Source organism: Silurus meridionalis, chromosome 1 (assembly GCF_014805685.1).
Source record: "Silurus meridionalis isolate SWU-2019-XX chromosome 1, ASM1480568v1, whole genome shotgun sequence".
Classification (NCBI taxonomy): Eukaryota; Metazoa; Chordata; class Actinopteri; order Siluriformes; family Siluridae; genus Silurus; species Silurus meridionalis.
The window spans coordinates 28926555-29070733 of record NC_060884.1 but is presented as its reverse complement, the minus strand read 5'-3'; the positions used below and the strand labels follow the sequence as shown (position 1 = coordinate 29070733).

At 37.7% G+C, this 144179-nt stretch overlaps 1 protein-coding gene across 1 annotated transcript; it reads left to right on the top strand.

Moving 5' to 3' along the window:
- The first annotated feature begins 36147 nt into the window (after positions 1-36147).
- Positions 36148-112250, top strand: brinp3a.2 (bone morphogenetic protein/retinoic acid inducible neural-specific 3a, tandem duplicate 2). Its single transcript, XM_046859503.1, has 8 exons — positions 36148-36775; positions 61099-61354; positions 83516-83706; positions 89629-89819; positions 104866-104971; positions 106784-107020; positions 107349-107571; positions 110208-112250. Exons 2-8 carry the CDS (start codon positions 61158-61160, stop codon positions 111322-111324), a joined length of 2262 nt encoding a protein of 753 aa, XP_046715459.1. The 5' UTR covers positions 36148-36775; positions 61099-61157; the 3' UTR covers positions 111325-112250.
- Positions 112251-144179: the final 31929 nt, after the last annotated feature.

Sequence of the window (144179 nt, the reverse complement as noted above, 5' to 3'; positions counted from 1 at the left end):
AATGTATAAACTAAAGAAATGTACCATTTTTAACAAAATTCCAAATGACCTATTTTTTTTTTTTCCATTTAAATGGTGTTTATTCTCAGTTTATGCATTTGATATGGTTGTTTGGTTTATTGTGAAAAGAATATGGATTTATGAGATTTGCAAATTATTTATATCACTTATACAGTGGCGGGCGGTCAGCAAAGCCTTCTCTGCTGGCCTAAACACTATTAGAACCTAAATTCTAATATTTGTTCCATGAAATTGTATTCATTTATTCCCAACAGTTTATTCTCTTTATTTCGTAGCGTTTCTCTTGGCTGCACTGCTTCCAGTACGTGTATGTGGATATTAGTTTTTTGTCCAATCAGATTTCAGCCTTCATGTGCTGCCATGTCAATCTAATCTGCCCAGGGCCTGCAAAGTTATAGCTGGCCCAGAATAGCATCAGCATTTTTCTGTCCTCTGATTGGTTGGTCAGAGGGAAACTGTTACAGCTAAGTTCTATTTGGCAAAACACATCTGTAGCTCTGCACACATTAATACATCTGAGTTAAACTTTTTAATGCCTACGGAGAAAGAGAAATTCATTTGCTCTCTGACATACTTAAAAATACATTTTGAAGAAAAGCTAGACATCATGAGAAGAGGTCATCCAACCCCAAAGCTAGCTAGCTTGTCTCAGCCCGGGAAAGGGTTTGTTCTCCACTTCCAGACCAGTGAATACGAGCCGTACCACTGGATTACAGCCTCTGAGAAGTGGTGCAAATTATAAGTCTGCATTTGAGTAGGTTGTATTTTATTTACAATTTTATTTGTTTTTGTCATGTTCTTAGACAAAATTTTGATTCTGAACTGCTCCAGATGATGTAGGTGGCACAGTTGCAGTGGTCGTCTAAAGGTTTGGAGTTGTGTTAACTGGGTTTCTTGCTTTAGTAAAATGGTTTTCACCCTCCATATGTGAAATGCTTCTCTCTCTGTAATGCCACGCATTGCTATATTGCGTTTTTGTATAGTATTGATAGTTGCTATAAATGCGACAGGCCCAGGTACCAAATGCACGGCCGCCATTGCACTTATATTTTTATTCCCAAATCCCAAATGTCACAATTTTTTTTTTATTTGGGGATTTAGATAGATAGAATTAGAATTGTTGCTTTGCACAAATATGGCCGAGGCTGTATGAAGAGCATAACACCCTGAAACTGAGTTACAGAGGTTTTCCAAGACGGGTTCCACTCAGAACAGGCATTGCAAGGGTCTATTGAAGAAGTTGAGTCCTTGTGCTGTGAGTCAGGTACAGAAGCTGGCTTCAAAGAACACATGCATGAGTGCTGCAGCCTTGCTTTAGAGGGTGCAGAAGCAGAAGATCCACCCATGAGTGATCGGACCATATGGTCAGTTTGCATGGACATCTTTCCAAAAGAAAGTCTTTTTTGAAGCTGGCCCACAAGAAGTCCCACAAACAGTTTGCTGAAGACAACCTGGCCAAGAGCATAAATTAATGGAAGAATGTTCTTTGGTCTGATGAGACTAAGATTAACTTCAGTTGATGTCCAGCATGTGTGGTAAGGCCCTGGTGAAGACTAACAAGAAAATTGTGTCTTGCTTACAGTCATGGTGGTGGTAGCATCATGTTCTGGGGCTGCATGAGTGCTGCTGGTACTGGAGGTGTGGTTCATTGAGGGAAACATGGTTTCCAACATGTACTGTGACATTCTAAAGAGGAACATGATGCCCTCCTTCAGAAACTGCTAAATGGCAGTTTTCCGACATAATAACGACCGCCATCAGACTGCCTGGATAACACCTGCTTTGCTGAGAAAGGTGAAGGTGATGGAGTGGCCAAGCATATCTCCAGACATGAACCCTATTGAGCACCTGTGGTGCACCATCAAGTGCAAGGTGGAGAAGTGCCATGTATCTAACATCCAGCAGCTCCATGATGCCATTATGAAGGAGTGGATGAGGATCCCAGCAACAACCTGTGCAGCTCTGGTGAATTCCATGCCCAGGAGGATTAAGGCAGACCCTGCTGCACCATTACACAACTTAATGAGTGTGTACCAGATCACAATACTATTAGTATTTGATTAATTAATAAAAAAATAAAAAAAGGTTTTATTGTTGTTCACCTACCATTACTATCCCTCAATTATTTCTTTTTTGTATTTACATAGTTGCCATAACAATAAAAGTAATCAGAAATGTATTTTTACATTGTGCAATAAAAATCATCAGCACTTTATTTATGTTATCTAAACAAAAAATATATTTTAGAATTATAAAGCGGAAACAAATGGGTGGATGCAGCCAAAAAAATAAATAAAATAAATAACAAAGCCAACAAAATCAATCTTTCTTTTAGAAAAAGGAATGATAGGAGATAAGATAAAGGAGCATAGGTAACTAATCTGACCCCAAGTTCTAATCCCAAGTGCAAGGATGAGCTGTTTCTCTGTTGGCATGTCCCCTAGCATGGGAAGAAGATAAATAAATAAGAGAAAATAAATAAATGATCTGAGTCAGTGACAAAAAGTAAAGCAGAAAGCATCCTCTTCTCCCTAACCTTGCCCTCACACTCAGATGAATTTGTTTATGCACTGTGCACCTTAAAAGGTGATTGCTTGTAGGCATTATTATATTTAATTCAATCTAGACTTATAGGCTAAGACATGTTTTCATATAATATTTATAATACAATATAAACACATAGAGAACTAATTATAGAATGCCATGGTATGAGCAGACTTTATTTTGCAAATGCAGTAACATACATTGGACGGTATATGAAGGCAGCTAATCACAGTTGTCTTACTGATTGAGCAAGGAGAAGTGGGTGCAAATTCCTTGAAAAAAAAACTTAAAATGATTGCAAAGAGAAACCACCCTGCGATAATTGAAGATATGTTGGGTTTAAGAAGAAGGATGAGAGCAAGGAATGAAGAAGGAAGAATGCCATGCAACAAGGCCAGACCACACTTATTGTAGTAATAATAATGATAATAATAATAATAATAATAATAATAATAATAATAATTAATCACAAGCAAATATTAATTCTAAGCATATTCAGTAGAATAATGCTCTACTTTCGCCAAAGATGTGGTTTCTGTATACACCGAAGTTCTGTATACACCTATATACACCACCATGAATCTATTTTACTTTTGTGGTCATAACCAAACATAACAATCATTTACAAACAAAAAATGTATCAATCAATCACAGTAGACCATGTACTTGAGTTAAGTTAGAGATACACCCAATGAAATATTACACCAGTAAAAGGGCTCCCTTTGAACTTTTATTTAAGTAAAAGTACAAGCATTTGCCTTCAAATGTACTTAAGTATCCAAAGTACAATGATTTATTATGGCTATAATGTTATTATTATCAGTTTTGTCACAAGACTTTTGCTTAATCAACTCTTTGTGAAAAGACATGTTACTCGTAGCACATATATCTATTATTAGAATGATATTAATTAGTCAAAACCTAAATTCGATTTAATTAGTAAAAAAAAATCCCGCAAATAAGCCACGGGTGTTGTGGCATGTTAGAGTCAGGAGTTTCTTTCATCATTTAGTACTCTTAAAATATTCTGCTTGTTGTTGGACTTTTGCTGAACTGTATGTTGGTGCTAAGCAGATACCATCAAATGGCAATCAAAACACGTTCAAAACAGAGTGCGTTCTCCACCCTGATCTGTGGCTTACTGTGTGCTTGACCCGTTAAGTTTTTATCCGCTCATAAATAAAAAAAAGGAATTACGGATTTTGCTAAATTTCATTGAGTATAAAGTCAAATATTTGACTTTGAAATGTAGTGAAGTTTCAGAAAAAAAGTTTCCCTAAATGGCAATACGCAATAATTTTCACGAATTACATTTACTTCGATACTGTCCACCAATGAGCAATCAATCAGTCAATTAATCAAGCAATCAAACACATCAATCAATCAATCAATAAAAAAATAAGGCAATGGTTAATGCCAAGCTTCAAGTGGAGTATTTTGACCACAACCACAGAAATATGGTTCAGCCAAAAGACTATATGGGTTTCAGCCTGAACATTGGCTTTAAATCTGAAAACGTGATGTTTACAGACATTTTTTTTTAAATTCATCATGCGCATGGAGGACAACACAGCCCAGAGCATGAAAGAAGCATTAGCATCACAAGGTTTAACCGAAGAGCAACAAGTCTGCATTAGAACAGATAACACATCTAACATTATAAGGTGTTTACTGTGACTAAACGAATGCATCTTCAGACAGGCTAGACCTGAAAACTGGTGTTTTGCTCACTTAAAAAGTATATATAACACATATATTGGTATATTTTAAATAGACTACATATTTATTTGTATAAATCTTGAAATATATTATAAGAATGTACTATATATGTATAGTAAGATGCATTTTGGCATAGCCTAAACTAGAACTGTGGTAAAATCAGAACTTTGGATTAATACTGCATATAGTAATTGACATTTGTAGTTGTGAAAGCAGCGGTGTCATTATACACCTGTGCATAATTTCCTTCCTTGTTCTGGTTTTTGGCACCACTGGGGAGAGCTCAATAGCTCAGAGAAGAAACAATGGCAAGGAGTCAACAGGTTATTAAGAGAAGCTGGTAGCTTACCAGTTACTTGGACCCTAAGCAAAAACCTTACTTTTTGCAAGTTCTTCTTTCTTTCTTTCTTTCTTTCTTTCTTTCTTTCTTTCTTTCTTTCTTTCTTTCTTTCTTTCTTTCTTTCCTTTATTTCTTCTTTCTTACCCTTCCCCCTTTTTTTCTCTCTGCTGTTCACTGAAACAGAGAACACCCTTTATTGTAAATTATAAACAAGTGATTGATCCTTACCTATTACTTTCATTGGCTTTGTCCTTTATTCACAAACCAGTGCTGGCCCGTGCCCCTACTGCTACAGTGGTGTATAGGTGATGTTGCATTTCAACATTTTTCTATACATTTAATATTATCTGTAGTTTGTATGACATTTTAATATTTTTCATATGTTTGCTGTTTAAAATGCAATAAAAGGTAATGATGGCTGCAGTCATGCAAGAGGCCTTTGCAGAATGTGGGTAGGCTTTATTTCTCACAGCAACAGGGTCACATTAGAAGTTACACTGAAAGAGCTTAACCTACCAGCACATGCACTTCTACCAAAATGCCAAACAAGATGGAGATCTAGACAAATGATGACTGACAGAATATCAGAGCAGGTCTCTCTGAAGACCTGGCATTTGATTTTAACATGGCAAGACCCAGATGTTTTGGAATCTGTTAACAAGGCCCTAAGAACACTGCTGGAGTTAACAAATGCCCTCTGAGAAGAAGAAAGTGTCAGTTGGTAATACCTGAAAGTAGTTTTTACGCTGCTGAACACAGCCATCTTATTGATGAATGAGAAAGCATCCAATCTGTCATGAAAAAGAAAAACATAAACTTGCAAATACTCAAGTGGTGTTATCTTGTTTAGATCCAAGACCTAAGATAGGTTACATCTTACATTCCATTGCAGGTGCAAAAACATTCTCACTACTATAGCCAAGATGGAAATAATAAGGTAAATATGTAGAAAAAACTAATATAAGGACCATACAATGTTGACATTCGGTTTTACTGTAACATTATAATTGTCATATGTTCATTAGGTGTTTAATGTAAAACATTCCCTTTAGAACAAAGCACAAATGCCACTGCAATGCTCTCTGATCCCACTGTTCAATTGATGCTGCCATATTGGCTGGATTATTAGCTAAATTCTCCAAATGACAGTGGAGAAGATTCACTTTAAGAGTTGTTTTTTTAATATACCATATAAAATACCATGTAAAATCTGTGTTCCTTTTCAGAAATCTTTTTCAGCACAGGGGCAACACTGTACCATGGCAATGTGTCTGACTGAAACCAGCTAGGATGGATATGCTGGTGCTCCTAGTGAATAAACTGTAAAAGCAATTCGAGACAGTTGTCTTTTTGTATGTGCTGAAGTCATGTTTGACACCAAATTCGAATTTGATTGGTTAAAAATAAAAATAATTGTATTTAATGGCAGATGAAATAAACTTTTTCTGTAAGTAAACAAATCCTCTGCTTTAACATTAATCCAGTAAAAACAAGCATACTCGTTTACATTACATTTATGGCATTTAATAGATGCTCTTACCCGAAATGACAATTGTATTATTTATATAAATAAATAGCTAAAGATCAAAGGTCTTCCTCAAAGGCCCAGGAACAGCAGCTTGGCGTTGCTGGGATTTAAAATGAAGCTCAAGTCAAGTCAAATCAGGTGGCTTTTATTGTCATTTCTACTATACACAATGGTACACATTACACAGTAAAAACGAGACAACATTCCTCCAGAACCCTGGTACTACACTAAACAACATAGAGCTACAACACAACACAAAGCTACGTAAAGTGCATCGATACATCTACATTTATTGCATTTGGTAGATGCCCTTATTTAGAGCGAATTACAACTTTCTGCTGAGGTGGAAGTACAATGCTACTTGATTTTAAATGTACGTAAGCAACAAAAGTAAAAGTGCTGATCTTTAAGAACTCTATTTTCTTTTCTTTTTTTTCAGTTCAGTCTTCCACTCTCCTGCACATCAAACCTTTTTAAGGAGCGAGTGTTTTATAGTTACAGCCACATTGTGGGAAAACCTTTACTCCACTGAGAGAACAGTATGGTTTCGCTTATGGTCTTGCAACAGGTTCTTATTTAAAGCAGATTATGTGTTTACTTCAAAGTAATAACAAATTACTAATTAAATAGGAGTGAAGTCAAAGTCCCTAAATGATAATACTCAGGTAAAGTACACGTTCTTGAAAATAAAAAAAACATATTACATGTTAGTAAATGATAACAAAATACATTGTTGAAGGTCGTACTGTTCTTGTGCTGTTCTTGGTACAAGCGTAAGCATCGATCATAAAGATATGACAGTTGCAGCATGCTAATATGTAAGGGAAGATAATAATAAGATGCAAAATACACTATATTTCCAAAAAGTATTGGGTCACCTGACATTTCCTGATATAAGTGGTTCTTTTCCAAATTGTTTCCACAAAGCTGGAGGCACTCAATTGTGTAGGACGTCTTTAGATGCACTTTAATAAAATTTTGCATTTACTTGAAACCCAAACCTGTTCCAGCATGGCAATGCCCCTGTGCACAAAGTGAGCTCCTTGAAGATCTGGTTTACATGCTTTGGAGAAGAAGACCTCGAGTGGCTCTGATCTCATCCCTACTGAATACCTGACTGCACCCCAGGTCTCCTCACCTACATTAGTACCTGCCTTTCGTAACACCCTTGTGGCTGATGAACAGAAATATCCATAAGCACACTCCAGAATCTAGTGGAACATTTTCCCAGAGGAGTGGAGGAAATTATAAGAGCAAATTGACTAATTGTGGAATGCAATGCTCAAATACACATACCATACTTATGACCAGGTGACCCAATACTTTTGGAAATATAGTGTAAGTAAATTTGGTAAAATGTTAAATAGTAGAATAACTGATTGAGTGATTTTAATAATGCAAAACTGAAAAAAAAATAAAGGAAAAAAAAAACATAATTGCTTTTTATTATGTAAAAGAAAGTATCGCTATACTGTCAGGTACAGGGTTAATATAATAAAATTATTATTGTAATAATTTATGAATGATTTTTTTTTTTTTTCCAAAGCCTTTTGTCTAAAATAATTGCTCTATGCACAAATGTCAGTTTAAACATGTCTATATTCATATTATTATCAAGGTAGTTGCTATAAATACTGAGGCATGACATTTGTATTCGTATTGCACTCTATTTTAGATATACTTATTACACCAGGCTATTGAGATAACATATAAGCGGGGATTGCTTGAGCTGATTTTTGATGAAAATAATAAAATCTATCAATATCTCTAGAGTACAGTGGAACTATCACAATGTTTCCTAGTTGATAAGATGCGTGATAAGAATGATGTTTAATCTAATCAGTAATGTTGTACTGCATCTATTCCTTGTTCCCTCAAATAGTAAACATAGTAAATTGAAAATCTGTATTTCCTATATTTCCTCTTTTACAATTCTGACTTCAGGTAACAAGGACAAGCTCTCTGAGCTGACATGGATGACTATAGATAACCTTGAGAGGAAACAGATTCAAAACCTGCTTTTGAATAGTGCACTGTATCAATCATTACATCATGCAGGAATACAAAATTTAGACAAATAGTAAGTGTATTAAAAGGATGTAACTCACGAACAGATTATGAATAAATTAATTAGATTTATTTGTATAGCACTTTTAACAATGGATAAGCATCTTTACAGCGATAGAGGTTATAAAGTTGGAGCACAAACCAAGTATTGAAGTCCAAGGAATTGTCTGTAGACCTCCAAGACAGGATTGTATTGAGGCACAGATTTGGGGAAGTTTACACAAAAATTTCCGTAATCACCAGGATTCTTCCTAGAGTGGGCCGCCCGGCCAAACTGAGTGATTGGGGGAGAAGGGCCTTAGTCAGGGAGGTAACTAAGTACCTGATTGTCACTCTGAAAGAGCTCCAGCTTCTCTCTGTTGAGAGAGGAAAAACTTCCAAAAGAACAACCATCTCTGTAGCACTCCACCAATTAGGCCTGTTTGATAGAGTGGCCAGATGGACGTCACTCCTCAGTAAAAGGCACATAACAGCCCATCTGGAGTTTGCCAAAAAGCACCTGAAGAACTCTCAGACCATGAGAAACATAATTCTTGAATGCCAAGAGTCATGTCTGGAGAAACCCAGGCACCGCTCATCACCTGGACAATACCATCCCTACAATGAAGCATGGTGGTGGCTGCATCAAGCTGTGGGGATGTTTAAGAGAGGGTAGAACTGGGAGATTGATCAAAATTGAGAGAAGATAAATGCAGCAATGTACAGAGACATCCTTGATGAAAACCTGCTCCAGAGCGATCTGGATCTCAGACTGCGGCAACAGTTAATCTTTCAACAGGACAACAACCCTAAGCACACAGCCAAGATAACAAAGACAAAGGACAACTCAGTGAACATCCTTGACTGGCCCAGCCAGATCCGAAACTTAAACCCAATTGAACATCCCTGGAGAGATCTGTAAATGACCGACGTTGCGATGCTTCCCATCCAACCTGATGGACCTTGAAAGGTTCTGCAAAGAAGAATGGGAGAAACTGACCAAAAATATGTGTGCTGAGCTTGTAGAATCATACTCAAAAAGACTTGAGCCTGTTATTGGTGCCAAATGTGCTTCAACAAAGTATTGAGCAAAGGCTGTAAATACTGACGAACATAATATTTTCTTTCTTTTTTTTTTTTACTTTTTTCACATTGTCATTATGGGGTATTGTTTGTAGAATTTTAAGGAAAATCATTAATTTAATCCATTTTGGAATAAGGCTGTAATGTAACAAAATGTGGAAAAAGTGAAGCGCTGTGATTACTTTCTGGATGCACTTTATAACATATATACACTTTAAATTTAAATTAATTATCATTATTTTATTTATTTTATTTTAAATAAAAAAAAAATGTGGTTGTAGGATGCTTAGTTGCTGGCCTGAAAAAAATTGTGGCTACACTATATTTAACTTGTGGCCAGCCATTATTAATGGAATAACCACCAAGTCACCTTATGGTTTCAGTAGTTATTATTCAAAAAGACTTACACCAACCTACTATAATAATTATATACAGTGAAAAAAATAAGTATTTGAACACCCTGCTATTTTGCAAGTTCTCCCACTTAGAAATCATGGAGGGGTCTGAAATTGTCATCGTAGGTGCATGTCCACTGTGAGAGACATAATCTAAAAAAAAAAAATCCAGAAATCACAATGTATGATTTTTTAACTATTTATTTGTATGATACAGCTGCAAATAAGTATTTGAACACCTGAGAAAGTCAATGTTAATATTTGGTACAGTAGCCTTTGTTTGCAATTACAGAGGTCAAACGTTTCCTGTAGTTTTTCACCAGGTTTGCACACACTGCAGGATGGGTTTTGGCCCACTCCTCCACACAGATCTTCTCTAGATCAGTCAGGTTTCTGGCCTGTCGCTGAGAAACACAGAGTTTGAGCTCCTCAAAGATTCTCTATTGGGTTTAGGTCTGGAGACTGGCTAGGCCATGCCAGAACCTTGATATGCTTCTTACAGAGCCACTCCTTGGTTATCCTGGCTGTGTGCTTGGTCATTGTCATGTGGGAAGACCCAGCCTCGACCCATCTTCAATGCTCTAACTGAGGAAGGAGGTTGTTCCCCAAAATCTCACAATACATGGCCCCGGTCATCCTCTCCTTAATACAGTGCAGTCGCCCTGTCCCATGTGCAGAAAAACACCCCCAAAGCATGATGCTACCACCCCCATGCTTCACAGTAGGGATGGTGTTCTTAGGATGGTACTCATCATTCTTCTTCCTCCAAACACGTTTAGTGGAATTATGACCCAAAAGTTCTATTTTGGTCTCATCTGACCACATGACTTTCTCCCATGACTCCTCTGGATCATCCAAATGGTCATTGGCAAACTTAAGACGTGCCTGGACATGTGCTGGTTTAAGCAGGGGAACCTTCCGTGCCATGCATGATTTCAAACCATGACGTCTTACGGTATTACTAACAGTAACCTTGAAAACGGTGGTCCCAGCTCCCAGCTTTTCAGGTCATTGACCAGCTCCTCCCATGTAGGTCTGGGCTGATTTCTCACCTTCCTTAGGATCATTGAGACCCCACGGTGAGATCTTGCATGGAGCCCCAGTCCGAGGAGATTGACAGTCATGTTTAGCTTCTTCCATTTTCTAATGATTGCTCCAACAGTGGACCTTTTTTCACCAAGCTGCTTGGCAATTTCCCCGTAGCCCTTTCCAGCCTTGTGGAGGTGTACAATTTTGTCTCTAGTGTCTTTGGTCTCTTTGGTCTTGGCCATGTTAGTAGTTGGATTCTTACTGATTGTATGGGGTGGACAGGTGTCTTTATGCAGCTAACGACCTCAAACAGGTGCATCTAATTTAGGATAATAAATGTATTGGAGGTGGACATTTTAAAGGCAGACTAACAGGTCTTTGAGGGTCAGAATTCTAGCTGATAGACAGGTGTTCAAATACTTATTTGCAGCTGTATCATACAAATAAATAGTTTAAAAATCATATATTGTGATTTCTGGATTTTTTTTTAATTATGTCTCTCACAGTGGACATGCACCTACGATGACAATTTCAGACCCCTCCATGATTTCTAAGTGGGAAAACTTGCAAAATAGCAGGATGTTCAAATACTTATTTTCCTCACTGTATATATATATATATATATATATATATATATATATATATATATATATATATATATATACAGTGAGGAAAATATATATATATATATATATATATATATATATATATATATATATATATATATATATATATATATATATATAATTATTTTCAGTGTACAATGCAATGCTAAGGTGTTTGCTTTCATTGATATCTTTCTTGTTCTTAAATTTAGTGGGTTTTTTTTACATTTCTTTACATTTGGGTGCATTTGATGATTCCCATTACTGCTGCTTCATAAATCTCGGGATACAAGATTAATGGGCATAACAGATAAATGGTTCAGTAAACGTGCACCACACTGTCTTTTGTCAAGTCTGAGAAACTGATAACTTAATGTTCTATCGGATTCGAAATATGTCCTTGAGAATGTTTTTCCAATGTACGGTAATACAAAACAGTGTAGACTTATTTTAATTATACTATACAGTATATCTTCTTCTTCTTCTTCTTCTTTCGGCTGCTCCCATTAGGGGTCGCCACAGCGGATCATCCGTCTCCATACCACCCTGTCCTCTACATCTGCCTCTTTCACACCAACTACCTGCATATCTTCCCTCACCACATCCATGAACCTCCTCCTTGGCCTTCCTCTTTTCCTCCTACCTGGTGGCTCCATCTTCAGCATTCTTCTACCAATATAATTCATGTCCCTTCTCTGCACATGTCCAAACCATCTCAATCTCGCCTCCCTCACCTTGTCACCAAAACATCCTACATGTGCTGTCCCTCTAATAAACTCATTTCTAATCTTGTCCATCCTCGTCACTCCCAACGAAAACCTTAACATCTTCAGCTCTGCTACCTCCAGCTCTGCCTCCTGCCTTTTACTCAATGCCACTGTCTCTAATCCATACAACATCGCAGGTCTCACCACAGTCCTATAAACGTTCCCTTTCATTCTTGCAGATACCCTACTATCACAAATCACTCCTGTCACTCTTCTCCACCCACTCCACCCTGCTTGCACTCTTTTCTTTACTTCTCTAACACACTCTCCATTACTTTGCACTGTTGACCCCAGGTACCTGAACTCCTCCACCTTCTCCACCTCTTCTCCCTGCAACCGCATCACTCCACTGCCCTCCCTCTCATTCACACACATGTACTCTGTCTTACTCCTACTGACTTTCATTCCCCTTCTCTCCAGCGCATATCTCCACCTCTCCAGGCTCTTCTCAACCTGCTCTACTCTCACCACAAATCACAATATCATCTGCAAACATCATAGTCCAGGAGACTCCTGTCTGACCTCGTCCGTCAACCTGTCCATCACCACTGCAAACAGGAAAGGGCTCAGGGCGATCCTTGATGCAGTCCAACCTTCACTCTGAACCAGTCTGTCGTACCTACTGCACACTTCACTGCCGTCACACTGTCCTCATACATGTCCTGCACCACCCTTACATACTTCTCTGACACACCTGACTTCCTCATACAATACCACAACTCCTCTCTTGGCACTCTGTCGTCGCTTTCTCTAAATCCACAAATACACAATGCAATTCCTTCTGTCCTTCTCTATACTTCTCCATCAACATCCTCAAAGCAAATAAGGCATCTGTGGTGCTCTTCCTCGGCATGAAACCATACTGTTGCTCACAGATGGTCACCTCTTCTCTCAGCCTGGCTTCCACTACTCTTTCCCATAACTTCATGGTGTGACTGATCAACTTAATTCCCCTGTAGTTACTGCAGGTCTGCACATCTCCCTTATGCTTAAAGATCGGTACCAGCACACTCCTTCTCCATTCCTCAGGCATCCTCTCCCCTTCCAGAATCCTGTTAAACAATCTGGTTAAAAACTCCACTGCCATCTCTCCTAAACATCTCACGCCTCTACCGGTATGTCATCTGGTCCAACCGACTTTCCATTCTTCATCCTCTTAATCGCTGCTCTCACTTCCTCCTTACTAATCCTATCTACATCCTGCTTCACCAACTCCACATCCTCCAACCTTCTCTCTCTGTGATTTTCCTCATTCATCAGCTGCTCAAAATACTCCCTCCACCTTCTCAACACACTCTCCTCACTAGTCAACACATTTCCCTCTCCATCCTTTATTGCTCTAACTTGCAGTACATCCTTCCCAGCTCGGTCCCTCTGCCTGGCCAATCGGTATAACTCCTTTTCTCCTTCCTTAGTGTCCAACCTCTTATACAGCTCCTCATATGCCTTTTCCTTGGCTTTCGCCACATCCCTTTTTACCTGCTGCCGCATCTCCTTGTACTCCTGCCTACTTTTCTCATCACTCTGTCGATCCCACTTCTGTTTTGCCAACCTCTTTCCCTAATGCTCTCCTGCACTTCCTCATTCCACCACCACGTCTCCTTGTCTTGCTTTCTATTTCCAGATGTCACACCAAGTACTTTTCTAGCTGCCTCCTCATCACTCCTGCAGTAGTTCCCCAATCATCCGCACCTCTTCACCACCACCGAGCCCCTGTCTGACCTCTTCCCTGAACCTCACACTACACTCTTCCTCCTTCAGTTTCCACCATCTTATTCTTCTTTCAATCCTTACATTCCTCCTCTTCTTCTTCGCCTCCAAAACCATCCTACAGACCACCATCCGATGCTGTCTAGCTACACTGTCCCCGCCAACACCTTACAGTCTCCAATCTCCTTCAGGTTGCATCTCCTGCATAGCACATAGTCCACCTGTGTGCACCTTCCTCCACTCTTATCGTCACCCTATGATCCTCCTTCTTCTTAAAATACGTGTTCACCACTGCCATTTCCATCCTTTTAGCAAAATCTACCACCATCTGCCCTTCCACATTCCTCTCCTTAAAACCATACCTACCCATCACCTCCTCATCACCTCTGTTCCCTTCACCTACATGCCCATTAAAGTCTGCCCCAATCACCAATCGTTCTTTCCTAGGTACACCATCTACCACTTCATCTAATTCACTCCAGAATCTTTCCTTTTCCTCCATCTCACAGCCAACTTGTGGAGCATAGGCACTGATGACATTTATTATCAGTTCTTCAACTTCCATCTTCACGTTCATCACCCTATCAGAAACTCTCTTCACCTCTACTACACTCTTACTGTACTCTTCCTTCAGAATCACCCCTACACCATTTCTCTTCCCATCCACACCATGATAAAACAGTTTAAATCCACCTCCAATGTTCCTGGCCTTACTCCCTTTCCACTTGGTCTCCTGAACACACAGCATATCTACCTTTCTCCTCTCCATCATATCAGCTATCTCTCTCCCTTTACCCGTCATAGTACCAACATTTAAAGTACCAACCCGAACCTCTACTCTCCTACACTGCTCCTTTTCCTGCCGTCTCTGTAGACGTCTTCCTCCTCTCCTTCTCCTCCTTCGGCCAACAGTAGCCCAATTTCCACCGGTACCCTGTCGGCTAACGATACCTGTGGCGGTCGTTGTTAACCCGGGCCTCGACCGATCCGGTATGAAATTCTCCTTTGTGATCCGCATATTTGATTTGGCACATGTTTTACGCTGGATGCCCTTCCTAACGCAACCCTCCCCATTTACCCGGGCTTGGGACCGGCACTAAGAGTGCACTGGCTTGTGCCCCCCTAATGGCTGGGTTGTTTCATTATGAAAATATTTTATTTAATATAATGTAAGAAATGCAACGCTTTTTTACGTACATTAGTATGAGCAGTAAATAAAAAAGTACAGAAATCCAGACAATTAGCTAAGAAAAAAGTGCACGACTGTCATTGGGGGTAAAATTAAACAAACCAAAAAAAGTGATGTATTTTTTCTTGATGAACAGTTAAGGCACTACTTTGTATCTGAACTACTGGGAAATAATTACATTTTTGACAGCTCATGCTCATTGCATTGTGAAATTTGTATTATTGCCCAGATGTGAAGCTGTTTTAGCTGGAGATTTCATGACGGACAGCTCATGACTAATAGGAGGTGGATTTGTGTTTCTATTTTTTATATTTCTAACTAATATCAGAAGATAGTGAATCACCCTGAATGTCTGCATGACCCTCTGTGTATATATATTGCTGGGGTTTTTTTGTTAGTTTTTCCACAATAGGTTTTTCCACTGGGCCATCAGGGCAAACCAATGGCAAACTAATGCAAATATATAGTACTTAAACCCAAAAGTTAAAACCCAACCTGCTTGAAGCTGTATCTTTAATTAACTAATTAAATACACTGTCACTGTATTCCATAACTGTAAGTATAACTGTATTAAATACTAAGACAGTAGGTTTACTGGTTGGCGTTATTTTATATATTGTGTTATGTGTATTTGTCCCACACTGTCTTGCGTTATCTGTCTGCAATGTTTTTTGTCTGCACTGTTAGCACTAGGTTGCAGTCGATGCAGTTTATGTAGTTTTATGTTGTGTGTTGTAGCTCTATGTTGTTAGTGTAGCACCAGGGTCCTGGAAGAACATTGTCTCATGTTCAATGTGTACTGTGTACCACTGTGTATAGTACAAATGACAAAAAAAGCTTCTTGACTTGACTTGACTTGACTAATCAGGCCCCCTAGCTGGCATCCAATCATGTCAGCAAAACAACTGCACAAGTTCAAATATATTCATGTGTATTGAATAGCAGTTTTTTCATTCCTCGGTTGCTTGACAGAAACACTTACAAGGACATTTATAAAACCTTTTCAAGAAAAGTTAAAAAAACAGTTTTTAAGCTTTTTAATGATCCATTTATACTTGTGTGTTTTCTTTATTGTATAATTTGTATAATAAATTCGTATAATAAATCAAATCCTCAGGAAAACGATTGTGAATGAAAAAAATAAATCTAAATGCACAGAAAACCTGGGGTCATTTTATGTCTGTATATGTCTGTAATGCAGTGCTCTGTAAGAACATGTTTCTGTATAATTTTGTAAAGAAGTTTCTATAGCCTTGGCATAACAATAAAATTATTAAGAGGTGGATTGATTAAGGTAGGACACCACTGAAGGCCTAGGTGATGAAATGCACGGCCCACCATTGGGTTTTTCTTTCCACTATGTTTTAGTTTGCTAGCTTGAGATAGAAGGCTAGTTTTTGTTTATCAGCATAAGTGAAGCAAGGAACCAAGCAAGCCTTGTATTTTTTTCTAAAATTTAGTCATAAAGAATATGCAGTAGACATTTGTAATGGTTTTCAAATATGAGAATTTCAGTCCCAGTTGATATTTAAAGTTTGAATTGATTTTTTTTCCTGCGAACAAAATGCATTTTTAGCTGCAAAAAGATGAAGAGAGTTTGATCAATATCTGACAAAGTAGATATACCCATATACCCAGGTTGAGAAATCAATTTGGAGATGTGATACACTCACTAGTTAATAGTACTTACTAATGAGATGAAAGGCCTAGAAATCTCAGAAATTGACACTCTTGATCAAAATATATGAGACCTCACACATTGAACACACTTAGGGAAAGAATAAATGGCTGCAGGATAAAGGATAATGGCAAACCAATGCAAATATATGGTGTTTAAACCCAAAAGAGCTAAACGAAGCCAAACATGAACACTTTTAGTTAAAGTACTTACTTTAAATGAAATTATGTCTCAGTTTTTAGAAGTATGATTCCTTTTGTACATTCTGTAAGATTGAGCTAAACAGAACATCTTCTAAGATCTGAACAGTCGATGCACCAGAAGGGCAATACAGTTTTTCTTTTCTTCATCTGCCGTAGGGCATTCTTTCAAAACCAGAGATGTAGAACAAAACTAGAAGGATGCTGTTTGAAGCCCTTCAGGGTGTATAGGCTATGATGAATGACATGTGCAACAAAAGACAAACATGACACTAGACTTGGACAGGTGTTGAAATTAATAACAAAAAGTGTCAGCACATTGACATTTTGCAAACGGTTTCTCAGAGAAAAAGGACTAAAGAAAAATCTGTGGAGGAATATATGATTACGCTAATAAAAAATAATGGCTGGGGTGGTTACATACCTTGGAAGGTTCATACCACAATGTCTTCTCAAATAGCTGCTCTTTGATGTTTAAAAAAAAGGAAAAAATAAAAAAAGCACATATGTTTAAAAGAAAAAGCACTAACCATAGACTAAGTCCTGATGTCCTTTGAATTCACCAATAATGTTAATTTCATTAGATGCTTCTGGCATGACTGGAGCATTACTTCTAGGGTTCGAAATTTGGGAGGAAATTCTCTTCTGATGACTGACCAAGCTAATAGTGGAAATAGAGTGTATGGTGAACTGGGTTATTTGTATGCTGTCATCCCCTCACTCTCACACGTTCACTCAGGTTTGTTGACGGTGGTGTGCTCTTCATTTGGAGGCCACTCTGTGCAGCTGGGGACGGTTTCTTATCAACGCCTTGAGTCGTTCCATGAAATCCCGGAGTAAAAACGGGAGCTTTGAGGATGGATTTGGACTGTAGTTAATGTCAACAGTCTGTTACATTGACTCAGGACTACAGTTTGCTTCTGATCACCATCACTGTACCCCTGCAAAACTGTTTATCTGTAATAAATGGACATTTGGTGCAACCCAGATGAGGATGGGTTCCCTTTTGAGTCTGGTTCCTCTCAAGGTTTCTTCCTTATGCCATTTTAGGGGAGTTTTTCGTCGCCACAGTCGCCACCGGCTCCCTCATCAGGGACAAACTTACTTATAAAGAACATATTTAATTTTTATCACCACATTATCTGTGTAAAGCTGCTTTGAGGCAATGTTCATTGTAAAACGTGCTATACGAATAAAAATGAATTAAATTGAACTGAATGGCATATTTTGCTCTCAGGTTTCAGATTTCAGATATACTACATTTTATGTTGTGTATTATTCTTTTATACACTATTATTATTCTTTTATAAGTTTTAGTGCTAGTATACTTATTCAGTATCACAACTGAGAGATATAATATTAAAACCTTTTCTTGGTTTTGTGATGATTGCTAGTTGGAACAGCTTCATCTGCCATGGAGTATGGCCATTGACTCTAAACTTAGCAGAGACTTGTCCCCTGGTCCCTGGAATCTCTATTGTGAAAAACTGGGCAAATGTACAGTATTGGTCCAGTACCGATCACTTAATTAATTTTTCTGCCTTCTCCGGTCCAATCACACACCCCTGCAGGAATTGAGGAGCTTTTGAGTGCAGGGCTGATCACCTTCCTCCACAGTAAGCTCCTGGAAGTGCCACTAATGTCCTCAGGAGGTCAATCCAGCAAGTTTCTGTTCATAGCCAGATAGTCTAATTGGCTCATGGGTAGCAACAAGGTCTCCCACGTAGACAGAGCTTGAATAACTCAGTCTTGGGTCCAATTCCAATTTCAGGTAAGCTAAAAAAAACAACCTGTATGTCATTGCCACTAATTAAAACCTCTTCTTTAGGCTGACTATATTTCTAACAGCACATTTATTTTGTAATGTTTACATACAAGGAAGTAAGCAAAAAGTATGCATAATTCTTAAATTTGAGTTTCCAAAGTATGTTATATAAGCGAAAACCATCTTTGTTTTTTGGTTGTTGGCCAGAAATATATGTAATAGTGACATCCAACTAATTTAATAAAACTTATAATAAAAACTGTTGCTACTATAGACATAATCCAAGCAAAAGTCAAAATTTGACCAGTAAAAAGAAATAAAAAATCTGACAATCATGGCACTGTATGTAATAATCTGATTAAGTATATGCTCAAGTACATACTGTGAGCATCACCCAGCAATGCATTATATGATTTCACACAATTCATATACATCTATGTCTATAGCTCCACCCATATTATAACTGTTTACAGGCTGTTTATACTAACAGTACTTATACACTTACAGTATTTATTTGCTGCTGTTGCTGTTTTGCACGCATTTCAAACTGGCACCAAGAACCCTCTTTTCTGGGTTTTTTTTTTTTACATTGTACTGTATAACACATCATATAATATGCATACTTGTTGGTGCTATGTTGTGTATTTTGTGTATCTATTTTTGCACTGCTCTGTTCTGTTTTGCATTTTCTGTCGTGCACTGTTTTTTTTTTTTTTTCTGTACTGTTTGCAATAAGTTCCACACAATGCACTTTATGGTGCTAGGACAACTAACTTTCCTCAGCTCTTTGTTCTGTTATGTACTGTAACTTTGTGTTGTTTGATGCAGCTATATGTTGTTTGTGTAGCACCAGGGTCCTGGAAAAACATTGATTCCTTTTCACTGTGTAGTGTGTCAGCAATATACAGAATATAGCTGAAATGAAAATATGGTTGACTAGATACTTAGCTTAACATATAGGTTTGTAAACCAAGATTTCCAGGCATTCTCAAAAACATTGGTGGTCATTAGACACCCAGTGTACTGAGCCAAGTGCTGTAGAAGGTTTAATTTAGAGTCTAAATTTTAGACTGACAGGCTATGGTACAATGATGATAAACTACCATATAACTAAGGATTTTCCAAGCACTTTACTCCCAGACAGCAGAAAGCCACAGATGGAAATATTAAAATAGGTTGACTTGGTTTGCTATACCTCTCCTGTTCAGCGAGCAGCATTAAATTTATTGACTGAATGATTTGGCTAGCTGTGGGAGCTTACAGTTGATAAGCATCTGGTATTTCTTTTGTTATTCTTGGACAAAGTCAATCTTACATCCAGAATCAAGTTCTTGATTTCAAGTAGTGCAGCCCAAGATGAGCTGTATGGTAATGCAAAATCAAATCTGGCAAGTGGTGCATAACCCAATTACAAACCGAACCAATCTGGTTGGCAGTTGAGCCAGAGAATGATTGGAGTAGGCTGGCTCAAGATTGCGAGATCAAGGAAAGCCAATTGATAGCAAAACTAAAATAAACTGGTTAGCTTTTTGCCATAGTTCTTGTGTAAAGCCAATAATGCAAATGCTTTTGGGTGCAAAACAAAAAGGCATGATTTGGCTAGCTGTAGTGCTTCTGGGAGCTTTAGATCAATGATGAGAACCTGCTATTTGTTTTGTTCATTAAGATTGAAGTCAGTCTTACATCTAAATGAAAACTTTTGCAATGCAGGCAAAATCAAATCTTGTAAGTGATACTAAAACCCAGGTTATAAAACACAACATCTGGTTGGCAGCTGACAGGAATGATCTGACTCGCCTAGTTCAACTGGTTAGAAATTTGTCAAAGAAGCACAGAATAGTAGATTTGTGGCTTGTACTACCAGACATTGAGCCAAGGGTGCGTAAAGTACAGCTTTGGCTTGTAAAATTGTTTGGCTTGCTATTATAGGTGCAGAATTTCTCATTGTGGGCAGTGTAATGAAGTGGGCGTCTAACCTGGAAAGCAGCTGTGGTCTTATGAGTAGGTATGAGTAGGAGATGCTAAAACAGTGCGATAGAAGCAATATGTAGCCATAAATACAGTAAGACACACGTGATATATAACGATTAATAAAAGAAGCCACTATCAGACGTGCAGATCATAAAAACTTTTGGAATGTGCCATCATAAGGTTTGTTTACAGATGGCAATACAAGCTGCAAGGATTGATTCGGAAGGTTGTTGATGGAGATTATGCGTTTTTTTTTAACATGCACCAGCATTAAATGAAATTTTAAGAGCTTGTGGTGTTCAGGGTGTTCTCATATTCTGAGCTCCCAAATTTTTTCTTAGTAATGTACAGCATTTAAAAAGAATGACACACACACACACACACACACACACACACACACTACTTCACCAACATGATAGTTCACCATCTGTTCCGATTTATGGTTAGTCATGTGTCTTACTTTTTAAAAAAAATTTTATGCTCTTTCTTGCCCGTGATATCATTGTTCTGTTAGGGATTGTGTGCACCTGTTTTATGTTAGCCCCTAGTTGGTTTTTTATTTTTATTTTTTATAAAACATTTTCATTAATTTTTTGTGTGTTTAATAGGATTGTGATTTTTTTTTTTTTTTTTAATTTTTATCTAATTCTATCTGATAAAATATCACACTGAAAATCAGCATTTCAAAAATAAAAAATCCAAAGGTGGCGTTTAATGAGAACTAATTAAAGAATAGATTAAATGGACCAAATATTAATTATATACAGGCATGAATGCAAACAAGTTATTATCAGTAAAGCATGTTATGAATAATAAAAAGAACAAAATAAGCTCCAGATCTTTAAAGCTTTGAAGAAACATATATACATTTCTCAAGTATAAAAATAAAAAAAGTTACACGTTGGTCCTTGTTATTCCATTTAGCTAGCTTGAGTTGAGCGCATTTATTTAAAATAATTACTTTGCCATGATGAGCATATGCACGCAGCATGCGAATAAGACTTTTCTCTCGCATTGTTGCGATCTGTGGTATTGCTTCTGATTCATTTTAACTGCATATTTAAATTGGGCCTAGTCCCAGTAAACACAAATCAAAGCTTATTTGTAAGTAATATGTGGCATTTACTTTCCCTTGATTGCTTTATTCAAAACAAATAGGAATGAGACAACATGCTGGTAGATTTCAAGAATAAGAAAACCCCCAAAGGCACAGATGATCCGTGAAGTTGGCAATTTCAAAAGAGTACACTGGGAATGATACTGCATCAGGCTGTGTGCTAATTTTGATTCACAAGCTTGCCAGAAAAAGTGAAAGCAGGAACTTTGTAATGGATCCTGACAAGAAGCTGATCACCTGCCTCGGACTGAATAAAGGCAAAAGGATCATTGCTTAAAAAAAAAAAAGAAAAGAAAAGAAAAAAGATCCTCGTTCGAAACAGATTTCTTTACCCTTAATTTGACTTTGATTTCCTCTCTCATTGACTCAAGTTTCACCTTTAATTTCTGTTCCTCCGCCAAACAGATTCTTCCATCAATAATAATTGGACTTCTCCTGGTGTCTTCAGATGCCGAGATGCCAAATTTAATCACATAGTTCATGAGAGAGAATTGGCTGAAATTAAACCAGCGAAGCAGCTAAAGAAAGCTAACATGCTTGTTCCACTGACACCGAGGCATTCACGTCAAAATAAACATATCTATTCCCTGTTTGGCGGTAAAAGTTTTCAGAGGACTGAGCATTTGGGTTTATGTTAATTAACTTGGCATTAGCCACATTTGGTTTTGTTTAGCACTGGCTCATGGGCCTGTTTGAGTACTGTTAATTTATGCCTGAAGAACATGGGAATGCCGGTCCCTGATTTGAGCAAAATTAATGGGAGTCTTCCCTTGTGACAGAGCCACTCGTGAAATTTCACAGTAATTTAACTGTGCTGCCAGTCAGAGTTTCCATTTTATTCCCATAAGCAGTCGCAGAAACAGAGAGAGAGAGAGAGAGAGAGAGAGAGAGAGAGCGTAATAAAACCAGGAATAATGCATATGTTGGGGACAAAACCTGCACTAATTAATAATAATAATAATAATAATAATAATAATAATAATAATAATAATAATAATACATGTACAGAATTTGGCAGGTGCTCTTTTTCAGAGCTACTTACAATTATCTAATTTCATATAACTGAGCAGTTAAGGGCGTTGTTTAAGGGGGGCCGGCAGTGGCAGCATCATGACCTACTGATCAGAAGTCCAACATCTTAACTGCTAAGCTACCTCTTCCCCAATAAACATATAATATTCTTGGGAAATAGCTCAGTGGTTTAGGCCAGTGGTCCCCAACCCCCTGGCCACAGACCGGCACTAGTCCGTGGGTCAATTGGTACCAGGCTGCATAGAAAGAATACATAACTTACATTATTTCCTTTTTATTTATCTGATTTTGAACAATGTTTTATTTTGAAAAATTAACGAATTCTCTTCACCACATCACTCTTGATGCATGTTAAGATACCTGCCTTGGTCACATGTCTTACCTCCGGCCGCTAACACATAATACATCACCACTAAATTCAAACCCCCAAGCGAGCAAAATGAACTAAACAACACAGTGGATTCATGTTTATTGTTATTTTTAGAAAATACTTTTTTTGCCGGTCGTATAGTTTTATTTGTTGTATATATCCGCCACACCTTAAAGGCAGGTCCGTGAAAATATTGTCTAACATTAAACCGGTCCGTGGTGCAAAAAAGGGTTGGGGACCGCTGTATTAGGCTCTGGATTACTGAACAGAAGGTTCAAGCCCCGGTATTGCTAAGCTGCCACTCTTGGTCCCGGAACAAGGCCCTTAACCCTCTTTGCTCCAGAAGTGCTGTATCATGTTTGATCCCAACTTCCAAAATCACTTGGATAAGCAAAGGATATATTGCACTGCGCTATATGTACATGTGACAAGTAAAAAGCACTTTTAATAATGATTATTATTATTCCAATGTTATAGTTCAGTATAATGTGCCTTTTACACTACATACATATGACATTACTGTCAGTTGCCTGAAACTCCTGGGATATTAAAATCTGGGAAATACAATTGCACCAAAACAGGTTATCATTTGTTTCCAATCCATTTGCTGTAACACTTCCATCCAAAAGTAGTGTGGTGTTTCAACTGGTTTTTACTTATTTAATGGTGATTCAAGTGGATTTACGTATATGGTCTTTTGGTAGTTACACTTATAGCAACTTACGTTTACCCTTAGAGCAAAAATAGTCGACTGTGCAGTTGAGGGTTACATCCCATGTTTTTTTTCCATTTGCACCTGTACGTTTCAGTACATATATAATGGAATTCTTGTGCGTTTCTCAGCGTTAGCTTCAGACACAATTTACACAAAATAGAATATACAAACTAACTTTCTAATTAATATTAGTGTGTACAGTGTATATATATATATATATATTTATTTGAAATATTCCTTCATTACATCAGATAGACATATTAATATATAAGTATATATGCCAGGACTTATTTAGTCAAGTGATAGTGCTTTTGAATAAAAATTACTTTTATTCCAGCAGCTCTGCTTTCATTTCCCAGTTTTTTTCAGAAACATGGTGGTGGGGTTTGTATGGAGTTTGTACACCCATTGCCAATTTCTGTTCAAATCCAAAAACTCAAATAACCAATCATTTTTTCCTGTCTTACTGTATTACTATTACAGTACATACACACTTTTTATGATGCTCGAGACCTTCCTATTATTAGCTTATTAGTTATTAGTTCTTGCAGTTTTACTGTCCTAGTATTTGGGATATCACCTCAAATTACTAATATTCCACCAATAACACTTCGTGACAAGTCTCTGTGTATGTGATATATATCCCGAGTCAATGTGATAATCTTTTTGATCAGAATTTTATAAGGTCATCTTTTAAAAATTCAGCACTGACGGCCAATGACGCTCTACAGTTTCAAGAGCCAAAGGGCAGTGCAGAGGCAGTGATAAGGTTAATAATGACTACACTGCTCTGAAATGACTGTCCAGGACATCTCCAGCAGGGAGGAAAGCAGCCCTCATATTGCCTTCGAATCAGAGGTGTACCTGAAACTGGCTGGAGATTGAATTTTAATGGAACGGTATAATATGCTGACTCATGCGCTTTGCTCACCAGTACTTCCAGCACTGACACCAAGCAGTCAGTCTTCTGACCCTGAATTATCCATGTAATCCTGCAGCTCATGGATTTATCAGATCAGCAATAGACATTGAATTTTTGTACACATTTAGATCAATAGGCAAATTAATATTTATATAGTAAGTGATTGTGTCTAGTGTATAAAGAGGGCAAAGTGTTTTGGGCTTTATGTTTTAGCAGTAGAGAGATACAGTATTACTTTTACTTTTGATTATAACTAATCAAAAATCCCACAACTTCATATTAGAAGTTTTCATTGATTTGTTCATTTTGTTGAAAGTTTATCTCAGATGGAATTTTTTAATTAACAGCAATGTGCTTTCAGCCAGGCAATGCATTACTGATATAACAACCCACACCATATTTGCGTACTAGCAAGCAAAGAAATTTGCACAGGTAAATATTTTCCTATATAATCTGCAAAGCATAGAGCAGCAACACTTCTAGGTGACAAACAGCATTTAATTAACCCCTACTACCCCCATATATAAATTCAACATATACTTCATCTGTAACCTGTGATATATATTGAGATTTTAAGAAGATGCTGAAGGAAATACTTTTACTTAAAAAAAAAAAAAAAACGCTTGGAAAAAAAAAATAGCCAATTATTTTGCTAATTGTCATACAACTACAGTGGTACCTTGACCTACGAGTTTAATTCGTTCCCATGGTCGAGCTCGTACAGTGAGGAAAATAAGTATTTGAACACCCTGCTATTTTGCAAGTTCTCCCACTTAGAAATCATGGAGGGGTCTGAAATTGTCATCGTAGGTGCATGTCCACTGTGAGAGACATAATCTAAAAAAAAAGTAAAAATCCAGAAATCACAATATATGATTTTTAACTATTTATTTGTATGATACAGCTGCAAATAAGTATTTGAACACCTGTCTATCAGCTAGAATTCTGACCCTCAATGACCTGTTAGTCTGCCTTTAAAATGTCCACCTCCACTACATTTATTATCCTAAATTAGATGCACCTGTTTGAGGTCATTAGCTGCATACAGACACCTGTCCACCCCATACAATCAGTAAGAATCCAACTACTAACATGGCCAAGACCAAAGAGCTGTCCAAAGACACTAGAGACAAAATTGTACACCTCCACAAGGCTGGAAAGGGCTACGGGGAAATTGCCAAGCAGCTGGAAAAAGGTCCACTGTTAGAGCAATCATTAGAAAATGGAAGAAGCTAAACATGACTGTCAATCTCCTCGGACTGGGGCTCCATGCAAGATCTCACCTCGTGGGGTCTCAATGATCCTAAGGAAGGTGAGAAATCAGCCCAGAACTACACGGGAGGAGCTGGTCAATGACCTGAAAAAAGATGGGACCACCGTTTCCAAGGTTACTGTTGGTAATACACTAAGACGTCATGGTTTAAAATCATGCATGGCACGGAAGGTTTCCCTGCTTAAACCAGCACATGTCCAGGCACGTCTTAAGTTTGCCAATGACCATTTGGATGATCCAGAGGAGTCATGGGAGAAAGTCATGTGGTCAGATGAGACCAAAATAGAACTTTTGGGTCATAATTCCACTAAACGTTTTTGGAGGAAGAAGAATGATGAGTACCATCCCAAGAACACCATCCCTACTGTGAAGCATGGGGGTGGTAGCATCATGCTTTGGGGTGTTTTTCTGCAAATGGGACAAGGCGACTGCACTGTATTAAGGAGAGGATGACCAGGGCCATGTATTTTGAGATTTTGGGGAACAACCTCCTTCCCTCAGTTAGAGCATTGAAGATGGGTCGAGGCTGGGTCTTCCAACATGACAATGACCCGAAGCATACAGCCAGGATAACCAAGGAGTGGCTCTGTAAAAAGCATATCAAGGTTCTGGCATGGCCTAGCCAGTCTCCAGACCTAAACCCAATAGAGAATCTTTGGAGGGAGCTCAGCGACAGGCCAGAAACCTGACTGATCTAGAGAAGATCTGTGTGAAGGAGTGGGCCAAAATCCCTCCTGCAGTGTGTGCAAACCTGGTGAAAAACTACAGGAAACGTTTGACCTCTGTAATTGCAAACAAAGGCTACGGTACCAAATATTAACATGCCACGTTCAAATACTTATTTGCAGCTGTATCATACAAATAAATAGTTTAAAAAAATCATACATTGTGATTTCTGGATTTTTTTTTAGATTTTGTCTCTCACAGTGGACATGCACCTATGATGACAATTTCAGACCCCTCCATGATTTCTAAGTGGGAGAACTTGCAAAATAGCAGGGTGTTCAAATACTTATTTTCTTCACTGTATCTCAATTTGTTTGCACATCAAATCAGTTTTCCATATTGAAAATACTTAAAATGGCATTAATCCATTCCAACCCTCAAAATGACACCCCGTTTTTATGTTTCATGTTATTAAATTAGGAAAATACATTTCTAAATTACAAATCTTGCATAGAAACATAATAGAAAGAGTATGTAAAGATATAATAAGGTTTTATAAAGTGTATTTACCTTGGAGATCAGACGACTTAAGCTAACTAAAACGCCAGTGGAGGTGGGGGCGGGGGGGTGGTAGAGGCGATAAGCGGAGGCGGAGGGAAAACTCGTTTTTTAATATCACTCCTGTACACTACGTATCCCTAAACTTTTATTTTTTTACTTTTTCTTCTTTGCTTATCTTAATTTTCGTCACAATCTTCGCTTTCTGGCTTCGCTTCGCCATCTAGCAGCGGCGTCTCGAGCTCGTACCTCAATTTTAAGTTTGCGTAACAAAGCAAAAAATCAACCAAGTGACCGCTCGTACCTCGGAAAACTCGTACATTAATGCACTCGTAGGTCAAGGTACCACTGTACAAGCAAATAAAAACTTGCTCACTTGCTTTTTCTTTCACAAATAACAATGATGTAACCCTTTATTCAATTTATAGCACTTTTAACAATATATATTCTCTCGAAGCAGTTTTGCAGAAATAAATACATTACAAATACAACTTTTGAATACATAAATATGTCCATATACCTTTATTTCTAGAAATGTATCACAAAGATGACGATATGAGGATGTACCCTTGAGAGGAAAAAGAAACCAATCATTATCTGTCTATCATTAAATGTCCATTCATTAGAGTTTATTTAATGTTGAGGTTACAAATTGTTTACTGTTAGCGACACTTGAGAACAAATTTGTTTATTCTATTCTAAATGTTTATTACTTTTAACTAAAATGGTGTCTCTAAAACTACATATATTACGAATGTACAATCTGCAATTATTTGGTGTTTGAAATGTATAGAAAATAAAATAATCATAATTATTATGCATTATACTGGTTTTGAAATGTACTTATGAGAGTAAGCCACTAATGAAAAGTGCTTTAAAAAAGATGGGGACATAAGAGGGTTTTTATTTAGGTGAACAGCAAAACTGCCAAGAGGGTTATTATAAAAGCTGTTAAATTTTTTAATGAGTCATTAGCTTACTTTAGTCTAGTTAAAAAAAAAAAAAAAAAAACCTCTTGTGAGGTGGACTGTCTCTCTCGCTTTTTTCTCATTAGTCCTTCGAACACTTGGATTTTTCCGTTTCAAATGTCCTACTTATAAAATACAATTACTTTAGACAAAATGGGCATGCTTAATTTTTACACCCATTGAGAAATCAGAAGTAAAAGGGATTATACAAAATTTCAATGGGTTCGATTCAGCCAGTAAGCCCTTGGCACTTTGGTTCTAATGCACTTCTTATTAATGGGAAGGTGTATTATCAAACTACCAAAGGAAAAGTCATCTCCCAAAAAAGGAAAGAATGCATTGACTGACTCCATATCAGTTAACATGCTGTGAAGAAATGACTACACCATCTGTCTGTGTCCGAAATCATATTGTAATGCTTAATTAAACATTGGTGTTGTTATACAGGCATATGATAAATAATTCAACACTGCTCATCAGTGAAATGATGACTGAGATGTTGAAGTTAATTAAATAAAATAAAAACTTATTTTAAGTTCGTTGAGCCAAGTTGAATCAAGACTTTGAGAGTAAAACACAAAAGGTTAAGGGACACATTTTGGTTTGTATTACACAAGTTTAAAGCATGACTGCTCTAGATCATACACATTTATAAAATACATTTAATGAACAGTGAAAAAACTGACTGGAACTACATTTTTTTATATTACTTTAAACACAATCAACCAAATATTCAAAATTGAGTATTTAAGGGACCTTGAACTCACTTCCTATAATTGCAGCTTTGATAATTAAATTTATATTTTCTTCTATGATTTTATTGCTTTAATTTTTCTTGGTTTTTTTGCTTGTCTTCATCAGTCTGCACTTCAAGACTTAAACAAAATATACTTTATCATAAAGCTATAATGAAGGAATTTCTGGTGACTCCCTAATGAGAATAGGTTCTCCTAGGTTTTCAAGGCGGGTTTCTTTCAAAGTTTTTCTTTTTCATATTAATAGTTTTTTCTTGCTAATGTCAAATGCAAAATTACACACATCGTTCACTTAAGTAGAAGTACAGATACTCCTGTTTTAAAGAACTTTGGTTAAAGTTAAAGTTCTGACTACATTTTTTTTACCTAAGTCAAAGTAAAGAAGTTTGGGCTCTGACATGTACTTAAGTAAAAAGTAGTCATTACTACTACCAGTTTTAGTGTCACGCTGGTAAGTGGACCTCACATCATATTAATATATTAATATTAAAGAATAAAACATGTTGTTACCTAATGAATGTATCCAGGCTGAACATCCACAACATAAAACCTTCTCTTAAAATGCGAGGTAAGTACACTTCAAGGCTCTTCTCTGTTCTGGCACCTAGGTGGTGGAATGAACTTCCCCTAGATGTCCGTACAGCAGAGTCCCTGATTATCTTCAAACGACGACTGAAAACTTACCTCTTCCTGAAATACCTAAATTAGCACTTTCCAAGTTTGTAGAATTCGAGTTATATTTATATTAAGTTTGTAATCTTGTGTACCAGTGTAGATTTATTCATTACTAGAGACTCAAAGCACTTTTTTACGTCGCTCTGGATAAGGGCGTCTGCTAAATGCCGCAAATGTAAATAAAACACAAGCAGAGAAACGATGATGATGATCAGGGGATCAGGAACGTCTCTGTTCTCAGTCATGTTTACATCTCTGGCCCACCATGTTAACCCCATACTTGTTGTTGTCTTCTACCTTGCTCATTGTTAGCTTCACAGGCTAGCCTACATCTGTGGTGCGTGATAGACAGGAAATGATACACAAGGTGGGCAATTAGAAGAAAAAATATTGATTATGTCACCAATAGATTAAAACTAAAGTAACAAGACTGTTTTTATTTTATTATAATGTAGAAAGTACAGATACTTTTGTAAAAATGTAATGAGTGAAAGTAAAAGGTTGTCTGAAAAATCAATAGTGAAGTAAAATATTGATACCAGAAAAACCTACTTAAGTACAGTAACAAAGTATTTGTACTTCAGTAAATTCCACCTCTGGTAGTGTATGATTCTACTTCTAGGTGTTAAAATATGAATTTCAAATTTATATTTTCAATCTATTTGTTTCTGTGAAGCTATTTTGTGACAATTGTTCTTGGATTGTAATTGTTATTAAAATCACTATACAAATAAAATTGTATTAAACTGAATTACTTCACTATTGGAAGTAAATATCCTCTTGTCTTTTACACTGAAGTGCACTTTAATTAGTGCACTTAATCTAGTGCACTTCACCTGGTGCACTTCAACTAGTGCACTTCATCTAGTGTACTTCACTGCCCCCAAACTCGAACTTTATAAAAATGCAAGTTCTTGCCTCCTGAGAATCCCCAAGGGCCTCGTGGGCCCCTGATGGGATAATTGACCCCTGGTGGTCAAAAATCCAAAAAGCATCGTACCGACGAGATGAGGACACGTTATTTATTTAGCATTAACTTGATGTTTCATGACATTTTCCTCAAGAAAAGTCCTGCAACGTGAACATGATGAGAGGACAGCAGTGCACAGCTCTGCAAGTGGTAATGGGAATGAGCTTGTTCCAGGGACATTTTGTGTGGGATATTATTAACTTTCTAAATAAAGGTACTTAAATTTCACTTTAATGATAAAAAAAACATGATAATGATGGCAAATTGCTGAATTTTAGGATAAATGATACATCATCAGTTGCCAGATCTCGGGGTGTTTTACATCAGGAGGCATTAAACCAAACATTCATTGATAATATCTTTAAACTGAATTATGTGTGTACTGTATAGTTGTCTACTAAACAATGACAAATTGTTGGCATGTTGTATAGAAGTAGTTCATAGACTGGATAGAAAAGTGTAATCCAGACAGTGGTAGTGTTACCCTTCAAAAGTAGTACATTTCAGATTAAAGAATTTACCCATAAAGGGCAATACACTGATTCAGGATGTAGTGTTGTTGCCACAGAGCTCCATAGTCCCTGTTTCAATCATGAGCTCAAGTTACTATGCATCACTGTCCTCTAGGTTTTTTGATATCACATCTAATGTGTCTTCATATTTCGTCTATTATTTCTGGCCTGGACTCCAGATCTCCTGCTCATTTATCCAGGAGAAAATAGTATTTAAAGATAAATAAATGTGCGATACTAACTTCACTGAGTGTAATATTACTGTTTGGTGATAAACCAAAAGACATAGAGCCTGCAGCATTTATTGAACAGATCTAAATTTATTATAACACCTAATGGAATTGTGGTTTTCGGAATCAATCCGTCTTTCATATTCACCAGGGGATTTGACAAAGAATTTTTTTTTTTTTTTTTTTATGTTCTCAATCAGATCAGACCTGAAGTATCTTGTGTGCTCTGAAGTATAGAGTTCTGAAGAGAGCCATAGTAAAGACTGAAATGATATGCAGAGTTATATTTATTTTAGTGACAAAATAATTATTGAATGTTTAATTAATTTCAAATGAAAGTAAGTTTAAAAATAGCAATATTGTATTTATTGTTTTATTTTAGCAGTTTGTAATGAATACAGTACATGAATGCGATATCTATGAAATAATTCAAACACACTTAATTTAAACACTGTTGTGTGACAGCAGTAGTTCATTTTGATCTTATTTCCCCAAAAGCAATGTTTTGATATGGTTATAAATATTGCACACCACAAATTTTTCAAATTTAAAGAGCTTTGGTGTGGTAGTTTATATTTTGCATGCAAAATCCCTACATGATCACATTGTTTCTAGTCCAAAATACTATTGTCAATGCTTTGTTTTTTTTATTGGGCTGAAAAATCAATGCTATGAAATATAATCCCATAAATCTGCACCCTAAATCTAAAAAAATGCGAGCATGACTAAAGCAATGACAAATAGTAAAATTGAAAATGACTCATGTACAGTAATAGAATCAAAATGGGCGTGTATTACTGATTTCATTATGATGGACACCTCAGACACACAGATGTGTCACTGTGGCATTTGCACAGCACAGATCAGTGTTACAGCAAATCATAAAGAAGAAAATCAGAAATTGGATGCCTGCATGCATGTCCATGGTTATGTTATGTTAAGTATGTCTGCCGCGTTCCACAGAATGTCAAGTGGTCCTTATATCGTATTAAAAAAAGGCTTACTCTGTCTAAAATGATGGCAGGAATGTGTGGGATTGTGGCAGTAGCAAATGATGCGTGTTTGAGGTATTGTTCAGATTCTTCGTTGGCACACACGGACCGCATGAGTACGAGGTTTGTACGACCTGGCTCTGCAGTCTGACTCAGTCTTGATGCACAGATGGGGGCTAGGGTCTAGAGAGAATTGTCATACCCACACTCACAAAGGGACAGTGCTGAATGCCAGCTGTGATATGAGACAATTATAGATCTGCAGGTAATGTTGATCTCGAGCAAACACAGCATGGATTCTTCGGGATCATGGCAAAAATCGGCACACTGCAAATATAGCGTCAGTCTTAAAATTGAGCTATTTCTGCATTACTCACATTTTAGACATTAAACATGTTAGTACATGCTATATTTTTTAGTACATGCAGTATACGTTTTTATATCTGATTTTGTCACATTAATGTGTATATATATAAATATATACATATTTTTTTATTAATTTATTAATCTTTGCAATCGCTTTATCCTGGTCGTCCAGTGTTGCGCTGAATCCTGGGAGCACAGGAATACACATTTAATGAAACAATCTATTGTAAGACACCATCCATACTTTGGTAACCAATCTTAATTTTTTTGTGTCGCAGTATGTAGTAAGTCAAGGCAAGTCAAAAAGCTTTTATTGTCATTTCAACCATATATAGCTGATGCATTACACAGCCAAATGAGACAATGTCCATCCAGGACCCTGATCCTACATAAAACCACAATGAGCTACAGAACAGAACACAGAGCTAAGGACTAACGCAAGTGGTCCTAGCCACATAAACTGCATCATGTGCAATTCAATGCAAACAGACCACACATGACAATTTAAGGACAAATACAGTAAAACCCCATTGTACGAGCAACCTATAGTACGAGCAAACAGAGATACGAGCAAACTCGCTCGCAAAATTTTACCCTATTTCACGAGCAAATTTTGAAGGCACGAGCAAACCCACGCTGTCAGTTCCCCGTTTTCAGCGGAGGGTCGCATCAGTCGCTTAGTTGATGACGTATCATTTGGTCGCTCTCGTTGTTCAGTGCAGCAAAAACATAACTTTTTTAGTTTTATATTTTTATTTCACTAGAAGAAGATCAGCTGGTTCAGCTGATTTATTTCTCTTGAAGAATTTCTCCCAATAAAATCAGTGATGGTGCTGTGAAAACGAAAGTAAATAGAATTACCATGGAGGTTATGAGCGTGGTACTTGTCTCACACTCGCAATCAACCACTACCACATGAGTAAGTGTTAAATTATCTTTACATTACGGTCATTTGCGGTGTATTTGTTTGTTAAAACAGGCTTTAAATACTTTATAAGTGCAGAAATAAGCGATCGCATGAGATCTCGGAACGGATTAAATCACTTTTACATTCATTCTTATAGGGAAAATCAGTTCGAACGTACGAGCAAATGGACCTACGAGCAATTTTCAAGAACGAATTATGCTCGTACAAAGGGGTTCCACTGTACACAAAAAGCTAAGTATATCCGCCGGTAAACCTACTGTATGTTATACAGTACAATGTGCAAAAGAGAACGGTATACCTGAGTGTACTTGTCAATACACACAAAATGTAAACACGAGGTCGTGCAAAACAGCAATAGCAGCAGTCAAATGGATGTGAAAAACAGCATGTAAACAGTTATGTAGTTATTATAAAATAATAATATAATATAGGTGGTGATGAAGACATGGATCTGTGAAATGAGTATTGAGTGTGTGTTTAAGTTTAGATTTGTAACAGTTCAGTAACACACAGTTGTGTTGTGAGGCCTGAATGCTATGGAACCTCTTTCCTGATGGTAGAGAGGTGACGCGTGTGTGTGAGGGGTGTGTGGGGTCGTCCACGATGCTGTTTGTTTTGCGGATGTAGTGTGTGTTGTAAATGTCTGTGATGTAGGGGAGAGGGACTCCAATGACCTTCTCAGCTGTCCTCACTATCCTCTGTAGGGTCTTGCGATCCGAGACGGTGCAGTGCCCAAACCCAAACCGAAACCATGTGAAGTTCTTCGCCAGAAGAACACCAACGAATTGGATGCTCTTGATGATCTCCGAGGAGGATCCATCGATGATCAGTGGAGAATGGCCACTCTGTGCTCTACAGTCAACAACCATCCCTTTAGTTTTGTCAATGTTCAGAGACAGCTTGTTGGCTCTTCACCAGGCTGTTAACTGTTGCAGCTCCTCTCTGTAAGCCGACTCGTCGTTCTTGCTGATGAGACCACCACGGTGGTGTCATCTGTGAACTTGATGATGTGGTTTGAGCTGTGCATTGCTACACAGTCATGAGTTAAACAGCAGTGGGCAGTGGTGGTGCTGGAGATGCTGTTCCCAATCCAGTAGGTAGTTTTGATCTTTCTCCTACACAGATGGTGCCTTTACGTGGTGAAGAATTAAGCGCACTTTGAGTTTTTGATAGTGTGCAGCAGTTCTATTTTACATTTAAGTTCTTCAAATCATTATATTTCTTTTTTTTTTTTTTTTGGTCTGCCTGGTCCAACCTGGCCCCCTACCTCTGGATGGAGTTCTCTTCAACTGGAGACCACTCTGTGCAGCTGAGAAACATTCCACATGAGCAGTCTGAAAATATAAAGTAACTGAACAATTCAAAAACTATAGGGATGGATTTGGACTATAAATAAAAGAAAATAGTCAACAGTGGCTTAGGACTGAACTGATATGAGCAGTTCTGCATTGAGACCATTCACTGAACAGTATACCTCAAAACCGATAAACTGAATTGAATAGATATTAGGTGTTATCCAGATGAGGATGGACTCCCTTTTGGATGTATTTTTTTTTCTTGCTACTGTTATGCTCATTAGGGATAGATTTATAGTACTATAAATTTAAAATAATACTTTGTAACATGTTTATCTTTGTAAAACTGCATGTCCATTGTTATAAGGTGCTAAAAAAAAACTGAATTGAAAATGCTATAAATTCGAAAAGGCCATTCTGTGAACTCTGAAGTTTCTTTTTCTTATATATTAGCTCATATTTCTGCACACTTAGTGGAGCAATGACGAATAGTTAAATGGCAACCAGTCAGAATGGGTGTGCATGACTGATCTAGGGGCAATAGGGGGAGTGGTAGCTCAGTGGTTAAGGTGCTGGGTTACTGATCGAAATGTCGGGGGGTTCAAGCCCCAGTATCGCCAAGATGCCACTATTGGGCCCTTGAGCAAGGCCCTTAACCCTCTGTGTTCCAGGGGCGCCGTTTTATGGCGACCCTGTGCTCTGACCGCAGTTTCTGAGCAAGCTGGGATATGTAAAGAACGAATTTCACTGTGCTGTAATGTATATGGGACAAAGGCTATTCTATTCTATTCTATTCTATTCTATTCTATTCTATTCTATTCTATGTAACTCCACCAGTTCCACCATAGGAGGTTGATGGGAGAAAAAAAGAAGAGAGATCTCAAGAAAAAGCCAAGGAAAACCATGGGACTATGCTGAAAAAAAAGAAGAGAATACTCCTATAGCCCTATCCCAGTTCCCTAGAGAACCTGGAGCTGTGGAGGAGTCAATACTTAGATCATTCTATTTTATTCACACGGTTGCTCTACACATGTGATCTACAAGTAGCACATGGATACTGTATATAGACGACTATGTGGCATTTTATGGGCAATGCAAAACCCAGCATTCCTGCAGAAAAAAGGATCTTTAGCTCGAAGTCATTATCATTCCTGCCTCGTCAACGCTCTTGCCGGTCTTCATGCGCCAGAAGCCCGTTACAGAGGACTACTTGTGCTTTAAACATGTGACTAAGCGTGAGAGGGGGCGACGAAAGACCTCGCACCCGCGTCTACTGGCGACTCAAATGCGTCTCTCTCTATCTCGCTCTCTCTCTCACACACACACACGGGTGCGCGCGCACACACACACACACACACACACACACACACACACAATCCCGGAGTGGTAGGGTCAGGAATTGAAGCGCTTTCTGCTGACTTTCCAACGGAATATCCAAGGCTGGAGTTTACGCACGAACCTCTGATTCTTCCATCCGTCTCCAAGCTTGGACCTTTTTTTTTTTTTTTCATAGGATATCTTTTATTTCATTTAATTTTTTTTTCCTTTAAGAAAGATTGGATCGTTTTCCCAGGAACATCCATCATGGAGAGCATCATGGATGCGGTTCCTTACCAAAGTTGGCCAGCGTGCGGGAGCGCGAGCGCGGACTGAAAAAAGCGCATTTGGTTTCGGCTCGGATGTGAACTCATTAGCGCGCGCGCGCGTCCTTCATCTCTCCAAGCGCGACGATCACGCAGTCCAGAAAGAGGGTCCCGTTAAAACCGGACATGGCTGATGAGCAAATATGGAGCACGGACGGGACGCGCGCAGTTTAACTTTGAATGGGGCTCTTAGTCGGGGTGAGTTTTGACAATCTTCCACCCCCAAAATCTTGTTAGTTCATGCATCAGTTTTTTTTTTTTTAATTATTATTGAATTTACTCTGTGATTTCATCCTGCCTGATGCTACTATTCACGACAATGCATAAGCTGCCCGAATAAAAATCCATGATCAAAAGAAAAAAAAAATCCACCTTATGATTGGAACCTTATAGTAAACCACATTTATAGTTTTTATTTATTTATTTCATTGAGTTTTAACACAGAATGCCAACCTGGTCTCGATCCAACATCTGGAAACGTGCATGCTTCAGCAGGTAACTGATCTCGATCCCAAGTGGTGTTACTGTGAACCTATCTAACGTGATCCAGAAACCATTAGTGAAGATCCCATGCCTTTATCTCATTTCAGTGTAGCCACTGCATGCATGAGTGCAAGCAGACATGATTATACTACTATTACACATCTTACCTGAGTATGTCTATATGATAAGATATGATGGTATAATATATGCTATATATATCAATGCTGTACATTTTTTTTAGTCTCACTCTATGACCCTCTGTTCCGGTCTTGATTCTCAATTCAGTTGCTTTTTTGGCATTACTGCATACAATACATTGCTTTTAAATCAATAGGGAAATAATGAAGATATTAACAATAAAGATACACCATGATGAATGAGTAGATGCAAAAGGAATAATTACAATGGGTTTATTAATTTTAACAAAAGTATAAAGCTAAAGTAAAAAGCTAGAAATGAAAGTCTATCTATCTATCTATCTATCTATCTATCTATCTATCTATCTATCTATCTATCTATCTATCTATCTATCTATCTATCTATCCCCTCTTGCTCTTACTCTCCTCTATTGCTAATTATTCCTTCTTTGCTGTTTCTATCTGTCTTACACTTAAATACACATACAATCTCTCTCTCTCTCTCTCTCTCTCTCTCTCTCTCTCTCTCACACACAATGGGTTTATTAATTTTAACAAAAGTATGATATTAGAAGCTAGAAATGAAAGTCTGTCTGTCTGTCTGTCTGCCTGCCTGCCTATCTATCTATCTATCTATCTATCTATCTATCTATCTATCTATCTATCTATCTATCTATCTATCTATCTATCTATCTATCTATCTATCCCCTCTTACTCTTACTCTCCTCTATTGCTAATTATTCCTTCTCTGCTGTTTCTATCTGTCTTACACTCAAATACACATACAATCTCTCTCTCTCTCTCTCTCTCTCTCTCTCTCACACACACACACACACACACACACACACACACACTTTGTTGATATTCCTCCAGACGTCCAAATATCCAACAGGGAAGAGATGACTTGTGTCAAGTGTTAGTGATGCATGAAGTACAAGCTTGAAACTTCCCAAACAGCACGTGTCCAGTGACCGATTTATTTAAATATACTCTTTTAAGTCACAGTGAGTGGTGCGGCAGATTGCTAGCTTAGAAAACTCATATGAATAAAGTGCCCGAAATAAGCCTAGAAAGAAATTAAGCTTTATAACAGAGTGCACACGGAATAACAATAATAATAAAGCCAATAACAAAAACTAGAGACTCGGGCAGAACCAGTGTTCTGTAGATAAATTGTCTAGATGTGTGAATAAAAATAGTTTAATTGGATGAGAATTCCTGCTGACGGTATAACCTAACATATAATAATATATCATATTCATGAAAAAAGGGATGAAGAGCGGAATCATCAATCACACGCTGGGTATTTATTGGCAGCTCCGTCGAAGGGTGTGTAATAAAGGGATTTGGCGAGATATTGTGCAGTACATCAACTTGGGTTGTCACAGATGGAGCAAAGGCATTGCAGCATACTGTGTGTGATTTTTCTAGCTGATGGTAAGAGCATGGCAGCCAATGCCCGGTGAGGATTTTAGCTAAGTGCTGTTATGTTCCTGTTTATTACACACAGTAGGCTCACTCTTTAACTTTCCTCTGATTCCCTCTCAAAGCGTGCACAATTCAAGGCTTAGGTTGCGCTCACTTTTTATTTGTATTTTTTTTTATTGAGATTTTGTTAAAAGCAATAAAAGATGGCATTAAGCAACTGTTTTTTTGGCCTGCGCTGAATAACAAGCGAATGAAATACATCAATAACATCAGAAAGAAAATCAATTGTAGAGCACTGTACAGGACCGTTTTATCAGATCTTGGCAGAGGCTCTTAGGGAAGAGCTGGCGTATTTGTAACCTTATTTTTTGTTATCTGTTTGAGTTGTACTAAAAAAAATCTATATTATACAGATTATAACATACATGCATACATATATTTGTTTCTTATGTTAAACTGAAAGCCTACACATATTATCAGTGAGTTGTATATTTGCACTAATCCGAGTGTTACGACGATTTAACATCACATAAGTAAGACACTAACAAAATTCTAAAGATTTACAGTGATATGAGGGAAATCCAATGTTTAAAGCATTGTATATTCATTATTGCTGTGTATATTGTACACCATAGAGAGTAGCTCTGGGAAATATTGTGTATCTCTTATTGAAACGTGTGCGTAGAACAATAACCCGATTATTGCTGTGATAAACAGTTGAAAGGCAATAAGGGCTGTTACAATGCCGAGACTGTAGTTTGCTAAAAAAAAAAAGTAGTAGCACTGAGCTACAAAAGCCATGCACCATCATTATTAACATGCGTTTCAAGCTATTAAAAATATGGCGCTCAAAGTTTTCTGTTGTTATATCACAGTAACCACTGAAAAGTCATAGTCGCCACATCGCAAACACTAAGAAATTATATTTGAAGAATAATAATAATAATAATAATACTTATTTTTTCCACAGTATATCTTCAGAGTGGGAGAATCCCACCGGACACATTAATGAAGTAATGCAGAATATGCATTAACAGAAAACAAACGTTTTCCGAATCAATGTTGTATTTTGCATGTTCTGACTGCAAGATCTATATATATTTTATAGTTCACCGTTCTGTGTGCAGAAAAAGCCACCAGCCCAACTGCAGTGAAAGTCTGGATAATTCATATTCCTTATTGTGGGCACATGTAACAGTGTCTGTGCGCAGCAGAGATAATAGTCTCAACAGGATCTCTGCTATCTCCTTCTTTTGCTTTTAAGAGGTACAAAATATGTGCACGCCATACAGCATACACAAACACAAATGCTAGCTAACATGGCCCACTTTTCCTCAAGGGCTCATTTAGCCCATTCAGATAGTTGTAGTCAGAGATCAGAAGCCATAAGAGCTGGACAAATGCCCTTCTTAGCCAAGTGAATGTGTCACCCGGTGCCTTGCTGAAGCCCTTTACTTCAAATGGTTATCTACAGGTAAAGTGTCTCTCTAACAAGCCCTCAGATTAATGAATGACTCGTGCGTGAAGGCTCCACTGCGGCTATTGTAAGACATCACAAATCCCAGGGTGAGCGAGTGATTGGCTGAACACGAAGCAGGCAGTCAGGCCTGAGCAGAAGAGAGGCTTTGTGCTGAGCAGCCATAGCCCATTATTTTATGATAATGAGCAAAACTGGCAGATCACTGAATTTGTCCTGACTCTGGGCTTTATGCGAGACATATGAGACCAAAGAAGGGCTTAGGAAGATTGGCTTGCTGATTAGAGCTTTAAAACAATGACTTCCAGGAGCTGTAATGAAGAATGCCCCTAGACTGCAGGTTTTCATGAATGTATCAAAGAAATAGTCTGAATAAAATGGTAATGATGGTTAACACTTTCATGCATAAAATATTATCGTTTAAAAATCCAGATTTTTTGATGATTTTTTAATCAACTAGCAGAACTCCCAATGGGGGGAATGGTGTCTCCAGAATGCCAGTGGAATAAAAATAGGAAGGTAATAGGACATCTGTGTAATATCTCAGACAAAAACAAGTATAGTCCATTTTTCTAGTGATTTCTATGCCTAAAATACTTTTAAAGTATAACTTTACCAGTTATAGAACTAAATCTATTTCATTCTTTTGACCTTACTGTGACCTTGCTTCCGTTTGAATCAAATCCAAAATCTAATCAGTTTTTCTTCATCTTACAATAAAAAATCAATAAAAATGTTGGGTGGATGAAGAAATAGACTGACAAATCCAGGGACAATAAATAAGAAAAAAACAAAACAAAGCAGACTGCCTCCACCAGTAGGTGGGGACATTAATGAAAAAAGGATTGCAAATAGTAATTAATTGTAACATTAAACTCTAACTGTGTAAAAAGACTTATGTTTCAAGTTAATCATCAATAATTATACTTTATATTTCTATACACATTTACATTTGCGGCATTTAACAGACGCCCTTATCCAGAGCGATGTACAAAAGTGCTTTGAGTCTCTAGCAATGAATAAATCTACACTGGTACGCAAGATTACAAACTTAATAGAAATATAACTCTTGAATTCTACAAACTTGGAAAGTGCTTATTTAAGTGTTTCAGGAAGAGGTAGGTCTTCAACCGTCGCTTGAAGATAGTCAGGGACTCTGCTGTACGGACATCTAGGGGAAGTTCATTCCACCACCTCGGTGCCAGAACAGAGAAGAGCCTTGAGATGTACTTACCTCTCATTCTGAGAGAAGGTGGTACCAGTCAAGCAGTGCTAGAGGATCTCAGACTGCGTAGTGCGGTTCGAGATGTGATAAGGTCTCTGAGGTAAGATGGCGCTGGTCCATTTTTGGCCTTGTAGGCAAGCATCAGTGTTTTGAATCTGATACCTGCAGCTACTGGAAGCCAGTGAAGGGAGCGCAGCAGTGGGGTGGTGTGGGAGAACTTGGGCAGAGTCGTGCAGCTGCGTTTTGAATCATTTGCAGTGGACGAATAGCGTTCAGAGGAAGACCTAGCAGCAGAGAGTTGCAGTAGTCGAGTCTTAAAATGACACGAGACTGAACAAGCACCTGGGCAGCCTGTGTGGACAGAAATGGTCGATTCTTTCGGATGTTGTAGAGAAGAAATCGACAGGAGCGAGCTACATTAGCGACAGTTCATTGTCCACAGTTACCCCAAGGTTACGAGCAGTGGCTGAAGGGAAGAGCAGAGAGTCATGAAGAGTTAATATATACACAATATGGACAAAAGTACTGGGTTACCTCACTTTTTTTAGCCATAATTGGGTCTTTCACAAATGTTGGAGGTACACAATTGTATTAGGTGCCTTTGAATGTGGTAGCATTCAGTTTTCCTTTTACTTGAATTAGTAGACCAAAACCATGGTTTCAGCATGGCAATGTGCACAAAGTGAGCTCCATGAAGATATGGTTTACATGGGTTGGAGTGGAAGATCTAGAATGGCCTGCTCTGAAGCTCTGGCCTCAACCCTGCTGAACACTTTTGCGATGAATTGAAACGCTGCACCCCAGACCTCCTCACCATACATCAGTAGCTGACTTTATTAATGCCCTGGCAAATCTCCACAACCAGACCTCAAAACAAATGGAAAATCTTCCCAGATAATGAGGTTAATTTTAACAGGAAATGGGACTAAGTGTGGAATAGGATGTTCAGAAAGCACATACCAATCTTATGGTCTGGTGTCCACAAACTTTTGTCCATAATGTGTATTTTTTATTCAATTTCTTTGTATAAACCTTAGACAGATGTGTCACTATCAGCAATGTTGGACTGGGAATTGCAGCAACACTAATGGAGCAATAAAAATCAGGATAATGGTGCACATAACATTAGAGTGATCTGAGGTGATTTATATCCAATACACTATAATTCTTAAAGTCTTCAAATAAATGCACAGCCTTCATGAAAAAAGGCTGAAAGTATGTAGCAGATTTGCTATTGGAAAAAAGTCACAAATATGGTGGAAAACAACAATAATTTTTCTTTGTGTCTAATTCAAAATGCATTTTAGGTCTAAAAGCAGTTGCTTAACCTGTAAAAGCTTAGGGGTGATTCAGAGGACGTCTATGTCAATAAAAATGATCACAAACAACCCTAAATGGCTGGCCACCATTTAATGGCACTATTGAGTTAATGTGTTTGAAATATTTCATACCAACAAGCTTTTAAACGGTATTGTCTAAATTGCTGGAGGATCACAGTTATTGTGAAGTCGCTGAGAAAAGCAGCCGCTTCATTTATAAGACAAGTAATTGAGTACCAATAGAGAGCAATGCTTTGACATCACTCTGCTATTTGCCCATATTTAACCATTTATACATCTCTCCAGATGGCACATCGTCCACAAGTGATTTGTTTTAGATGTAAACAAATTGCCAAGACATGGCAACGTGGCCACAGTTAACTAGGGCTATAAGAAAATCCATACGCAATTTAAATGCAATGTAAAATCCCTGAATATCCATTTATTCTTTAAAGAAAATGTAGCATGCATATACAGTCACTGAAAAAGAAAGTACACACTCTTTTGATTGGAAATAATGATTTTGTACCAAATGACAATTGTGTGGTCAAAGTACTTCAAATGACAAAAAAAATAATAATAAAAAAAATATCAATGTCGTAATGTTTTCACCAAAACGGGTGGGATATATACTGTTTATATATTTGCTAAAGTTTTAAATAGAATTAAAGTCAGATTTTTCCTTTTTTTTAGCCATGTCAATTTGCTGGTGTACTTGTGATTATTGTTCTGCCGAATGACCCGGTTTTGTCTAGCTTAAGGTTCTGGACAGATGGCCTCACATTTGTCTTAAGAATATTGTGGTATATAGTGTTCCAGTTGTTAGTTGTTTCAATGACTGCAAATGGCCCAGGCCCTGTGGCTGAAAATAAGCATGCATAGATAGATGCATGCATGCATAGATAGATAGATAGATAGATAGATAGATAGATAGATAGATAGATAGATAGATAGATAGATAGATAGATAGATAGATAGATAGATAGATAGATAGATAGATAGATAGATAGATAGATAGATAGATAGATCTTTCCAAGTCACAACAAGAAACCCATCCTTTTTCTTTTTTTTTTTCTTTTTCTGATTGTATTGTCCTGACTATAAATGTTTAAAGTGCTTACAGAGACCTGTAGATCACATGATGTAGCTCTTTGGATTTTCCTTTGTATCTCTTAGTATTAAATGGTCTGACCTTGGACTCAATCTGCAGAGACTCGCACACTTGGGCAAAATGGCCACTGTTTTGAAGGGTCTTCATTTATAAACTGTCCTTTTCACTGTAGAGTTGTGGATTTCCAACTGTTTGGAGATGTCCTTAAGACTTTTCCTAAATTACGAGCTGCAACAGTTACGTCTTGGTCCCATAACTGATGCCCTTATTTTGGAATGATGTAGACACAGATGTGAGTGCTCCAGAAAGACAAACTGCAGTGTAATCACAGTTATTGATGAATAACTAATCTTGTGCATTTTACAGAATAGACCTACCTGCTAATTATTCTCTTCAATGCTTGTGGAAGTATTAGGAATCCGAAAGGGTGTCATTAATTTTTTTTTTTAAGATTGATTTACTTTATTTGGGAAAAAAATAAAGTTTCGATTGTGTGTTACATGAGTTTATTTGTTTGTTTATATTAAATAGTTAAAACCACACAATTGTTCTTTGCCCCGATACATATAAACATAGAACTAAAGGAGTACTTTCTTTCCCCTATATAACTGTACACTGTGAGGCTGAATATTTTTTCAAGTCAAGTCAAGAGGCTTTTATTGTCATTTCTACTATACACATTGGTACACAGTACACAGTATAAACGAGACAACGTTCCTCCGGAACCCTGGTGCTACACTAAACAACAACAAACAAAACAACATAGAGCTACAACACAAGCTACATAAAGTGCAAAAAAGTTTTGCATGTGATCATGTGAGCATGTCAATTTTCATTTTTAATTATTTCTGTTAATTTATTACCCCCAAAGGGTTTTTCTCAATTCTGTGTTAACTATGAGAGTGTGTATTCAGCGTACGTCTTCTGGGCAGATGGCCTGACATTTGTCTTAAGAATATTCTGGTATGAAGTGTTCCGGTTGTCTCAATGACAATGAAGTCCTGTGGCTAAAAAACAAGCTCAAATCATACCGCCTCTAACACCATGCTTGACAGTTGGTGTGAGGTGTTTGTGGTGATATGCTGTGTTTGGTTTTCATCAAACATGACACTGTTCATGATGACAAATCATCTTAATGTGGATATTATCTGACCAAAACTTTACACCAGAACTTTTATGGGTTATTCATAAAAGTATGATTTGTGATTTAAGAGCTTGGTTTACCAGTTAGCATTGATGTTTTTTTTTTTTTCTCCGAAACTCCGCCCAAAATATGTTAATATTAACGAATCCCACTATTACATTAATTTTAAGAATTTCTTTGTTTAAAAAAAAAAAAAAAAAAAAGAGTGTCAGCTTAAACATAGTAATTATGGTCCCAGGACTCTATGAAAATATTATTTTGGCAGATTATTATGTATAGATTTTGCATGAATATTCATTTATAGTTCTTAAGTAGCAATCAAACGTACTCAACTGATCATGTTTTTCATAGTTAAAGAAGAAAATGGATTATTACAGGTAAATGTTAATAGCCATCAGAAAATAACAATAAAAATGAAATGTCAAACCACTCTTTCAGAGCCTTCAACAGATTACAAAACACATTTACTGTATGTTAGGTGAGAGTTGTTTAAAATAATAACCTTTATAACATTTTCCACATGTGGATGACACACACAGCTGGATTTCTTGATTCTAAAGCACAGAGTGCACAGCATGGAAGCTTGTGTCCTTCAACAGCAGCAACTGGGAGCTTTTTCCAGGCCAATAATGACCCAGGACTTGAAGTATCATGTTCAACTCAAGCCTTAGTAGTGTCACTGTCACCCTAAACTATGTGAGTGGGATTAGCTAGTGATGCTTATGCAGTGGTCTCGATGGAATTCACCAGGCCACAGTTCAAGGATTTTATTTACATTTTTCTGAGCTTTAAAGGACAACAACAATAACTGGTGGAGCAGACAGGATTAGTGAGAGTTCCTTTGAGAACTAATGAGATGAACAAAATAGCTCTGCTTCCATGTTTGCACTTAACCCTAAGGGCGATATGAAATGAAAGGAGCATATTTTGCGATTAATTCAGAAATGACATTAGATTAAGAAAGTATATTTGAACTGCTTTGTTTCACCATTTGAGTATATTTATTTACTTTATTTCTCATCAATAAATTCTTCTATTAAATACTTATGATAACTTGATTAAATTCACGTGACGATACATCATTAATATGCTCGTAGCAATAAAACATATTTATAACACACCACAGTTTGACTGCATTTCCTTATTAAATACCTTTAGGCTAATCAACATCTGGTTAAAACGAGTGACGGTATTAGTTCACCAGCTGATGCAATCTCTAGTATGTGCTTATGTAATGATGCTCTAACGCATCTTTTGGTGCATAATGAAACCTCGAAAGTTATGAAACGTTCGCTTCACAAAAAAAGACAGGTATGATTGCGCTGCATTAAAAGCGGTTTGCTTTAAATGTCACAAATGAACCTTAACAATCATCACCCTCGAGGGCACTGTGGGCGTTTTGCACCATTTTCACTTGGTCTTGCTGGTCATATATATATATATTTTTTGAAAAATCTTTTTAAAACATATATGTGCACTTTACTAAGTTTTATAGGCTTTTCCCTATTCCACTTCTGTAACCCGCACGATGAAATGCAGCCGAATAAAAATGGAAAACGAAAAACTTCATGAGCGCAGAACTGCAATAATTAAAAATCCTGTTTCATTACCGCTCCTAACCACAAGCTAAACGGTTTGTTTTATTAGAGGAATAATCAGGACTTTGTCACGTTACACACTTTTCCTTTAATTTAATGAACTTTTTCATTTAATACTCATGCTTAATTGATTCAATTCACTGCATCGTGTGACAATACATCGTTTTTTTTTTTTTTTAACAGTAGCAATAAGAGATATTTATAATGCAGCTCACATGATGCAATTTGATGCACGGATAATCTTATAAGATACCGTCTTGCGAAAAAAAGACAAAGAATTTATATATATATATATATATATTGTATACAGTATATATGCAGTACTGGAGACTGAAGAAAAAACTACAGATTGCTTCCAGATCCAATTGTGGGTTTTTTTGGGGTTTTTTTTACTTATAATTATAAATAAAACTACATAATATATTAAGTTCGCCACACACTTATTTTTTTTTTCCTTTCAAATTCATTATTGATGATGATTAAGAGTTGCAATGCTTTAGTTCAGCGCTTCGCTTTGAATCTGGGCTTTCGTGCTTATTTATTTATCTGTTTGTTTATTTATTTATTTATTTATTTATTTATTTATTTATTTATTTATATATGATCTCTTAAGCTATTTGTTCTCAAAACAGCAGCTAGATTAGACAGCGTATCTGATGCAATATTTATTGAATTACATGGTGGCCAAATAATACCAACGTTTCATTTAGTCTGCTTTATTGCTTTTCATTTGAACATCCCTTTTTTTTTTATTTTTTACATTGCTACCTGTGCATATCTTCTGTAGATGTTTATCCTCATTTGTCTTAATTACACCTTTCAGTCGAATTATTGTGCAAATTACAAACCCAAATCTCTCTACACAGACAGTAATGATGAAGAAAAACGTGGCATTACACTACTTGTAGACTTTCAACTAAGTCCATCAAGATCTATCAGTGCCAAAGCTTTTTCTTTTTTTTTTTTTCTCCATAAGATATACTGGAACAGACGATCAAAAGCAGCCCACACACTTGTTCTTGTTCTTGTTTCATCTTCTAACTATTGTTCAATTAAATACCTTTGAGAACTCGCAAGCTTCTTTACAGCCATTTAGAAAGAACGAAAGGGAAAATAAAAAGTTCACTGTCGTTTATCTGGTACTGGCATGAATCTCCTGTGTGAGTCAAAGCTAACCTGTGTGGGTAAGTGCTGATGGCTGGTGAACATGGGCCAGAAGTGATTTCTGAGTTAAAGAAAGAAGAGAGAATGAGAAACGCCACGGTCTTCTTTTTTTTTTTTCCTCCTGTATATAGTCAGACAGTGTTGCATAAAAATTGTTTATGGCCAGCAGTGACTGGTATAAAAGTGTTATCAGGTCTCAGCCTCTCTATCTTTTATGGATAAAACGATATCAGTATAAGTTGTTCATTTTTGGTATCTACTTCAGATTATTTGCTCCAAACTTGTGTCTTAAGGGTGGATTGTTTTTTCTGCATTTTTTATAATTATATGACAAACAAAATGAAAAAGAAGCAAGTGTGGGGTTGATTTCTTTCTGTCCCTGACTGTAGATTTAGCCTATCAGTGACAATCATGTCAGATGATTCCACAAAGTACAACTTGCCCAAAAGTTTGTGTGCACTAAGGTTAATTTATCTCCTACTTCACAGTGAATCAAATCAAATCAAATCAAATCAAATTTTATTTGTCACATACACATACATACAGAGTACGACATGCAGTGAAATGCTTTTTACGAGGGTCCGGCATGAGGGAATAGAATGGGGAGAAAAATAAAACAAAGAAAAAGAAGGCAGATACTATATAAAATATAAGAATATATAAAGATGTATATGAGAGAAAAAGATGTATATACAAAAATATGCTCATGGCAGTAAGCAGTAAAACAGTAAACAATTAAGGTGGTTTTTGATTGTCCATAAAGTGTTCGTGTGCGCTATGATGTGGTGTAAAGTGTCCGTGTGCGGTATGGTGTGGTGTAAAGTGTCCGTGTGCAGTATGGTGTGGTGTAAAGTGTCCGTGTGCGGTATGGTGTGGTGTAAAGTGTCCGTGTGCGGTATGGTGCGGTATAAAATATAAAGTGCACTGTGCTGTGCGAGTCCAGAGTTTAAAGTGTCGTAGTGCAAAAAGAGAGATATGTGCAGAGAAAAAGTGTTCAAGTTGTCCCACAATATTCTTCGTGTTCATACGTATGTCTGGAGCTGAATTTTTTTTTCAAGTACACAATGTAGTTATTTTATTTGCCATAGAATATCTGTGCAAGACTAATCTATTTAAGCCCGAATCACTCACAAATCCATAGCACGTCTTCAGGAGTGTTTAAAAGGGTGTGTGATTGAAAATGTATTAATGTAAGAAATGATGGGTAAATGAGCTTGATTATTTACTCTTTATAATAATAGAGAATAAAAGCGTCCCCCAAATGCCATCAGTGTAAATGTAAATGCATTTTTCTCCCAAATGTCTTTTCGGAGGAGAATGCATATATTCTAAGCTCACATTGTTCCATTATAATACAAATTATAGAAGGAGAGAAGACTAAATCCAGCTCTACCTTAGGGCACTTATTTTACCAGACACTTATTTCGCACTGCACCAACTGGTCCCACCATCTCACAGGGTACAAAGAAAGGCATGCTTCAAGATTCGTTTTTGTTCTGGCACATAGATGATGGAAAGAACTTACACTTGATGTCCAAAGAGCTGAATCACTACCAGTATTCAAAGATTTTTTAAAAACCTCTTCCAGCGGTACTTAAATGAGCCCTTCTGCTATTAAACACAAGTTTATCTGAGACCTTATGAACCAGTATCAACCTGTATTTATTGATAGACACTTCAATGCACTTTTGTACGTCTTTGGAGCTCTAAATAATGGCATCTTCACAATGCAATAAATGTAAATGAATTTGTTCATACAGTATGTAGTAGTTAGAATAAACACAACCCGGACCTTTTACAGCATTCTGTACTTAAGAACATGTTCAAGTATCTGTATTTCATCATTTTGGGGAAACTTCGACTTCATTACATATTAATGCACAATATTTTATTTTAACTCCTATATATTTCAGGGGAAAAACAAACAAAAAAAAATGCTGTTTCTCTTGGAGCGAATACATAAATTGTGTTAAATGAGAAGCTAGAGTCGCGAGACCTCGAGCGTAACCTCACAGTTCTGGTCAGAGTTTCATGGAGTTCTTTCACTGTAAAAAAATATACAGCTCGCTTCTTGGAATAGAGTTTTATATTTTCTTCTTGGAAGAGTCTTTTATGGGATTTTCTGTTTAGTTTATTATAGTTCTCATGAATCAGTATTTATACTTTTAATAGCTCAATAACGATTTAAAAAATAAGGTTTTTCTACTTTTGCTCAAAAAGGGGGAACGTTTACTTTTACTGGAGTTATATGTACTGTAAGCAGTGGATTTGCTTCACTTCATCCACCACTGATTTCTTGTATTTTTTTGTGTATGTTAAGGGCCATGCTGAGGGGTGGTTGGTGGTGCCTGGGATTTGGGTGACTGCAGTATCAAAGTCTGATTATTTTCTTCACATCAGGACAACTGTTTTTATGTGTATTCAGAAAGAGCCATTGTAGCAATGCTAACAGGCTAATTACATTTTGAATGCTTCCTACAATTACAACTATTTATTCATTTTAAATGAACTATGTATGAGTGTGCTATTGAGGGTATGTTTCTATAGTTATGCTTGTATCTAAAGTATTTCAAATATAAAGCTGTCAATATAAAATAGTGAATAGTTTAAAGAGAAGCTAGCAAACTAGATTCAGGCAATAGTTAGCAACATCAAGTGACTAACTTACACTCTAGATATAGACAGAAGGTGAAATCTTATATACATGCTCTTGGAATGCAGTTGCAGTTTTGTGGGTAAAGCTGGAGCAGGTCAAATGCAAAATGATTTCAGCATAATTCAGGAAGGGAAAGTGACACTGCATTTGTACTGGTTGAATTAGTGAGCTAGCAGGCTAGTTTTCTTATTTTTCTTATTTTGGGATTTGAATTTGTGACCTTACATAATGTGATAAAATCATGTTAAATTTGAAATGTCAGATTTAATATGCAATTAGCTAACAAGGTGTCTTGGTTTGAACTTTCCATGCTGTACCACAACTGCTAAATATATTGATCACTTACACTAGCAATAATTACTATAGATTGTACAGTGACCTAAGTGTTGTAGTTACAAGAGCAAATGTAAATCTGGTTCTCCAGAATTGATAAGGTTAAGATATTGTGTAAAATATTCTATTGTGCCACAAAGACATGCAAAAATATAATTATTTGTAAGTTCGCCCAAATAGAATTTCCTTAATTATTTATACCCTAACAGACTTATTCTTTGTGGACATAATCAAGCGTATTTTGTAAAGAGAAATAGGACCGGTCTCATAAGGCTCTGACCCATTTAAATACTTATACAAAAGGGATTGACCTAAATTTATAATATATTGTTATCCTGATTACAAATATGCACATGCTATTTTTGGACACCTGACCATACAATGTGCTTTTTGAACATCCCATTCCATATTTACTCTACATGCAGCAGTAGGCTGCAATATTCTCCCTTATTCTGGGATGATGGTCCATTAGATTTTGGAGTGTGTTGTGGAGAATTGTGCTCATTCACCTACAAGGGTACTGATGTAGGGTGAGGTGAGGAGGCCTGGGGTGCAGCCAGTGTTCCAATTCATCCCAAAGGTGTTTAATAGGGTTGAGGCCTGAGCTCTATAGCAGGCCATTCAAGATCTTCCACTCCAACCCGATTCAACCTAAACCATATATTTATGGTGCTCCTTTTGTGAACAGAGACACTATGATTCTGAAACAGGTTTTAGATCTCTTGTTTATATAAGGGGAAATTTAATGCTTCCAGAAACATCCTTTACAATTATGAGACTCCAACTTTGAGGTAAGACACTTTGGGGAGCAACATATGGCTAGAAAAGTCATGTGTCCCATTACTTTTGTCCATATACCGAAGTGTATTTATATTAAATCTATCTCTCTCTCTCTCTCTCTCTCTCTCTCTCTCTCTCTCTCTCTCTCTCTTTCTTTTTATAACAAAATAATTTTCAGTCTTTTTTCGAACTGTAAATTACACAACTAATCACATTGCTCATTAAACAAAATTTGCATAGTTTTTATCAAATACAAATAGCTTTTTTTAGCCAATTGGACAGTCATTCAAATAATATTTTTTTCCCTTTCAATACAAATAGCTGTAGTTTCCGAGAAATCACATTTCCTATTTTCAATCACACCAGACTCTATAATTGTTCCTATTTGCAGGAAACAGCACAGTATATGTTTATAGATTTGCAGGATTATATCTGTTACTGAAAGCTAGGTTTTAAATAAGTGCAGTATTTAAGCAATAAAACATTCAATTTCACAAAAGGTAAATAGTGTGTCTTGAAGCGGTTCGTGCACCTCATAATACAGAAAACGTCCAACATTTTGCATATTTCTTTTACTTTTTGCACATGTTTAAATGAGTCCATGTAGGTTCAAGGTAACATATTAACTTGACAAAATGTTTACATGAGAATTCTTTTTTTTTTCTATAACATCTGACTGAATAATCTGCTTAACTAATTCAGTTATACTTTTAAAGTTTTCTAGTTCAATGAAACGTATAAATAGAACAATTATAGAACAGTCTAAATTATAGTACAATATAGTACAATATCAATGCCGAATACAGCAATTTATTCTATAAATTGTACAGACATATTCTTGAAATATCAGTAACATCTAATGAAGCTGCTCCCTTTTTTTTAAATATTTTTCAAGGCTAATTAAAATTGAAATTTCCTCTTTTTGCAGCTTAAAAGTAAAACAAAATATGCTATATTAAATTATAAATGAGGATCTGCATCCCTGGATCTGTATCAATGGCTTTTTTATTCTTGTCTCATCTATGGTATGGATGCCTGTGGGCCATCGTTGAGCATCTTTGTTGTAGAGGCTTAATATTATTGCAGGAATAAAGAATTCTTTGTAAATTAATGAAATGTGTGAATCACTGGTAGATGCTTGGTCCAAGAAAGTTTGATCGTCATGGAAATTTTACCATCATAGGAGTTTGTCTGCAGTATCAAAGTCTGATCATTTTCTTCACATCAGGACAACTGTTTTTATGTGGATTGAGAAAGAGAAATTGTAGCAATACAAACAGGCTAATTACATTGTTGAATGCTTCCTACAATTACAACTATTTCTTACATTTTAGGTGTGCTATTGAGGGTATGTTTATATAGTTATGCTTGTATCTAAAGTATTTCAAATATAAAGCTGTCAATATAAAATACCGTATTTTCCGGACTATAAGCAGCTACTTTTTTCCCACTCTTTGAACCACACGGCTTAAACAATGAAGCGGCTAATTTATGGATTTTTCCGGGGTTTTTCCCGGTTTCACAAACTTCATGCTTCCAAAACATTAAACCTCCATAACATTAGACCAATGAAATTGCCGAACGGGTTTAGGTGAACCAATGAAACTCTTTATATTAAATCAGATGCGCTCCCACTGAATCGGGCCGCACCACATCATAAATATGGATGAGGTTCCTCTGACGTTTGACCTGCCGCTCACTCGGACTGTCTACAGGAAATGCGAATCATTCGTCACGCTGAAAACAACCGGGCATGAAAAAACACACTTCACCTGTGTTCTGAGCTGCACGGCATCGGGAGAAAAGCTTCACCGATGGTGATTTTTAAACGCACGACGATGCCGAAAGATAAACTCCCGAGAGAAATTGTTGTGAAAGGAAAAAGGAAGACAGTGAACAATGACTTTCTTGGTAGTTTACTATTTAGATACAAGCCGTGTAACAGACACTGTCTTTTATAAAGCCTGTGTAAAGTTTATTAGTTTCAGTGTAGACATTATAGACAGGTGCGGCTTATTTATGTTCAAAATAAAAATCTTTGTAAAATTCAGTGAGTGCGGCTTATATTTGGGTGCGCTTAATATTCTGGAAATTACGGTATCTTATAGTTCAAAGAGAAGCTAGCAAACAAGATTCAGGCAAATAGTTAGCAACATCAAGTGACTTCAACTTACACTCTAGATATAGACAGAAGGTGAAATCTTATATACATGCTCTTGGAATGCAGTTGCAGTTTTGTGGGTAAAGCTGGAGCAGGTCAAATGCAAAATGTTTTCAGCATGATTCAGGAAGGGAAAGTGACACTGCATTTGTACTGGTTGAATTAGTGAGCTAGCAGGCTAGTTTTCTTATTTTACAAATTAACATTGCATTTAACTGAGTGTTTAGTAGATACAGTATTATATGCAGCTTTAAGTCCTTATATGACCGGTAAATGACTCTTTTGATTTTAAATATAAGACATTACAATGCAGTAATATAATTATTGAAATAACATGAAAGCTCCAGATCCTGGGGTTGCTGGCGGCTGTCTCAGCAACATTTGAAGTGTTTTGCTGTGCTTTTGGAAATCGATCTACTTTAATTTCTGCGAGCGTGTTCATTCCTGGCCTGAGGGAACATCCAACAACAAAGGCCTGATTTTAATTTGCACATCCTGTCATTAAATCAAGATAGCAATCACACATTGAAAAGGCATACAGTGTGGGTGTGGTTTTTTCACTTGTAATTAAAAGGATGTTTAAATGATAAAAAGGTTATATGGAAACATCCAGGTTACATGTAAACACCTTTTTATAAAATTATACCTTAATGCATAACAAATTTTTGCCACAGAAATTGTGAGGTGCTCAACAGGCCAAACATGAAATATGAATAATATTAATATTAATAATAATAATAATAATAGTAATCAACTTGCAATTTTCCTTACATAGAACATAAACATTCATTTGCTATAAATTAAAAGCACAGAAAAAGAAAAAAAACGGGATCATCCAGAGTAACAGTTATTCAGAACAAGTGGCTGTTAAAAATAAATGGTATGTCTCCTCTGAAGTCCCTCTATCCAAGACTTGCCAGAGCATTGTAGAGCGCTGTGTTCAGGAATGCTAGCCGAGCGGCTGTTGGGTTCCACTGGAGGTGCTTCATCATTATGCATGGAGGAGCACAAACGTCGGTGCTGAAGAATTAGATGTCATGCTGTAAAAAAGACCAGCTTTTACATGTGCTGTAATCACAGAAGCCGTATTGTAGCCCACATCGGAGTGGGTTCGTTCTGTGAACCTGTTCCTCATCTTCTCTGTTACATTGTGCCTTTTTTTAGGAAATCAACAGGAATACGCATAGGGAAAATGTCTTGGATGACATCCGGATATTTATAAAACTGCTTAGTTTTAGGTTGAACATTTGCTAGAAATAAAAAGGTTTTGCATTATTATTATACAACTACACAAAATGTGGAGGGAAAAAAAAGAAGAGTGGATTATAATCTCACCAGAGCAGTGTGAGAATCTAGTGATGTCCTGCAGATGCAGACATTATGAAGTCATTCAAAGCAAGGTACTCTACAATTCCTACAAATCTTTTTCCTACTAACCTTAAAAAATTGTTAAAAAATGAAGCTTTTTGTTGAAGTGCAATTTTATTTTATAAAACATGCTAGCTGAACAGTGGTATACTCTTATATTTCTTTAAATGTGAGCGATGATTAGCAATATATTATCAATGTTTTGATTAATTGTCCTCTAATTTTAATCTTCATTGCACATTTTGATTGCTAAATTCCAAAAAATAATTAATCTTAATTTTTAACTAAAGCACATGCCTTCAACAAATACAGGAAGTATACAAAGCAAAAGATGATGACACAAACATTATGCATATTGATAATTTAGCAAAGAAAAAAAAATTGGTATTTGTATTTAAATCCAATTTTAATATTTGTAATTATTTTTTTCTTTTATAGTCGATCCATCAAACAAACCACTATATTGATATGTGCTGATATTTGTCAGAGCATTTGCATGAAAATGTTAAATGTTAACATTTAAAATAACTATAGAAAGATGCTTCATGACCACTGATAAGATTAGTCACCAAACCATTAATTATTGAAATCAGGTGTTGCAATCAGACCCATAGCTACAGGTCTATAAATTCAAGCACTGAATTTGCATTTGCAAACATCTCCAAACGAAATGGGTCATTCTGAAGAGCTCAGTGAATTCAAGCATATTCTGTGAAAGGATGCCACCTTTGCAATAAGTTAGTTCTTAAAATAGCATATCTGCCAGATATTCCATGGTCCTATTAGAAATTGATATTATTGGAAAATGGAAGCATTTAGAAACAGCAGCAACTCAGCCACAAAGCAGAAAACCAGATGAAGTCACATGAGGTGCATGGTGTGTAGAAGTCACCAATGCATTACTGATTTCACAGCTGAAGCATACTAAACTTCCACTAGAATTAATATGGGCACAAAAGCTGTGCTGTGTGAGAGTAACCCCTCGTGGTTCTCGTGTCAGGTTCTTCCAAAAAAAGACCACTTTCACACAGTTTTCTTTTTAGAGTTCATCCATGCGTTGTGTTTCCTGAGGGTAAAAATAAAGACACGCAGGTCGTATAAATACAGCATACGGTCACAAAACATTCACCTCAACAGTTCAGCTGGAACTGACCGGTCATAACCAATAAGCTATTTTCTGGTTTTATAAGCACATAATATTAATAATAATAATAATAATAATAATAATAACAATAATAATAATAATAATAATAATAATGACAATAAAAAAAATACACTATAACTGAGGGTAAAAATAAAGATTTGCATAAATACAGCTCATATAGTCACAAAACTGATAAAAATCATATAAATAAAAAGTGAAATACACAAATAAAAGAAATAACACAAATTGCATAGGCATTTAGCGTGCACTAAATGCCTATGTAATTTATTTGTCTATATATATATATATATATATATATATATATATATATATATATATATATATATATAGACAAATAAATTACATAAACAATATAAATATCAATATCTCTCTCTCTCTCTCTCTCTCTCTCTCTCTCTCTCTACTTTTATAAATGAATTAATTTGGGCTGAAGTGTAGCCTACAATCTAACCTGTTTACAGCAGCGACACATTGTAGGATTGGTGGATGAACCACTGTAAACACGAAGAAGACGCACTGTGGGCGTGTCTCCGTTTATTCACGTCTGTGCGGCAGTAATGGCGAGTCGAGGCGAGAGCAAGACGAGTTTCTCAAAGTGGAAATATGCTCATTATTTCACTTTAGTTGAGCATAAAGACAAAAACTTTTTAGTCAAATGTAAGCTGTGTCTTTCTGGTTCGAAGGTCGTATCTACTGCGATAGCAGCAACTCCAATCTGTCGAAGCTCCTCCAGAAAATCCATGCCTCGACGAAGCTAGAAGCTAACCCCATGCTCTGTTGTATATTGTTGATAATTTTCATACTTCAGCTGTGAAAGAAACATTTTTAAGAGCTCAACACAACAGCAGAAGCCACTTTAGTTTTTGATTCTGAATATATTATTCAGCTTGTTTTGTTATTTATTTCAGAAATCCTTGTGATATATTCAGTTTGTGCTGGTCTGACTTAAATAAAAGTGTTTAAAAATTACTTTGTGTTTTAAATCAGTTTTGTGTTTGTAGACCATACGCATAAAAGGGCATTAATGGGAACATTAAAAAAAGTTACTAAAAAGTTACTTTTAACAGTAACACATTACTTTATGGTGTAAGTAATCAACAAAGTAATTGAGTTACTTTTTGAATGAAGTAACTAGTAACTGTAACTAGTTACTTTTTTTCGTAACTAGCACAACACTGCCAAGCACCTATCTTGACATCACTAAGTACAATGCCAAAAATTGGATTAGGTGGTGTAAAGCATGCCATCACTGGGTTCTGCAGCATTGGAAATTCTGTGTAGTTTTGTGGATGAATTGTGCTTCTCTGCTTGACAATCTAAAAGGCAAGTCTGAGTTTGACAGATGCCACGAAAACATTAACTGCCTAACTGTATCTTGTCAACTGTAAAACCTGGTGGAGTACAGATAATTGTATAGGGTTGTTTTTGCAGTGGTTGAGCTATGCCCCTTATTTTCAGTGAATTAAAATCGTAATGCTTTAGCACATTTGCATAAGACAAGGCATAAGACAGTTTGGACAGTGATATGCTTCCAATTTTGCAAGACCAAATTGGGGAAGCAGCATGTCTAGTACACAAATCAAGGTCCATAAAAACATGATTGTTTAAGTTTGGTGTAGAAAAACCTGATTGACCTGACTGGCTGATTTTGAATATTTATCAAGTAGAGCATTCTGTTGTTAGATGAGAAGACCGATCAGATGATTTCTGATCTTACATAAGAAGACCAGAAATCATCTGATCGGTCTTTCATCTAACAACAGAATGCTCTACTTGATAAATATTCAAAATTCAGAAACACTTTTGTTACAGATGCAAAGAAAGGGAACCAACTCCATGTGAACCTTCAACTGCGGACTTTTAGCTTTAATTTGAGGGCATTTACATCCAAATCAGGTGAACGATGTAGGAATTACAACAGTTTGCATATGTGCCTCCCACTTGTTAAGGGACCAAAAGTAATGGGCCAATTGGCTTCTCAGCTGTTCCATGGCCAGGTGTGTGTTATTCCCTCATTATACCAATTACAATGAGCAGATAAAAGGTCCAGAGTTCATTTCAAGTGTGCTATTTGCATTTGGAATCTGTTGCTGTCAACTCTCCAAGATGAGATCCAGAGAGCTGTCACTAACAGTGAAGCAAGCCATCATTAGGCTGAAAAAACAAAACAAACCCATCAGAGAGATAGCAAAAACATTAGGCGTGGCCAAAACAACTGTTTGGAACATTCTTAAAAAGAAGGAACGCACCGGTGAGCTCAGCAACACCAAAAGACACGGAAGACCATGGAAAACAACTGTGGTGGATGACCGAATAATTATTTCCCTGGTGAAGAAAACACACTTCACAACAGTCGGCCAGATCAAGAACACTCTCCAGGAGGTAGGTGTATGTGTGTCAAAGTCAACAATCAAGAGAAGACTTCACCAGCATGAATACAGAAGGTTCACCACAAGATGTAAACCATTGGTGAGCCTCAAAAACAGGAAGGCCAGATTAGAGTTTGCCAAACAACATCTAAAAAAGCCTCCACAGTTCTGGAACAACATCCTATGGACAGATAAGACCAAGATCAACTTGTACCAGGGTGATGGGAAGAGAAGAGTATGGAGAAGGAAAGGAACTGCTCATGATCCTAAGCATACCACCTCATCAGTGAAGCATGGTGGTGGTAGTGTCATGGCGTGGGCATTGCCAATGGAACTGGTTCTCTTGTATTTATTGATGATGTGACTGCTAACAAAAGCAGCAGAATGAATTCTAAAGTGTTTCGGGCAATATTATCTGCTTATATTCAGCCAAATGCTTCAGAACTCATTGGACGGGGCTTCACAGTGCAGATGGACAATGACCCAAAGCATACTGCAAAAGCAACCAAAGAGTTTTTTAAGGAAAAAAAGTGAAATGTTATGCAATGGCCAAGTCAATCACCTGACCTAAATCTGATTGAGCATGCATTTCACTTGCTGAAGACAAAACTGAAGGGAAAATGCCCCAAGAACAAGCAGGAACTGAAGACAGTTGCAGTAGAGGCCTGGCAGAGCATCACCAGGGATGAAACCCAGCGTCTGGTGATGTCTATGCGTTCCAGACTTCAGGCTGTAATTGACTGTAAAGGATTTGCAACCAAGTATTAAAAAAGTGAAAGTTTGATTTATGATTATTATTCTGTCCCATTTATAATTATTATTCTCTCCCATTACTGCCGTTAAAGCTGACAGTCTGCAGTTAAAGCACAACTTGTTCGTTTCAAATCCATTGTGGTGTTGTATAGAGCCAAAATTTTAGAATTGTGTCGATGTCCCAAAATTTATGGACCTAATTATATTATAAAAGAACTACCTTAAAAAAGAAATCAAGAGCAGATTCCTGCCAGCACAGCCTGTAGATCTGTCGTCAGTGAAGCAAAGAATCAAGATCAATATTGAAGCCTAGAAGATTTGAATACTTAAAACAAGCAGTTCTACCAGAGTCTTGCTAGATTGTTTGTTAACAGAATTGCTAATGACGCATGGCTGAGCATCTCCGGGTCGACGGGAGATACTGAAATCCTGATTACAGCAGCCATGACTAGGCACTCATCACCAGGTACCAGTAATAAAATATCCTCCAACAGCAAATTCAGTGCATACAGCAAATGCATTATATGTGAAAAAACAGGATTTATTATAACATATGAAAGTTTCAAAATTCTGCCACCTACTGAGTACAAGAACCAGCATAACAATGGTGCACTGGTTTTACGGTGCAATGTCTGGTTTTACATAAAACTACCAGTTTCTTTTAATAAGGTTATATACAGCCTATTATGATAATAATGTAAATAAAAATGTGAAAAGCAAAAAAGCTTTTAATAAATATTTTTAATGTGCGAGAGTAAATCCAACGCCCCCGTGACAGATTTAAGATTCACTTTCCATGAACCGTGACCAACAAATGAGCATCTCCACAGCAGAGACTTAAATTATATTCAACAATGTCTGGGATATTCTATATCTATTTATAGATAGATAAAGATTGTGCTCATCAGGATAAGAGAAGCCAATACTGGATTTGTCCCTGTGGTGGTTGGCGCTACTGGGACTATAAAGAAAACGATTCAACAAAAAAATGCAACAGCTAATAGGCTAAATTTTGGGTCCATAAAAAAAAAAATAATGCTAATAGTAATAATGATGATGAAGGTGATACAAATACTACTAATAAAAATAATAATAATATATTTTGAAGACATCCTCATCAGTCATTGTGCCATATTAATAAAACTGCTGTTTGAATATTGAAGTGGTGTCTAATGTATTTATTTTTTGCACTCTCATACACCTGTTCTTTGATCTACTATGCACACATCTGGTCTCATGCCAGACATCAACTTTCTAGATTGCTGTCATAATGAGTTTCTTTTTTTTCAACATCTGCTTCATAGTTTTAGGAAAAAAGACAGTGAAGAAATATGGCCGTAATGCAGAGAGCAAAATGATTAGTAAAACAGATACAGAATGGATCTCATGGATGGTGGCATTTTACTGATTTATAGCAACAATATTTAAAGCTATGGATTTATACAGTTTCATGGATAGGCTTATTTTTTATTATTTAATGTAAAGTGTCATATTAGCGGAAAGAATTTGAACGTGATGTCATAATCCAGCGAGCACTAGATGTAAACTATAAGCAGCTGTCATTACTTCATATTTTTGTTGTTAATCAGGCATCAATTTGTCCCTTAGGAAGAAGCAAAAATGATTTCATGGAAAGCATCTGAAGTGTGTCCATATTTTCCTCATTTTCAGACAATTAGCAGACTCGTCTTTCTTCTCGTTATAATCGTGAGATCTCTCTATGGTCTTGAAGTGATTTTCATTTCCCTTAAGGACACAGGAGAACCTCTGGCTAATTACCAGTGTGTATGTGTGTTTGTTTGCAAGCTCAAGTGTGTATACTAAGCATAAATTCTGTTATTTTCACTTAGGAGATGAGTGGCCATGTTGATATCCAGTGCTGAGTGGTGGAGCCAGTGAATCCTCTCTCATGGCTTTATGGGAGTTGCTGCTATCTCTCAGCTTTCACTGCTGGCTGGCTTCCTGCGCCAGTTTAACTGAGGAAGGTCCCGCCGGACCCCTGGACTGGCTCCTCTCCGACAAGGGCCCCTTCCATCACTCCCAAGAGTACACCGACTTTGTGGAGAGGAACCGCCAGGGCTTTTCTACTCGCTACAAGATATACAGGTCAGTAAAGGATTCAATTTAAATAAATGTTGGTATAATCCATGATGGCATGGTGCAATAAAGAAGTATTTCTCTGATTACCCTGAAATGGATAAATACCATTATACTTTTAATTTGATTAATAAATGCCACAAGTATTTTTAACCATTATGGTTGCTTTTAATGTTGTGGAATGTCTGTGAGACAAGTTAGTTCCTGTTTGCTGTACGGTGTAATCTGCTAGTAATACTCATTTTTTCCCATTCTGATATAGTATCATTTACATATCATTTACAAATTTTACATAAATTTAAATGGTGGATGATTTATAGCTGGAATCTAAGCCTAGTGAAAATAAAAATATCTGTAATTAATCAATAAAAGACTGATATTGTAAAGTTCTCTGTAAAGAGACTTTTACATAATTATAGAAGGATTCTCTTTTGTCAATTCCTTGTAACAATCAGTATGTTTGAAAGAAAGTCTTCAACACAGTAGGCTGTGTGTGTGTGTGTGTGTGTGTGTGTGTGTGTGTGTTTTGTTTCCTGGTGTTAGGACAACCCTCGTCTTTTTAACTTGGAAAAAAAAGAGAGGCAGAGCTGCTGTTGTAGAAAATGTAGCACCTTCAGTGTGGGAATCATGCAGTGTTCTGCTTTAACATGAAAGAAATCTAATGAATAACACAGTGTCAATGTTTAAAACTGAGAAGTAAATTATCATGCAACAACATATTAAGATTGTGTCTCTTATAATAATTAGACGTTCCTTGTCTTACATGTGTATCAGCATGGGAGATTTATTTATGGTAGCAGTGAAGGCTTTCTTGAACTGAAATCTAGCCATATTAAGACAAGATTGGCTATGTCAGCATTTTTATCTAAGAACATTATAGAAAATATTATTTAATTTGTAAAAAAAATCAATGTCCAATCATTTTTTCCCCAGATGTCATTCCAAGTCAGTCAGTTGCTATATTTAATAAACATAAACACCAACCATGCAGAACATTATGACTTTATATCATTACTGGGTGAAATATATTAGGCAACAAGTGAACATTTGGTCCTCAAAGTTGATGTGTTAAAAGCGTAAGGATTTGAGTTAGTTTAACAAGGGCCAGATTGTGATGGCTAGATGACTGGGACAGAACCAGACAGAATCTTGTGGGTTGTTCACAGTCTGGTTGGTCAGTATCTATCAAAAGTGATCCAAGGAAGGAATAGTGGTGAAACTGTGACATGGTCAACGGCAGCCAATGCTCACTAATGCACTTGGGATCGAAGGCTGGTCTGTGAGTTCCGATTCAACAGACGAGCTATGCTAGCTGAAATTGCTGAAGACTTTAATGCTGCTTATTGTTGAAGGGTCAGGACTGTTTTAGCAGCAAAATGGGACCAACACAATATTAGACAAGTGATTATAATTGGTGATCAATTTCGTTGGTCAAGTTATGTCTGGTCAGTGTGTGTATCTCACAAGAGTGAGAACATCCCTTACATTTTAGCAACTATTTTAGCATGTCTTCTCAAGGGGCAATACTATAAAAAATGAAACTTTGATATATTTTAGAGAAGCCAATGCACAGTTTAAATAGCATTATATATCTACTGTCTTCTAAAATAACTAAAAATATGGCTATATTGTCAAAATTGCTTGAAAAAAAAAACGTGAATATACCCTAAGTGATAACAGCTGTTTTTTGAGCAATTAAAATTTTGTGCTTTGAGTACAATTACTGACCACTGGATGTTCAACATGGCATCTCATAGCAAAGAACTCTCTGAGGATTTGAGAATCAGAATTGAAAGATGGCTGCGGCTATAAGAATATCGGTAAAACTGAGTTACAGGAAACTGGTCATAAAAAGGTTTTCCAAACCTTTAAAAATACAGGCCCATGAGTGCTGCCAGCATTGCTTTAGAGGTTGCAGAAGGGGAAGGTCTTGTCAGTGCTCAGACCATACGTCACACACTGCAGCAAGTCGGTTTGCATGGATGTCGTCATGAGGAAAAGGAAGCATCTTCTACAGCTGGCTAAAGCATGAATTACTGGAACCATGTCCTGTGGTCTGATGAGACTAAGATTAACTTGTTTGGCTCAGATAATGTCCAGCATGTATAGTGAGGCCCTGGTGAAGACTACCAAGAAAATAGTGTCTTGCCTACAGTCAAGCATGGTGGTGGTAGCATCATGCTCAGGGGTTGCATGAGTTCTGCTGGTACTGTGGAGCTGCAGTTCATTAAGGGGAAACATTGATTCCAACATGTACTGTGACATTCTTAAGCAGAACATGATGCCCTTCCTTCAAAAATGACTGAATGGCAGTTTTCCAACATACAACCCCAAACACAGCACCAAGATGACAACTGCCTTGCTGAGGAAGCTGAAGGTGAAGGTGGAGTGACCAAGTATGTCTCCAGAACTAAACCATATTGACCCTATTAAGCACCCGTGGGGCATCTTCAAGCGAAAGGTGGAGAAGCGTCATGCGTCTAACTTCCAGCAGCTCTGTGATGTCATTATGGAGAAGTGGAAGAGGATCCCAGCAACAACCTGTGCAGCTCTGGTGAATTCCATGCCCAGGAGGATTAAAGCAATGCTGGATAACAATGGTGTTTACACAAAATATTGACACTTTGGACAAAGTTTGAACATGTTCACTTAAGGTTAACGTGTTAAAATTATATTACATGTTGCCAGCTATTTTGACAATAATGTCTGTGTGTTGAGTTATTTTTAGAGGACACTAAATCGGTACTGCTATACAAGCTGCACATTGACTATTCTCAAGTATATCCAAGTTTCATTTCTATAATACTAAAATAGTTTCTGAAATGTGCAACAGATACTGTGTGTGTGTGTGTGTGTGTGTGTGTGTGTGTGTGTGTGTGTGTGTGTGTGTGTGTGTGTGTGTGTGTGCACGCATGTATGTATGTATGTATGTATGTATGTAAAATATATATATTGTTTACCCTACTGTAAAGAGTAGGTGTTTCTTCTTTACTCCAGGATCTCTATGAGCATTTGGATGTAATGTTGTAAATTGGCAATAGTCATGTCATAAATATGTGACAAACATCTGGTTTGGTAGAAACACAACTCTGTTTACTTTAATTCTATCCAGAAGCAAGATATTCTCTGAGGTGTCTTGTAAAATATGCATTACTGACATCCCGCTGATAAACCACCCTGATTCGATTATAGCTTCCATTTCCCTTATACATGAATTTCAAGTATAGTTCTTGCATTGTAAACTACGAAAAGTGTAATAGGAGAATATTACATGAAGTGCTTCACGAGTTCCAATGTATATTATTAGTAGAAAACACAATCCATTTTTTCATGATTGATTGTTTTCCAGAAGAAATTCCATGTTTACTTTTTAAATAAAAAATGACATTGCTTAGGCACTTGATTTCAACTTATTATGCATGACATACAGTGTCATCATCCACAACATGCTGGAGTTAATTATTTCATGAGTAGCTTCGTGTTTTGCACTGAAGATGTTTGTAGAAAAGAAGCAGCATGTTTGACAGCTGTTTTTGCATATAATTGCTAAACCCCCTGAGAAGTGATGTTTATCTAAGCCAGATGTGATCAAGGCATGATCCACTAGAACTTTTCCCCATTTATCTCCATGTGTGCTCCTCTAGCTTATTTTGAGAGTCTAATGCACTCAGCACTGTAGATTTACTTTCAGGTTGAACTCTAGCTTTGCCGTGAGGATAAGAAAGTTAGTCTAGCTATCTATAAAATTTGCAGTTCGCCTGTCACCTTGCAAATCTTTTTGGGACTACAGAGTGACATCGATCTAAGAGTCTGCAGGAGAAATAATAAAGGTATCAAGATCAGGATTTGACTTTTACTTTCTCTACGAACAGTTGGATAAAAAAACATCTAAGATTACAAGATTAAAATAGTAGCAATATGAGAAGAAAGTCGTAATATTTTTTTGGGAAAAAAAAAAGAGAATACGAGAATAAAATCGCAGCAATTTGAGGATGAAGTCGAAATATTTGAAGAATAAAGTAAAAATTACATGAATAATGTTTTCTAACAGTGGGAAGGATGATCAAAGAAATCCAGTGGGTTGAACACCAGTGGGCATATTCTTGTATAGCTATAATTTTATTCTCAAAATTTTGACTTTATTCTCGTACTGCTATGACTTTATTCTTGTAATCTTAGATTTTTTTTTTTCTATGAACATTAGTTGCTGCCTGAAGTTTATTATTCATCCCCAGTAACTAGAGTATCTTTTATATGCCGGCAAACTTACTACAGAGTAAAAAACATAACCGTGTGAGTCATTATTTAAAATTTATTATTAGTTAAAAAACATATACATTTATGTGATGTAGCTGTCAGAGTCAGAAATACCATGCTGGCCATGTCAATCTTTTTTTTTTTTTTTTTTTTTTTTTTATATTTTGCAGTGTTTCTTGCAGCATTATCTGTGCTCACTTTGGGTTTTTAATCTGAAATTGGACACTCGCATTTTGAAAGAATAAGAGAAGATCCAGACTTCCCTCTCCTTTGAATTATCCTTTTGGCTACAAATATTGCAAACATTAAAACCAGAATGAAAGGACAGTGCAACAGTGGACACTAAATATTTTAGGACATTGCCAATGAATGGAAACACATATAAACCATAACACACATCCATAGAAATGAAGTTAAAAGCCATGTTCACCCACATATGTCATTTTATCTGATTTCTACACCCGATCCGCATTCACATTCGATTAGCACTTGTATAAAACCCCACCTCACCTTGCACTCTTTGTTTCTACTTTGTCTTTCATGGTGGGCGTAGTTTTCCGCAGCCTTCAAATGTCCATGCTCAGGTCATGGCTTTCATCTTCCTTATATTGTTTTTGTGCCAGTATTTTTTTGCACTATTTATAAATCAATCAGCACATGCATCTAACACCATTGAAATAAATCTGTTGTATCTTGCATTCTGACCTATGATTAATTATTGCATTGGATATGGCACACGTTGTAGACTTGCTGGCAAAGTAATCATGATATAAGCCTATAACATATATAACGAATCATGGATTTGACTAAATCAGAGCTGATGGCAGGGCAGTGGTCGGCACTTGATTGCCTGCAGCGAGTGCTGTGCCACTGATGACTCTTGGCATACTACCGGATTGGCATGTATAGTGTGATTTTCAGACCTCCTACTTTATAAATTAAAAAATACAATGAGCCAGTGATGCCCCTGGCAAGTTCATATCATGGGCAAATGCAGTGTTGCCTATAGCAGGAAGGGCTACTGCATATGACCAGTGGCTACTTTCCAAGAATATTCATTATTTGTTTTAATTAAACAGCAATACTGAGCAGGTGTAAATATATTAAAAAAAACAAAAAAACTGAGGCTTTTACATGACTAAAGCAGTATTTTAGGCTTATTGTATCTAAGTATGGCCAAACAATGGCTGCTAACAAATGTCATCATTCATCTGTAGTCTAGTAGTCTAGACTTAGTGTATGTAGTCTAGTCTAATCTATCAATCATTGATTGATCTATTTAAGGTTATAACATAAGATAAATTGTTAAAAATGTGTTGTATGCCCAATTTTCGAGTCGACATTTTACTTTTGGTTCACAGCAAAAGGTGAGGAAGTTCATCTCAAAAAGTAGACAAAGCTAAAAATATATTTAATGGACTATTCAATGAACAAAAATGGTTAGTTGCAGCTCTGTCAGCTACGATTTGCTTGTAAATGTATTGTTTTTTTCAGTGTGTTGCAAAAAACAACAACAGTAACACTAACACCCGTTAACTAAGTCGCATGCTGTACTTTTGTTTATTTTCTATTAAAATGTCATTTGTTTTAAATATATGGACATTATTTTGTATAGTTTATTGTAACCGCCATAATTCCTGTCAGCTGTAATAGAAAGAAGAACATAATAATTATTATTATTATTATTTTTTTTAGTGTTGCATAGGTAATGCTGTGCCAAATTGTCCAGTTTGTCTAGTGCTAAGTGCATACTATGATTTATTCTTAGGTAGTGATTTTGCCCACAGCCAAGGTCACTTGTTAAGGTGTGCTTTTAAATTACATATATCAAACCTTTTCTGAGTTTGCACGTATTTGCTCATTTGATGATTACAGAGGATGCCTTTAGTGTTTATTCCCTCTGCTATGGTGATAACCTTTATTCCGCTGCATTGCCAAGGTCACATAATGTGTACAGTGCCTATAGAAAGTTATCATTACACACTGAAAAAAAAAAACCACAATACTTAAAATACACATTCTATCCTTCATTATCAAAGTGAGAACATTTTAAAATATTGCACACAGAGTAAATCATTACAGTATAAACTTGCTTAGGTACATCGAACCAACTTCCAGATCAAACACTAGGCTTATTGCTAGGCTTGTTTGTGCTATGCAAAAACACACCTGGAAGACTCTGATGCCAGCTGGCAAAAAATTGTCTGATGAGACCAAAATTGACCTTTTTTTTGACTGAACTCCAAGTGCAATGAAAAGCAAATGCAGAACACCACCCAAAACACACCAGACCTGCTGTGAAACATGGTGGTGGCAGCATTATATTGTGTTTTATTTTTTCTCCAGTTGGGGTTGGAGGATTGGTCATGATTGAAAAGAAAATAGATGATGTCAAGTAAATCCAATTTCTTGAAAAACCTGCGTCCCTCTGCTAGGCAGCTGAAGATGGTCATTCAGCTTCCAACACAACACTGATCATAAACATACCAACCAAAAGAACAACTCAATGGCTTCAGAAAAGGATGGTGGATGTCCTTTTTTGGCTAAATCAGAACTCCTGACTTAAATCTAATAGACATCTGTGGATGGATTTAAAGAGAGCAATCAATTGCCGCTAACCACAGAACTTGAACAATTCTGCAGGGAAGGATGGCCAATTATTCCCCAATCTCGGTGTGCAAAACTAGTACAAACATATCCAAAAAGATTAATGGCTGTAATTAAGGAAAATGTGGCTCATTGAAGTATTAAATCAGGGGACTGATGACTTTTTCTTTGATCAATTTTATGTTGCAAGTAAAAATGTATAAATAAAGTTGGAATTTCTTTTTTAATTATTTTATTCTAGTATTTTTTTTTTTTTGAATGTTTTCATTTCACTCTGTACGACAAATAAAGTTTCAAAGGGATTATGATGATTATCTATAGGCTCTATATGAACATGAACAAATAAACAAGCTGTATGATTATTGCAAATAAAAATACAAAAATGTCAATATATACATCATATATGATGGTCTGAGGTGACGATGGTCTGAGGTGGCGCAAGTTGATGTGTTGCTGGCATATAGGTTTATTTTCTTGAAAAGATCCATTCAAGATGGGAATTTTTAAAGCATAAACATGAATTATAAGTTAATGTTTGAGAATAAAGTTGCATTGATTGATTACTAAAGGTCATTTTATATGTGTATATATATATATATATATATATATATATATATATATATATATATATATATATATATATATATATATATATATTAGCCAAGCATACAAGCATAAAATTAGCTAGTCAATTAAATTAAAGAATGTCACATTTTTTTATTCATACAATGAACTCTCTTGTAAAGGAAACATGCCTATAGTGTAAAGAATTAGCTGACTAAGCATTCATCTACTTATAACTCCTGTTCCATTGAAAGTAAACACAATTGATCCTCAAGGCAAACAATGTCTGAAAACAGTAGTGCTGCATTTTGGTTTTGTTACTGGCCACAAATGGCTTTATTTTTCTTTTCTTTTTTTTTTTTTACAGCCTAAAGCATACATTTTTGAATATTTTGTGTGCACAACAAATTATTATTCGCTGTTCCTAATTTTGCTTCTCAGTAATTCAACTCTGAATACATGTGTAATGGCTTATGTTATTATTGCAGCCTATATTCATATTATGCTTTTTATTAGAGGATGAGGAAATTATTATTTTTTTTTCAATTATTTTAATTTTAAGTTTAGCCCATTAACACACCGACACTTTTACACAAACACACACAAATATGTTTCAATGTAAATGACTCATAATAACCTTTATATCCTTTTAAATTCCAAAAAAAAGAGAAAAATGGATGACCTATGTATCAGCGGTCACGGGGTAGCGTATTTATATTTATGAGCTAATTTCATCCTCCCAAATAACACGAGCTATTTGAACTTTTTTTTTGCTATTTATAAATTACCACTGCCATAATGTTTTTTACATTTATTCATCATTTATATCTGCACTTTGCAGTAACATGCCTGTTCTGATAAGTGGACATGGATTTGTTGATTTCTGCTTGGTGAAAATGGATGATTTGTTAGGACATGCGCACATTCTTTGGCACTTAAATTATTAAAAATTATAGCAATGGCCCATAAATCTTGTCCCTTATCAGAGGACGAATATTGAACACTCCTTTAGTTGCAGCTACTGTGGTTTGACATCTATGGATTTCTGGCATGCGCTTTATAGCTCCTGTGATTGGCTCACCGTTAAAAGATTCCTTGTATTTATCTTTTTTTTCTTTTGGCAGCTGCTCGGCATCAGTATTTCATTGCGTACTTTGTGAGATTAATAGTCTTATCATGCATCCAAGTGATTAGTGGGTTCTTAATACTTATTACACTGCATTATCGGGATTCTCCTGAGAGGGGACTGTTAGTAGCAAGGTTGCGTTAGAGAGAGGGGGAGATTACAATCGCACCCTGATTGAACAGCAGTACTATATCAGAATGCAAGAATAAGTAATATAAGTAATATATAAATATTATATATAAATAATATAAGTAAAATAAGTAGTATCCACTGAATTGTAAAGGAAATAGGAAGCTATATACAATATAATCCACAGAATACAAACAAACAGTGTTATGAATTCTTTTGGCACTTGGAAATTGCATTATCTAAGTATATCTGTACGAAACGGCTTGTGTGCTGACATCTAAATCCCTCAGTGCCACTGTAGATTTGTTTCTACATTGTTTTTGGCGGATGGTTTTAACACAGGGTATATCAGTCTGTCTAAAAACAATTGATTTTGATGCACAATGGATTTTGATGTAAAGATTGCAATGGACAATATTATTTTCTGAGTGTGACTGCGTAGCACCGCTGCCCCGGCACATTTCAATGATATGAAATAAGATATAGGAGATCGCTTACGGTGTCGGGTTGTTTTTACAACTTGAATGATGGCTTCAGCTACTTGATCATTTCGGTTTGGCCCAAATGAAATCAATTCATTCAATACATTTCTTTATTTGTATAGTCATTTTTGACATTGGACATTGCCTCAAAGCAGCTTTACATGAATACATGTAAAGCGGTAATTAAAAAAATTTATTCGTTTGTTTCTTATAATTGTAAGTTTGTCTCTAATAAATGAGCCAGTGACAACTATTGCAAGGAAAACCATGCGATGGCATGAACAAAAAAACCTTAAAAGAAAAAGGACTCAAAAAGGAACCCATCCTCATCTGGGTGGCACTGAATGTCCATTCATTACAGTTCCTCATGGTTAAGTTGTGTAGTGATAGGCGATTAAATGCAACCAGTGGTCCTGATCCAATGCAGTAGAATGTTGATCTAAATTCAAGTCCAAACTGTTGTTAGTTCTTTTATTTATTATTATAAAAATCATATTTCTACCTTGCTTCCATTGTTTAGCAATTGTAATTTACATGATCTAGATGTGCAGCACTGAAAAAAAAAGGAGGCAGAGCTGGAGCTGGTTGAAGATGTTCATCTGGAGTGAAGTGGATGGGCTGAATGGAAAATAAGTTATTAGAAGGACTGCACAGGGAGGACATTTTAGTCACAAGATGAAAGAGGAGTGATTGAGATAGTTTGGTCATGTACAGAGGGACATGGGGTATATCGGTAGAAGAACGCTGAGGATGGAGCCGCCAGGCAAGAGGAAAGAAGGAAGGCCAGGGGTGATGGATGTGGTGAAGACATACACGCAGGTGGTGGGTTTGAAAGAGGCAGATATAGAGGAATAAGTACAGCCGAAAGAAAAAGACATGATCTAGATGTGTACCTGCCATTACAGGCTGGAAATTAGTACCAATTACTGTAAATTGACAAATGCCTTAAATGCTTTATGTATCGCTTATATGGTGTGCTTTTTTGAAAATAGAAAGTGAGTGACTGTAAAAATGGAGCAACAATTCGGCTTGAAAAATATAAATAAATAAAAACTCTCTAGAGCATTGTATGAGAGAACGGATGGATGGAATGGTGGGTGGAGAAGATCACTAGCTTGCTTCTAGTCATGTTTGTGAAGCCAAGCGTTCAGCAGAGTTCAGTGGTTCAATCCTGGCTTGAGTTCAGCTTCCCTCTAGTGACTGTAAAAAGACATAGACAGCACATTAAAAGGTTTTTTCGTGTCGTCCAACTCTAACTTCTCTGTTGACAAGTGCTTGGGAGAATTAGTCCGTGATTTGGTGTATTTGCTATAGCATTGGGTTTTAAACTTCGAAGGCATGCACATTTGTAAACTTTATAGACATATTATAATACAAATAGATAAATATTGCTTACAGTATATAGATGAACTATTTATTACATTGTTTATTGAGATATGGAAAGAACAGCAGTTTTCAGCTTGCTGTGTTCCAGATGTTGATCCAGCATTGTGTACTACCATGGCTAAAAGTATACTATGTAAAGCTCTGAGCTCAATTCCCCTGAACACCTCTGGGGTGAATGAGGATGTGGGTTCGGAGCCAGGCTGTCTCAAACAACATCAGTACCGGGTCCAAAACTAACAAATATAATCTCTTTCAATAGTTTGTTGTTTGCGAAGAGGGCTAAATTTGCATGACCAAAAAAATTGACCTTATTTCTTATATTTTTTTTAATATATATATTTTATATTCCTTGAAAGAGTGGAAGGACTGTGCTAAACTATTTATAGCAGCCGACTCTGCCAAAGAAATGTTACCATAGACACAGATGTACCAATGGATATAGAAAATCTGCGAGTCTTAACCTAAGTGAGAAATCGCTTTTCAATTTCAGATTGCTTCTAAAAGGTCAAAGTCTTTTCAAAGCAAAGACTGGGTTGTGTATTGACAGTTACATTCATACAAAAGACACATTTTCTTCTTTTAAAGTTTGTTCCATTCTTTTTTGTATAAGTCCAATTACAACTCCAGGTCCAAGATGTACACAGATAAGGAGGTGGAGTGCTTGACGTGGCTGCAGCTCGTACTCATTGTGCATCCGAAATCAATGTTAAATGTATTAAGTTTGTAGATCATCATTGAAATGGTGCCGAGTGTGCATGTGGGGTGCAGGGTTTTAGAAGCAGTTGTGAAATGACGGAAATGGTCAAGTACAGAGTTGCTTAAAAGTTCAGAAAAAGAAATAGAAAATGCAAGTTCAGCCATATACATTTGTTAATAAATAGAGCTCTTTACACATGAATGAGACTTGTGTCAGAACAGGCAGGCGGCATCACAGAGCATTGATATGGCTGATAAGGAATTTTATTCCCAAGGTAATTGGTTTTACCCCAAAGAAAAGACTGCTGCATACTGAACAAGATATTCCCTGTGAAAGTCTGCAAATAAATCATGTGCGGCTTTTATAACATTTGGAAAATTGGAAATGTCGCCAAGGTACAAGGTCTTTAAATTGACTCAGACTATTACAGATAGGTCATAAATATCTATGAGAACATTGAGAAAACTACGTCATTTACACAGATGCGTTCATACAGTAATGCGAAAAACTAATGCTAATGATCAAACACAACATTTTTGTGTTTTCCCAACTTCCTACACACAATTTATTAGCCACGAAAAATCCCTTTTCTTAGTTGCAGTGTTTGTGTTTGAGCATGAAAATATAAAGGATACTGAAAGAAGGTACTGAATCAACAGAATAAGATTAAAATACCAATGCATTGCATACTTGGTAATGACAATGGCTGTAGCGATCACAGCAATGTTCAGTTATTTATCTTGAGAAACCACTTCACTAAGATCAGGATTTTGGGGTATCTGGAGCCTTTCTTAGCAACAGTGGACATGTGGAAGGAATTCACCCAGTATGGATGCCAGTCTGAGGCATAGTGTCATAAACACATGTGTACTGTACCAAAAGGGAATACCAGACAACCATGGTTACATCTGAAGTAATACATTAAAAGTATTATGACAAACTTTATTATAAATATTGAATTATTTTACACTGATCATTATACACTGTCAGTGAATGTTTGCCAAAATCCCCCCTCCTATAGAAAAAAAATAATTAATAGATTAGAAAAACTGCAGGAAATGTACGTACTTGGCAACAAAGCCAGTATTCCTCCAAGCAGTATGTTAACTTATGCCTCATTTTGGGCAAGGAAGGAGATGATCTGCCAAATTAGGCACCGCTAATTGACCAGAACCTTTTAATTGCACTGAATTTTTTTGCATGTTTTCCTTAAATGCATATGTATGAGGAAGAATAGCACACGTTGGCTGTTCCCATATCCACGGTACATAAATTAGGCGTTAAGGCTTGTAAGGCAGTTTTGTACATAAAAAGCGAATTTTATTTCAGACATAAGGTATTCTAATTGCATCTGAAACAAGGGAAAACTAGTGTAGTTTTATATCTGGCTCATGTTTATTTATTAGTTTCTTTCTTTCTTATTTATTATGTACCACACAGCGACGAGTTGTCTTATTACAATTGCGACAATAAAATGGCAACAAAATCTTTATGATATCTAGTGTTCAATAAAGTGTTTAATTATATTATTCATATAATCGAAAATAAAATCACATTTGAGCAGTAAGTAAAGGACGAAGAATGATATAGTCTCTGGAACAACAGCTTATAGAATAAATTATAATTAAAATAATATGCAGTCAGAGGTGTGTATGTATGTGTGTGTGTGTGTGTATATATATATATATATATATATATATATATATATATATATATATATATATATATAGACAGAGCGGAAAATAAGTATTTGAACACCCTGCTATTTTGAGGGGTCTGAAATTGTCATCGTAGGTGCATGTCCACTGTGAGAGACATAATCTAATCTTTTTAACTATTTATTTGTATGATACAGCTGCAGTCCCCTGGTGGTCTAGTGGTCTAAGATGCAGCGCTCTCACCGCTGCGACCGGGTTCGATTCGGTCAGGAACCATCCCCAGCCACTTTCAGTGCCGGTCCCAAGCCCGGATAAATTGGGGAGGGTTGCGTTAGGAAGGGCATCCAGCGTAAAACATGTGCCAAATCAAACGTGCGGCGGATCCGCTGTGGCGACCCCTAACGGGAGAAGCCGAAAGAAACTTTATTTGTATGATACAGCTGCAAATAAGTATTTGAACACCTGAGAAAGTCAATGTTAATATTTGGTACAGTAGCCTTTGTTTGCAATTACAGAGGTCAAACGTTTCCTGTAGTTTTTCACCAGGTTTGCACACACTGCAGGAGGGATTTGGCCCACTCCTCCACACAGATCTTCTCTAGATCAGTCAGGTTTCTGGCCTGTCGCTGAGAAACACGGAGTTTGAGCTCCCTCCAAAGATTCTCTATTGGGTTTAGGTCTGGAGACTGGCTAGGCCACGCCAGAACCTTGATATGCTTCTTACAGAGCCACTCCTTGGTTATCCTGGCTGTGTGCTTCAGGTTATTGTCATGTTGGAAGACCCAGCATCGACCCATCTTCAAAGCTCTAACTGAGGGAAGGAGGTTGTTCCCCAAAATCTCGCAATACATGGCCCCGGTCATCCTCTCCTTAATACAGTGCAGTCGCCCTGTCCCTTGTGCAGAAAAACACCCGAAAAGCATGATGCTGCCACCCCCATGCTTCACAGTAGGGATGGTGTTCTTGGGATAGTACTCATCATTCTTCTTCCTCCAAACACGTTTATTGGAATTATGACCCAAAAGTTCTATTTTGGTCTCATCTGACCACATGACTTTCTCCCATGGCTCCTCTGGATCATCCAAATGGTCATTGGCAAACTTAAGACATGCCTGGACATGTGCTGGTTTAAGCAGGGGAACCTTCCGTGCCATGCATGATTTCAAACCATGACGTCTTAGTGTATTACCAACAGTAACCTTGGAAACGGTGGTCCCAGCTCTTTTCAGGTCATTGACCAGCTCCTCCCGTGTAGTTCTGGGCTGATTTCTCACCTTCCCTAGGATCATCGAGACCCCATGAGGTGAGATCTTGCATGGAGCCCCAGTCCGAGGGAGATTGACAGTCATGTTTAGCTTCTTCCATTTTCTAATGATTGCTCCAACAGTGGACCTTTTTTCACCAAGCTGCTTGGCAATTTCCCCGTAGCCCTTTCCAGGCTTGTGGAGGTGTACAATTTTGTCTCTAGTGTCTTTGGACAGCTCTTTGGTCTTGGCCATGTTAGTAGTTGGATTCTTACTGATTGTATGGGGTGGACAGGTGTCTTTATGCAGCTAACGACCTCAAACAGGTGCATCTAATTTAGGATAATAAATGTAGTGGAGGTGGACATTTTAAAGGCAGACTAACAGGTCTTTGAGGGTCAGAATTCTAGCTGATAGACAGGTGTTCAAATACTTATTTGCAGCTGTATCATACAAATAAATAGTTTAAAAATCATATATTGTGATTTCTGGATTTTTTTTTTAGATTATGTCTCTCACAGTGGACATGCACCTACGATGACAATTTCAGACCCCTTCGTGATTTCTAAGTGGGAGAACTTGCAAAGTAGCAGGGTGTTCAAATACTTATTTTTCTCACTGTGTATATATATATATATATATATATATATATATATATATATATATATATATATATATATATATATATATATATATATATACAGTAATTTCCGGACTATAAAGTGCACCCATATATAAACTGCACCCACTGAATTTGACAAAGATTTTTATTTTGAACATAAATAAGCCGCATAAATGTCTACACTGAAACTAATGAACTTTACACAGGCTTTAATGAAAGACAGTGTCTGTTACACGATGTAACGGGTGAAATATGTTGTGGCTCCTTTAAGAGCAGAGCGGCATTTTGGGTATAGCCTGCCGCCGCATTTTTCCGCTATTACTGCATGTGTGCAAGACTGAGGAATATGTCCTTATTATTTTCTGATGCTCATTTCTAAGTTTCTTTGACTAACCCATAACTCTGTTGCCAAGAAAAATAAAAAAGCATGATTTTTGGAAACCTGTCTGTGCTTATATGATTTCTGTTGCAACTGGAGTTAGCGAGCTCTCCCATGACCCAGAATCCACGCGTTACAACGGCTTGTATCTAAACAGTAGCCTACCAAGAAAGTCATTGTTCACTGTCTTCCTCCTTCCTTTCACAACTATTTCTCTCGGGAGTTTATCTTTTGGCATCGTCGTGCGTTTAAAAAAAAAAAACGTTTTCTCTTGATGCTGTGCAGCTCAGAACACAGGTGCGTTTTTTCGTTTCCGTTCGGAAATTTCATTGGTCTAATGTTATGTACCTCAGTTTTTTTTGGCCTGAAGTTTGTGAAACCTGGAAAAACCCAGGAAAAATCCATAAATCAGCCGCTTCGTTGTTTAAGCCGCTGGGTTCAAAACGTGGGAAAAAAGTAGCGGCTTATAGTCTGAAAAATACGGTTTATATATATGGAGGTTTTTGCAACAGTTTGCAGCCAATTAGATGAACCTGTTCCCACCCAAAAACCAACCATATATAAGTTAGCTGTTCCTTAGATTTGACAGAAGATTTTGAAGATGAGAATTCAGGATAATGAGCAAATCAGATTGCTCATCCAAAGCTTCATGAAGTGCTTCAGAGAGTGGCTGATACCATGCTGGGGTTCGAATGACAAGACCTAATAAGGGCTTAAGATAAAACAAGGCAGGCTTATCACGCTCAGTATTAACCGAGGAATAAAATGACAGAGCGGATTTTCTCCCTCTGTTTCATGGAACCTTTGAACTGCTGAGGGCGAGCACGCTAACAGCTCCCATACCAGATCTGCCAGACAAGCCGTATATTACAGCTTACTACTGTGTCACACGAAATTGAGATAAATCATCAAATTCTACAAAGCCAGCGGGCCCCATTGGGGCTGATGTAACACCTTATGCCAGGTATATTGACTCTTCCATAGCAGTTAAAATTAAATTTTATAATATACCTGGAAATTACGTTTGACTCGCTTCCAAATAAACAGCTTGCACTGTACTGGAGTGCACTTTATTCGTAATGCGATTTTCACCCGAAATCCTGTTTTGCCGCCCTATGAATTGCAAAAACGGCAGGTGAAATTAAGTTCATTTTCTGGAAAGAATCAATCAAGCATCTGGTCAGGAGGTCCCTGTCATTACTTCTGATTTAATGTGATGTATCTCCTTTCAAAGAGCCTTACTAACCCCATCCATCACCCGAGGACGAGGTTGCCCAGTGTTTCTCACATGACCAGAGACAATATAGCGCATGTCGTCATTTACACGGTTCTGTGAACGAGTGCGATCTTTACAATATTATCACATTATCACCAAAGCCTTCGTTGAATGCTTGTGTTTTCTTTCTCTTTCACATTTTTTCTTTTGTTGATGCCTGACCGCTTCGGGAAGGAACAAGATGAAGAGATATGACAGAGAGAAATAATTAGTAAAAGTAAGCAAAGGGGATGACAGTAGGGCTCGCTTATTTAATTGTCTTAGCCTGAATGCAAATTCCATCTTTATGCAAACAATATGATGAAGCTGTTATTAAGACAAAGCCGTCCCAGAGTTATTTATGACCCTGATACAAGACAAGCAAAGCCTTTTTTTTTCCTCAGGGGTAGTTAGTTTAATAAATTAATCATACACATTTCATAATAAATGTAGATGATTGCTTTTTTGATGTTCATGTTCATTTCTGCAACTAATATATTGCTGACACCAACCAAATAAATGCAGCCCCAATTAATTCCAAGATATCACCAAAATCAGAACAAAGCTTTTTACTATTGTTTTACTGATTTAAGCAGGATTTATTTATTTTTAACCATCAACTATACACTATTCATTGACCAGTTTTACAATCCAAAAAATTCCAGAAATACAGTACCATAAGCATACATAATTTCAATTACAAATTATTCTGAGAAACTTGACAAAATCTAATGTGATTAATCATCCAGCATACCCATGCTGTATAATCTTCCTAGCCTTTAGTTTCCCAGTAGCCATCTCGGTTATCAGATAATCGCTCATGATTTGAGTGTGTTTGTGTTCAAGTCATCCTTATTTTATTAATGTTTCCAAAGCACAAGTGTAGCAGTGATATTGTTGTAATGTCTTATTGTTCCTAATTCCAATTTATTATATGCATCTGCAGTTTGTTTTACCTGCAAATTGGATCTTTGAAAGCTATAGGGCTCATATATACACTATATGGAAACCCAAACCTGTTCCAAGTGCGGTGGTTAACACATGAGACGTTGGATCTGAAGGTCATGAGTTTATATCCCAGTCACACCAAACTGTCACTCCTGGGTCCCTGAGCAATGCCCTCAACCCCATACCTCCTCAGATGTATGAATGTGTAATGTTTTGAGTGGCCTGCTATAGAACTTCAACCTCAACCAGTTCTGAGATTGATTAGAAAGCTGACTGCATGCCAGGCCTCCCCACCTACAGCAGTACCTGACTTTGCTAACACCCTTATGGTTGAATGAGCAAACAAGTTGTACTCCAATATCTAGTGGAGCATCTTTCCAGCAGAGTGGAGGTAATTATAACAGCAAATGTGGAATTGGATTCTCAAATATTACATATGAATCAGGTTCAGGTGTCCAAAAACATTTGTCCATATAATGTATATGCAAAATATATAATCAACAAAGATATTTTTGATAAAACTCGTTTTGCATTCTTTTAAAATCAATGAGAGCAGAGTGGTTTTGTGAATTTTTGTTATAACATAAAGGTTAAACAATAAAGGCAATTTATTAGAGCCTTCTTTGCTGATATTTACCAAGGATGTGCAGTGTGTGTGTGTGTGTGTGTGTGTGTGTGTGTGTGTCAAGTCAAGTTTATTTCTATAGCGCTTTTCAAAATGGACATTGTCTTAAAGCAGCTTTACAGAATTTAAGAGTTAAGGTGAGCAGTGTGTATTTATCCCTGATGAGCAGCCATGCCGACTGTGGCAAAGGAAAACTCCCTATGTTTGGTGTGAGGAAGAAACCTTGAAAGGAACCCATCCTCATTTGGGTGATATCAAGAGTGTGATTATAAAATACAATACAGAACACTAGAGAGTGAAAACTAGGATGAGCACAGGAATATAAGATTATGATTATTGTCCTTTCTACCGTCTTATACAGTCAGTTAAGATTATGAAAACAGGAGCTACTGAGCAACGTATAAATTAGCTCAACATTTGAGATCATCATAGATCAAACATCAACTCCTCCATACCAGAGCGTATAAACATTCAAAGAGGTCTAATGTCAAAACTCTACACGAAGTGAAGCGTGTGTGTGTGCATTTATATATGCAGGTAGTCCCAAAGTATGTGTGTGTGTGTGTGTGTGTGTGTGTGTGTGTGTGTGTGTGTGTGTGTTTGTGTGTATGTATGTGTGTATATATATATATATATATATATATATATATATATATATATATATATATATATACAGTGCCCTCCACAATTATTGGCACCCCTGTTCAAAATGTGTTCGTGGACTTCTAAAAATTCCCCTTTTTGAACCCAAATGCAAAAAAAGAGAAAAATCCAACCTTTCATTTAAGTTACTTTGGTGGTAAAAAAAAATCATACATTTAGAAAAAAAAAAAAAACTTGAAATCATGTGTCCCACAATTATTGGCACCCCTAACAATTCCTCAGAAATTTTTTTTTTTTTTTTTTTTTAAATATATTTTTCTGTAGTTGCTAAGGTTGGTCAGGGTATCTAGGGACTTTTAATTAGTAATTCATGATTTCCTGTTTGCCTGGGGTATAAATATGACGTGACACAGAGGCCTAATTCTCTTACCCATTTGTCAACATGGCAAAGACAAGAGAACACACCATTCAAGTAAGGCAGATGTGTGTCGACCTTCATAAGTCAGGCAATGGCTACAAGAAAATAGCCACTCGCCTCAACTTGCCGGTATCCACAGTCAGAGGAATCATTAAGAAGTTTAAAACAACTGGAACAGTGACAAACAAGGCTGGAAGAGGTCCCAAGTTTATCTTGCCACAACGCACAGTGAGGAGGATGGTAAGAGAAGTAAAAAAATTTCCCAAGCTCACCGTCACAGAATTGCATCAAAGAGTGGCATCTTGGGGTCACAGAGTCTCCAAAACAACCATCAGACGCCTCTACATGCCAACAAGCTGTTTGGGAGGCATGCAAGGAAAAAGCCTTTTCTCACTAACACTCACAAACGTAAACGCCTGGAGTTTGCTAAGCGGTACTGGGACTTCAACTGGGATCGTGTGCTTTGGTCAGATGAGACTAAGATTGAGCTTTTGGCAACAAACACTCTAAGTGGGTCTGGCGAAACAAAAGATGAGTATGCCGAAAGCACCTCATGCCCACCGTGAAGTATGGTGGAGGATCTGTGATGCTGTGGGCCTGTTTCTCTTCCAAAGGCCCTGGGAACCTTGTTAGGGTGCATGGCATTATGAACGCTTTGAAGTACCAGGATATTTTAAATAAAAACCTGATGGCCTCTGCCAGAAAGCTGAAGATGGGTCGTCATTGGGTCTTTCAGCAGGATAATGATCCAAAACATGTGGCAAAATCTACACAAAAGTGGTTCAGCAGTCACAAACTCAAGGTCCTCCCATGGCCATCTCAGTCCCCAGACCTCAACCCAATCGAAAACCTGTGGGGCGAGCTAAAGAGAAGAGTGCATAAGAGAGGACCCAGGACACTGGATGATCTAGAAAGATTGTGCAAAGAAGAATGGTCAAAATCCTCTCTCTGTGTTCTCCAATCTTGTGAAATGTTATAGGAGGAGATTAAGTGCTGTCTTGTTGGCAAAAGGAGGTTGTACAAAGTATTAACATCAGGGTGCCAATAATTGTGGCACACATGATTTCATTTTTTTTTTTTTTCTAAATGTGTGATTTTTACCACCAAAGTAATGTACTTAAATAAAAGGTTGGATTTTCTCTTTTTGCATTTGGGTTCTATGTTGTTTTAAAAAAGGAGAATTTTTGAAGTCCACGACCACATCTTAAACAGGGGTGCCAATAATTGTGGAGTGCACTGTATATATATATATATATATATATATATATATATATATATATATATATATATACAGTGGAACCCACTTATCTCGACCTCGGTTAACTCGACAACCCTATTAAGTCGACGTTTTTGAAGTGGAACCGCCAAATTCTCGCTTTGTCTAAGCATTTTTTTATCGGTTATGTCGACTTTTTTATGTCGCCGAACCCTGACAACCCTGAACAACTCGCAAAAGTGGCGGAAAAATCAAGGCTTACAGCTGCTACAGGTGTTGTATTGTATACTGGTGAATCTCTGCTGTTAGTTAGTGCACATATGCCTTTTGTTGTTAAATGTTATGCGATGAACGGGAGGCGAAAGTAGAAGCGCGGCGCTGAACAGCACACGGGAGAATGTGGGATGAGCAGCAAAAGCATAGAATGAACACCGGCAGGATCGGGGGGGAATCCGCGATGCGCTTTGGGAAGAAAAGAGCAGCCGTTGAGAGAGTGCAGGTGGGAAGATACGTACCAGGATACACATGAGCGATAACAACGACCGCCGTGAACCAACATATACCAACAGTAACGGACAGTGAGAGTGTGGAAGTTTAAATAGGAGCTGGTGATGATGATAAACGAGCACCATATGTGCGCAATTGAAGCCGGGAGCTTCAGAGAAAGCGGCCGAGAAGGCACCTGACACGCTGAAGGGGGCCGAAGGGGGCGTGACAGGTGGATTCCTGACAGATAAACATGTACTGTATGTATTTTTATAGCATGCCTTCATCAAACAAATCGTGGCAACGCTGTTGTGTAAAAAAAACCTTCAAAAACACGTGTATGCACATTCTCATTTATTAACGCACATCATGTACATAAAGAAATTTCAAGCACGTTAATATACTGCCGCCATATTGATTTTCGTTTATCTTGATCATCGGTTATCTCGATGCTTTTTGACGACCCCCTAGGACATCGACATAACGGGTTCCACTATATATATATATATATATATATATATATATATATATATATATATATATATATATATATATATATATATATATATATATATATATATATATATATATATATATATATATATATATATATATATATATATATATAGAGCCAGGCTTTTGGTCATATAATGTGTTACAAACAATGAATTTCTGACTGCTTTTTATACTTTTGATATAATAATATGTATATACAGTAATCCCCCGTTTATCGCGGTGGATTATTGAAAAACCAAATCCTTTTTTAACGATTAACCCGTAAATCATCCTCCCACACACTTTAAACACACAGAAAACATTTGCAAGAATACAGTAATTATATTTTTATGAATACATTTCATTATTTCAACATAAAACTCCATAGAAACAAAAGAGACCGGGAAAATCAGCTAAACAAATTAGTTATGTGGCAAATGCAATTCTGCGATAAACCGGGGGCACGAGATTCAAACCGTGGGGGATTACTGTATTGCCAAGTAAATATTATGAATGCATTCACATTAAATTTGACCTTCAGAGAAGTGTTTGCACATTATTATTATTATTTTTTTTTTGTAGATAAAATACTAGTGCAGCATCGAAATCATTTCATTGTCATTTATTATTTCTCAAACCCTTTCTGGGATCTTTGTGTTGTTATTTTTAAGCTTATATGTGCAGGTGATGTCAAAACTGGTTAAGTTTCTGTGAACCTTCCTGTCTGGGCTGATCTCTGTTCTGGTGTGTTTATTACAAATAGCACCTGTCAGCTGCAGGTTCTGAGTTGATTCCATCTCTGAATAAAAAGCCTTTAGATTTTACTCTCCAAGTCAACATTTCCAGGAACTGGAAGCTAATGGTCTAACAAAGGTCATGTCCTTTTGCTTCTCCTTCGGAGGAGTCCGTGTGTGTTAATTAAAGCCAATTATTCAGGATTAGCTTGTTTAATGTGCCATTGATTGTCTTGCAGGGAGTTCGGACGCTGGAAAGTGAACAACCTGGCTGTGGAGCGGCGGGATTTCCTGGACTCCCCTTTATCCCTCACGCCCGAGTTCATCCGCAACATCCGACTCCTCGGACGCAGACCCTCTGCCAAGCTAATTACCGACAACCTTATTAAAAAATATGGGACGCATTTCCTCCTGTCGGCCACGCTAGGAGGTAGAGATACACTGCCTGCGCTCCTGATGCATGTCAGAAGACACAAACCCATATTTACAGGAATAGAAATTATATGTTAGGCAGTAAGACATGAGCACAACCTGCTCGATCTGAGAGTTACTGTAACAAGACCAGAAAAGCTAGCTTGTAACAGACAGTGCTAGATCAAGCAGACATCCCAAGCATATTGTTGCAAGGCTTTGTACTATTTCGAAGGAGAAAAAGTGACTGTTGACAAGCAACGATTCCTTGTGTCCTATATTTGCACTGGTATAGAGTTGGATGTGGGAAGCAGGTGCAGCTAGATAGCTTCAATGTAACAGTGACATGATTATTTTGGTAACAAAGCCTGGGATCATGTTTGAAATTGGATTCGCCTTTGAAAACCGCACTTGTCGATTACTCTCCTGGCACTCCGACTGCCAAAGGTTGCGCTTACAAGTAGAACTGTGTAATGCAAAACTCTTGGACGCATATGACCTCAATTGCTCTGGTAAACAAGCAATATTGTGTACTGTGTAAAAGTGGAAATAGGATGCCAGGCCTGTGACTTATGCTACAAATGTTTAACTTCAAGCTAAAACCTCAACAAGAGCTTATAGCTTTTGTGAGGTAAAAAAAAAAAAAATTGAGATTTATATGAGAAATGGCGTTAGCATGATATACTGTTATTAAATTGAATAAAAAAGAAAGACCCTCATATTTGTCACATATACACTAGACAGTAACTAGGACAGTAATTGTTTTTCTTCAGGAAATATTTCAGATTGTTAGGAAGCTGGGGTCAGGTCACAGGGCCAGTCATGATAGAGCACCTCTGGAGCAGAGAGGGTTAAGGGGCCTTGGTCAAGGGCCAACATTTGCAGCTTGGCTGTGCTAAGACTTGAATTCCTGACACCTTAAGCAGTAACCGAGCACCGTAACCATTACCACATCGGAAGAAATCAGAATATATAGCAAAAAATGGGAAAAGATATGCACAATGCAAAAGCAATTTTTATTTAATATAACTTCGGTTAAAGTAGTATTACAGATTTAGTAGCTTAGTGTAACTCAATTTTATAAATATTCAGTAAAGAGTTGAGTAACATTACCTAATCATTTTTATGTAGCTAACAAAAAACAAAACAAAACAAAATTACCACAGGCATCGATCATTCAGAGTCCGAGTAATGCGGTGCGAGGGATAGTATTCTCTCTCCTAGTGACAAATCTCTTGCCAATGATAGGCATCTGTGAGTTGATGCATGCAGAAGGGGTGGATAGTTCTTTTCTCTGACTGTGTTACTCCTCCCTGTGACACAGCATGAACAGCAATTCAGAAAGATGCGGTTGGCTGGCTTCATGTGTCTCTGAGGAAACATACGACGTTTTCACCCTTCCATTTGGGTAGCTGTTGTATAAAAAGGGAAGCGATTGGAAGAAAATTTGACTGTGGCTAAATTACAGAGTAAATAGGAGGGAAAAATGTAAATAAAAAGTAAATAAAAAAATAGTAAAAGAAAAGAATAAAAAAACTTAAACAATAGCTTTGGAAGTAATACAACTATAAATCATAGGTTTATATTAAATCACTCATTCTAAAAAGCTTTTTTTTGTCAATAGTAACAACACTTACATGGACACATAAAGCAGATGATCTACTGTACATATAACGTAAGGTTAAAAACAATTTGATTATAATCTGTTGTTGTAACATTAACGGGTGGAGCCAGGACAGTTTTTACAGTCAGTAAAATGTCTGCTACAGAGAAGTCTTCAGGTTAAAGAATTTGTTGAACTTGTTTTATAGATTGAACACTGCCGTTATATAAAAATATTCAACTTTATGGTTGTAGGTTTGAAGAGGAAACATCATTGGGTGTTTTAATAAAATATAAGCGATTTATCACTGTATTGCAGTCACATTAATATATTTCCCAGTTGTAGCTTTGACTGTAATTTACGTATACACTGATTAGGCATAACATTATGACCAATTGCCTAATATTGTGTTGGTCCCCCTTTTACTGCCAAAACAGTCCTGGCCCCTAGAGCATTAACAGCATTTAGCAGTTTGAGTTACAGGAGCTCGTCTGTTGGATCGGACAACACGGACCAGCCTTCGCTAGCCACATGCATCAATGAGCCTCGACCAACCATGGCCCTGTCGCCAGTTCACCACTTTTACTTCCTTGGACCACTTTTGATAGATACTGACCACTGCAGACTGGGAACAGCCCACAAAAGCTGCAGTTTTTGGAGATGCTTTGACCCAGTCATCTAGACATCACAATTTGGCACTTCTCGATCTCACTCAAATACTTACCCACTTTTCCTGCTTCAACTTTGAGGATAAAAAGTTTACTTGCTGCCTAATATTTCCCACCCACTAACAGGTGCCATGATGAAGAGATAATCAGCTCTTATTATTATGTTATAATTAATTAATATCATAATGTTATGACTGATTGGTGTAGTATGTGATATATTGTGGTTCCATAGAATAGAATAGAATTTTATATATTATTTATAATTATTATTATTTTTTTTTTTTTGTGTGTGTATAGTACATTTTTCAGTACTTCCAACTCAGAAAAAATAGGAAACCATAATTTTTCTCTTTCTTTCTTTCTTTCTTTCTTTCTTTCTTTCTTTCTTTCTTTCTTTCTTTCTTTCTTTCTTTCTTTCTTTCTTTCTTTCTTATCATTATCGTGAAATAACATGAACTCACATTCAGATTGATCGAGGTGGTATAAGTAATTCACTATTGGCTGGACATTTTTACATAAACCACTATGTGCAGCAAATCAAGTTACCTTTTTTACACACTGCCTATAAACTTGCCGGCTGTAGTTCTTTGCTCTTGACATTTATTTTCATCAAGCCTAATGCAAATATCTCAACTCGCTTTAAGCTTTCTAATCCAAAGAAAAACACCATTTAGTTGCCCTTTAACAAATGACTACTAAATGGTAGGTTTGTGATTAGATGTTATCTAAGACACTTCTAACAATTTCTAATGGATTGAGAGACTGAGAGAGAGAAAGAGCAAGAGGGAGAGTTATGGGCTGTTCATTATTGTTTATGGGTGCAAAGAACTGCATCACATCTGAAGAATGGAAATCAAATCAAAGCCTAGTAAAAGCTCGTCATCTTGTTATTATAGACAAGTAATTAACATCCCTAAAGTGTATATTTGTTTTATTTGTGTATATGAAAGATGTAACGAATTTGGGTATTGAAAACGGAAAGCCAAGCATTTTGTATTTTGCTATACACTAAAAACATTTTTGTCTCAGATCAAAAGATAAATCTTAAAAAGAAGATCTAAATGTGTTAATAAACTTTGACCATCACCCCGATTGTGGCAGTGTTTGAACAGATTGCAGATCCTTTGCTTCCAACTTCCTTTTTATTTTTTTATTGTAGGGTTAATGACTGGTAATTCACTCAAAATATTCCACACTTTATCGCCCTGATGAATTATCTCCCCTTCATTGAGTAGGAAATGTGTTTTGGATAATTGTCTTGCTCATGATGAATTTGCTCTCAATGAGATAGAACCTCATTTCTCTGTAAATTAGCAGAAAAAAGTGATTCTCTAGACTTCTGAACTTATGCTGCAACCATCAGAAGCTCCATCATCAAGAAAGATTAGTCAGGCTATTTCAGAGGCAGCCATGCGAACCAAGGCCATGATGCTACCCCACTGTTCTTGACCTTTAAGCTTGTATGTTTGGATCATGAGCAGATCATTTTGTTCTATACACTTGGCTCACTAATAATCCATTCGTTACATGGTTTTGCAACTTTTGTAGCTCGTCTGCATTTTCCATTGTAAAATCCAGTCTGACCTTCTGATTCATACTGTTGATTAGTGATTTGCATCAGACTGTTGATTTGCTTATTTTCTTCACAGCTTTTGCAATGTTTCTGCCTTCAGCTGTTGCAGCTTTCCTTCACTGTTAGTACACCAATTGGTTTTCTTTCATTGCCTCTGCCCAATGGTTTGCAATCTTTCTGATTATGTTTAAATTTTTCTTGCAATCAAAATAGCCCAAATGCCTCCAGTATAGAACAAAAACAAAACAATTGGTCTTGCTTTGTTAGTGGTGTGGGAAAAGACCTCATATGAAATTCCAGTATTTATTTAATGTTATTTAAATATAACTGGTTATAGAGTGGGTTATCTGTGGGTGTGTGTGATTTGTATGTAGTGTTTGGATGTAGTGTACCAGCTTTCTGTTTACATTTAACTCTCCCAGAATGTAGATTATCCCCAAGCAAACTCTGCCGTGTATTAAAATCTACATCTGTAGGTAATACAGGAAACCTGCACTTGATGAGGTCTTTTGGGATTGCTCAGTAACCATGGCATGGGTTGCAACTATTTTATAAGTATAATAATGGGTCACATGGTCTCATAAAAGGAAAGATCTGGCCATAAGGGAAATAGTCTCTGCACATTATATATACCATTTACAATGTCTGACAGATGCCCTTATCCAGTCCAACTTACTTAACAATCTCTTAAAAAGTGGTAGCTCAGTGGGTAAGCCATTATACTTCTGAGAAAGAAAGAACGAAAGAAAGAAAGAAAGAAAGAAAGAAAGAAAGAAAGAAAGAAAGAAAGAAAGAAAGAATTTTGATTTAAAATCCTACTATTGACACTTGAGCAAGGCTCATCAAACTTAACTAATCAATTGTACAAACGAGCTAAATGTAAGTTGTTCCAGATATTACATTATGTAGCTTGAGGGTTATGGGCCTTAGGAATGTGTGGCAGCTTGGTATGTTTGGACAATATACACATTTACGCCATTTGGCAGACACCCTTATCCAGAGCGACTTACAACTAAGCAGTTGAATATTAAGGGCCTTGCTCAAGGGCCCAGCAGAGGTAGCTTGATGGTGATGGGATTTCAATTTAGCCACTGAGCTTGGTGATAGCTAAACCACCAACTCTTCTTGCATGTTATTATCATTGGCTAAAACTTTTTTAATAAACCACTATATGCACCAAATCATGCTGCCTTTTTGCACACTGCCTATAAACCTATAAACCAGCCATAGTTCTTTGGTTCTGACATTTATTTTCATCAATGCTAATACAAGTTTGTTCTTTCATCAGCCCCTTTTTTTTAATTCTGTACTGAAGAGGAAAGTTAGGTTCCCTGGTGGTCTAGTGGTTAGGATGCGGCGCTCTCACCACTGTGGCCCGGGGTCGATCCCCGGTCAGGGAACCAACCCCAGCCATTAGGGTTGCACAAGCCTTAGTGCCGGTCCCAAGCCCGGATAAATGGGGAGGGTTGCGTTAGGAAGGGCATCCAGCGTAAAAACATGTACCAAATCAAACATGCGGATGGTCCGCTGTGGGGAGAAGCCGAACAGGAGAAGCCGAAAGAAAGTTTTGTTACTGAAGAGAAAAGTTACAGTTCACCTTGGATGCATTGAAAAGGGCTGATTTTTTTTCACGCCTCATTACAGAAAACATCACAATATTACCGATTCCACCAAAACAAACTTTTGTGTAGTATCATTAGAAATGATCATGTAGTATAAGGCATCGATACAGGACTTACAACTAGAATTATTTTCAGAAGTGCTCTTATAGAAAATCCATCAGCAATCAGAATTAAGAACTTAACAGTGCAGTGGTGTAATACGCCTCTATTTCCAATGTATAGCCTAATTTGTTGAGTCTCACGAAAACAGTCTAAGTGTGCTGAAAGACAAAATACTTCACCCAAATTATCCTTCAATTCATAGGACACTTCTAAATTACAAACACGGATAAATATACTGTCTATGAGCCCAAACATATGCGGAAAATCTTTTTCTTTTATAATATTTATTTTCACAAATAAAACTTATTTCCACTATAGAAGTATTCTCAAGTATAGGATAATACTGATTATTTTACTTTATTTTTTTCCGCAGGTGAAGAGGCTCTTACCATATTTGTAGACAAGAGGAAGCTTAGCAGGAAAGCAGAAGTGAGCGACTACACGAACAACATTACAGCTGTGACTCTGGAGGCACTCCACCAGCTGGCTGCTTCCTACTTCATAGACAGAGAGAGCACACTGCGCAAACTGCACCACCTCCAGATCGCCTCCACTGCCATCAAGGTGGGTCATTAGTCATATCTCGGGGTGAGATGCTATATTTCTCCTACGCGCTCATGCCAAACCAACACTTGTAGTATCACAATATGAGGATTTATTTATTATTCTTTTTCTTTTTTTACACAATAGGGTTGTCTCTGGGGTATCATGTTGTGAGACACATATAATCTTATGCGGGGAGCCTACGGTAAAATCTTTTATTCTTTAGATTTCTCTAAGATAAGTTTAATAACAGAAGACTCCTATGCTAAAGCTTTTATTTTCCAACTAAGTTTAAAACTCCTTGTGAGTGAAGGTGATGCTAATGCAGTCAAACATTTTTAATAAGCAGGCAGAATACATTCAAATCAGTTTCACATGGATCACAATAAAAAAACAATTCTTGAAGGGCAAAATCAAAAACAGTGACAGATTCTGGTAAAAAGTACCAACACAATATAACAAAAGCTTGATAAGTCAGCTAACTCAAGTGTAAGTCAGCATTAAACTTCTCGATAAGTATGTGAATGAGTCTCTTTAGTACTAGTGTGTGTGTGTGTGTGTGTGTGTGTGTGTGTGTCTAAAGAGTACCTGTGCTCAATCAGTAAAAGGGAAAGTGCAAATGTAGGCAGGTGTTGGGAATTTGAGTCCATGTCATCCATGTTTGTAGGCTGTAGTGGCTCCAGGAAATGAAATCGTCCACCTATATCTTCTTCTTCTTCTTTTTCTTCTTTCGGCTGCTCCCATTAGGGGTCGCCCCATCGGATCATCCGTCTCCATACTACCATGTCCTCCACATCTGCCTCTTTTACACCAACTACCTGCATGTCTTCCCTCACCACATCCATAATCCTTCCTCTTTTTCTTCTTCCTGGTAGCTCCATCCTCAGCATTCTCCTACTGATATACCCCATGTCCCTCTGCACATGTCCAAACCATCTCAATCTCACTTTGTCCCCAAAACCTGCTACATGTGCTGTCCTTCTAATAAACTCGTTTCTAATTCTGTCCATCCTCATCACTCCCAATGAAAATCTCAACATCTTCAGATCTGCTACCTCCAGCTCCACCTCCTGTTTTTTCTGTCATAACATTATTCATTATAGCCAAAACCAGGGTTATTTTGCTTTTACCTATAATATGAAATTAGAAGGATATTTAGAGTTCTTTGTATCAATTCTTTGCATTCATTTTTTTTTTCACGGATTTTCATGTTTGTTTGTTTTTTTTAGATTACTTCTATCTAATTCAGACCTGGGCAAACTACGGCCCGCGGGCCACATCCGGCCTTTTGTACGTCTCTGTCCGGCCCATGTGAGGCCAATCATAAATTATAGGGATGCACCGAAAATTCAGCCACCGAAAATTTTCGCCCGAAATACCTAAATCACCGAGACAACACGGCAGAAACACAATTGTAATGACGCAATAAAAAAGCACAGCCAGCACACGGTTATCTGGATAAGAGCCAACATGTCTGCGGTGTGGACTTATTTCAATATTTCGGAGAAAGACCCACAGATAGCGATTTGCAAAACATGCAATGCTGAAATTAGCAAAATTTCACTGCAAAGAGTTTCTCCACGTCGGGTTTAATTTATCACCTGAAATCCAAACATCCCGATTGCCATTCTAAATATGAGAAGAACGCGGCGCAGAAAAGTAAAGTCAATCCGAGCATGCGCACTCCGTCTGTAGCGGACGTTTTTGAAAAGGCAAAAAAGTTTTCCAGTGATGGTGCCAAGGCAAAAGGCATAACACAAAAAATGATGGAATTCATTGCTTTAGATCAGTGGTCGCCAGTGGATCGACAGATTGATCTTTGAAACATTCCCTGTGGATCCCGAAAATAATAATAATTATAATATAATATTATTTATTACACGGCTCTTCTTAATGCTGTAGATTAGAACGTTCCATTCACTTGAATTGGCTTCCAAACGTTCAGCGGTCAATTATTTTCGTTTAGCAGACCGCTGCTAATAATAATTGACAGCTGTCTGTCTGTCAATACTATAAATGGTAACAAATAAATAACAATAATTTATAATAATAAATAAAACACTTTTATAATTGATTTATTCTTTGAATTGCAATGCATTGATTTTAGTGAGGTTAGTACACACTCATAGCCATAAATGCAATGGTTCTAATAATTGACAATCTTTTCTTTCGGTGTTTCAGTTTTGGCCTTGGTTTCCTCATTTTTGGTTTTTGATTTCGGCCAAGAATTTTCATTTTGGTGCATCCCTAAAATATTATCGTTGGTGTGGCCCTCTGACACAATTCAGGTTTCTCATGTGGCCCCTTGTAAAAATTAATTGCCCACCCCTGATCTAATCCAAATGGCTGTATTTATTGATTTAATCGCACACAATAAAGCAGGGTACCTGCATGTCTTTAAGAAGTCTTAAAAGCTTTCAAATCTAATCTAGCAAATCTAATGCCATGAAAAAGGCTTAAATATCATAAATAATGTGAAAAATTCTATGAAATCGTCCAAAAACTTTCAAAATGCCTGAAACATTTTTTAAATTGGCTGACCATTATTATGGTAACTGATTTGAGCTGCCAGAGTGGTGCAGGATGTGCTGAGGTGGACAGTATGTAATGGGGAAATGTAAATTTAACAGCAAGTGGCCTTAAAAAAGAATACATTCTTGTATCGGTTTAAATCAGTACTATAAAATGATTTGGAAACCTGCTGTAGTTTTTATAAAAAAATATATAAAAATGCTTCAAACTAGGCTCTATGGTTGTTTAAGCTTTTGAATCATACATGCAAAGGGAAAAGCATAAGCAATATAAGTGAGCTCTTCAGCCAAATCTCATTGCTCCTTATTATTCCTAGGCAGCCAACCTAGCCTGCAGTGTTACTACTGATACAGCTACCATACCAGCAGCTTCAGGTCCTGCAATCATTCAACAGTCGTATCTGTTGAATCTGAATCTGCAGCTCGAACAATACTTGGGGTGGGATTTATTTGGGTATTACAAAAAGTGCAGAATCACTTATAAACTTTTCATAACAACAGCAACTCAGATTTTCGAACAGTGTTTTCCGACTCCAGGCTTGGACAAGACAAGGCAATATCACTATTGTAGGTGTATGAATTCAATTCATTTTTATTTGTATAGCGCTTTTAACAATGAACATTATCTTAAAGCAGCTTTACACAGATAATGTGGTGATAAAAAATTAATATGCTTTTTATAAGTGTAAGTTTGTCCCTGATGAGGGAGCCGGTGAGACTGTGGCTAGGAAAAACTCCCAGAGATGGCATAAGGAAGAGACCTTGAGAGGAACCAGACTCAAGAGGGAACCCATCCTCATCTGGGTTGCACCAAATGTCCATTTATTGCAGATATAGGATGTTGCGGGGTGCAGTGATGGTGATCAGAAGCAAACTGTAGTCCTGAGTCAGTGTAGCAGACTGTTGACATTAACTACAGTCCAATCCATCCTTAAAGCTCCCTTTTTTACTCTATAATTTCAAGAAACCACCCAATCATTCGGAACAACCGTATCATTAGGTTTAGTTTGTCTCCGTACTGAAGTGAATCAGAATAAGGAACCAATGACGGGGTGGAGACTTTACAAGAATAAAAATAACATATAAACATGCATTAACACGAATGAGAAAATTAGCTTGTGATCTCAGGTTTGATGACTTCTTGATAGCACCTGTAATGATATCTTCATTATAGAACTTTAATGCACTTCTGACTGGAGAGGCCACACTGTCAGCCTCTGGCATGGACTTCTACTGTGGGTTTGTCAGCCAGGCAGATCCTCACCAAACTGTCCCCCAGTTTGAGCCCAGAGTCTGGCCCTTCAAACACCTCTAATAGTTTGCTGGTTCATTCAGCCACCTTGTTGAAACCTCTAGCTTCTAAGGTGACTTGGAGTTCAGCTCACTGGTGGGCTTGTTCAGTGAACCATGAGCTCTCAGCAGGCATTGGGTCCCACAGACTCTCAAAATAAATTTGTCTCTGTTGCAAAAAAAAGCCTTTTAAAGAGTTCACAGTCCTGGTCAATAGTGCCAGGGTGTAGATGAATTCCCACTGAGACAGATGGGCCGAGTCAAATGTGGGGATGGTGGTCATGAAGTTCCTCCTAGCTGCATCCATGATTTAGGTAAAGTATTCTGTCATGAAAGCATGTGAAGCAAGGCCAGGTAGATGCAAGTGCATAAAAGAAACAAAGTTTATTTCATATAAATATCCCAGACAATAATCTCTGACATGTACATAAAAAAAAAGAAAACTTGTTGGAGCAATAAACACGAGTTTGCTCCTCAAAAATGTTTTATCCATAAAGTTCATTATTAAGTTTAATCGAATCCTTATTCCTAAAGTGTTGTTTACAGCAAATTAAAAGAGTTCACTTGCATTCTAATGCATGTTGTTTGGAATATTAAGCAGTCTTTGCAGTTCTATAGCCATTACCTATAATACATTAATCACCAATATAATGAAAGTTTCGATGCATCCATGTAAACGTAATGGTCTTTGGCCGTACTGATTTTTGGTATTTTCACTTATACACATACTTAACTAAGATTGATTCATTATTTAATTTGTTTATTTCTTAAATTGGGAATTTGATTTGAATTCTTTCATTTATTTTGCCTTAATAAAGACTTGTCTTTAAAAGCCTAATATTTTATTATCTGAAGGCCTATACTTCATTAGCCTATGAAATGCTATCATAGACCTTTCAGTTCAGACCAGAAACAATGTCAGTGGGTTAATTGAGGGCAATTATTTTATTGTTAAACTGTTAATGCAATTAATATGTGCAGTGGCCAGAAAACCCTTTTACACTTTACTCTAACATCCTTTTCCACAGTTTTGAAAACAACATGCTTCGGGGAACTTTTTTGTATGTGAATTGAGTAACTTTACAGTATAAAGCTTACTGTTTTACCCCAAAAATAATACAAAGAGACAGAGAGAGAGAGAGAGAGAGAGAGAGAGAGAGAGAGAGAGAGAGTGATAATTCAACATTGAAAACATTCCAATAAGACTTCAGAGAAGAAGCTTCACAAACATTTTGACAGCCAGTATCTGATTCCAAACTAAATTGATTAGGCTTATACGGAGCAACACAGGAGTTTTGAGGATGGATTTGAACTATAATTAATGTCAGCAGTCTTCTGCAATGGCACAGGTTGCATTTATTCACCCATTATTTCAGACTTCAACAACCCAGTGCCTCCCAGATGAGGATGGGTTCCTTTTTTAGTCTGGTTCCTCTCAAGGTTTCTTTCTCATGCCATCTCAGGGAGTTTTTTTCTTGCCACAGTTGTGACTGACTCAATCTTTAGGGACAAACTTACAATAATAAGGAACAAACGTATACATTTTGTTATTACCACTTTATCTGCGAGCGGCTTTGAGACAATGTCCATTGTTAAAAGTGGTATGCTAATAAAAATGAAATGAATTTAACTGAATTATATCTGTTTCACCATGACATACATACTGCAACTAACCAAGTGGTTGGTCTAGGAATGTATACAACTGGTTACAAACACATTTATTTACACAACACATCATTTAAGAGAGCATTTGGACAAGCATCATGGCATTCATGAAAATCCAGCTAGATTGGATAATTGTTTAAAATTCCACAAGGGTGCCTTAGTTTGTGCAAATTCACATAAAAGGGGCATCTCTAATGTTAACATTGAATTAAAATTTCAAGTCAAATGAAGGCAAATAGAGGCAAAGAAGACTCCCCTTTTTGTTCACCACAAGGACAAATAAAACATAAAAAGCATCCTAAGAAAAAAAAAAAGAAGAATTAGTCAGTGACTATGGTAACCAGTGTCCTGTAATTGCTGGTATATTTAGCACACGTTCAGAGTCAGTCTCTGCGAGTGTTGGCTTTAATGGTGTTTTAATGCAAATCATCTGCACTGTGAAAATCGCACGGCCATCTCGGAATGATTGGCATTTATCAACATATGCACGTGGGGAAATGAAGTTAGTAAGAAAATCTGTCTCACCAAAATGTTTACTAAACAGGAGTTTTATTAAACGATTGATGAATGACACCCAATATCTACCTTTTTTTTTTATATGTTCCTTCTAGGACAATATTTAGTCAACTAAATCGTAATAAACTGCCAAGCAAAGCAAACCAGAGCCACCACAAAGCTCTGTTTACTTTTGAGCAGTTGTAGAAGAAGGGTGATGCTTCTATTCTGAGCCACCCCTTCATTATGCCTCCTCATTTCATTACAAGGAGAAGCTCCTTTCCTTGACAACCCGCAATTGTTGCGCTTCGACATTTTTATTGCAGTTCGGAGAACGGATCCCTCTTGGTGAAAGTTTTTTTTTCTGTCTGTTTCTTGCTTACAATTGCTCTTGCTCTTATTAAGGCATGCATTTGTGCACGGAAAGTGTGATAAGAGCGGCAAGGGTGACAGTGTCTAGCAACTCCATCAATGGAGTAGAAGGAATCAGGGGTCTTTTGACATGCATATCGTTTTTTACTAAGCTTTGACCCATGCCTGAATTTCAGGACAGACAGAAGCAAATGTTCTGCTGTGTCAATTTTAAATTAAATGGAACTCGTGTGAGGAATACCCCCTTTGGATTATATAAAAGAGAAATTTTGCAACCAATTTTGCAGCAAATCCTTTTAGTGCACTTGTGATGTAAAAAAAAGCCTTTACAAAGTCATGATGCATTGCTTCAGCATGGTTCTGCACAGCTTGCTTTCTAATGTGGAACGACTCAAGCTGCTTTGTGACTGGCTGGCACAATTTTGTTCATAAGTTTGACCATTTTTCAAAATCTAACCCGACTCCCTGAAAATCTGTCCATGAAGGCTAACCTCGGTGGCTACTGAAATATATCATTTTACCTGTACATTCAGATGGACTCACAATGGGCTGTAGTCAGTTTATCACCGTAAATGCCATATTGGAGTTTCTTATCTTCATACTGAGCTTTTTATAAATAAAAACAGCACTTCGATGTTCTTAGATGCTCAATAATAGTAATGTAATGTAATTATCATACCTGATGCACAATACTTTTATTTGCACTACTATACTTTCACACTTAATGTACATTACCGATCTGTAATATAATCTGTATCCCTGTTTAATACTTGTACTGTTTGTATTGTCTCACATTGTCTGTATTGTTGTGTATAGTTTGTTTTTTGTCTGGTCTTGTCTGTTTTGTCTTGTATAGTCCAAGCTAAATGTATAGTGTTATTTATGTCTGTACTTTGAGAATCACTAAAAGTTGGAACCAAATTCTTTGTGTGTGTCAACACACTTGGCCAATAAACCTGATTCTGATTCTGATCTGATTCTGATGTAAAACTAACTTATAAAGATACTGTCACAAAGCACAACATGACTGAGGGTAACCACAGTTACACTTTATCGTTCAAACTATTATTAGATTGGTAATTATCTAATGGCTCTAAATAACGCATGGATGCATATGATTGCCCATTGTTCTTGACATGCCAATTGGTTCTATTTTTATTCTATTCTTGGGTTGATTAAATGAAGAATCTAGGGTTACTCAGCAACCATTTTACGGTCCACTGGATGACCACACTGATCTCAAGTATTCCCGTCTTCCCTGACACTTATAATCTCTTTCTAATTAAGCCTTTATACTCTCTTTTTGTCTTTTATTATGCTCTATTTTTGTTTCTTCTCTTTACTCTGCACTAAATTTATTTCTAGCAAATTATTCCCATTACTTCACACCTTCCCTGGATTTTACTTCCACTATGACAACTGTGACAACTCTAAGGAACCTGGGAAATAGAGTTGGTTGAATAAGTGGTGCTGAAGCAGTTTTTTAGCACAGTGGAACAGGTACAGTGACACCAGCCCGATTCTCTGGTGGATGCAGTCCAGCTGGCAGAGACCACATGTCTATGTTCACAACGCCAGGAAATTCAAGCCCTATCATTCTCACTTCCGGGTCCTCACCCATGCTGGCACCACAAAAAGAGAAGCCTTTGAAGGCAGTGGGCGAGGGGTGGTGGTGGTAGTGGCGATGGGGGCGTCGGGTTATTCAGCGAGCACCAGCTGGCCAGACTCCTGAGGGAACAAGTATGAATCTCTGTGTGTCACGGGAACACACTCAGGCCAGTACACAGCCAAAACTTTTTAACACTTTTTCTAATCAGTCTCTTTCATTTTCCATCGTCGCTAATGAGCCACCGCACTGAAAAGATCCTTAACTTTTTATGGATCAAACTTACAATAGCCTTCTCTATCTATTGGCAGAAGACCTGTTTTTTTTTCTTGCCTTTGTTTCTGTTTATCCATCTGAGCCTTTCCTCATTATTATCCATATCAAGATATCTCAAGAACAACTAATTGAATGCTTGGATGACTTAAATGGAATTATCCCTGTGACCAGCAGATGAACTTCTTCGATTTTGAAATGAATCCAAACAGGCAACAGTTTATTATTTTTATTCTTTAATAACTTTCTTCTGGTTTTAAGTAAATTGTAATAAGAACTTGATGTCTTCAAAGGGTTTTAAGAAGAGAACTAAACTTGGCTGCAGAACCGTCTCTGTATATCACTGCTATGTGAAATCATTCATTCACCACACATTCACTAATTAAGACTTTGTCTTTATACTATTTATAATGTATTCACTTTATCTGCCAGCTTCATTTGGCCCAACTGCCCTGTTCAAGCCTTGTTAATCTATTATCTCATGACCAATCTCAGTATAGCAATGTGTGGGCTCTTGTTAGAGCCACTAATGATCTCCTGCTCTTTTATGAGTGCACAGACTTTAATACGGCAAACTGTAAAGCAGCTTTCGACACACTGCCTTTCTTCTCTCTCTTAAACTGGAATTTCTTATTTTGCATTGTAAAGATGCATTAATGAGCAAGCTCTTGGCTTCTAATGGGACTGTAAGTAAATGGGTGCAGTATTAAAGGCAAGCTCACCAAGAGGTTAAACCTGTTAAATCTAACTGGACTGTGTTATTTTCTGCTGGCTAGTTTGAGAAAATCTGTACTGACTGTAGGCTTAAGTTTCTGTTTTCCTGATGTGGTCAGTAGATGTTAAAGCGGATCTGCCACAAGATTTGGCTCGTTGTGCTTTCTAGGATGCTTTTCGGTTCACCATGGCTTTGAAGAGTCGTTGTTTAAGTAACTAAAGACAAGGCATGACATTTTTACCAGCAGAATTGTTGCTTATTTGATGTTTCTTTGTACCGTTCCTTGTTCTTTTTTTTCTTTTTTACACCATTCTGTTGTATATGTACATTCCAGGACATCGATCTTTTTATAATATTTTAACCAGCCTGTTTGTTACCAACAGTCATGTCACACAGGTACAGTTTTGTAATTCATGCTCATAATTTTTTATGTATTGCACTGATGCCACAGGATTATGGCTCACTTAAATGTCCAGGTGTACATGCATTCCTAATAAAGCGATACATACTGGATATAAAAGAAATAAATTGTATGATATACTATTTTTTGTGTTTGTACCAAAAAAAAAAAAAAATCAATTTTTCCCATTAGCAGGCAGCATAACTGCAGCATCTGTTCCTATTTATAAAGTAATTTATTAGAATTACAGATTTAATTTGTTTAATGCATATCTTTGAAAACTCATTTAATCCAAAGCCAACTGCGTTATGTGAGGTACAAGCTGTTTGTACCACGTGTTATAGGAAAACAACAGACACAGGCTCAGGTTGTATGTAATCTGCGATTAGGCATATTTTTTTAACAAAGTTTGGCCCGTATTGCCTAGCATTGTGCTTTTCTTTTACTCATCATGCATCTTCGTAATGATAAATGTAGATATCCATCTTATTAGATTTTGTCTTTCCTCTCTCTCACAAACCTTTTAGTATTTTTTGCTATGTGTGCACTTGTGCAGTGGAAATTGATCAGTAGCTCTAAATATGAAGCACATATTCATAAATCACTAGAACTGTGCTTGTAATGCTTTGCGAATTAGTCATATATTTCGTATACATTTTTACACTCAAAAACGTTCTAGTAATAAAAATATAATTATTAGTATTAAATGTTGAATTATGTCAGCTCTGTACTAGAACTGGCGAGGAACCTCAAACTGCAAACATGGCTGCCTCAAACTCCAGTTCCCAGTCTACATTGCAGCTAACAAAGAGTGTCGTGACCTCAAGGCAAGGTCACATTCACCCAGGTTCTAATATGTCTATTATATGTTCCATAGTTAGTGTCTTCTGTTGGCAAATCTGTGGATATCTGGTATTAGTGTGATTATTAATAGAGTTTTTGTAGCAAGATACAGAAGATTGCTAGACCTTTCTTCTATGCAGTCAACATTGGTGTTGCCTTTGTCAGCATCTTCTGCTATCAACATCATTATAAGCACCTAACACGGGACCAAACCTTCAACCTTAAAATGTATTATTTTATGTTCTACCAACTAAACTAGCAATGCTACATCTATACATGTATACGTTTTTTTTCTTCATTGAGTGTGCTAATGGTGTGCCTAGTCTTGGTCACAATGTTGATGTTTTGTTTATCCCACTTGTCTACTGCTGTTCAGTTTTGAGCTTCAGATATTATTTTGTCTGCTAATGAACTCTAGACGTTTGATTTTCTGACAACTATCCCATATTTAGTTTCTGTTTTGTTTTCAGACCAACCATTATTTCAACACTTTTAGTGACTGCATCTGTGCCTGCTGCATGACAATAAATACTGACATTTAAATTAAGTAATGTAAATAAATAACAACATTTTATTATTCATTGCTCATTAAACAAGTTTGATGAGACATTGAGAGTTTGGTAATGATTCATAGCATTTTATAATGTGGCAACTAAGAATTTAAAGCACAGTTAGAATGATTTATGCATATGGGCTTTATATAAAGTGATAGCATCTGATCCTTAATTTATCTCTATGTGAAGTATGCAGCTGTACTCTAGTTTCATGCTTGGTATACAAGACGGAAAGTGTCATCTCTAGAAACAGAATGGTGATGTTTAGCAGGTGAAAGTGAGCCTGTGCCACTCTGTCTGTAAGATTATGATTGACTGGCAGCCATGTCTTACCTTGTCTTCGTGTCAGCCTGGAAATGTCATGACCTGACAGGCTAAATCAAAAAGAAATCACCAAACTGATACTGCTCTGAGGAAAATGAAAATCAGTTACATGCATTCCTGCTTACTTTAAATGATAGCAAACCTTTTTCCTTCTCTTAGCAGCAAAACCTTTTTTTTTAAGAAAGGTCCATTGTGAAGGTTAACTATTTACTTACAGTAGTAGAGCTATAATCAAGACTAAGTGTCATAAAGGCACATAGAGTGTCTAATTGGAATCAAGACAGGGTAAAAATCAATCCTAAAATCCATCAATTGCTTACTTCAATTTAATCAATCCTAGTTGGCGTCACTGTACATTGCACCAGTGGATAGAATTAGTTCTTGTTAAATGCTCAATTAAGACCAAGGCTCCAAACCAATGCCCAAGACAGAAACCAAGTCCAAGTACAAATTCCAGTAAGTCAAAGACAAATCCAAGTCAATACATAAAACATCCTGAGACCACACTGGAATCCAAAATCCATAATGAATGTTTCATTGTAGAAGCGGAGAAAGTCTTTGCGTCAATGGCAATAGCATTGCAAAAGCAATATATATGTATATATATATATATATATATATATATACACCTATACCCCTGCTGGGTAAACAATATATAAAATAACATTGAATAATACTTCATCAAAATAGAATAAATAAAATTAAGGCAAAACATTTGTTTATTATATTGGTTAAATTGACACCAATTAAATTGATTCAGTAAAAATATATTGAATTGCATAGCATCATATTTTTCCCTTTCATCATATTACATTGCATATATATATATATATATATATATATATATATATATATATATATATATATATATATATATATATATATATATATATAAAGCCAAACAGAGCAGATCAAAATCAGCAACCAAGTAATGAGAAAGCCAGAATAATTCAAATTCTGGAAACCAAAATCTTTAAAGATTTTAGATTGAAAGTATTTAACCACTATAATAAAACAAACAAACAAACAAACAAAAAACAGATTAAAAAAAAAAAAATTGTCAACCAGCTTTTCCCTCAGCTCTAAAGAGCCATTTTTGAGAGCATCTGAACCTCATCAATATCTGGTTTTAGCTCAACCTCCTCCTACTTAAAGTCGAGTCTACAGTGAATTGGGTGCACAGCAGAATGCATGACTCTTCACAAGCAGCTGTCAGTTCAGGAGCTCCATCAAATCTGGGCCAAGAAGTGAGCTGAGAATTTCACCGGGGAAATACATGTTTCTGGAGCTCTCTTCTTTAAATGGTATTTCTTTATCAATAGCAGTACACATGATGTCAGGACTTGTATTTTTCCCAACAACAGTCATCAAGCCATCAGTTACAAATAGCCAGACCTGACATTGCCTTGAACCGATTCAGTTATTTATTCAGCCAATCATGTGGCAGGAGCCGAATGCAGAAACAGATCAAGAGCGTCAGCTCATGTTCATATCAAATGTAAAAAGTTTGACCTCTTTGACCTTATTTGTGGTTGTTGATGCCCAATATCCTGGGAATTTAACATACAGTCTCCAGTTTAACTCATTGACTAAAACACTGGAAGGTCGTGAGTTTAAATCTCAGCACTACTGAGCTGCTCCTGCTGTGTACATCACCCTAAACTGCTCAGTTCTATAAATGTAATGTCCTTTCACTTCTGTAAGTCTGCCAAATGCTATAAAGGTAAGCATTTTGATCTCCAAGGTGAGGAGCTTGATGCTGTTGACGGTATTAGAGTGAAAGTGGAAGCTGAACTGTTCGAGCTAAGTGTGAAAAGAAAAGCTGCTGTGTTGCTGCACTTTGAGGATGAAGTTAGGGCTAATTCTGCATCATGATAAGCAGGTAATAGCTTATAAATAATGGAAAACATAGACATATCTCCAAAATAGGTTTAAACTAAAGTAGAAAATGTATTATAAAATAAAACAAAAAGATGCAAGTTGAACTTGAAATGTTATGTTACACAAATAAATTCAAAATAAAGTCCAAAATCTAAAATGTAAAACATGCAAAATTTAGGTGGTCAGCAAATTACACTGTAAAAACAAGACAAGGACGAGAAACAAGTAATCAAACCGTGATCAAAAAAAAAAAACTATGAAACATGGAACAAAATAACTCAAACTGAGCAAGTTGCTGTGCAACAAACAAACATTTACAGGAAATATTGTCTCAGGAAAGCATGGCTTCTCTTCCCCTGCCCATAGACTGTTTGCCCTCCTGCACTCTGGGAGGCGCTACAAAAGCCTCCGGACCAAGACAGGCAGATTCATAAACAGCTTTTTCCCCCTACAGCTGTTTCAATGCTGAACTCTGTACCCTGTTAGCACCACCCACCCTTTATCCCTTACTACCACGCCCACCCCACCCACAATCCAGACATACACACTTAACTGAATACAATAAACTGCATAACATTACTCTAGGTTGCACTGTTTATAATAAACTTCATATATACTGTACTATTACAGTATGTATATAACCTTTTCAATTCAATTCAATTCATTTTTATTTGTATTGCGCTTTTAACAATGAACATTGGCTCAAAGCAGCTTTACACAGATAATGTGTTAAAAAAAACAATTTAATAAGATTGTGTATAATTCTAAGTTTGTCCGTGATGAGCGAGCCGGTGGCGACTGTGGTGAAGGAAAAACTTCCCGAGATTGCATAAGGAAGAAACCTTAAGAGGAACCAGACTCAAGAGGGAACCCATCCTCATCTGGGTTGCACCGAATGTCCATTTATTGCAGATATATGATGTTGAGGTGCAGTGATGGTGATCAGAAGCAAACTGTAGTCCTGAGTCTGTGTAGCAGACTGTTTTTCATAAACAGTGTACCGTCTATATTGCACTATCCGTTGTACTCATTGTATATTAACCGCTTTTCCATGTACTGTTTATTTTTATTCATATTATTCGTATTATATTATTCATTTATTTATCATTATTTATTCATATCTATCATATATCATAGCCATACCAACCTGTACATGTGTAAATATTTTACACTGCTACCAATACAGTTGTAGGTAGACGTTAACTGTATTTCATTTTACCATAACGTGTGCAGTGACAAAAAAAATTGAAATCTGATCCGATCTAATGTAAAAAGACACAAAGAGGTATTTAAGCACACATACTAAACAAGGAAGTGAATACATCTGTAAGTAAGAGAATCTAGTCTGTACAGAAGAACCAATGATAAGACAGGTACCAAGAATTACCTAAATGAACACACGTCACATGGTGCAAATGACAAGTCAGGGGTAAAGACATTGCAGGAACTAAAATGTGGAAGTGTGTAGCGATGTGAGCTCGAGACACACAATGCCACGAACAGAGCGAGAGGGGAATCTCTGACATAGCAATTCAAAATGAGAAATGGTTTTGCAGAAAGAAAAAAATAATAATAATTAGCCAGATTTATATGCATGTCAAAAAATGTCACACAAGAAAGCAACAACATCCCTTGAGGTTGAAGAGTAGATGATGAAATAAGATGCTGCAGTATGTAAGAATCCCTTTCAGCAATGATTCAATAAAATTGGATTTGATTATCTTTCAGAGGACAGTTCCATAACATGTAAAATATTTTATTTATGCAAGAGAATTTTTAAGGACACATTTTAAGAAAATAAAACGCTGCAACAAGTGGAAACACTCAAAAAGGAAATGACTAAACTCGGAAAATAGAAAAGTCTCGACGGGGAATTGGTCTTGGTACTCAAAAAAACCCCTCATTTGTTTTCTCCTAGCACACAGAATATATTAAATAGGTTACCTAGCAAAGATTTAGTGTTTAAAAGAGATAAAAATGGGAGATCTACATTTTATTTGACTGATTTTGAATGTTAAATATTGTCTGCAACACTGTATCTGTCTTGCTTATTTAACTGCATTGTTTAGTTGTTGTTGTTTTTTTTTATTATTCCATGGTCTGTCTTTTGTTGAACAGGTAACTGAAACAAGGACTGGCCCTCTTGGATGCAGTAACTATGACAACCTTGATTCTGTTAGTTCGGTTTTAGTTCAGAGTCCGGAAAACAAAGTCCAATTACAAGGTACTCGATGTTGTTTGTTGTCCTGTTAATACACTACTCACTTATTCATTTATCTTTAGTAACCTGCCTTATTCTGCTCAGGGTCTCGGTTCTGGAACCCATTCCTTGAATACTGAGTATGAGACAGGAATACATACTGGATGGGATTCCAAAGTTGCTTAGTTTAAAAGGGCGGTGCAGGAAAACGAGAAATTTTGAAACTAGGAGTGGGCAACCCTGGGGCTTCGGCTATTGTTTGGAACCAGTGCGACCTCGTTTAGAACCCCTTGCCATTAGTTATTATGGTCAAATGGTGCGCAACGATCGTTTGCTGTGAAACCATTTATAAGAATGGTGATAGTGTGAGGAATGGGAATTTCAGCATCATTACCAGTTAGGATGTCATGATTGTGTCTGCAACATGGGTGTGTAATTTCTTACTTTTACGCTTAAATAGCAATGATGCGTGCCCTAGAGCGGTCAGGGCTTCTCACAAGGGCAGTTTCAACAGACACAACATTCTCTGGTGTGCAGGCCATTCAAATAAACACCTGGAGACCTAATTTTTCTCAATTCATTCTCAATCCTGATGTTCTAAATGATAATTATGTTCCCTTGATGTGTACTTACACGAACACCATAAAAGGTTCTACAGTGAACGATGGTTGCGCACCACTTAACTTTACCACTTCACTGCTCCACAATTAATGGTAAAGGGGTTCTAAACAAGTTCTACCATTCCCAAATAGTTGCCCACACTTATGTGACAATTTTAGATCCACACTGTGGAATCAAATGTATGAAACAAAACTTTTGGCTTAAGGCATTAAACTTAATTGGATTTGATACTGACAAGACTTTTTGCCCTAAACCGGCTATTACTTTGTCATCCAGACCACCTGATCTGTAGTGGTCATTTAAAGGGGGTTTTTACTTGTAAAAATCTTTCTTTGCATATCAAATTAATGTTAGGAAGCTGGAGTCAGAGTACACGATCAGCCATGATACAGTGTCACTGGAGCACAGATGGTTAAAAGCCTTGTTTAGGGGTCCTAAAAGTGTCAGCTTGGCAATACTGGCACTTGAACCCCAGACCTTCCAATCAGTAACCCCAAATCTTAACTGCTGAGATACTTTTAGAACAAAGGAAGACTTTTATAACATGGAAGCTACCACTTCCTTAATATATTTATATGTTCTAAACCATAGAGATCCTGTTTTTTGCCCTAGGTTCTTCATGGGTGGGCTCGATGGGATCTCACCTTTTACTTGTGAAAAGGGTGATCATGGTGAATTATGGCCACCTTGACTTCTAGGGCTTGTATAAATACACACGGATATGGTGTGCTGTCTAAAGACTTTCCTTTTTGTGAATGCATGAAAAGAGCAGCAACACAGCAGAAAACAGTCTACAATCTCTTCTCAGACTTACCCCATTCATTGTAGAATTGCTTGGTCTGAAAGGAACCAGATAGTCAAGCGCAAAGCTTTCCAGAAGCATCCATGCAAAATTGCTTGGTTTGCTGCTTATGGGGTTTACAATGGGACATTTCATTTACCATGAGCACAGAAATGTTAAAGTCTGAAAGTAACAGTGTGGCGTCCAATGCATTTAACTAATTTATTTATTTATTTATTTTTCTACTTATACTTTATTAAACTCTATAAGTTATATAAATAATGATCTAGCCTAATATGTTCCTCTACTGATGCATTTTATATATTGTGCCTGAAATTCATCACATACTGTATCTATTGTATACATTTATTGTTGTTTTTTTACACAGTGTTAACAGAGAATTGCCTCTTAAATGTCCCTTTCTTTAATTAAAGGTTTGCAGGTCATTCTGCCAGACTACCTCAGACATACCTTTGTCCAGGCAGCTCTGGGTTACATTGCTTGCAATGGAGAAGGTGACTTTGTGTGCCATGACAACGACTGCTGGTGCAAGTGTGACCCAAAGTTTCCAGAATGTAATTGTCCCTACATGGATATTCAAGCGATGCAAGAGAGCCTTCTTCGAATCTCTGAATCATGGGAATACCTTTACAAAGAATTTAAGGAATCAGGTATTTACTTTGTGTGAATATAGAAAAAATGCAGTAGATAAAAATTCACATAAGTTTTGCTGTTTTTTTTTTTTTTTTTTCTTTTCTGAAACACTTTTAAGGGCAGTTATTTTTACAGAGGAAAGTGTGGGAAGTGCCAGACAGAAGTAGTTGTATTTACTGTCATAAATGTGTCCTTCTCTGAGTGATATCAAAGACATTCAATGTTCTGCTCCATCAGCAAAAATAAAATGCGGGGAGTGTCGCCATTGATAATGTGTTGGTAGTTTAGTTCACCACACTAGGCTTTCCTTCGAGAATGTGTTATTTTTTCGCATTCCTCCACCAGATGAGTTCAAGACATTCCTAGTGAGACTGCCTCAGAACTTCTACCTCAACACCTCTGCAATCCACCACATATGGTTGCTGGATGGCTTGTTTCAAAGACGCTATGAGCTGCTAGAGAGCAGCATGAAGGGTCTGTATAGGAGGGCCCAGCGAGTCGTGTACAAGCTCTTCAGTCTGAGTAAGAGGTGTCAAAAGCAGCCCCTTATCAACCTACCACGTGAACGGTGAGCGCAACCACCTTGTTATCTTCTAATGGAGTTGGCTAAATCATAATATTTATTTTATTTTATTCATGAACAATGATGGCATCGTGACTATCAGTCGAGCAAACTTTTTAATGCTAACAAAAGTTTTTGATTTGCTTGACAGCTTAATGAAATTAACATTTTCAGGTGTAATGAATCAATTTGTTTTAAAAATTTGCAGTGTAAATGAGTAAGATTAAGCAGACAGCAAAGTAAACATCAAGGTCAAATGCAGTGCAAATCTACAGTAGGTTAGAAAAAGCAACCTATAAATAGTAAAAAAAAAAAAAAAAAAACAATCCAGGAATGATGAAGAAAGAAATTTTGTGTGACTTAAAAAACATTAAGGATATTACATAAAACAGAAAGGCAAATCCAGTGGACACAATAAGACAAACGTAAAACACAATACTGAATAAGTAAAGCTCAAACTAAAAAAAAAAAAAAAAAAAAGATTTTAGCATTAGCATTAGGAACTCTTTGCTAGCAGCTCACAGACACAGCTATGCTACATCAATGCTAACGGGGGTGGGGGATGGGGTGTGTCTGTAGACAGAAGCACTTTTCCGAAGTGGACCAAAATCCGTTCTTCTCTTCATTGCAACTCTACTTGATTCTAAAAACTAACATAGCTAGCTAATGTGTTTTCAATGGATTAAGCTAGTGGATTTAGCAGTGTATACACATGCTCTCACACACACTGCTTTCATTGGCACTATTATGTATGGGGAAACAATGACAGATCCGAATTATGTTCCATGATTTTGTAATCATTGTGTTTTCGTTATTGATACTGTTATCTTCAATAACAATATAAGTTAGTATCAAGAACATGAACTTGATTAACCGTAACCAAGCTCAAACAACCTCAAACAAAGGTATGATTTCACCAGACCGTGCAAAACTATTCAGACCCCTGCCTTATTATCTCATTACTGAATTAAAAATTGTGAAATACAATTCCAATCTGTTCATTCAGCATTTTATTTTAAAACTCTAAAACTCAAAATCAGTTATTTAGGTGATATTTTAAAATAATAATAATAATAATAATAATAATAATAATAATAATAATAATAATAATAATAATAATAAAAAGCAATATCTTGCTTGCATAAGTAGTCAAACCCTATGTATTAATATTTAGTTGAGCCACCTTTTGCTACAATAACAACTTTATTTGGGGTACATATGTGGCAGTTTTGCACACACAAAACTCTTTTTTTTCACACAGATTTTTCTTAGAAAAATGTGATACAGACTTTAATAGGGAAATGATTTGGTTCGTGTTTCGTTGGTTAAACATCTGATCAGAAGATCATGAGTTCAAATCCAAATGCCACCAATGTACATTTGCATTTATGGCATTTGGTAGATGACCTTATCCAGAGCAACTTACATTTATCTCATTCATACAACTGAGCAACTATGGGGTTAAGGGCCTTGCTCAGGGGCCCAGGAGTACCAGCTTTGTGTGGAGTTTAACTCATGACCTTCAGAGCCAAAGTCCAATGCCTTAACCACTAAGATGACACCTCCCCTCCCCAATTTTCCATAGCTTGGCCCTTGAGCAAGGCTCTTACCTCTTAACTACTCAGTTGTATAAAGATCATTGTAAGCTGAACTATACAGATATAAAAACATTGCCAAAATCCATAAATGTCAATTTAAATGTTATGAAGCAAAATTAGGTGGAAAAGTCCTTGTAAGGCAGTTCCTTTCAGTGGTGTTACCTGGCAAATGGGGTACAATAATTTAACAAGATATTTTTTTTTTTTTTTAATGTAACTATACAATAATTAGGTAAAAATAGAAGAAGAAACAGAATAAAATGTCAATGCCATGTTTGCAATTAGTCAGGGGTCTAGTTACTGTATTTGCATTTTACAATAACTATTGTAATTCAATTCTGGAATAGCAAGTCGATATCCGCATATTATATAGCAATATACAGGACGATACCTAGTTTCTATGCTATCATGCAAGCACATTGTCTAGGTAATATATTAAATAATGCATTTTAGTGTTATTATTAATCTATTAGCATAAAAAAGGAGACAGGTGCTAAGAAATATGGTGTATCCTGGAAGTAGTGCCTTCTATGATCCAGATTAGTGGTCATGATCTACAGAGTGTACGGGAAGACTCTACTCTCAGTCATACCTTTATTAGTAGAGGGAGTTCTCCAGCCAATTTGAACTGAAATTATTGCTGCTTCACCCAAGTGGCCTACATTTCAGATTGAAATCCCCATGGACTGTGTAGAGAAATGCTGCTTGGGAATCATGTGGAGCAGATGAATGATTTCATCTTAGAAACAAGCTTGCTACATTTTGGTCCATTTCTTGGTTGCTTTGGTGGCTATTAGTGCCAACAATGAATATAGTTCAGAGAGCCTGGCAAATTCTGAACAATATGCATTAAGGTGTAGCAGTTTTTTGTTCTTTTTTTTCAAATTATGTGCTCTAGAGGATATTTAGTTTTTCCTCCCCAAGGTGATTTTGCGATTATTAAACATAGTGCCATAACTAGCTTATGCATTAAGCCGCACTTATGGTCTAGAGCTCCACTTTGAACACGTTATTAAATCCTTACTTTGTCTATTTCCAATGTAGGCCACGGTCATACTGGCTGAACTACTTTCAGTCATTACTCTACTGCTCAGAGAACAACCAGCTGGGCGTTTTCTCAGAGGAGCTGCACACCTGCATTTGCGCATATGACCAATACTCATGCCAGGCACCCACTCCATGCTCTGTAGGAGAGGGTTTGGCTTGTGCATCTTGTGCTAGCGACAACTACACTCGCTGCGGTAGCTGCAATGCTGGCTACATGCTCAGTCAAGGAGCCTGTCGGCCTATGGTGGCTGACTCTACCGACAACTACTTTGGGTTTGAGACTGACTTGCAAGACCTAGAGTTGCGTTACCTCCTGCAAAGGGCTGACCGTCGCCTAGAGGTCCACGCTATCTTCATTAGCAATGATATGCGCCTAAACAGCTGGTTCGACCCTTCATGGAGAAAGAGAATGCTGCTCACACTAAAGAGCAACAAGTACAAATCCAACCTGGTGCACATGCTGTTGGGGATCTCGCTCCAGATTTGCCTTACTAAGAACAGCACCCTGGAACCTGCGCTTACTCTTTTCATCAACCCATTTGGTGGGAGCCACTCAGAGAGTTGGTTAATCCCTGTAAATGAGAACAAATTCCCAAATTGGCAGGCCACTAAACTGGACCTTCCGCTTGAGTGTTTTAACTGGACCTTGACTCTGGGCAACAAGTGGAAGACCTTCTTTGAGACAATTCACATTTATCTGAGGAGCCACATTAAAACGTCAGGTCCGACTGCCAATGAAAGTGTTTACTTGGAACCAGTGGAAATGACGGACCCTTCCAGAAACTTGGGCTACATGAAAATCAACAGCATACAAGTTTTTGGTTACAGTATGCACTTCAACCCAGAGGCAATTCGAGACTTGATCCTGCAGCTAGACTATCCGTATACACAGGGCTCACAAGATTCTGCCCTGATGCAGCTGCTGGAGATCCGGGACCGCGTTAACCGATTGTCTCCACCAGGCCAGCAGCCTCTGGACCTGTTCTCCTGCTTACTGCGTCATCGCCTTAAACTCACAGTCAACGAAGTGATGCGCATCCATTCTTCTCTCCAGGCGTTCAGCACCCGTCTCCCTAACCCTCTCGATTACGAGACATCGAAACTTTGTAGCTAACAACTAAGAGGTCAGACATTTTGAATATGTTTACACACAGAGAGGGGACTCTGTATGGATAAAATAAATCACTTCATTATTGAATCAAATACTGTATATCTTTCCACATTCACTCTTAAATAAGTGTGCTCAAACCACCCGAGTTCGTTTTCTTATATGGAACACTAACGAAATCATATGGTGGGACGTTTGCTATATATGACTGCAAATTTGCAATGTTTTTGTATTTTTTGTTTTGTTTTTGCTTCAGTGACAGTGCACTTTCCTTGAACAGACTACAGTGATGTCAGTAAGTTTTGTAGATAAATTGATATTAAAACTTAATGTACTATTAATGATTTACTAGTCTCCTTTTTGGGTTTAGTTGTTCAGTAAAAAATTGGCAAATTCTGTCCATCTTTTTTTTTTTTTCTATGACACAATGACAATGTAAATGAGATCAAATAAGTGCTTGATTAAATTGTAATATTCATCCGGATTCATTAACACAGTTACACTATGACTCTTTATGATAAACTGTTTCTTTTTGTTTGAAATAATCAGATTTTATTTAACAAGGGAAACTGCAGGTCAGATTAACATTACAGATCATGTGTTGTGACAAATGAACAGTGCCGCTCACTGCCATGGCGCTAACTTTCTCAGATGTGTCAATTTTATTTAAAATGTTAATTAACATTGCACGCACACACGCTCACACACCCTCACACGCCAACCAAATAATTGTTTTGTAGATTGAAATTTCTATTTTATTGTTACTGTTGTTACTCTTACTATTACTTTTACAGTGCCATTAGATTTATGTATTTGTGTTTCTCTTTTTCCCCTTTTTTATTTTTTCTGCTTTACATTTTCTCTAAATATATGAATAAGTTGTGACAGGAGGATGACGGTGAACCCAAAAATTGAAAGAAAAACCCGCACATTTTTTCAGTCCTATTCACAAATACAGTTCTTTATTATTATTATTATTATTATTATTATTATTATTATTACTAAATTTTCATGAGTTCCCCTTGTGTTTGTGATGTGTAAATATAGTTATGGGCAAAAAGAATTGTGAATACCTGACTATTACACCCATGTGTTCCCTGTTGCCATGATGTTGGAAGCACACATTTGTATAGAATGTGTTTGTATGCTTTAGAATTAAAATTTCCCTTCAGTGGAACTAAGAAGTCCAAACCTGTGTCAAGGTTAGATTGGAAGAACGCATGTGTCCTACAGAGATCCCTGACCTTTTGGAATGTACTGAAACACTGAGAAGACCCCATCCGACCTGACCTCACTAATTTAATTTATTTTACATGGCTGAAAGCACCAACCCTTATATTTATGCCCAAAAATCACCTTCTAAAAAAGGTCATTTTAACAGCAAAAGGAGTTTAAAACTGTAATGTTGAACAAGCACATGTGTGTATTATGGTCAGGTGTCCACAGATTTCAAGCTAAATAATGTAAGTGTCAGAACAAAAGGCTATACTTACAAAGGAGCCTTAGACTGAATGTTTATAGAACATTTTATAAACTCAATTGTGTTCCTTTCGGATAAAAAACATGCTCAATTTTATTTTAGATAATTTGATTTGGTTATTTTGTTCACATTTGCTGGGGTCAACAGGTTGGCATATACTCCTCAATTTTGTCATCCTCATTCTGCACATGTATACAGACAATTTATTTCAGGCTACAAATGTCGCCATACTTGATCAAGATATAGGTTGTATAATTTAATAAGGTCAAATGATTGTGCAATGAAGGAGAATTGATAGAAAATGCTAGAATGTGTGGCAAGTGGCACAGAGAATATAGACTATATCTATAAATGACATTTCTACCATATCTATTGAGTGCAACAGAAGTTTTATTCTTCTCACGCTAGCCAGGGCTTCCTACGCACATTTTTCCATCGGAAACTGACTTGCTCGCTAGCAGAATGACACACTGAAAACAAATGGGTGAGAATGGGCAAGGGCATAATTAGTTCTAAAATGCATCTACTAATAACTAGCATGCTACCTAGAGAGAAATTAGTGGGAAATTAGTGCTTGTCAGTAATGCCAAAATGAGTTAACATGTATTCTTAATGGCAAATAGGACAAGGTACAAAATGGCTATTACAAACATAATCAGTCTTTCTGAAAACCTGCATAAAAAAAAAAAAGGAAGAAAAATGCACAATGGACTTGTTCTCAAGAATACAGCACACCTATGGTTATTGGGTTTGCAAGGAAAGTCTGATTTTGGTATTACATGCCGATGTGCCGCTCTGGAAAAACTTAGATATTGTCAAATATTTTGAAATTATATACACTAAGAGCAAACTTTAAATATTTCAGCCATGACACCTCTCAAAATGAAGATGCTGCAGCGTAGCAGATCTAGTCCGCCAACACCAAACCTATCTATAGCTCATTCCTATAAATAAACTCCTGCTGAGTGTGTCCGAAGACTGCTCTGTTAATCATGCTCAAATATAGAGCTATAACCATGCTGCTAGTGCAAAAGGTGTAGTACGAGTGACCCCTGGAGCAGATACACCAACCAGGCACTTTATGGCCACAGATCAGGTATAACATTATGACCACCTTTTTCTGACCTGACCTGTCGAGCATTAACACCATTAACTTCTTCAGCAATTTGAGCTACAGGAGCTCATCTGTTGGATCGGAGCACATGGTCCAGTCTTTGCTCCCCACGTGCATCAGTGAGTCTTGGCTGACAATGACCTTGTCGCCAGTTCACCACTGTTCCTTCCTTGGAACACTTTTAATGGATACTGATCACTGCAAACTGGGCACAGCCCATAAAAGCTGCATTTTTGAAGATGCTCTGACCCAGTCGTCTAGACAAAACAATTTAACCCCTATTATATTTGCTCAAATCTATTAAATTGTCTATTTTTTTCTGATTCTAACACAAACTTTGAGGACAAAATGTTCACTTGCCTCCTAATATGCATCCGGAAAGTATTCACAGCGCTTGACTTTTTCCACATTTTGTTATGTTACAGCCTTATTCCGAAATGGATAAAATGTATTATTCTCAGAATTCTACAAACAACACCCCATAAAAAAATCGCGTACAGAATAATTCCCAGTCTTTTTCATCACACTCAAAATTGAGCTCAGGTGCATCCTGTTTCCACTGCTTATCCTTGAGATGTTTGTACAACTTGATTGGAGTCCACCTGTGGTAAATTCAGTTGATTGGACATGATTTGGGAAGGCACACACCTTTCTTTATAAGGACCCGCCGTTAACAGTGCATGTCCGAGCACAAAAAAAGGCATAAAGTCCAAGATGTTGTCTGTAGACAATTATGTTTTTTTTTTCTTGTTTTTTGCTTTGTAGAATTTTAAAGAAAATAATGTTGTTGTAAACGTTATTTCCTTTTGGAATAGGGCTGTAACATAACAAAATGTGGAAAAAGTGAAGCAATGTGAATACTTTCCTGATTCACTGTATGGTGGCCTGCTATTGTTGTAGTCTTATATTTAAATTTGACAATATAAAGGGTTTTTCCAGACCAACAGTTATGTGTATTTGGACAATTATCGGTAGCTTGGTCAAGGATTTTGGTTTATTAGAATTCTTTCAATAATCAAATGTTGCGATTGCTTTTCTTAAGGATAATTTCTGCAGTATTTTGGTAGATTTAATAGTGGCCTTGTGATAAAAAAAAACTAAACAGATGTGCTGTACAAATCACAGCAACCTTATTTGCTCTCTACTCTTAGTGTTACCTTGGCACAAAGAAGGAATACACAAGTCCAAAATCTGTAACTGTAGCTCACAGTTTTGTAAATATTTATTTATTTTACCCCATGACAAGTGGGCAAAGGGTAATCAATAACATCAGTGCCATCACCAGTGTTCCAGTACAAGTATTTACAGATGATGTCTCAGGAACAAAGGCCATGTGAAGAGCGAAGGAGGCAAAAAGGTAACCGTCTACTGCCAATAAATCAGTGTTGGGCTTTATTACCTGAAAGCAGAAAGCAAAGGTTCTGCAGGAAGATCAATGCAGTCATACCCACTGATGGTATTGTGGTGCTGACTCCAGACCTGCATCAACATAAATTTATTAACTGTTTTGTGTTTTCCACGTGGTAGGCTTTCTACAGATCCTGATCAATCCTCACTGTTATGGGCCATTAAAATCTATGATTATAATACATCAGTGCATTCAGCAGCTGAAGGTTTCAGAGTGTGGCAGCAGAGAATACAGACGCAGTGTAAAAGAAGATATCGTTCTAATTCCCTACAGAATCCCAACCAAAGGCATTATAACGAATGAACATTATATGAGGCAGCAAATTGGCTACAATTTTGTACGTGCTGACATTTTATTGTTCTGAAAATAGTGATGAAAGTAAACTATCTTTTAAAATATAGTGGGGTTGGACACTGGGGTAGTAAAAGCAACTCAGATTTTTTGATGAATTGTACCAGTAGCAGTAATGAAGAGAATCATAAACAAGGCTATTTACAACCTTCACTCCCAGAAGCACCTGGGTTGATATACAAAGTGCTTTACTACATAGTGTCTGGTCTAAATCAAATTTTTTATACATTATGTGGATGGCTGGATGAATATATATATATATATATATATATATATATATATATATATATATATATATATATATATATATATATATATATATATATATAATGTGTGTGTGTGTGTGTGTGTGTGTGTGTGTGTGTGTGTGTGTGTGTTTTGCTTAAACCAGTAAAGGCGGTGTGGTGCTCTGGGCAATGTTCTTCTAAGAAACGTGGGTTCCTGACATTCATGTTGATGTTACTTTGAGACGTTCCACCTACATAAACAAATTCCCAAAATCTCAATCCGATCAAGCGTCCACATTCATTTTGTTTCAGGTGCCAGACAGGTTAAGCCTTGCAAAGAAAACTAACAAGTTTTAACACATACAGGAAACAATTTTCAGTGGAGTTCATGCCTCAGTGGGTCAGAGCTGCACAAAGGGAACCTACTCGATATTATACAGGTGCTGTAAGGTTCTGACTAGATAATTAGTGTGTATTATCTACATTAAATATGCACACAGAGGCACAGGAGGAGATCGGCATCTTCAGTTAATGGAAAACCAGAGAGTAGAGACAACAAAGGCTTGGCAGTGGCTTAGGGACATTTTTGTGATGCCAGCCAGAGCCCTGATTTGAACCCTATTGAATATCTTTGTAGAGACCTGAAAGTGTCAATGTTCCCTATCCAAACTGTTCCCTATCCAAGTTGCCTAAAGAATGCCAGGAAATTGCCCAAACCAGGTGTGCAAAGTTTGTTCTGTCAAACACAAAAAGACTTGAGGCGGTAATTGCTGCCAAAGTTGAATTAAATAAGTACGGAGTAAAGGATTTGAAAATGTATTATGTGATACTTCAGATTTTTTATTTTATTTGTTTATTTAATTAATTTACAGATATTTGTAGAATTCTGTTTTCACTGTTTAACAGTTTGCAAATGACCTAATTTAGTTACTTAATGGTAATGAAGGGCCTCAGCAACCCTGACTCAACAACTGATGGCTCTTGTGTATATATAGAAACTAGTTTCTAACATATTACTATATTTATAATTAACAATCAAATGATTAATATTATGTGTTAGGAAGTAATTCATGCAATGGGATGCAAAATCATGATCCTAATAGCTACTTCAATAGTGTACAATATTCAGCAATCAAATATTTATTTATCAATCATTGTAGACCTACAGTACAGTATTAGAAAGCTGGCAGCCTGAATGTTTAGAACTTACCACTTTCTTCCATATGGTTCATTTTTCAATTATGATCTCAACAGGTCTGGGCAAAATACTGAGTAGGCACCATTTAGAAGCTGCATCTTTATGGTCATCATGTAGACTTCATACAAAGTATTTTACAGTTTTAAAACTATAAAAATAGAAAACACTAATGTATTTTGATACAAAATATTAACCCTTTTTTATTAGCCCTATCAAATACAAATTACAAAATCCAAATTTTTTATTAGAAATACCAAATTCCAAATCCAATTCAGCGTTCCAATTTATACCAAAAGGGAGTTTGCTTTGTGCACAGGTGCATTATCATGCTGGAACAGGTTCGGGTCTCCTAGTTTATGTGAAGGGAAAATTTCATGCTACTGCATCCAAAGACACCCTATACAATTGTCTGCCTTCAGCCTTGCAATAACAGTTTGGAAAAGAACCACATATGGCTGGGAAGGTCAAGTTTCCCAATACTTTTGTCGATAGAGTGTATACAGTATATAAGATGGACTGCAAAATCGTAAGATTACACTGGTTTCTTATCACAGAGCATGGGTTTGTTAAAACACGACAGTTGGAGATTGAAAGCAAACCAATTGACATACAGAGGTTCTAAATCAAATCAGCTGTGAAAACATAAACAGTGTAATATTTATTATAGCATTCTCTTTCCCTTGAGGATATGTATATGTAAGAAAGCTTAAGTTGAGTATACACTGGTCGATTTTATTTCTGTTTGTTTCTTTCACCAACTAATTTAATAGTGACTAATTGCTATCTGTGTGAGCAACACAAATTGCCCAATCTGTGAGCAGCCACAGACCCATTGACATTTTCCAGCTTGTTTAAGCTACTGTCATTGAATTTTGTTATATAAGCATATTGAACAAATACAGCGATGAGTGAGTGGAAAGAATCCTTCACTTCCTGGGGCCAGTTTCTAGAAAATAGACAGAGCTCCATGCTGACTTTGCTCAAAATTATAAACAAAAAAATAAATAAAAACAGCAAAACTGATTGATTTTGTTTTTTTAAATCATTGCTTTGTGCATTCATTGATACCTGCTGCATAATTGTTCGTAAATTTTGTTGTGTTGATGGTTTTTGCTCGATCATTCATTGAATATGCCAAACTTTTCACCTCACATCCTCTTCTAAAGGGTGTAGCATCTATATTAATCTCAGTGGCGTTCGACTCAATTTAACAAGGACCTCTGCGTCCCCTTTACAAAAGCTATTTTACCTGCATGGTTTAGTTGCTTCAACGGCTATAATCCTCACCGTTAGATTTTACACTGCGCCTCTTCAGACTCTAAAGGCTCACAAAACATCCGACCTAGTCCTGGAACCAGTAGAGCAGGATTAAACTGAAATGTCTTGTGAACAGTTTCACATATGGTGAATAATAATAAAAAAAAGGATTATTCCCATCGCTTTCCTGGGCAACTTTAAAGCATTTTATTCACATCATTGACTTCAACCTTTCATGCAGACACTCCAATACACCCTAGGACTTGGGTCGATAAGCATTTGACACTTTATGCCTCACTAACACTTTGAGTTATTTGTGGAAAAAAGGGCATACAAAAAAACCCACCAAAACCCTGTACCAACACTTTTTGTAATAGATTTGCATTTAATAGCATTGTTTGTAGAATACCAAGGCTACAACAAAATATAGCTAAAATGTAATAAAAATCAAATCATATCCAAATATTCTAAAAAACTGCAAACACAAGACTGTATGCTAAGCTTTATAAGAAGTTTAACCCAACATCACTACCTCTTTGGAAATGTTCACTTGATACATTAGACCTCTTACCAGAGATGACATATTTAGGATTCATTATTGACTTTAAATAAAATATATTTCAAATAGTATCAGCTGCCATGATGACCAATAATTCCGCCAGTTTATTTATGGAATACTGTAGATCCAGAGGCGCAAACATAAAACTGTCTGAGAGCTCCACCTCATTACTTTTACAAGCCTTAGCATGCATCACTATGCATGCAGAAAATTGTCTTCTTATCCCCTCTCTGATATGCCAGTCATTTCAGGCAGAAGAAAACACCTTCCCTCTAGTCAGATCGTTAATAAAATGAAACACACCTTCACAGACTAGGTTTGATTTTGCCATTTATTCCATATACGTTTAGCAATCTGTGTTCTGTAGATTGACAACATATCTAACCAAAGAAAGGACATAATAGTCTGGTGCAAAAACGTCTGGTAAAAGCGTGATGGGCTTTTATTAGATTTGATCAGTGACATTCACATTTCCATTATGCACCAAAGCATAACACCCAATTCTGACAAGAAGTACACGAATGGTTTGCACCAATCTAACACCCTTAGCTTCCCCTTTCCTCCCCAAGCATAAGATTCAGTCACCAATTGCTCAGGTTTTCAACAATACAATCACACACACGCACACACACACCCCATACCAGAACAAATATTTTGTGTACCTACTACTTTCGCTGGCCAGTGAAATTTCCCAGAGGTGCTAAGAGTTTAAACGGCTTGACACTTTATCACCACCTGGTGAGTGCTCAGGTTGCACTGGCAACTAAAAAGCAATTTTGTGTGTCAACACAACTACGTCAGCCAACATGGCTGCTACAGCTCAAGAGATAAGTCTGTTTATCTCACCTACAAGACGTTGTAGCTGCATAATTTTCTACAATTCTCCATTCCCTAAAATGACAGATGAACTCCTTGGAGGCAACCACCATCCATGTAATGCACACCCAGTTGTTGATTATCCCACTTACAGTACACTATGGTACTTGCCATGTTACAGCTACGAACTGAATAGATACAAATAATAGTATAGTAAAGTAAATAGTATAGTAAAAACATTTTTATTTGCGATTTTATGAATGGAGATGTGGCCATCTATTTGAATGTGTGTGTATACATTTTATGTCTCAGTGCCACATTTCTAGTAATAATAAAGCTTTTTGTTAATTTTTTGTTTTCCTTGTCATCTTGATTCATCTTGAGCCTTAGCAAATTGATAATTGTTCATTTTGTTTGCAATTGTGCCTGTACTGTATGTCACAATAGTTACTGTTGCTTCTAAAGGAGGACATTAACATAAACTGACCGGAACTACTTGTGTTCAACAGTTTTAAAACACATATATGAGTAAGTACATTTTCTACTCAGTAGGTACATTTCCAGGGTCCTGGCTCAATCCTAAACTGTTTCTTGTGAAGGTTCATGTGCTTCTTATGTCTGTGTGGGTTTCCTCAAGTGTCTCTACTTTCTGGTTTTCAACTCCCTAAGTTCGATTGCAGACTCCACATACCCATTTGAAGAGTCAGAGTGTGTGTATTGTGCCGTGCGATGGACTTGTGTCATATCTAGGGTATATTCTTGTTTTACTCTCAGTTCTCCCTTGATATGCTTTAGACTGACCTGAACTATGACCAATATGAATTATTAAGCCTAATCACATATGTGTATTCCAGTGCTGTTCAATCAGAGCATCTATTACAACCAATCAACTAATATCAAATCCTGGGCCACCAGATTGCAAATATAGAACCTAGAAAAAATGTCAGAGTCAAATAAACAAAAGTATAAATTGTACCAGGAACAAGGCACAACATAACCTCATTTTTGCCAGCTTACCTCAAAAATCACATTATCTTTAGCCTTATAGCAATTCTGCCCAGCTGCAAGGTTTCTGAGAAACACTATTTTGCCAGTACACTGTTGACTATCTCCAATTTCCTCATATGTTTATTGCCCTTAGGGATAAGTGTTTTTTTTTTTTTTTTTTTTTTTTTTTTTACTAACATGAATGTTTATTATTATTACTATTTAGTGGCAGGCTATGCATTTCACGCCTAGGCCTTCAGTGGTGTCCTACCTGAATCAATCCACCTCTTCATACCCATCATTATGACAGCATGGCTATAGAAACTTTTAATACAGAACTGGAGCATAACCAATTGCTGCATCACAGACAGGTATATTATGCAGCGAAAATTAATGGCATTATTAAATCAAGAAACTCAATGAACACAATTCAATTTTTGTGCATTACAGTTTTCCTGGGGATGTTATATGAAGACAAATTGTATGTTTTTGTGCAAATTCTACGGGAAAGAAAACACAAAGGTATAAATGGTTCATGAAAAATATTAACAGCTGTTTTGAACTGTTTTGGCTGACCTTTCCTCACAAAGTCCAAAAAAGAATCCATCTTGTAAATGTCCTTAAAAGTCTACGTCTGACTAAATCAACAGCTACAAATTCCACACAAATATATTTGAGCTTGTGCAGTTTGCTACAGATATGGGTTGCAAGCTATGAATATTTTGCTCTCTGACCATGCAATGAAACGGACATGGAAAAGTCAAAGTGATTGGATAACTTCTAAAGGGGTCTCGGGGTAAGCAAGTCAAATTCTGATTGGTTAGAGCAACAGCTTCAAGCAGCATGGATTTGCTAAGATTGGGAATTACTTGGGAATCATTTTAATTATAGACAAAAATATATTAAAACGATCAAATTTTAAATGGCTAAAAATTCTCAAAGTCCAAACTGCGTCGTGAAAATGGCTTTCGTTGACTGAAAACGTCGTCTCAGTGTGGACGGCCAAAACAAAAAAACTGGACGTGGGCTAAGTGTAACTATAAATTAATTAAAAGTGTGAATTATTATTTATAATGTATATACATATATTGTGACAAATTGCTGTATGATAAATGGAGTAAAACACTAAGATCTGCCATTGATTTATTTCCATTACATGATCTCTTGTGTTTTGTTTTTCACTCAAGCAAGAGAGTAATATTTTTTCATTACTCACAAATAAAGCTATTGCCAACATTGGAAGAGAATTAACTTTACATTTGCATTCATAGCATGTAAGAACCACTGCTTATTGTGTGAATATTCGTGGCTGTGCCACTGATTACAGGTGAGAAACATCTGCTTCATCAGTCATATGTTTAGTCGACTGCATAATGAGACAGATTTAAGAAACCACCTGCTTTATCTGTTCCTGTGAAATGCAAAATCTGTCTAAAAAGTTTCAGAACAGTGCATAAAAAAAAGATGTAAGTTAAAAGCGCTTAAAATGAGCATTCGTTGTGCATTTATAAAGCCCTCTTCTCTATAGTGAATTAAACCAGGTCTGGCAAACACACATGCAGCTCATTCAGACCCAACTCCCACAGAACCATTTTATGCAGTGGTGCAAATTACACACAAATTGCTTTGGGATCTTCTGTCTGGCCTCTAAATGCAACTCTTATTAAACAATCCTCAGATACAGCATGTACCTATCAGATGATTTAACTTACCTCAGGGGTCATTTATGGTCCATCAGGATTCATGGCACATTTTAAAAATGTCCATCAGTGGCACAACCAGAGGTGTTCTGCCAATACGGCTGAAAATTAATATCACACTATTCATTACCATATAGACAGAAATAACCCGAATCTGCCAGTATGAGGTCTGTTTGACTACCCAGAAGTCTGTCAAATTGGAGGTTTAAAACCAGGAGATTTGTTGTGTTCTTTAATAGGAATCATGTCCAGACATTTACATTTGCATTTATAGCATATGCCAGGTGTTCTTTTAAACTTTTGCTTTGAGGATGGGTTCCCTTTTGAGTCTGGTTCCTCTCAAGGGTTTCTTCCTCATACCATCTGATAAAGTTTTTCCTCACCACTTCCACCAATAGCTTATAAAAGACATATAGGGGACTTATAGGGACTAATTAATAAATTTTAAATGTATATTAATAACCTATTTATCTCTGCTAAGCTACTTTAGGATGACATCAATTGTTAAAAGAAAAAATTAAATTAATGGTCTCTATAGTTCCCAGTTTGGATGCTTTGTGATTTATGTGAAAAGGCAGTGGAAGTTTATGCATTACTTATTTTTGTAGTAATTTGTAATAATTGCTTGTACTTTCCCCTGCTCGCATTGCATGCATCCTTACGGCCATCAGAAAGGTCAGAGAAGGGCAGTCACTCACTGTCAAGTAGTTCCAGAGAGGGCATGGGCTTATGGCAGCAGCATCCTATGTGATTCCATTTGGCCTCCTGCACATGAGATCCCTCAGTGGTGACTCAGGACACAAGGGTTATCACAGAAGGGCAATCCCATACGATCAAGGTCACATGGTGAGCCCTATGTGCCTTAGATGTTTGGAGAGATCCTGAGTTCCTATGTCTAAGCTCCACACTCGGAGTTCCCCATCATCGCGGAATGCTTACGACGGATGCACCCCGTCGGGCCCCATTCACTGTGGCTCATTAATCGCCCTAGAGATGCAGGTTGTGCTTCTGGCTCTGAAGCAATTCCTCCCAGACTGCAGTGGTCACCATGTCTCATATTCAACCACTAGGGGGGCTGGCGCTCATCCCCCTTTTACAAGCTGGCATGCCAGATTCTCCTGTGGGCCTAAGGGAAACTCCTCTCCTTCAGCAGTATACATCCCAGGCGGTTGAACGAAGCAACAGACACCCTGTTGAGACAGGGGTTGAGACCCGAGGAATGGTGGCTCCATCCTCATGTAATGGAGCCGATTTGGGAGAAATTCAGCATGGCCCAGGTGGATTTGTTGACATCGCACTGTCCCCTATGGTTCTCCCTGACTCGCTCAGCCCTCCTAAGGTGCCTGTGTGCCTTTCCCCTCGTCACGCTGCTTCTGGGAGTTCTGAAGAGAGTTCACCCAGAATGGATTTCATAGGCAGACCATGGTTCGTTGACCTGGTAGCCCTCCTCAATCAGCCTCCATGGGAGATTCCTCTGAGGAGGGATCTCATCTCTCAAGCAGGGGCAGCCTCTAATTCTTGGTCCTCTGGAGTGTCCCTCCAAGACCTCTGTGGCCTGGTCCACCCTACTGAACTTTGACAGGTTTTATAACATTGACCTCTGTGCCACTCCTGGCTACTTTGACATATTTGTGCCCATACACACTAATCAGGGATTGGACAGTCTGGTGGTATTGGACCCTAGTTCCCAAAGTATTGCGACGCAGCTCAAGTTCCTGAAAGGAAACGTATCTAGATTACGTATGTAACCTAGTTCCCTAAAGGAACGAGATGCTGCATCCCCTTGCCACACTGCTGGCATCCCTGCATGAATTTGGCATCCATGTGCTTGTGCTTTTTATAGTTCCCTCAGAAAACTAGGGTTATATATGTAACCTAGAGACGTTTCCTTAATTAGCATTTTTTTTATTGTTCAGGGTCAAGTTGTATTTCAGTGGTTACTTCACTCGATTCTAGAGCAGCAGAAGATTGAAGGAATTTAAACCCAGAGCAACCACTCATTAAAACGAGTAGAATGTGTCAATCAATTAATCAATCTCTTTCTTTCTTTCTTTCTTTCTTTCTTTCTTTCTTTCTTTCTTTCTTTCTTTCTTTCTTTTGATTGACTAATTTGAATCTTTATTTGAATCCTGTTATTCAGCCATTTAGCCAAACAATGGAACTGTATTCTGGCACTACAGGAAAAAAAAACATCAGAAAGTTATGATTTTTTTTGTTGTTGTTTTTTTGTATTTTGAGTAGTAGCTACGGGAAGACAGTTATTGCATAATGTGGGAGTATATAATAATAATAATGATAATAATAATGATAATAATAACAATAATAATAATAATAATAATAATAAGCATATATGGCAAGACTAATTAATAATCTTTATATTATATACTATTTATTTATTTTTTGAAAAATTAACATAAAAATTATTGTCAAATTCGAAAGTTTATACTTTCCTAAAATCAGAGTGTTTATACAAAAATTTTCTACATATAAACAATCAAACTAATTTTAGCTGCGCTGATAAAGAATGCTAATTCTTTATTGCCTTTGGATAAAACTATAAGCTGCCTTGGCAGAAAGAAACTTTCCTGTACTCCTTTAGTCAAATACCTTATTGATTAAGAAAAGAGTAGAAATTAATGATCCATGTGTCCCAGTTTGCAGAATCAATTTCAATTAATATTAGCTTCACAGAGCACCTGTTTTGCAATAGAGTAAAATTGGTTTTGGCTGCTCGGATTAGAGCTCACATGTGTACCTCTCTGGCGTCAAGTCTAGTATTCTAATGATTGGCATAAATTGAAGTGTTTTGTAATTAATAAAACATAGCAGTGAATGCTGTTAAGGGAAAATAATCCAAAAACAAAAATCTAATTTTCACATCAACAATAAGAAAAAAAGTAAAGAAAACACCATATCTCTCAAAGACTCTCCCCTGGTGAAAAACCTTTGAACGGTTTAGAATTTATGTCACTGTTTTATTATAAAATCTGCAACAGTATCAATATTTAAACTTCAAATTGCACACTTCACACCAAGTTTATGTGACTTAGAACAAGCACATGATTTACATTTACTTAAATCATTTGGCAGACATCCTCAGGCCTCATCTGGAGTTATATGCAATTATGTTATTTATACAACTGAGCACTTGAGTGATAAGGGCCTTGCTCAGGGGTCCAGGAATGGCAGCTTGATGATGCGAGAATTTGAATTCACAACCTTTTGTTCAGAAGGAGACACACAATTGTATAGGCTGTCTTTGAATGAAGTATAATAAAATTTCACGTTCACTTGAACTTGGAAATCCAAACATGGCAGAGCTCCTGTGCACAAAGAATGGAAGATCTTCAATGGTGTGTGATAGAGCTCTGATACTCAATCCTACTAAACACCTTTGGAATGAATTGGAACACTAATTGCTCCCAGGCCTCCTCACCTCACCTATATCAGTACCTCACATCAGACTGCGCTTGTGACTGATGAACCTCCAAAACAAACCACAAATCTAGTTGAATGTATTCACAAAAGAATGGAGGGAATTATAAGAGCAAATTGGGACTAAATGTGGGATGTGATGTACAAAAAACACATCAATATTTTATGACCAGGTGTCCAAAAACTTATATAGTGAATAGTCTCGCACTTCTCTATAAACCATGCTGCTCTAGCAGCTCTATCAACACTTGACTGAATGGATTCAAGAATTCAACAGCTCTGTGGTTTATGAGTTATGAGAATCATTTGCAAAGAACTTCTGGATAACTGCTTAGCAATGTCAATGTGTGTATGCTTTTAACTGCATAATCTTCAAGAAATTCAGTGTAATAGGTGGTACACAAGTCTACTGCAGATGCAGCATGAATTGCAAATAAACAAAAAAACAATTATAAAGCATGGTAATTATTTAAATATAGTAAATATTAGAAATGTAATATAATTACAAAAACAGTGGCTGGCCAAAAATAGTCACCACCTGGATTTAATTAAGCAAATAGTTATGAGACGTCCCTTGGATAATTACTGCAGTGATGAATATGTTTAGATCGCTACAAGTTATTTAACCCTATTGTCATGCGGCAACGGAGGCGGAAGCCGAAGTAGCAGCAAAAATAAAGTTTTATTCAATGAAACACAAAACACAGGCAAGGCGGAGCCAACACAAAAACCTGCTGCAATGTGGAATAATCCGGTGGTGCGCTCACAGCACGGTCCACAACAGTTCAAAGTCTGCGGGTTAATCCAAATATCGGGATCGGAGAAAAAAGGAAAGGTTAATCCCAGGTGCGTCTGGAAAGAGACGCGGCCCACTTTGGCCGGGTCGGAACCCGAGCCGAAAAAGTACAATCCACGGCGCGCCTGGAAAGAGGTGCGGGCTGCACGAAGAGTGAGACGGTACGTAGCGGGGGTGAGCCTACGCGAACGCAGGAACACCGCCAGCATACATCCACATCGGACCATGTATAAACACACATGAATGAGCATAAACTGGCAATAAAGGACCACGAGTGTGAGTGCAGTGAGTGTTCTTATAGGCGGTGAGATTAGCGTGTAGATGAAAGTCAGGTGTGTGTTGTTAGTGCGAAGGAGAGAAGCTCCTTGTGGGCGGGGCGCGCACGTGAGAAGGAGCAGGGCATTCTTCCAAGCACCGAGGTTGACAGCCGCCGAAGGGGGCGTGGCAGGGGGATTCCTGACACCACCCCCCCGAAGGGGCGGCTCCGGACGCCCCGACACACAGGAAAGCCCGGCGGGCCGGGGCATTCGGAGGAGGGCCCCTCCAACCGTCCAGAGTCAAAGGGGGCCCGGCTGGAACCGCCACGGAACCAAGGAAAGCCGGAAAGGAGGCAGAGCGACCATCCCTGTGGAGAGCTGGAACGGGGCCGTAGCCACAGCGGGACCCAGGAACGGAGCACAGCCCAACGCAGCAGCCAGGATTGGAGCAAGGCCCTCGTGAAGACCGGAGGCGGAGAGACACCCACCGCAGAAACCGGAAGCAGAGAGACCACCCCCATGGAGACCAGGGGCGGAACGACGCCCTCGGTGGAGACAGAAGGCGGAGAGACGCTCACCACGGAGGCCTGACACGGAGAGACACCCAACTCAGAAACCGGAGGCAGAGAGACGACCCCCATGGAGACCCGGAGCGGAGCGAAGCCCTCGGCGGAGACAGGAGGCGGAGAGACGCCCACAACGGGGAGACCAGGAGCGGAGCGATGCCCTCAGCGAAGACTGGAGGCAGCGTGACGTCCTTGGCGGAGGTCTGGAGCTGAGAGACGACCACCCCGGCGACCTGGAACGGATCGACATCATCCAGGAAGGACTGGGAAGGCGCCTCTTCACCCACGGAGACCTGGAACGGAACAACACCCTTGGCGGCCACCAGAAGCAGGGTGGAACTCTCAACGGGGCTTACTGGCTGGGCGACCCCCTGGATGGAGACCGGAGACGGAGCGATACCCCTGACGGAGAACAGAGGCCAAGCCGCGCCTTCGTCAGAGTCCTGAGGATGAGCCACGCCCTCATCTGAGTCCTGAGGCCAGACGACGTCCTCGATGGAGCTCAGAGGCCAAGCGATGACCTCGGCGGGGTCCCTTGGTGTGACGTCGCCTTCCAGGGAATTGGAGGCGAGACGTCGCCATGAGAGGAGCTCGGGAACGAGACGGCGCCTTCAGAGGAGCTCGGGAGCGAGGCGTCGCTTTTGGCGAAACCAGGGTCTGTGGGGTTGCCTTTAGAGGTCTCTGGGCCTGTGACATCCCTATCGGGCAGCTCCGGAAATGGTCTGTGGCTGTCCGAGGGGCCTTGGACGGCGATGGTGTGTCCCTTCAGACCTGGGCTGGTGTGCTCCCTCTCTGAGGGCCTTTTGACTGCCAGGCCGTCCTGACATGCCCCTGGAGGCTGGATGTCACTTCCAGCGTGAACCTGGGACGAGACGTCGCTGTCGAAGGGGCTCAGGAGCGAGACGTCGCCCGGAGTGGAGCTCTGTGACGTGACTTTGCCTGGAGAGGAGTTCTCTAAAATGCTATGGAGCTGAACGGAGTTCTCCGAGTAGATCAGGAGCTGAGCTGAGCTCTCCCTGGGATGCGGGAGCGACGCTGTGCTCTTCTTTGGACGCTGAAGCGACGCTGAGCTCTCCCTGGGGCCCGGCAGTGGAGAGGAGCCCGCCTGGAAACCTATGAGCAGAGAGGGACCCGCCGGGAGACCCTGGAGCGGAACTGAGCTCGCCTGGAGACCCTGGAGCAGAGAGGAGCTCTGAGAGGTGGCGTCGCCTTCGGGGAGACTGTGGGGCGAGCCGTCGACTTCCCTTTCACAGTCCTGGAGCCGAGTTGGGAGCTCTGGGGACCCCTTGGGTGAAGTGGAGCTCGGAGATGTGGCATCGCCTTCGGGGAGACTGGGGGCAAGCTGTCACCTTCAGTGAAGCCCGGGGGCAGCAGTTCGACTTCCCTTTCGCAGTCCCGGAGCTGAGTTGTGCCCTCTGAGGAGCTCTGGAGCGGAGCTGTGCTCTCTGAGGTGCTCTGGAGCGGAGCTGTGCTCTCTGAGGGGCACAGGAGCGGCGAGGGGTTCTCCTGGAAGCCTAGGAGCGGAACCGAGCTCTCGGGGACTCTCTGGGACAGAGAGGAGCTCACGGGATCGCTCTGGGACAGAGAGGAGCTTGAGAGCGAGACGTCTCCTTGGGTGGAGCTCGGGAGCGAGACGTCGCCTTGGGTGGAGCTCGGGAGCGAGACGCAGCTTTGGGAGGAGCTCAGAAGCGAGACGTCGTTTTCGGCGAAACCCGGTCTGTGGAGTTGCCCTTAGGGGTCTTTGGGCCTGCGACTTTCCGATCGGGTGGCTCTGGGGATGGCCTGTGGCTGTCAGAGGGGCCTAGGACTGCGATGGAGCTTTCCACAGGGCCTTCCTCCACTTCCTCCTCCTCGGAGAGGTCCAGCCGACCGATAGAGTCCTCCTTCAGACCTGGGCTGGAGTCTTCCTTCTCTGAGGGCCTTGGGACTGCCAGGCCATCCTTACATGCTCCTGGAGGCTTGGTGTCACCTCCAACGTGGCTCTGGGGTGAGACGTTGCTGTCGACGGGGCTCAGGAGCTAAACGTCGCCTGGAGTGGAGCACTGTGACGTGGCGTCGCCCGGAGAGGAACTTGGAGGCGTGACTTCGCCATCAGGGGAACTCTATGACATGGCCTCGCCTTCTGAGGGACTGTGGGGTGAGCCGTCGCCTTCGGTGGAGCAGCGGGGGCAGCGGTTCGACTTCCCTTTCGCAGTCCTGAAGCTGGTCCGTGTGCTCGGGGGACCCCTTGGGTGGAGAGAAGCTCGCCGGGATGCCCTGGAGCGGAGAGGGGTTTGCCTGAAGGTCCTGGGATAAAGCCGAGCTCTCCTGGAGGTCCTGGGACGAAGCCGAGCTCTCCTGGATGACCTGGTGCGGAGCCGAGCTCTCCTGGAGGCCTAGGAGCGGAGAGGGGTTCTCCTGGAAGCCCAAGGATGAGGCTGTGCTCTCTGGGAAGCTCTGGAGCACAGTGGAACCTTCCCAGAGGGTCTGGAGCAGGGTGGAGATCCCCTGGAGGACCTGGGGTGGAGCGGAGCTGTCCTGGAGGGCCTGGAGCAGGTCGGAGATTTCCTGGACACTTTGGTGCAGAACGGCGCTCTCGGAAAAGGGGGGAGGTGATGGAGATCCGCCGTCACCATCCCGAGTTCCCTTGTGAGAAGCCGGATGAAATGGGCGCATGAGCAGGATTTGCCTCCAGTCACGTCCCACAACTCACTGGCCAGGGAGAGGCATTCACCAGACAGTAGGGAGATATGGAACACGATCTTTGCTCTTTCTGAAGGGTAGAGAGACAGGTACACCTCCATATAACCCTCCACACTCCATAAGAACACGCCCCACTCAGCCCTGTTGCCGGAGAAGCGAGCCGGGAACTCCGTGACGTCATCTCGGAGGCGGAGCTTGGCCGGCGCTTGGTCACTGCCGAGCGAACCCGACCTCTGAGATTCGGTTCCCGCCGGGACCATGTCAGTAATCCGATCATTCTCCTTCCTTCTTTTTTCTTGTAAAACAGTTCTTTTTTTTTTTCCTTTTTTTTCTTTTTTTTTCTCTTTTTTTTTTTTGAACAGTCCTTCTCCAGAAATATCTGTTTTCTTTTTTTTTTTTTTTTTTTACTGGAAAGTCCTCCTTTTCTTTTGTGTCCCTTTCGGGGGTCCTTTATTCTGTCAAGCGGCAACGGAGGCGGAAGCCGAAGTAGCAGCAAAAATAAAGTTTTATTCAATGAAACACAAAACACAGGCAAGGCGGAGCCAACACAAAAACCTGCTGCAATGTGGAATAATCCGGTGGTGCGCTCACAGCGCGGTCCACAACAGTTCAAAGTCTGCGGGTTAATCCAAATATCGGGATCGGAGAAAAAAGGAAAGGTTAATCCCAGGTGCGTCTGGAAAGAGACGCGGTCCACTTTGGCCGGGTCGGAACCCGAGCCGAGAAAGTACAATCCACGGCGCGCCTGGAAAGGCGCGGGCTGCACGAAGAGTGAGACGGTACGTAGCGGGGGTGAGCCTATGCGAACACACCGTGAGAGCGAAGCACACACGTACCAAACGAACACACAGGAACACCGCCAGCATACATCCACATCGGACCATGTATAAACACACATGAACGAGCATAAACGGGCAATAAAGGACCGCGAGTGTGAGTGCAGTGAGTGTTCTTATAGGCGGTGAGATTAGCGTGTAGATGAAAGTCAGGTGTGTGTTGTTAGTGCGAAGGAGAGAAGCTCCTTGTGGGCGGGGCGCGCACGTGAGAAGGAACAGGGCATTCTCCGAAGCACCGAGGTTGACAGCTGCCGAAGGGGGCGTGGCAGGGGGATTCCTGACACCTATCTGATGCAGTGAATAGCTTCTCATTTTTTTACACAACCATGTTATAGGATACAAAAAAAGATGTATTCGAACGGTCAAATAATTATTTTGCATCAAAGACAAGAAACAACTAAGGAGACTGGGCAAAGAACTGTCTAATGCATTATTAAAACCTGGAAGGAAACTGAAGTGCCATCATATTTAAGGAAGAAAAATAAATCTTAAATGACTCTGATCGGAATGTCTGGTGAAATCAAATCATTAAAAAAAAAAACAACAACAGTAGAACAATCGGCTATGTTTAGAAGTGAAGGTAAGAGCAGTTCCAGTCTCACAATGCAAAGTGTTTAAAGGATTGGGAATAAACAGCAATGAAGCCCTAAGAAACCCACTTGTCAGTGAGGCTAATTGGAAAACTGCTTTAATTTGCTAGGGAGCATACAGCAATTGTAAAAGGCAATGTCATCTGATGAGTTCAGATTTACCCTATTCCTGAATGATGGCCAAATCAGCATAAGAAGAGAGGCAGATGAAGTGACAGGGTTGTACAGTAGGCGGTAGGTACTGTACAAGCCTGTCACTTCATCTGCCTCTCTTCTTACCCTGTGGAAGCAGTGTTATGATTTAAGGTTGCATCAGTTGGTCAGTTCTAGGTTTAGAATTGTGCCCAAAAATTGTGGTCAGCTGACTACTTGAATACACTGAATGACCTGGTTTTTCCATCAATGGAACTTTATCTTTCTTGATGGCACAGTCATATTCTAAGATGACAATGAGAAAATGTATCTGAATTAATCTGAAAATTAAGATGTGATCAGAGCAAAGGGTGGTCCAATACATTGTAAGTGTGTGCCTTTATGTTGGCCAGGCAGTGTAGTTCTGATTGTAACTAAATACTGCAACTATAGTGAAGCATGGTGGTGGTACATTTCAGTTACAGGCATTAGGAAACTGGAGCATTCCAAAAGCAAAATGCAATAACAACACTAGAGTGGCTTTGGAGCAAGTCTATGGATGTTCTTGAGTGTCCCAGTCAAATTGCACAGAAGTTCCTAGTCCATTGTGAATAAACTTTTGAAAATCTACCAGAAATAAAAGGGAGAAACTATCCATATCCAGGTGTGCAAAGCATGTAAATAAATATATTCGTGTAATTAATCAACAACAACAACATAATAATAATAATAATAATAATAATAATAATGAAATTAAATTTTTTTGTCACATGCACATTTATACAGAGTATAACGTAGTGAAATGCTTTTGAGGAATAAAAATGGACTTTTTCATAACTAAGAATAAAAATTGGGCTTTAAAAATGTTATATATATATCAGTTGTGCAGTTGTGCAAAACAATTGTGCAAAGGAAGGAAAAGTAAGTCCATGTGCTAAGTGTTTTCCTGGTTTAAACTCCAAATGGTCTGTGAGAAGATGCTTCTCCTCATTCTCTTTGTGTTTCCCTTAAAGGATCACTACTCCACATAAAGAAGCACTTCATTGAATGCAAAAGAGTAGAGAGTCCATTGTTGGCATGGCTGAGGCACTTTACTATTTTCCTGGCCCTGGTCTGGCACCGCTTGTTGAAGATGTCCTGCATGTCTGGGAGCTCGTTGCGGAAGTTATGCTCCGCTGACCGAACCTGGAGTGCTTGCCTGTCCTGCATGGTTCTGTTCCCAAACCAGGAAGTGATGCTACCCGTCAGAAAGCTCTCAATGGTGCAGGTGTAGAAAGTCCTTAGCATCTGAGAAAGTAGTTTGAGGTCCCTTAAGCATCTCAGATGGTACAGATGCTTCCATGCCTTCTTTAACAGGGTGTTGATGTGACAGGACCATGACAGGTCCTGCATGATGTGAACACATGGTACCTGAAACTGTCTACTCTCTCCACTGGAGTCTCATTGATTTGTAGCGGTCGGTATGACCACTCCTGCTTTGTGCTAAATGTCACTATTATTCTTGCTGATGTTCAGGAGAAGATTGTTGGCACCATCTCTCCAGGTTTTTACTTTCCTGTAGGTAGGCCGTATCATCGTTGTTGGAGATCAGGCCCACCACATCAGTGTCGTCAACAAACTTGATGGTGGTGGAGTTGGAAGTGGCCACACAGTCATATGTGTACAGCAAGTACAGCAGGGGGCTCAGAACACAACCCTAAGGAGCTCCAGTACTGAGAATGAGGGAGGATGAGATATGTTTGCTCACTCATTCAGCTTGTGGTCTGTCTGTCAAGACGTTGGAGAGCCACTGACACAGGGGAAGATCCCAGGACTTCCAACTTGGAGGTGGGTGTGGAGTGTTAAACACTGAACTGTAGTCCACAAACAGCATTTTCACATATTTTCCTATTATGTAGTCCATGTGTTTCATTATTGTGTGTAGAAGATGTGTAATAATGATAAAAAATGAACCCATTTTAATTGAACTCTATTGCACAATAAAGTGCACAGAAATCCAACAAAGTATAAAAACTTTGTAAACCCATTGTTTTCTAGCCCACACATTTCCAAAAATATCAATTTCAATATTTTATTGTATTCTAAAGATTATAAATTAGCCATATTTCAGTATTACTGTGGTCTTCCCTTTTTGGGTCTTGACTTCGAACCCATTCTTTGTAGAAAATGGAAATGTGGTGCTGAGGCAGAAGGCTCAATGAATCAATTTGCCCCCGAAAACAATGTGTAGACATTCATCACCCAGGCCCCCCTATTAGATGCTCTTGTGAGTGTGTATCCAACTATATAATACATTCAGTCTCTCCTGTGAGCCTTCCAATTGCTGTGTTGAATTAGAATAGGCGACATGGGCTGAATGCCCACAGGGCTTTGGTATTGTGACATTTCAATATGTATTAAGATATACCGAATCTTTAGCTCATAAATTTGAGCAACACCCCGAGCAATTTATGTATATCTGGATATAAATGACACCAAAGTGAGTGTATGTTTACTAAAGGTGTATATTTTTCACAACATGTTTGAGGATGAATGAATGACTGATGTGGGCAAATGACTGAAGGAAAGCTGATGAGAAAATACAATGCAACATACTGTATTTTACCATCATAATTATTAATGTATATGTTACTGTAGCCTAAAATAATTTGCACCATATGGATAATGTGATATATAAAACAATAAAAAACTGTTTTGAAATAAACAGTAAAACAGCATTAACAATTAAACAGTTGATTACTCTGTTTACCCTATGATAAGTTATTAATTTCTCAGAATTATTGAATAATATATTGACATTATATTTTTTATTATTTTTTAGTTCATTTAACTAATTCTTATTTAACAACTCTATAGTTGTTCTTCAAATAGCATATTGTCTGTGGTAACATATCTTCAGAAGCCTTAGAATCCATCACTGTCTATATCATTTTATTTCCAATTAATCCATATTAAAATAAACATACAAAATAAAACTATACCTAGTTTTAGAATAATTTACATCTGATGTGTAGCATTTTTGACACAAGGTGCAACAAGTAATTTTTTGCACCACTGGATCAGTCACATCCAAACAGAGCTACTTGAGCGTGAGAGAAACATTTTTTTTCCACTCGGATACCAAACAATTTTTTCCAGTGCATTATGCTGCTTAGAGACGCCAGTATATTGTTTGTCAATAAAAACGGCTAACCAGTTAAGCAACTTATAGGAAACAGAAAAAAGAAAAACACCATGAGGATATGAGGAAGAAACTTTTATGAGAAAGAACCCATCTTTGTCTGTATGAATCCAGATGTTGGATTAGAGATGATAAGAGAAATCTGCTTTTGAGATTATTTTAGGGGTGGACTGAGTTAAGTGTTATGGGTTACAGTGAGAAGTTACTGATTGGGGAGAGGACTGGGGATAGGTGATGGATAAGTTTAGTGTGAGGGGTTAGAGTTAGAGTTAGAGTGAGGGCTTTAGGTTAGGGTTCGATTGAGATGTTAGTTTTAGAATGAGGGCTTAGGGTTGGATTCAGAGGTTAGGTTTAAAGTAAGAGGTCAGATTGAGGTTTTAAGATTAGGGTTTAAGGTTAAATTTAGAAGAAGAAGAATAGGCTATATTTGTCACATATACATTTCAGCACGATGAAATTTGTTCTTCGCATATCCCAGCTTGCTCAGAGGCTGGGGTCAGCCATGTTACCATGCCCCGGGAGCAAAGAGGGTTAAGAGCCTTGCTTTAGGGCCCACGAGTGGCAGCTTTGCAAAACTATGGCTTGAACCCCCGACCTTCCGATCACTAACCCAGCACCTTAACCACTAAGCTACCACTCCCCATAAAAGACTTAAAAGACTTTTATCGTTAGAGTAAGTGGATAGGGTTTAGGGTTAGAGTCAGCAGTTAGGGTTAGAGTGAATTAATAGGGTTTTAAATAAGATTGAGGGCTTAGGGTTAGAGTGAGCGGTTGGGGTTTAGGTATAAAGTGAGTGGTACGGGTTAGAGTGAGGTGGATACGGTTTAGGGTTAGAGTGACGGCTTAGGGTTAGATTGAGAGGTTATGGTTTAGGGTTAGAGAAAGTGGTTAGGGTAAGAGTGAATGGATTGGTTTTATGGTAAGGGTGAGGGCTTACATTAGAGTGAGGGGTATGGGTTTAGGGTTAGAATGAGTTGTTAGGGTTAGAGTGAGTGGATAGGCTTTAGGGTAAGAGTGATGGGTTAGGGTTAGAGTGAGTGTATACAGTTTATGGTTGGAGTGAGGGGTTAGGGTTTAGGGTAAGAGTGAGTGGTTAAGGTTAGAGTGAGTGAATAGGGTTTAGGGTTAGAGTGAGCGGTTAGCATTAGAGTGAATGGATAGGGTTTATGGTAAGAGTGAGAGCTTAGGGTTAAAATGAGTGGATAGGGTTTAGGATTAGAGTGAGGGGTTATGGTTTAGGGTATGAGTGAGCAGTTAGGGTTAGAATGAGTAAATAGGGTTTAGGGTTAGAGTAAGGGGTTAGGGTTTATGGTAAGAGTGAGGGCTTAGGGTTAAAATGAGTGAATAGGGTTTAGGATTTAAGGTTTGAGTGAGTGGATAGGGTTAAGTGTTAGAGGAATGGATTAGGGTTTAATGTTAGAGTAAGCAGTCAGCATTATAATGAATGGATAGAGTTTAGGGTTAGAGTAAGGAGTTACGGTTTGGGTTTAGAGTGAGCAGTTATGGTTAGAGTGAGTGGATACGGTTAGAGTAAGTGGATAGGGTTTAGGATTAGAGTAAGGGGTTAGGGTTTAGGTTTCGAGTGAGCAGTCAGGGTTAAAGTGAGTGGATAGGGTTTATGGTAAGAGTAAGGGCTTACGGTTAGAGTAAGTGAACAGGGTTTAGGGTTAGAGTAAGAAGTTAGGGGTTGAGTGAGTGGATAGATTTTAGGGTTAGAGTAAGGGGTTAGGATTTAGTGTTAGAATTGGGTTAATTAGGGGTTAATTAGGGTTAAGGTGAAGGTTAGAGTGAGGATAAGGGTTAAGGTTTTGGAAGTGCGAATGGATAATGTAACATGTAATGTAACAAGTGTAAAAAGCCCCAAAAAAAACTAAAGCAGCAATATAAAATGCTTGTGCAAATAATAAAAATCAATAAATTAAACTGTAGCAGGTGGATTGTTTTTCACTGTTTAAAGCTTTTTTAAAACTAGAAACTGGAATGTTCCTCTTGCCAATTCTCTGCCGTACAGATATATGCATTATGCTATGAGCGCAATAAAAAAAAGTCCTATTCATATCCAATGGAACGTTCAGAATAAATGCATGAGGTATTGTAATATAGCAAGCAGCAAGAACTTCAAGCCTGGTTAATGCTTCTTAAAAACAAACCTCTAAAATTCTGGCAGTGTTTTGGTTTTAGAGAGGAAAATATCCCACTTTGACATGCTTTCTCTGCTGTATGTCTCCCCATTGTACCTTTCTCTGGTATACCCCCTCTCCTTTTTTCCCCTCAAAATATTCTTCCAATAAGAGAATGCTTGTTGACCTTCACTTCACCATTGCTTGCCCATTGCTGTGTGTACAGTATGTCGCATTTAAAGTATAAAATCTCTGGAATCTGTTTTTTTCCATACAGCTTCTCTATAAATAAAATTGAACACTTGTAAAACATTTGTAACTAATACTTTATTAATGGTGAATAAATGTAAAAAAAAAAATAATAATAAATAAATTTACAGGATGGTAGTCATTATAGTAAAGCAAACTGTAGGTGACAGACATTTCAATCACCTGAAAGGTGAGTATTTGTATAGCCATCAGGCTTTTTTGCCATGGCTAGTTTTACCAAGCTAGCAATGTAACATTTATAAGACTACCACTTCCATCTCTAGATACAAGATAGTTAGCTGTAAACTTCCATTTAAACTGGCTAAAAAGTGAAAGTGGCTAAATGATAATGATCATTCGTTTATAAAAAAACATTTTCAGGGATGACTTGTTTATAATCTAAATGTCAGACTGCCAGCTGGTCTGATTGAGCCAGTATCAACCAATCATTGATATATTCTAGAATACGGGTGAGAGGTGGACCTAAGGAGTGGCTATGGACAGGCCAATGGCCCTAGTGGTATCTTTAGGTGCCCTGAGAGCAAAGCTCTGGCTGCCTGGCCGCCCGATGTGCCTGCAGCACAGCAAACAGCCTGTGGCTTGACCTGCTGAGGCATAAGTCTTGCCCACCAGTGGCAAGGTAGTTTGAAGGGACATGGTGGGCAGCACCGGGTTTTTTAGGGATGACTCAGCACTCAGGGAGAGATTGCTAGCCAGCGTCTCTACAACCCAGGGGATCGTCCTATAAACACACTTTTTGTATTTTATTTATTTATTTATTTATTTTTAAGGGCCAGGCCAAATAAGGCTTTGCTGAAGACCTGCACAACTTCTTAAAGGCAAAAAAATAGAAAGGGTAAGACCCTGGCATGGAGGCAATAACGCTTCAAGCTTACTGGACAGACGGGCTTACTGTTGACCGGCCGGCCATTTATTTTATACCAATTTTTTTCTTCTTTTTAATATTTGTTATTTATCTCAAGCATGGCTCACCATGGGTCACTAGCTCTAATAGCTCCTCGAAAGGGACTGGGTGAGGGGTTGTCTCTGAAAACTTCATTTTTATATTTTTTCAGACATTTACCACTTACCATAGACTCATACACACATAGATTGCATTGTGAACAAAAAGAAGCTAGCACAGTTTTCACTCCATGTGCATTTTATAGCTTCCTGCTTGTGACGTCACCCCACCAGTAACGCCTTGTTTGCCATTGGACTGATTAAACAAGTGATGTAGAGCGTGGACAACACGGAAGCATTCCCTAAAATGTTGTTGACACGGCTCGAGTTGCTGGGTTGTTAAGTGTTCTTTTAGTAAATAATTAAAATGTTCTTGAGGATCTGAATTCCTGGATGTTGGAGCTGGGAAATCTGTGTTGCCCCTTCTAAGCAGTCTGATGCTGGTGACAGACTTTTGATTAATAGAGGAGTTTGACTACTATAGCTGTTCCTCTCCAGATCAAAGCTTGACCTCCACAAGAAGTACATGTTATTTTAATGAATAAATTAGCATATGTATGCAGATGTAAAACAAATCGTAAGAGGATCGAGACTTTAAAGGGAAGCCATTAAAATCTAGGTAAAACTGGATACTCCAATTATAAATACTGTAATCTGTCTTTAAGAACTCGTATACGACAGTCAAAAAAGTGTTAACAGAAACTTAAAAATTAGAATTAAAAGTTTGACTTTATTGATTTAAGCTAGATGTTTTTCACTGTTCCATCTGAGAAGAACATCTGTAACGATCTATAGGGTCTCAATGTAGTAACATGTACAGAACTCTCATGGCAGTCCATGTCAAATCGTCTTCAACAGCAGCAAGTGATTTTCAGTTGACAAACGCTTCAAGCAGAAGTCGGGCATCAGGCAGGTCCAGAGGGCAGGAGTCAGGATCAGTTGTATCTTTGGAAAAGAATGTGTGTAGAGAGCAAATAAAAGCAAGATATAAAGAAAGAGAAAAGACATTATGTATGCTCTTCTCCTGTAATATTTTTAGAAGATAGTACATTACTGTATGTGCAGTGTGTATGTAAAGACTCCTACAAGAGCTGATAATGATGGTTAAAAAAATCCTGTAGTCTAGACAGTGCTTGTGCTGTGACATGTGATGTGATTTAGACAGCTTCAGATCTTGTGTTGGAGCCAAGTGATGCACAGAGAGATGTGAGTTATCCTTGTCTCTACCTGTCTAATTTACCCTGTCCCTGTTTCTTGGTATAATTAAGGACCAGAGCAGCATTCTGATTAGCATTGATACAATGTTTTTGTGGTGCAATTAAATTCAATAAGAGATGATAAAATAAAGTAAAAGCACAATAAAAATGGTTTTATACCTCAATCAAATGAAAGCAATTAACATCACTGTATTATATATACACCAGTGTTGGCAAAGTACACAAACCAAGTTTGCTTTGTTAAAAAAATAAAAATAATAACAAATAAAGCGTAGATTTATTTATTGATGGAGACTGAAAATAGCCGCTAAATGCCGCAATTGTAAATGTACTGTAAGGTCTCGAGTTAAAGTAGAGAGTAAGTAAAATATTACTCCAGTAAAAGAAAAATGTCTCCCTTTAAACTTTCACTTGAGAAAAGTACAAAAGTATTTGCTTCCAAATGTTGTTAATTTTCAAAATTACTACGATTTATGTCTATGATTTCCCTATTTTCATTTTTGCCTTGCGTACATCTCTTGAGTAATCAACTCGTTTTATGTGAAAAGACTCTAATGTTACTCTTAGCACACCAATCTTTTAATAGAATCATATTAATTAGTCAAACGTTCATTGATATCTTTTAAAATGATCATTAACCCAAAACTTTAAAGGTAAACAAATTTTTTTTAAACCAAATGACATAACAGGAGAGTAGGCCATTTGGGTTTAGAGAGGATTATTTGTATTAATCCTCTCTAAACGTTCTGGTTGCTGTTGAACTGATGTTAAGCTGTATGTTGAAGCTAATTAAACTAGGTTTCATCAAGTGGCAATCAAAAGAATTTAGAAACAGAGTGTGTGCTCTTCACACTGAAGGCATCAAAACTATGAATTAACACATGTGGAATTATATATGGAATTATATACATAACAAAAAAGTGTGAAACAACTGAAAAATGTCATATTCTAGGCTCTTCAAAGTAGCCACCTTTTGCTTTGATTACTGCTTTGCACACTCTTGGCATTCTCTTGATGAGCTTCAAAAGGTAGTCACCTGAAATGGTCTTCCAACAGTCTTGAAGGAGTTCCCCGAGAGATGCTTGGCACTTGTTGGCCCTTTTGCCTTCACTCTGCGGTCCAGCTCACCCTAAACCATCTCGATTGGGTTCAGGTCCGGTGACTGTGGAGGCCAGGTCATCTGGCGCAGCACCCCATCACTCTCCTTCTTGGTCAAATAGCCCTTGATGCCTTCAGTGTGAATCTACCTATGAATTTTCATAGTCATGAAAATAAAGAAAACTCTTTGAATGAGAAGGTGTGTCCAAACTTTTGGTCTGTACTGTGTATATATATATATATATATATATATATATATATATATATATATATATATATATATATATATATATATATATATATAAATACAAAACGAATTAAAAATGTTGTTACCTAATGAATGTATCCAGGCTGAAGATCCACATACAGAACACAAGCAGAGAAAAGATGATGATGATGATCATGAATGTGTCTGTTTTCAGTCATGTTTACATCACTGCCTCCCTCTGTCTCATCCACGTTAACCCCAAACTTCTTACTGCTGTCTGCCTGCTGATTCTTATCTTCGTAAAGAGTGAGAGTCAGGACTTTATACACCAGCGGACTGAAAAAGACGCGCAGTAACAGCAAATCGGTTGTTCGGCTGAAAACGACGCGCAGTGTAAATAAAAAATATATATTTCACCAAATCAATGGATTAAGTAACGAGCCGGTTTTGAAAATGTAAGAAGTAAAAAGTACAGATATTTGTGTAAAAATGTAATGAGTAAAAGTAAAAAGTTGTCTGAAAAATAAATAGTGGAGTAAAGTACTGATACCAGAAAAATCTACTTAAGTACAGTAACGAAGTATTTGTACCCGTTACTTCCCACCTCTGATACGTACATACATACACATATATACAGGGTGTCCTTAGAAATTGAAAACAAAATGTTTTTTACTTATAGTGGTATGTATTATTTATTGATTGAGTTATTTATTGACAGAAATGATTGCCCTTATTGTGTAAAGGATGTTTTTTTAAATCCATAATTTTACTAAAAAAGTGATAATTTCCTCTATGTTTGAGGAATTTTGGGACACTGTAAATGTAGCATACCCCAACTGATCTTATACTGTACCTACCTCTATGTACAGTCTATTGAAATTGGCCAAAAAAGGAATCTGTTGCTCTGCTTTATCGATTGCATTATCACACCCAGCTGAAGCTCTTAGTTTGACAGGTCACCTCTCTGAAGAAGTTTTTGGAGAAATCTTACACAGCAGGGTGATGGACATGACATTTTCTAAGTGAGTTGGGGAAAAAAAATCCCATCAAAAGCATGAATCACAGAAGTGCTATCAGCACAAAAAAAAATAAAGAGACGGACCATTTTTTTCATCCGTATGATCAAAAGCATGAGCGCCAACGGTGCTTTAATTACCAACATCCACATTACTCATTAATTTATTACATTTTCTGGGTTTCATCACATTGTAAAACATTTCCGAATTCCACATTTGAACAGCTATAAAATATTCAACCTATTCATGCCTCTGAACAAGGAAGTTTTTTTTTATTAGAATAAATGTTTCCCATCAAGGTTACGCTAAACAAATTAATTGCTGGATTTGATGAGGCCTGAATTTTAAGCGGGCCAAGCTGGAGAGAGAGAATGTTAATGGTGCAGGCTTCCTGTGGAGAGAACGTGTCTGGCTGTGTTTTCTCGAACTCATTAGCACCATGCCACGATCGAGCCTAATGCCCTCTCTCTGCAGAGGGGTGGAGGTGGGAGATTTGCAGCACATAAGCTCATATACGATGTGCTTGTGTGCCTTTTCCGATTATTTCTTATTAGGAGTTCCTCGATACTGTAAGCACCTACATATTAAATAGCTGAGCTTGCAAAAAATCCTTATATATGTGTATATATATATATATATATATATATATATATATATATATATATATGCATAGGCATAAGCCTTGCCCACCAGCACTGAGGATGTGTATGTATATATATATATATATATATATATATATATATATATATATATATATATATATATATATATATATATATAAATGAAATAGGAGCACACATATACATGCACACATGATTACACACATGACTTGCTGGAATGCTTTAAATTCTCACCTCGTTCCTAGAATTTCAGCATAAATTCATTAACAAATAAATTAAAATAAATAAATAAACAAATAAATGAAGGGGAGAATTGCAGCACAGAAGCTCATATACGATGTGCTTGTGTGCCTTTTCTGATTATTTCTTATTAGGGGTTTCTCGATACTGTGAGCACCGAGGATGTGTGTATATATATATTTTTATATATAGGATATTTTTACAAGCTCAGCTATTTAATATGTAGGTGCCTCACAGTATTGAGGAACTCCTAATAAGAAATAATCGGAAAAGGCACAAAAGCACATTGTATATGAGCTTCTGTGCTGCAATTCTCCCACCTCCACCCCTCTGCAAAGAGAGGGCATTAGGCTCGATCGTGGTGTGGTGCTAATGAGTTTGAAAACTCAGCCAGACACACACACACACACACACACACACACACACACACACACACATACAAATATATTCGGAATAGGACCACACATATATATATGCATACACACTCATTCACATGTCTTTATGCTGGAATGCTTAAAATTCTCACCTTGTTCCTAGCATTCCAGCATAAAGTCATTAACAAATAAATAAATAAACAAATAATGAATTTGTTGCATATCCTACTAATCATTTTTCAAACTCACAAAACTTGAACATACAAAAACATACATTAAAATAAATAAACAAATAAAGGAATGAATGAAAGAATGAATAAGAAAAATTACTATATATATATATATATATATATATATATATATATATATATATATAATATACATAAGTAAATAAATAAATGAGTCTAAGATTTATAGTTCTGTGTGCAGGATGGCAGATCCAGCAAAGGACAATCTTTGCTGGATTTGTAGATCAGTTCATTAGTGTCAAGGTTGAGTTTCGGATGCTGGGTTGTCATCCAGAACGACATGTCAGGATGGCCGTCTGGATTGTCTGAACAGCGTGGAAGGTGAAGCGAGAAAATGAGAATTGACGTTGTGTGTCATGGGCATTGCAGTGAACAGAAAAGCTATGAGATATGATCACTGAGCTTTAGTGATTAGTGTAAAGAGAGAGCAAGTGTGGGCCAAGGTCTGACCCTGGAGGGAATAAAGGGATACCTGACTATCGTAGCCATATGTCCTTGTTAAACATTTTATTCTAAATTTGCCCAGTTTTCTTGCTGTAACAGCATGCACTCTACAGGCATTGATTTTAACTAGATTTTGGAATGTGAATGTCGAACAATTTGCTGATTCAGCCTTAAGAATATTACAGAGGTCAGGCACTGATGTAGGGTAAGAAGGCCTTGTGCACACTTGGTGTTCCAGTTCATCGCAGAGGTGTTCAGTGGTGTTGAGGTCAGTACGCTGTAAAGGCCACACAGGATTTCTCACTCCAGAACTTCACAAAATGGAGCTTGCTTGTGAAAAGGGCACTGTCATGCTGAAACGTGTCTGAACCTCTTAGTAATAATGAAAAGAAATGCTAATGCTACAGCATACAAAATTATTCTAGACAGCTGTGTCATTTCAAAATTGTGGAAAGTGCTTAGGGAAGAGTTATTTATAGAAGTGATGGTCAG

What these genes read in the sequence shown, in the direction of transcription:
- brinp3a.2 (XM_046859503.1), top strand. Translation starts at nt 61,158, where the DNA reads ATGGCTTTATGGGAGTTGCTGCTATCTCTCAGCTTTCACTGCTGGCTG. An exon ending in CCTGTCGGCCACGCTAGGAG is followed by an intron (nt 83,707 to 89,628) that starts GTAGAGATACAC and finishes TTTTTTCCGCAG; the next exon opens with GTGAAGAGGCTCTTACCATA. An exon ending in CAAAGAATTTAAGGAATCAG is followed by an intron (nt 107,021 to 107,348) that starts GTATTTACTTTG and finishes TTCCTCCACCAG; the next exon opens with ATGAGTTCAAGACATTCCTA.